Source organism: Rosa chinensis, chromosome 7, assembly GCF_002994745.2.
Source record: "Rosa chinensis cultivar Old Blush chromosome 7, RchiOBHm-V2, whole genome shotgun sequence".
Classification (NCBI taxonomy): Eukaryota; Viridiplantae; Streptophyta; class Magnoliopsida; order Rosales; family Rosaceae; genus Rosa; species Rosa chinensis.
In genome coordinates, this window is record NC_037094.1 from 23,583,203 (window position 1) to 23,725,649 (window position 142,447).

Below are 142,447 nucleotides of genomic sequence, written 5' to 3' on the forward strand. Positions count from 1 at the left end.
TTTGCGTTATAGATAACTTTTGTATTTTAATCTTATGTGGTTGCAAACACTTAGGGTTTCGATATAATTGGTGCTAGGTTTAAGAGCATGAAATCGACTTTTCGTTTTGTGTAAACTTGAATCAAAGTAGTAAAGGTTTTGTACAAAAATCGAATTTAATTAACGAGGATTGCAATTAGGTGGACTTTTCCATACTAAGTTGTACACTTGAGTTGATAGCCTTTCTCTATGTATAATGCGTTAAACATGACATGATTGACTAGCTTTCTAGGGTTTGATTGCATGTTTGATAGGATTAATCTAGGTGCTTTGGCTTAGGTTAATTAGCATTGAAAAGTAAAAAAATGGGAATTCATTTGCTTTCGAATGTTTCACATGATCAACTCCTTTCTCATGACTTAGATGAACAATATTAGGGTTTGAGTCAATTTTAATCATATGTTTCGATTTTGATCTTTGTTCTCTCATTCCATTCGTATTTTTATGTTTTTGCATTTTAATTGTTTTGTTAACTTAGTTTTATTTTCGAAAAACCAAAAACAAAATCCCCCCTTTTCGTGTACAATGTTTATAGTTGTGAATATCTTTGTGAATATTATACTTTGTTTTAATTTTAATTGTTTAGTTGTTTGCCAATGACAGGTGTACCCTCAATCCCCGGAATAGAACGATCCCTACTTGCTTATACTACTATGATATTTTTAGGGTTAAATTATGCGCTTGCTTTTAGCTGCATCACTCCTATAATCATTTTCAATAGCAGCAACAGCAGTACCAAACACTAAAGGAGAGCATGAAAATAAGGTTATTTCTAACTTCCCAAGTCTTCCAACAGATTAATAAACAATCTTCGATAGTTGTGATTGAACTCTTAGTAAAGAGATATTGTATCCAGTCATTAAAAGTAGAAAAATCAGAAGTTTTTGGTAGGTTAGAGGTAAGACCCCAAATCTTATGAGTAAATGGACAGGAGTGGAAGAGAAGATTAACATCATTCAAACCTAAACCACAAAGACCACTAGACGAATCCATAATCTAAGTACAACGGGCAATTCAAGCCCTTGTTTTTAATCTGCCTCTCAAAAAGAGCCCAACAAAAAGCTTAGTATCGAGAGAAATATTCAAGCGCAAAATTTGGTTTAAAGTTTTGGCATGAGCATGAGCATTAGTTTTTAGTATTATCATCATATTGTAACCAAGTAGCAGACTTTATTGAAAATTTCTTACTTGAGGCAGGGCCCAAATAGACTCATCAGAAATATAAGAAAAAGGAATTGGAATGCCAATTATAGAGTTCACTATATCATGGTCTAGAGCAATAGATAGTTTCAAAATTGAAGATTGGACGAACCACAATGAACTAATAGAACAGCCTCTGTTTACACTAAAAATTCGGCTTTGCGCTACTAGGGTTTTTCTGCCCTAGCCGTTCAACTAATTGAGATCTGTGATGTGATGGCGAAAGAGAGAGCGATGGCTCCACCTACATTATCAGAGGAGGCCATTGTGAGCCTTCATGGAGGAGAGGATGCTATCCATGACTCATTTTTTTAATCTTTGTGGCCGGCTTCTGTCGAAGAAGGTGGTGGTGATCCCGTCATTCTCGGCAGCAATCTCCAATGTCTGGGGTTTGAAGGAGACAGTGTTGATCCGTCATGAGGAAGATGATGTCTTCATCTTCCAATTCAAGGAGAGAGAGGTGAAAGATCAGATCCTTGTTGGGGGGCCATGGTTCTATAACAATTCAATGCTGCTCTTAGCCTATTACGATGGCATCTTTGCCCTTGAGGCGGCGCCGCTGCACCTCCTTGAGGTTTGGGTGGACGTGAAGGGGTTGCGCATTACTATACACAATTAGAAGGCTATGACCTTAATTGGCAAAGCACTAGGAGGTTTCGTTCGGGTTGATCAGGGGGGTGCAGTGGAAGGAACTGATTCAATGGATTCGTGCGGTGAAGGACTCTGGCGGAGGATTTGGCCGCGGTAGTTCTTCGAATTTTAGTCAGCGGTCTCGGTTTTGGTGGAGTTGTAGTCTGAAAAGTGTCACAACCTCTGTTCGGTGTGCGGTTTTTTCGGTCATGGAGGTGGTCTTTGTGATCATGGAATGGAGGTGGAGACGCTGCCATTTGCGGTGTTAGGCCCGGAAGGAGTGCAAATGGGCGGACTGTGCTTGGTTCGGCGTCGCGGTCACAGGTCTCTGTGCAGGAGGTCGTGGGGCCGGTGATGTCCTCTGGGATGTCGGAGGGGATGCCAAAAGCTGCTGGGCCGAAGGGGGTCGTGGTTGGAGCAGCGTCGGGGGCTGCTACAGAAGGTGCAACAATGACTGGAAAAATCAGCGGGAAACCATTTTGAATTAGGGTTGACCATTGATTTGACTGGGCATGTGGTTGGGCCGGGTTGCAATGTGGACCGTGTAGCCGGGACTGCTGGGCTAGCTGTTGTTCGGCTTGTTTATGATGGGTTGGCTTTTGCTAGGTCTGGTTCTGCTGAGATTATTGCTGCTGGGTCTTTGGGTGTTCGAAAGAAGCAATTCAAGCCTAGCTTGGCGATTATACCTCGGAAATTTCAGCTTGGTGAGTTGGTGGAGGTTCCGATTTCTGTGGGACTAGCTCCAAAGAAGAAGGGTCGTCCTCCTAGATGCCAAATTAAGCAGAGTCCGGCAAAGGGGAAAGAAGACGGTAATATTATTGATAAGGATTTAAAATCCATCTTCAAAGGGAAGGAGCTATCTATTGTTTAATTGTTCTGAATGGGTTCTAAGCCTATACGAGGGTGATTAAGTTTCTATAAGTCTTCTATGACATTTCTAGTCTCTTACTTGTACCACAATTGCGTGCTTGCCAAGTGAGGGCTAGTTAAATATTTTTTCCATAGGAGGTGAAGCTTTATTACTCTTGGATATGCTTGCTTAAATGTGGGCTTCTCAATTTTTAATTAGTTTGCATTAGCTTATTTAGGTTTTACCAGATGTTTTTGTCAGGGTTCTTATGTAAGTTTGTAAGCTATGGTCAAATTGGCTGTTGATTATTGAATAACAATCAAATTCTATTAAAAAAAAAAAAAGATAGTTTCAAAATATTCCAAGAATATTAATAATATAGACACTAACAGATTCATTTAAATCAATTGAGTTTCCTGCAGAAGGATCAAGTAAATTAATTAGAGAAAATTCAAAGGCCTATTTGAGAGTCTAAATTTGACATAATTTCCATTGTCCACAATCCAATGCATACCTTACAAAATAAGCTCACTGAGATCAATAATTCATTTCCAAGCTAAAGCGTGATTATCTTGTTTTTTTTAGGTCAAAGAAGGAAAGCTAAAGGAGATGCACTAAATGATTAGAGAATTCCAATTTGTATGGAAACGAAATGGCTCAAGTCACCACTATGAGAAAACTCACCTTACGCATCGAATAGAAAAGAAAAAGAAAAATCACCTTACTCAAAATTGCTCAAGGATGTGCCATTTGGATGGTTTTGTTTTGTTTTTTGTTTTTTTTATTTGTTTTTCTAAATATGTCGCTTACGATCTTGACATTGTTTGGTCACAAAGTTATACTTATTAACAACGATAGTTTTGTTCTTTATTTTCTCATTTTATTTTTATGTTTCTTATTTATTTTCTTGAGTATGTCGCTTGCGATCTTGACATTGTTTTGTCACTAAATTACTAACAACAACTTTCAAAATAGAACTATCTTGGTCTAGTATTGAAGTGAATTTATTATTTTAAATTTAGGCTGCTTCAAAATTTTAATATTTAAAAGATGAACCAAAACTTTTTTAAAACGAAAAAGAAAATTAACAAATTGAAAACCGTATGAATGTATTTGTTTTAGAGCAACTCCAACAGTTTCCCCATATTTTGATTTTTCTCTATTTTAGAGAAAAATAAGTCTCTTTTGCTCTAACAGATTCCCTATAATTAAGTATCCTCATATTAGGGATAGTGAGAAAAGAGAAAACAAAATTCTCTAAATTAACAACAATCTCTAAAATTTTGAGGAAGATTATGGAGATTTTAGAGATTGCTGTAAAATAGAGAATTTGTTGGACTTGGGGATAAAAAATTGCTTAAAGTTTTGACTTTTGCTTCTATATAGTACAAAAATTATAAGGAAGCTGTTTGGAGTTGCTCTTAGCTATGTTCAAACTTGATGGGACTTATTTTGTCAAAAAAAAAAAACTTGATGGGACTTATATTTTTGGGAAAATTTCATAAATGGACACTCAATTATGACTCATTCGACACTTTGGTCACTGAAGTTTCAAATATATCACTTTGGTCACTCAACTATTACACTGTTAATCACTTAAGTCACTTTGTTAATTTTTTTCATTAAAAAAAATTGTAAAAAATACTCTTTGGGTGACTTAAGTGATTGACAGTGTAATAGTTGAGTGACCAAAGTGATATATTTGAAACTTCAGTGACCAAAGTATCGAATGAGTCATAGTTGAGTGACCATTTGTGAAATTTTGCCTATATGTTTTTATGACTATAGGAGGTCCCCTATGTTAGTTGGGAGGCAGCTTTCGTTAACTAAAGGATTACCTTCTTCTGCAAGTTGTAATCTTTGTTAATTCTTCCCATAACAAACCTTTAAGATCGAGATTGAGACGTCCATGGAATGGAAGTCTATGCCCTAATGATATATATTGCTTTGGTAGAACTTGCGTTTCAAAATCCCCAACATGGCAGCATGAATCCAATCTAACGCGACTTTGACCATAACAAAACTGAAGATCAAGTTACTTGAATCAAGGAGGGTGAAACTATGAAGAAAAGTGTTCTGCCTTGATTGGCTGCTTGGGTTTTCATCTTTTCCACCAAATTCCACCACCGAAAGATAAAAGGATGATGCATGTGAAAACGGTATAGATTTTCTCGATCGATATAGCTTGTGTTTATTATGAAAGTGAAAGGCCAAAGAAAGTGGATGTCTTATAACAGTTGAGTGAATATCTGGGTTTTATAAACGCGTCAAAAAGGATTATCCATTTCAGAAAGTCTAGGTAACATATGGATCATTTCAGTCAAATGGTCTCATCTTTGGCTACACAGACATCCATGATTTTTTTTTCAATAAGTGGCTAAAACCCTAAATCGTAATGGATAAAGTAGAAGCCGGAGTTGATTAAAAACTGTTAAGAACCATATCTAGCTAGAAGGACGGGTAGCCAGCTGGTTTACAAGATAGATATACAGAGAGAAAGACCTAGCTCATATAACCCAAATTAAGCTCGACTTTTGGTAAATAGACCTAAATTAAATAATTTAAGGGTGGATGTTCCTTTATGCATTAACCTAGCTAAAGTGGCATAACTTAAGTGAGCTAGCTGCTGCTCCTCATTTTCAAGTTAGCTATAATGATTCTGGTACACAGAAACAGTCAAAGTGAGAATTACATACGTTGTTCATATTATCATATATATATATTTATATATATATATATATAGGAAGGATATGAAGCGGACAAAGTGCGGACGCCGGCGCTGCAGCCCAGCTCAGGTGTCGACGGCGGTGCGAATCGGGCCGGAAGGAGGCCAGAAGCATCCCAGACGGCTTCTGGGCACCGTTCGAGGTCGGAGGAGGTCGGGGTTGCCGGTTTCTGGGCAGCCACCTCACCTGCAACTGCAGGTTCTGTGCAGCACCTGAAAACCCGTCGCCGGCGACTCCACTCGACCGCAGACCCCTCCGCACTACCCCTGGCCTCCCTTCGGCAAGCCGCGCCGCGCCGTCGTGGCTTGAGTTAGGCTGCAGCGCCGTCGTCCGCACTTTAGCGAAAATGCGGACGTCCTCTTTGGAACGCGTCCGTATATATATAAATAAATACATGATCGGAACGATTAATGTCATAACACGTCTTCGACCAAGTGATAATACCTGGTTGAGATTAACCCAATCAGATACATGCTCTAAAGCGAAAGAAGCTTGGCTGTTGGCTGATCAGATGTCTGTGCTACTACCGATTTCTGGTGAAACTAGAGTCTCTACGTACATATATAGCTGGTCCAGGACAAAAAAGACCTGCAGGAGCGCATCACGCATAACAATTCTATAATTATTTTCTTCAGGATTATGTGCTATTAACTCCCCTAAACTCAAACTCATCAAAACTTCACCGTTCTCTAAAATGGATATAGGCTTTCCAAAATATTTTATGTGTCGAGGTAAAATCTCTGCATGAATTTCAAGGAGTTTAGTCCAACCCCATATTCCTTCATCACCCACAGTGTCATTGCCATATCACTGATTTGGCCGTAATTGATTCGGTTACAAGTGTAAAAGCATACACAACTTCTGATAGTCCCAATTCCAGTTTCAAAGTAAAAATAATCAGTCATGTTGTCAAAATGGGACAGTGACCATGATTGTTGACCTCGTTTTACTATGCTCTATCCAATGTACAACTCCGTCTAGTAAAAACTCCTGGCCATATTCAGAAAAATATAACCTAGGTCTTCGAAAATCCTCCATGAACCTCTTTAGGTAAGGATGGCCATTTTTGTTGGACTTGGAGAATCAAGCGACGAGTTGCCGCTGAGTATGATCTTGTAATCTTCGGTGTTGGAATCACATCCGAATCTATAAAATTGAGAATCTCTATAGTGATAAAAATTAGGGTTAAATTCTGTTTAGTCCATGTACTTTGCCTTTCTCATCGTTTCAGTCCCTGACATTCTAATTTAATCTAAAAACTCTCTGACCTCACAATTTCCTTCCAATAGGTCCCTACGGCGTCAAATTAGGAATTGGTCTTGGGTGAAATGTCCAATATACCCCTTTGTTATTTCTTTTTTCTTTTTAATTTCTTTTTTTCTTTTTTTCTTTTTTCTTTTTCCTTTTTAATTTCTTTTTTCCTTTTTCCATTTTAATTTCTTTTTTTTTTTTATTTTTTTTTTGTTTTTCCTTTTTAATGACCATCGTATTCTGCTACATCAGTAGCGCCACGTTGGCGAACCAATCCAGATCAACCCGAAACCCCAATTCTTGTTCTCCACGCTGGCGACCATTTTTCTTTTCCATCACTATTCTTCTTCTTCACTTCTGGTTTTTGTCAACTTGGCCATCAAAAACCACCATTTCAACCAAACCCAAAATCCAAATCACCATTTTGAGCAAGACCCAAAAACCTAAGAGTCTGAAAAAATGGTAGTTTTCAGTGAAAAGTTAAAAAATGGTAATTTTCAGTGAAAAGTTTCCAAATTGAGACTTGATGTGGAGAGAGAAAGTGGGATTTGAGTGGGAGAGAGAGAAGTAAGCTGTGAAAACAACAGGGGAGTGGTTTAGCGGCGAATTTCCGAGGTGATTGGGAAACAGATGGGTTGTGGAGTTTGATCAGAATGGGATTGGTGGGTTGAGGAAGGAGAAAGTAGGCAAAACGAAAAAGAAAAAAGAACTTAAAATGGAAAAAAAAAAAAAAAAAAAAAAAACAAGAAAAGGCAAAAACGAAATTAAAAAGGAAAAAGAAAAAAGGAAAAAAAGAAATTAAAAAGAAAAAAGAAAAAAGGAAAAAAGAAAAGAAATTAAAAAGGAAAAAGAAATAACAAAGGGGTATATTGGACATTTCACCTAAGGCCAATTCTTAATTTCCCACGGAAAGGACCTATTGGAGGGAAATTGAGAAGTCAGAGAGTTTTTATATTAAATTAGAATGTCAGAGACTGAAACGATGAGAGAGGCAAAGTACAGGGACTAAACAGAATTTAACCCTAAAAATTAGGTAGCTGTAACTCCTTGATATCTCCAGTACAAGGGTTCCATAAGAAGAGGTTGCCATAGTATTTAAACCATCTAGCTTGTAGACCTATCAATCCATTGCAAGAACCTAAAATTTTCATATGTCCCGTATATGTTCCACTATCCATAAATTCAGCACTAAGCTCTTCTCCTATGATTGAAAATTGAACATTCGGATCTTTGATTGCTTCATAGTTTATGGATAGATCGAGGAGAGCTAGATAAGAGAAGGAGCCTAGAGTTGTTGATGCCTGTAAGTGCATGGCTGAGGTGTTTTCTTATAAAATGAGAATCGGAGTTTAACGAAGAGATTAAAGCATGCCATGAAGTGCATACACACTTCAATCGCTGTATCGATTTTACTGGTAGCCCATATCGTCGCTGAGAAGAACAGAAGAGCTCAGTTTCTGATGCCGCTTTGGTAGGCTGGCTGCCTGTTAAATTTCTAATTGCAAAATAGAAGATAGCAGATTCCCTGATTCTAGAGCACTAATTTAACGTCGTTCACGTTTATACCGGTTTTAAACTTCTTACCCTAGCTCTAAGTAAATAGGAGCGTTTAACCAATTTCTAGCCGGAAAAGAATTCTTATATATACAAATTAAAATGAATGCTAACAGAACAAATTAAACTGTAAAAGGAAACAACCCAACTCCAACACTATTTTTTTTTTTTTTTTTGAAAGAGGTTTGGAATCCAACCTAGCTGGGAGGCTCAGCCCCATGCCCAGTGCCATTTATTGAATTTAAAACTTGCATTGGGGGGACATATAACCTGAACCCCGAGCCACATAAGTAATATTACAATAATCCTCGTAGAGAACATCCTGAATAATAGCAGGAGTCTCCTCTAACCACACAACATCAATACAAAACAAACTAGCTAGGTGTGCAAGCCTATCTGCAACACCATTAGCTTCACGGTAGATATAACGAATCCTAACAGATTGAAAAGAAGACATATAATCCTTACAATCATCTAGAATCCGACTAACCTCCGAGAAATTCTTATCTCCGCTATTAAGTGCAGCAACTCCAACACTATTAGTGAAGGTAAGATTGTATTCTTGTGTAGGGTTTAGGGACCTGTTGGTAAATTATAATTCTAATATTGAAAAGGTCATGGGTTCGATTCTCACTGGCATATGTAAGAATGATGTGGGCCAAATGAGTTTAGGAAAAAAAAAAAAGATTATATTCTTGTGTGCGCACCCGAAAACATGATATTATGAAAACGAAATAAGCTTCAAGTAATGATTTTTTGTAGAAACAACCACATTTAGGCGTTTAGTTTATTTATTTATTTTATTTTTTGTGTGTTTTTGGAAAGTATCATGGGAATCACAGGCACTTAAAGAGACATATTTAATAAACTCTTGAGGGAAAAGAAACCGAAATTGGTTTATGTTGGTGCGGAAAAATTCCACGGAAGACTTCTTCTGACTGGAGCGGGAGTAAAGGTTTCGTGTTCTAGGAACTGGGTGATGATCCTTGGAGTGGGGTTTCGAGCTTGGTGCTCTCAGCTTCAAAAAGGGAATGGGTGGGGGTACTTGCATAAGGTACTCCGATGCTTAAGTTAGTAAGAGTTTGAAGTGTGATGGGTGTATTTTGGAAGTGTTTCCTTCCCCCGAAAGTGTAATTCTTCAAATACTTATAGGCGAGCCTGACCAGATATTTCAACTAATACGCGTAGTGGCAAGCTTGATCCGCAAGTCATGCACGAGTGCATCCACAATATCACTCCTTTGGCATCGTGGAAAAGTACTTCCAAGTACATGAGATTTTAGATCAGCTGAACAGATCCGTTAACCGATTCAGCTGTACCCATATCCACCTTGACGGAATTGTATCTCACCTCAACCAAACCCACCTCGAGGGAATCCTCTTCTCTTTGAGGTGATTGTGTTATGCCTCAACTAAATCCACCTCGAGAGAATCCGGCCTCTCCTCCTTGAGGGGATTGTGTTCCGCCCCAACTAAATCCACCCCGAGGAAATCCCATCCTCCTTGAGGGGATTGTGTCTCATCTCAACTAGACCCACCTTGAGGGAATCCCACCCTTGAGCATATTGTGTTTCGCCCAACTCGACATTCCTTCCTTAGCAACATTTTCCCTTGCTGTGCCCAAAAATCATTCTCGAAAACTTTTACTCCCACAATTTACATTGGGATCTAAGGAAAATTAGATAAACTGGTGCATTAAACTGTACCATTGTGTCGTATCAAGATAAACGAAGTACATTTCTTGAAAATGAAAAATAATTACAAATTCATAAGGATTATATATATATATTTTTTCTTTAAATCAAGTCTAAACTCTATTACTGTAAATGTGGTGAATTGTAACACTGTGGAGGTCATGGTTTAAATTTCACCAGTAGTATGAGATTGTGTTTTCTTCGAACAAATGTAATATGATATTGTTTTTCGAACAAAGGAAATATGAGATTGTTTTTCGATGATGTAGTATGAGATTGTTGGGCTCGACGGAGTGAATCTTAAAAAGTTAATTACTAAATTATTTCTAATGGACCGGCTCATAATAAGTGCTCGAACCAAACTCTGCTTAGGGCCGGGACAAGTCTTTAACGGTGGCAGTGCTGCGTGAATTGTGGAGTGATCTTAAGCGGCCCGACCCGTTTTTTGTCCGTAAACCCAAAATGTACGACAGGTGTCAAGTGCAGAGCTAATAGCTTCTCGGAGAAGCTAAAGTCTGACCTCACTGTTCAGTATGAATATCATCCGTCCGTTTTGGCTACTTTTAAACGAACGGTCCCTGATCAACTTGGAAATAACCGATATTTTGAACACTCTGATGCCCACTGAAGCATCCTCAGAGCTTCAAAACCTTGCAGAGGAGAGCAGTGGCTTGAAGAAGAAGACGACGACGACGATGACTACGAAACGTTTCTCCAAAATCGCTAAGAAGAACTGAAACGCTAGCTCAGCACAAGGTATGAGCCCTAAAGTTTCCGACTTGTTTTGTCCTCTGTGTTTGGGTTTTCACGAAATGAACCGTCCATACATTTTCCGGCACCGCTAGGTTTTAGCCCTAAAGTTTTTATCTTTCTTTTCTGTTCAGTTTAGTCTAGGTCTTAACGCATTAGGATGTTATTTATTAGCTACCACCGCCGACGTCCTTACTGTTAGGGTTTTGGGCTGAGAGGGAATTGAGCTGAAATTTGAAAAATTAGGGCACAGAGAAGAATTTAGGGTTTTGAGGTGAGGAAGTGAAGGGAGTTTGAGGAGTGTGTTGAACAAGTGCAGTGAGGATATGGAATTGGAAGAGAAGAGCAAGAAAGAGTGTGGTTTGGACCAGAACTCGATTGAGCAAAGTGAGAAAGAGATGGAGTTGAAAAGAGGGGAGCTTGATTCAAATCGGAAATCGATGGCTGAATGTTCTGATACAGTTGAATTGAGAGAGGGAAAGATGAGGGAAATGTGTGGAGGTTTTAGTTTGCTTAAGAAGTCGATGGAGGAGTGGTGCTGTAAGGTTGAATTGAAAGAGAGGGGGATTGAGGAGTGTGTTGCCAAGCTTGAATTGAAGGAGAAACAAGTTGAATCGAGATTTGAGGAGCTTAATGTGATTGATAAGAGGGTTAATGAGTGCCTTGGTGATGCTCAGTTGAAAGAAAAGCAGTTGGATTCTGTTATGAAGTTAATACAAGAAGACAAACAGCATTTGGATTGGCTCCAAAAGTCGGTGGAAGAGCATGAAAAAAAGTTGGGTTTGGTATCAAATGGACTTCAAGGAAAGGCGAGGGAACTTGAAGTGCAACAACAACAAATTGATTCAGTCTACCATGTGTTACAGATGAAAGAGAATGAACTTGAACAGCAGGCCCAAGAGCTTGATTTGAAACGCCAGCAATATGAGTCACTTTGCCATCTGTTTCAGATCAAAGAGGGTCAACTTGAAAAGCAATCCAACGATCTTGAATTGAAACACAAACAAATTGAATCCATCCACCATCTGATTCAAATTAAAGAGTCGCAACTTGAAAATCGAGCCAAGGAGCTTGGATTCAAACAGCAACAAAATGATTCAATCTCTCAACTACTTAAGATGAAAGAAAGGGAACTTGAACAGCAGGAAAAAGAGCTTGAACCCAAACAACAGCAAATTGTTTCGGTTTCGCAGACACTTCAGATGAAAGAGAGGAAACTTGAACAACAGGCAAAAGAGCTTGACTTGAAGCAAAAACAATATGATTCTCAGGTGAAGATGGTCCAGTTGATACATGCACCTGCTGCTAACAATGCCACTATTCCTTCATCTGCAACTGATGAATCCAGGTCCAGCATCAATATAGATGGTCGAGGCTTGCAGTTTTTTATGTATGAACAATTGAAGAAAATTGATTCAATGCGTGCCCAAATGTCGGCTGCTTTTCAAGTGTCATCAGACCCTGGAAATTTGGTTTTGGATGCAATGCAAGGATTTTACCCTTCAAATTCAAATATGGGAAAGAGGGAGACTGATTTTGATCTGAGCTTTATTAGAAGAAGTTGTATTCTTCTGTTACAGGAGTTAAAGAGGATGTCACCACAACTTAATCCTGGGGTAAGAGAAAAAGCATTGAAGTTGGCAGCTCATTGGAAGGCCAAGTTGACAGTGGCCACTGATAATTCGTTGGAGGTTTTGGGATTTTTGCGGCTTGTAACTGCGTTTGAATTAACCTCTGCTTATGATGCCAATGAGCTTCAGAGTCTTCTTTCTGTAGTTATTCAGCCCGAACAAGCAGCTCAATTAAGAAAGGCTCTCGGTGTCAAAGATAAGGAACCTTGTAAGATCCCTTTGTGTTTTAAATCTTCTCATTGTATAACATTGACAACCCATAGATGTGACAAAAAATATTTGTGAAATATTTAGATCCTCTTCACAGGAAATGAAAAATGAAAAATTGAATGGTTATAGTTTTTTCATTTGTAAGATTGCAACTTTTACATTCCCTGTATTATACTTTTGCTATTTAGAGTAGTCATTTCCTTTTATGCATTGAATATTTTGCAAAGATGACATGTGATATTTGCAACGATTTATTTTTTTCCTTTTACTTTAGTAAGTGAAGTTTCACCTTTTAGCTGGCCTAAAGTTGTAAACAGTTTTGTTTGTCCCTTTTACCTATTTCAAGCATCTGGGCTGAGAGTTTGAAACTTCTAACCATCTCATCATACATTTGGTGCTGATCTTTGACATCATTACTAATGACCCACTTAGACTTTTCATGAAAAGTATGCATCTTTACTTTATTTTGTAAAAGATTTGTTTATCGGCATTATTGTTAGTTTAACTGACTGTTCATATTTACTATTTTGTATGATCAGCTTTTGTTCTGTGATTTGGTGAATAACAGTAACCAATATAAATGTTAGCTCCCTTGAGCTTTTCAACCTTACAAATTTTGTCCGGCCTTGTCCTAAGAATATTATTCTATTTTTTTCACTAATGGAGTATATTTTTAAAGAATAGGTAAAATTGAATCTATAATTTGCTTTAATGAAGACGCCCAACCTTCTCCACCCCTCCATGATGCACACTTCAAACTAAATGGTTGTCACTGCATCATTTGTTTTTGGAATCGAAGATTCTTGAGAAATGTTTCAGATTCCATCTGCTGCTTGAAATATGTGAAACAACCATTTTATGGCTTATTTTCAGTTTTGCTTGTTAAGATTTAACATAGTAGCTTTGCCTGGACACCTGCTCCAACCCCACATCTTACCTCTTGGATCAAGGCACAAGTAGCACAATGAATTACTATCTTTTGATAAGTTATATTTAAAATCTTCACTCACTAACCCCTGTTTACTGCCTTTTATTTGTTCTTGCAATTGCATAGCAACCAACAGCATTTCTCCCCTAGTCAAAGTGGTGGAACCAGCATCTACCAATGCAGCAACCTTTCCTTCTTCAAATATTCAACCAAATGTCACTAAGGATGCAGGGAATGTGTCGGGGTTTGGAAATAAGCCTTTAAGTGGGAATCATTCTATACTGGCTGCTTCTGTTCCATTGTCATCAGACCCAGCTAAACTCGTGTTGGATAGCATCCAAAAATCTCTTGCTGAATACTTGCGAAATGGAGATTGTGAAGAAAGTATAATGTCAAGTAACATTAGCCTATTGGAGGAGCTAATGAGAGTTTCACCAAATGTTGGACCTAATCTGAAAGCAGAAGCAACAAATCTATCAGTCCAGTGGAAAGCAAAGATGGCAGGAAATACTGAGAAGTCATTGGAGGGTGTAGGATTTTTGCTATTTTTAGCTACATATGGATTGCTTTCTACGTTAAATGCTGATGAGATTGTAAAGCATCTTGGGTTGATTTGTGACCATAAACAGGCTCTAGAATTATGCCAGGCACGTGGTTTTGCAGATAAGATTGGTGGTAAGTTTTTTTTTAGAATAGTTTTCAATTTTTCATCGTATTATTTGTGCTCCACTTAATTCTTTTAGTACTATGCAATTCTCCTTTTAAAACTCCTATGGAGCAGTATGATATGAACCTTATTATCTCATTTTACACATGGCAGAATTTATTCGGATCCTTGTTGAAAAGAAGCAACTTATTGAGGCTGTTAGATTTATTTTCGCGTTCAAGTTAACTGACAAGCTTTCCCCAGTCCAACTTTTAAAAGAATATTTGGAGGATACAAAAAAGTGTTCTGAAGCAATTTTCATGTTGCAGATATCACAAGATGAAAAGGTACGTTAGCTCTTTGCTGAACTTTCGAACTGCTTTATAAAGTTAATTCTATTGCCATCCTGAATATAGATATACTTCTATGAAGGCTTACTTGGTTTTTTTGCTCACAGGAGAAGGTGGCAGATGGTCTGTTAGGTGATCTAAGAGCTGTGCATCAATACATTAAGGATTACAATCTTGAGTCCAAATACCCATCTGCAGACATTGAAATGCAAATAGTTAAGCTGGAAACAGTAAAGTCTTCCCCTGCCTCCAATGTCGAACAGCAAGAGCAGAGAAAAAGGAAGAAACCTAGTGCTGGCACTTCGACCCTTGAGATCCAACCACCACAACAGGCCTAAGAGAGAATTCATCTTCTCTTCTATATCTTACTATAAAGCTGCCTGTCATGGTAATTTTGAAGGACCGGTGTATATCCTTATTTTGAACGCCCCTTTCCCAGTGCAAAGTGCTGATTATACCTTACCAGCACAACTGTTTTTGAGTTGCATTGCTTGCATTTTGGAGAAGTACATGTATTTTGACCAACTTTCTTGTAGAGAGGCCCTTGACATAGAAGGAGTAGTTGAAATGTTCTGAGTAGATGAAGCCCTTGGTACACATGGTCACTGCTACTTTGGGTGGTTTTAGCTATTATATGATTCCAGCTGGTTGGAAAGTTCGTGTTGATTAAACATTTTGATGATTTCAATGATGCAGAATCTAATTGTCCACTGCTCTTCTTTTACGTTAGGTTAAAAGGAATTTAAACTGTGAAGTGTAATACAAATTGAAGCGAAGGTGCAAAAGAACAAAAATGAATTACAGCACCAAAGACATGAGTAATTGAGTATACATGAATGCAGATTCTGGTTTGTAGATGAATGTCCCCAGCTATATAAATGATTACAGTAATAGACAGAAATATTAAACCTATGTTTCTTACATTCCAAAAAAAAAATTAGCTGGGAAGAAATTGAATTTTGCAATCACAGATACAGTACAATGATGTGGCCACCCTTGCAGTAATAGCGAACTAGCTTCATGTAGTGGTAGACAAAGTAACAATGGCGGTAGACCAACTCTTTTCTTGGTCTACTAGGTCTACCGCTAGTCATTGCTACTACCGGAATTAATGTATGAGTTGATGGTTCACCAGCTAGCTTGTGAAATTTGCTTGCTATGTTCAATTATTCATGAGTCCTGTATGGCTATATGATCTATTACTTCTATACCCTAATAGCATAGATACTGTATACAGAATGCATGCCCTAACAAAATTTTGTCATGGAATAGACATTTCCTTTCGGGCCTTGAATTTCGTCTTGAGATTGTAACAAGTTTGTTTATTTTTTGTCAAGGCCGGTGGCTGGAATTGTTACAATCGAATTAGTGTGGTGTACTACTGTAGACGATGCCAAGAGCCCAAGATCTAAACATACATCTGGAACTGGCCTTTGACATCATTAATAGTGCTCTCATGCATCTAGTAAGTGTTTCTTGAAAATTCAAAACATAAGCCATGTTTATTTAAATTTCTACTAGTAGGTTTATGTATCTGTATTTTGGTTTGCTCCGCTGATCTGCTCACTGTTAACAGCAACTGTTTTGATCAGCTTTTGTGCTACTATTTCTAACGACAAGAGCAGAGAAAAAGGAAGAAACCTAATACTAGCATTTCTGCGACCGAGTGTCAAGCTCCACAACAGGCCTAGAAGAAGTACATCTTCTCTTCTAAATCCTCGATGGAAGCTGCCCCAGATGGTAACTACTAGGAGCGGTGTATGTATTCCTGAAGTGCATTGCTAGGAGTTAGTCGAAGCACGTATATTTTGGCTGACTTTCTTGTAGAAAAAGTTAGAAAACCTTGACATGGATGTAGTTGTTGGAATGTCTTGGAACCTAGAGACACATATGTCACTGTTACTTGACATTTGATGCATAAGTATGTATCAAATCCATTGCTCTCTTGTTACGTTATGTTTAAATTAAGGAATTTGAGTTTGAATTGTATTACTAAATATAGCACATGCAAATTTGTAGTCGGTGGTCTAAAATTCTCCTAGGCGGCCGCCTAGGCTCCATCTAGGCTTCAGAACGTGGCCAGTCGCCTAGGCATGCTGGGTTAAAAAAACAAAAATATTCAGTATGTTCAAAGAAATTTTAGTTTGAGTTACGAAATATAGTCAATGCAAAGAAACAAAAACGAATTGCAGTCAGTGTTCTAAAAATTCTCCTGGCCAGTCGCCTAGGCGCGAGAACATGGCAAGCAGCCTATGCATGTTTTAATGATTCAATTCAGACATCTCTATTTACTGTATGGACCACTTTTGATGTTTTTACACATTAAACTTTCAATTTTGCCCGTATTTTTTCTTTTTCAGTTCTACCTCCTCTTCCCCGTCTCACCTGTTATCTTTGCGACCTAAACTTTGTGACTCACCCTCATCCAAAACTCTTAAAATAATTGTTGTGAAGCAAGATGGATGACTTCATCACCAAACTCCTAACTTGATCAAACTCTTACTCTCTCCTCCTTTTGTTTTCTTCATCGATGTTGATGAAGGATGGGAATTGAAAGAGCTTTCATCAAGCTCTCACCTTGAATTATGATTAATAAACCTTAACAAAAATTCATACAGAAAATCAAGACCAATTGAAGTAGCAATAGTAGTTGAGAATTGAGAATGATTCACAATCAAAGATATATTGAATTGTGAATAACGCTTTACCCAAATTCCAAGAGGAAAATCAATTCTAATAATTGCAAGACAAAATGAAGCATGAAGAAATTACGAGATTTTTGTTCATTATCACTCTCCTACGTCCAGAGCAGCGAAAACGACAATCATGAAGATCTCAGTTTTTTTTTTTCCAGGCTTAGATTTGGATTTTAAAATTTTCAAAAAATTAGGGAGGTCTAAATATTAAATTCAGAGGTCAAACTAGAATCACTAAAAAAAAATTCAGAATAATTTTTAAATACTAGAATAATTCAGAGGTCAAACTAGAATCACTCAAAAAAAATTCAGAATAATTCAGAGGTCAAAGTAGAATCACTCTAACTTTTAATTTGTAAATACTCATTGTCTCATTATATACTTTAACTTTTTTTGTCCGTTTTTTTTTTTTCCATATTTTCATTCAATTACTACTACTTCTAGTTTTGTTTTAATTAGACACTTATATATATATATATATATATATATATTATAATAAATAAAATAAAATAAAATCCACTTAGGCACCCGCCTAAGCGATTAGACACTAGGTCCCTCTCCACCAAAAATAACATGATTGCAGTACGGGTGGTTCTATTCAAACCTCTAAATTCGTTATTTGGACCTCTCATTTTTTTTTTAAAAAATTTAATCTCAATTATACCCCTAAATAAAATTTAAAAAAAAAAATCAATTTCAACTTGGCTGAGTCCTTACTGTCTCTTCGCATATCACTCAATTCTCTTTCTTTCTTTCATCATCTTTGTACATCAAGTTAAAAAAATCTCTTGTAGGTAGTTAGCCCCTTCATTTGGCTTTTACGATTATTTCAATTTGATTTTCCTTTTGGTTCCTTGGTTTCTGGTGGAGGTTGCTAGCTACAATTCATAATTTATATTGTATATTAGATAACTGAATAAATCTCTAATCCTTGACTTTGTGAATAATTGTTCTATTGAACAACTATACAAAACCAGTACTTATAGGTTGCAATATGGGTTTTCTATCATTTCTTCTCAGGATAAGCCGATGAGCTTGGAAATTCCTGTTATGTCCTCAAAAGTGATAGAGATCCAACGACTGGATTTTCTAAAACTCGGTTTATACTATTGGTTCCTTAAGGCTAGTTCATGAGGAGCCGATTTTGTTTTCCCGGGAGAGTCTGATCAAAGTTCATCTTCCCAGAGTTTGGCATCATCAATAATCACAGAGGTTAGGTCGCAGAGATAGGGACAGGAGGTGGGAAGTGAAAAAGGATAGGGTTGGGGTCGAATATGGGTAAAATTGGAAATTTGATGTACACAAATATTAAAAGAGGTCCAAATAGCAAATTAGGAGGTATGAATAGAGCCACCCTTGCAGTACCAAATGAATTGCAACTTCTGGAAATAATTATCCCCAACCATTTAAATCAATCTGTAATAGACAGAAAAATCAAACCCACATTTCTTGACATCTAAATTAGGTGTGGGAAAATCAAATTTTGCTCATTCAACCACAACAAGAAGCACCAAAACCTTTGGCCTTTTAATGTGGTTAAAAACCAACTCTAGCTAGAGAGTGACACCCAGCTGCCCATACGGATTTTCTTTCTAATTCCATACCCTAATCCATATGGAATGCATGCCCTAAAAGACACAAAAATCAAAAGCAAACCATTCAAGGGTACTTCGAACACATACCTTATTACTTAGTCAAGTATGTACTCGTAAAATTTTCTTGCTCTAATATTATTCATGAATCATGCACATCATAGATAGCAACTTTTCCATACGTAATTACATCTTAATTATTTCTGGAACTCAATGGATACCCTAAAACAATACAAAAGACAAAAAAATGAAAAACAAACTATTCAAGGATACTTTGAACACAAACCACTCGATCGTTTTCCAATTGATGAAAAGGAAAAGATACCAACGATTAAAATACAGAAAGGTGAATGCAAAGCGTAAAGAAACCTACTAAATATATATGGGAATGAATTTGAACCCAACAAAGCTCCCCAACCGGTTCATGCACATCATAGAGAGCAACTTTTCCATACGTAATTACATCTTAATTATTTCTGGAACTCAGTACCCTATATGGAATGGATACCCTAAAACAATACAAAAGACAAAAAAAAGAAAAACAAACTATTCAAGGATACTTTGAACGCAAACCACTCGATCGTTTCCAATTGATGAAAAGGAAAAGATACCAACGATTAAAATACAGAAAGGTAAATGCAAAGCGTAAAGAAACCTACTAAATATATATGGGAATGAATTTGAACCCAACAAAGCACCCCAACCATTTGAAATAGAGGAATAAAGCAATGGGAAAGGAAAGTGATGATGATGTTTGTACATGTAAAACAAGCAAAAGGAAGAAGCAAGACGACCCACATTGTCTAGCTCGATTACAACAAAGTCTACAAAGTTCCTCTGCTAACTTTTTCACTGTGATTGAACAAAGAGGTTAAAAGAGTTGTGTTCCAAACAGTTCATGTTGAGTTCAATTCTGCAAGAAAATGTCTCTTTTTTCTTGTAAGGAAAAGAAACAAACGTTATCGATTATTGAGTTTTAATCCCGAGTTGTAGTTTTTGATATCCGACATATACTATATGTAATAAGATTTGAGCATCTCTAATGAATATATCAAGGCTCAAATTGTCTTTATGCAAGTTCTCAACTACATTCTACATGCCAAAAATTAGTGACTTCCAAAGAAGGAAGATGGGTTTCTACGCTTTTGTGACGTCGGAGCTGAAGCATTTATCAAAATTTACTATTTTTGTTTAGGGGAAAGGAAAATATATTCTTGTGATCAAAGATCATAATGACATTGCAAGGTCAATCTAAGGGATCTGAAGATCACTCATTACATTAATTGCTTCATTGAACTTAGTCAGGCAAACTTTCAAAAGGAAAATGCAAAACTAAAATCCAAAAAGGAAGATGCAAAACACTAAAATCCAAAGAGGAAGATGCAAAACACTAATCCAAAATGAAAATGCAAAGAAAAACAACTAACAACTAAATTTATTCCTATACAACCCTAGTTCTATGCATCTGCCCAGACTGGCTTGGGGCCTAGGACCTCTTGGTGTACCCTTCCACCAAATCCGACAGTGAATAGCTTCAAAATAGGATTGAGTGGCTCGTCAAAGGGCCCAACAATGATACAAGCCCAAGTAAGAGAGAGGAGGGAAAGTGGCCTTGACCCAACATGCCTAAACCACTCCCACTACCCTCATCCCTAAACCTAGACCAGTTCTTGCCGAAACCCTAGCAAGACTGCCAAGTCTGTTGCCGCACCCACCTCAGTTTGGCGGCCTACCCAGACGCGAACCCATGACAGCCATCCCGTTCACCAAAAGCTTATTCCTGCCGACGATGCAGCCGCCTGATCCAATCACGATCCAAGCACCTCCTTCAGCTATCCAGTCAATCAGCGACGATTCTCACCACGCAACAAACAGAGATCCGGAGACCGCCGCCCTACAACTCGAAGCCCAGATCACTACAACTAGCACCGTAGATCCAGACCTAATGTCACCTTGCCTTGAAGCCCGACTTCCCGCTGTTGCACAAGCCCGACCCGCACCAGACGAGATCGACGACAGAAGACGTCCTCTAGCAGGCAAGGATCAAAACTGACGCCACCGCGCCACTGCACAAAACTCTAGGTTTCAGTATGCGGAGCTCTAAGTTTTTGAGAGCTCTCTGTTTATTAAAATTTACTATTGAAAAGTGAATCTATGTAAAAATTACAGTTCAACTGTTATCCACAAAAAGAAAAACCTATCGACTATTAGGAGATTCGCTACAGCGGTGCAAACCCTAAAATCGTGAATTCAGATGTCAAAAGGTTTCATTCAGAGCATTTAGTTAGATTCAATGTAATCCATCATAGTTGGGAGACATTTTACCGCAACTTTGTTAAAACAGATGCTAGAACCCCTTAGACTATTCTACTTTTTTCTGGTCTAAGCAATGCCCCCCCTACTCCCCTAGGGAGACACTTGTGACACTCACATTGGACAAGCAAAATGCCTTTTCTATTTCAGAAGCCAATGGATCTCCCGGCCGACAAAGAAGCACTACCTGCGTCCTGCGATACCAGCAGAATATTCCGATGTGGAACAAGTATAGTAACAACGAAAATTAAGCTCCGTAGTAACAAATATAAAAATGTAAAGGAGGACAAAGTTTCGATCGATGAGAATCAAAGAAAGGCATAGGCATGATATTCAAAGCTAAAGTTCAAAACTTGAATACTTAACATCATGAATTTACAAACAGTTACCCAATGGGGTTGGTCTAGTGGAAGCATGCTAGGCCTGCAAGTTGGGCGAATGTTACAGTGTTACTCCTGGTAATAGGAGGTCACTGGTTCGATCATCCGCTTGTGAAAAATTCTCCTTGGGGAGGGGTCCAACCCATGTTGCTCTGAGGCCCCGGAGTGATAGTCCCACCCGACCACCATTTTTTCTAATCAAAAAAAAAAAAAAAAAAAATTTACAAACAGTTTTCACATGGAGTTTGTCTTTGGTCGGTCCGGGTGTCGCCCTCTCCGACTGTTCTTCTGAGCCTATGGCGCTGGTTGGTTTGATCCCACGCAAAGTGCTTAGCCAATAATTCTTTTGAATTTTTTTTTTTGAAAAGTATTTTTTTTTTTTGAATAATTGAAAAGTATTTCTTGATAACAAGGAAGAGTAATTTACTTGGGGATGAAACTAACATGAGAGATTAGTTAATTCCCTATTTTATAACCCAAGTGGACGTATGACTTCAACATTTGACTTCTTAATTTGTGAGTAGAAAATCAAGAGTTCAATTTACAAATTAGATTTTGAGCATTCGGGGTCGACTCATCCAATGACTTACGGTGGTGGATCTCGTAACAAGGTGTAAGTTGACATTTCCGAACTTATTCATTATCTCTCAAACTACTCTCCTGGTGTTGGCTAAAGTCAAATCAGTTGAGCTTATATCATTGGGAAAGTTTTTAATGGGTTCAGAGAGTGTACAAGTAGAATTTTTTTTTTTTTGAAAAAGTTTTTTTTTTTTTTAAGGGCAACGGAAGACTAATCCATTGATGGTAAATCATACGACCTCATTCGGTCAAGCATGGAGGGTACAGAACACCCCTTATATTACAACGCAAGCTCATGAAGAGTACTAAATCCAAAAGAAATCTAAAAAAACTAACGTCCAAAAGACTAAAATCCTAAAGGAACTGCTGAAAAAAATGCAGAATTTAAAAACTTCCTAATCCCACACTGCCCTAAAATGGAACCAATGTCCTGAACATCTTGACACCTAAGACCCCTTTTGGTGTACGTCGCAACATTCAACACACCCACGGCAACATGCTAGGGACAGATGCAGGACAAAAGAGAAAGACAGACCACCTCCAAGAAGCCCAAACCCGACTGAGAGTGAGAACATAGGGGAATTGAACTATTAGGCCCAATTCAAAGGCAGAGGCCCAAGACCCACTGCCCAAACCCTACGCTCCCAAACCGCCGACTGGATCTGGAACCTCCAAGAAGCCGTCCGCCACCTGCTCGTCAATCCGGTGGCCTCCCCAGGCAAGGGGCCATAGCACCCATCGCACCACCTACCAAATCTGCCCTCTGCAACTTATCTAGCCTGCAAAGCACGAACCAAAGACTTAGTGGATGGCTCCTCTTCGCCTGAAGGACGTCTCCGACAGCGCTCCTCCGCTAGACCCCGAAAGCCTGTCACTGCCTCCTCCTCGTCGACCCTAAAAGCCGCCCTAGAACCAATCCGAAGCAATCTAAACCTGAGGTTTTCTCCTCCAGCCAAACCACGTCCACAACCAATAACCTATGGTGGTGGATCTCATAACAATGTGTAATTTGACATTTCCGAACTTATTCATTATCTCTCAAACTACTCTCCTGAATAGTTAGCGAAGGTCAAATCAGTCGAACTTATATATATCATTGAGATAGTTTTTCATAGGTTCAGAGTGTGTACATGTAGATATTTTTTTTGAAAAAGTATTTCTTGATAACAAGGAAGAGTAATTTAACTTGGGGATGAAACTAACATGAGAGACTAGCTAATTCCTGGTTTTATGACTCTGACATTTGACTTCTTAATCTGTGAATAGAAGATCATGAGTTCAATTTACAAATTAGTTGTTATATATCTTCGATTGTAATTATCAACATTTTCACTAAAAAAAATGTAATTTAGATCAAAATTTAGAATTATAAAGAATTTTGCTAAGCTGCTCATCAACAACCATGTGTCCATTCTTGTCATTTATGATATTGTGTTGTACTATTAAAGAATTTTGAGCATTCGGAGTCGACTCATCCAATGACTTATAATGGTGGATCTCGTAACAAGGTGTAAGTTGACATTTGTGAACTTATTCATTATCTCTCAAACCACTTGTCTGGATCGTTCGCTACGGTCAAATCAGTCAAACTTATATCATCGAGATAGTTTTTCATCGGTTCAGACTCTGTACAAGTAGCTTTAACTACCTTAGCCAACATGTCCCACAATCCGTCATAATTGGAGCACTAGCTAGCGGTTTACATGGTGAGGAACAACTCCAGAGAGCAATATTTAGTTACTTCAAGGCTCTTTCGATCCCTTCTCCACATTACAGATATTGAAATTTTTTACCGAATAGATTACAACTCTCAAGTTGATGTTTAAACTCGTATTAAAGCTTTTATATAAATAAAAAATTAGTGCTTTTCTCTCCTTCTCTTTTCAACTCTTTTCTCCGTAATACCTGTCCACTACTACGTACTATTATCACTCATTCTAAATACTTCTTTCATGAACAATATATAGTCGTGTTATCTACATTCATAATTCTATTCTCAAATTATAAAACTAAATAACGTCATGCCGAGTAAATCGATTATATGCATGAACAATATCGATAATCGATAATGTCAATTGAAGATTTGAAGAAGATAATCATTAATAGTGGGAAGGGAACCAACCATAATTGAATAAAGTCGCAGCAAACCAATCATAACATCAAACAAAATAAAACCAATCAGACACCTCACCAAGTTGATGCATTGTCTATCTTTGAGATTCATTATTTGCCACTTAAAAATTTTTCATAGGATAAGGTATTCTGCTCCAACCATTGACATAAATGGGGGAAAAGTACGTGCAATTGGTAGGAGAAATTTGACTTATAAAAATAATTTTATTGTCAAACATTATTCTGCAAACCCATACTTTGAAGAGAACAACACTATCAAATTCATGCTATCCTTACTCTATTGGGAAATGTCAACTTAATTATCTTTTCCTCTATGGAAGTGGTCAACTAATTTCATATCATATTGTATCCCCGACCAAATTGCAATAATGAAAAATCATAATCAGGAACAAAAGCAATCCAATGCCTAATATATGTCATCATTTTTAAGCTACTAACAGGAATTCTTAAACTAATCACTACGAATATTATAATGTAATAAACCAACATATATATATATATATATATATATATATATATTCATATATTTTTCTTTTTTTATCGGAAATGAGGTAGCAAACCACCACATTTACATTAGTGAGTTAGTAACACACCTACCTAGTCACTATTTAGACCGAGGTCCACGAGAGTACCCAAACAAAATCAAACTAATCCATAGCCACATTTGCACAAATCCGAAGACCTCTTAAACTTGCTAGCCACAAATTAGAGGAAGTTTAGCTCGAACGCTAGACATGGAGATTCCATGTTAAGCAGCTCCGATTGACCTTTGTCACATTACCATATCAGGTGGTTATATTCATGTTTTTTTTTTAAACAAGGTGAAACCCAATGCAAAATAAGTTTAACTGTGATATACCAAACTTGAAACTCGATCGCCAAACTAACAGTGTTGCGCACAATAAGGTAAACTAGGTCTGGTGTTCGATCCCCTTAAATGTAAAGCCTTATATGTGAAGAAAAAGAAAAGGAAACATCATACCACCAAGGTAAAGCTTTCCTTTCGATCAAAAAATAAGGTGAGCTATGCCGCAGAGGGAAACAAATACAGGGTTAGGGCAAGCATTTAAGCCCACAGTTTTTTAGTTACGTGATTTGATCTCTGGAATATTCGGATTCCTTACCCCATAAAAGCCCCCAAAATTCCACGTCTCCACCACGTGGTCCAACTCACGTGCACCGGACTTTCTTCCTCCTCCCCACAGCTATTTGTTCCATCGATAGTCTCTGTTTCCAACTTCACAAGTCGCAGTTTTAGACAAATCACCGTGAAATTCTCTAGAAACAAACTCAACCCCAGCCGTCCGATCACCTCCCCGCAACCTATTCTTCTGCTTCTCCCACAAACAAACCCATTAAACCAAACCGAATCTCGCAGCTTTAGGAGTTTGTTCTACCTCTGCTTTCCTCTCCTCGTCTCTGTTTCTGTTGCATTTTCGTCCGACCTCAGTTGGCCGCACGCTGAGATTTTCCGGCCAAATTCTTGGTCGGGTAAGTTAACCTTTCCTTACATTGTTTCCGACCGTACGGTTGTTGTTGTTCGGTGGATGTGCTAGTTCTGGTCGTTTAAGGTTTGTTCTTGAAGAAGGTGTTGGTTTTGGTGATTTTTCCTGGGGTTTATGTGATCTGGGTTTTGGTTCAATTTGGTTGTTATTGGGTTTTTGATGCTCTTCTGGTGATCCTTGGTTGTTGGGAGATTGAAGACAAAAGAATAGAGAAGAAAATGAGATGGGCTCTGTTTGATTGTTGGTTTGATTTTATTTGAGCTCCTGAATTTGTTTCTTTGATCATTTATTTCAAAGAAAATGGGGAGCTTGGCAATTTGGATCCTTTGTATGTGAAAGTTAAAAAAGATTCCAACTTTATTTTATTCTCCCTTCTGTTTTGACAAATTTTAAGAAATTGGTATTTGCTGTTTTGGTTTTTAAGATACTGGATTGCCATTTTGATTGAGTTCTTCTTGATTAGACCGTTTCTTTTTATTCCTTGATCAGGTAATTTGATTTGTTAATTTTTTCAGAGCTACGAATTAAGTGTCTATGTGATTGGCTTATCTACTAATTGTTTATGGATGGTGCTGTTTGAATTTGGATATCTGGATGCGAGTTTGAAATGGTTTTGATTTGTAGTGACTGCTAAGCTTTAGTTCGGATTTGCTGGTGTCTTCTTCACTAAATTGGATGTTTTTTTTTGTTTTGGGTACAAAAGGAAGCGTAAGGCCTGGGGAGGGGAGGGCTAAGCTAGCCTTGGGTTTTGAGTAAATGTTCTAAATGGGGTGCTTTACTTCTAAAGGGAAACGGCAGTTTCCAGGATACGAGGATCCTGTCTCCCTCGCTTCACAAACAGCATGTAAGTTGTTTACTGTTCACTATTTCATTCTTGGTTTTGCGATATGGTTATCAAGCTCTATACATTTTTGTTTTGATGCATGATAATTAGATGTATTGACATCCTTAGTGTCTGGTAATGGTATATGTCCCATCCAATCAGCATTGATTAAAATTTCTTGGTTAACTATGGAAGCCCTCTGTTGGAATTTGTTCCTATTAGAACTCTAAAGATTGGAGAACAGTATAAAGTCTCTTATCATGAAGCTTTTAGTTTCCAATCTTTCAATTGTACTTGGCTTTGATGGGTGATAGACTCAACTGTGGCGTCAGGGCATAATGAAGGCATTTGAATACGGTTTGTGAATTGAAATACATTTTTATGCCCGTCTGGCAGGTTAAACTCTCGGTTGGGGCAATCAACAATAACTAATTAGCTTTCCTTCTCATTTATATATTTATCTTCCTTACTGTAAATTTTAGATGTGAACTGCTTGTTTCAACTATCTTGCACGCAACCTCATACTGTTTTTAACAATTGTCACCAGTTACTGTTAGTGAAGTTGAAGCACTCTTTGAGCTATATAAGAGTATCAGCAGTTCTGTGATTGATGATGGATTGATAAACAAGGTATGCTTGGTACTTTCTTACAAATCTTTAAATTCTGTTTCAAATTTACATATATTTATGTGTGGATATTGCTATATTTACATTTGTACATTTAAATGTTAGGTACATCTATTCGAGAATATGTAATTGAGTGGTCTTGTTGAATATGCAGGAAGAGTTCCAGTTAGCCATTTTCAAGAATAGAAAGAAAGAAAATTTGTTTGCAAATCGGGTATGTAATTTATCTTGTTATATCATACTGTATTTATAGGGTGTAGATTATGTTGGCATCTAGAAATATAGTAATGCTGTTAAAAAATAAAAATTTACCCATAACATGTTCAGATTGAATTTCTTGCAACTTGGGGTTATTTTCTTATTGTCTAAAAAAAAAAAATTGGTTATTTTCTTAAGAAAACTCTTATGCTAAATGACTGATTCGATTGACTACATACATCATCCTGAAGTATTCGATATCCAACTGAATTATAATGTGAAAATATGCAGCTCCTTTTTGGGTGAGTTGATTTACGAAAAGTAATAACTGGATTTGATTTTGTACAATTGAGGGTATTTTATTATCTTATTTTTCCTAAGTTTTGACTTTTGTTTTTGAATTGACTTGACATGCAGATATTTGATCTATTTGATGTGAAGAGGAAGGGTGTCATTGATTTCAATGACTTTGTTAGATCACTGACTGTCTTCCATCCCAATGCCCCACAAGAAGACAAGATCGATTGTAAGTTTATAGGATACATGAGACATATTCACAGAGCAGGGTAGTTTTTAGTGTCCCCCCATTATTATATTGAAATATTTGCCTAACGGTTTCTATCACTCTGCAGTTTCATTTAAGCTCTATGACTTGGATAACACGGGCTTTATTGAGCGCCAAGAGGTATTTCGTGTTCATCTCCTTTTTTTTGTTTTTTGTTTTTCCCTCTGTCTATTTATTGGGTTATGGCCAGATGTTTAAGCATATGTAAAGCCATTTAGAACTTTTGGGGGTGGTCAACTATTATGTTCTCTTGTGGAGTGTGACTGTAACTGTAACTGTTTCTTTGATGAACTTGGCATAAGTAGCATGTGCTGCACAGAAAATTTAGTTTTAAGTAGTAAACCGTATAAAACATTTAAAAAGTGATCAAACGATTATGCTATTATGTTCTGATACCATGAAATTCTATCCTTAACCCTCTGCATAGCTTTCTTCAGGTGAATGACAAAATGGAAATATAATTGGTTTGAATTCTCAAGAAAAAGAGATTGGATGTTAAAGTCTAGCAATCTTATATTATGTAGTTTGTACTCTTCGAGATTACCAGCATAAATCTCTCAGGCCAAAAGACAATACCATTGGAAGTTGAGAGCAAAAGAAAGTTGCAGCCCATTTGATCAAATTTCCCTCTTTTCCGGTGTATTTTAGACTCCTTAAGCAAAGATATGGTCTTCAATATTTCGTTCTGTATAGACCTTTTGGATATATAGAAGTTAGAAGGTAGTCTGTATAATTCTCAGTAGGTGTTTTTGTTTCATATACTACCTCTCTACTAGGGTGGCACCTATTTGCATTCTAATGAAGCTTCACATATTGGAAATGTTAGGCCTCCTTGCATTAACCCTTTTTTCGTTTGTTTTTGGCAGGTCAAGCAAATGTTAATTGCACTTCTTTGTGAATCTGAAATGAAACTGGCAGATGACACCATCGAGTTAATTCTTGATAAGGTGAGTTGTCATTATTATTGTGCTCAGCATATGAGGGATAAACATGTGCACATTTGTCTTGTGAAACTCATTGAAGTGCTGCACTGAAATTTTTCAAATCAAATTCGAAATGTGGATACCTGCTATTATGTGAGTTTATAAGTTCTAACCTCATTGGGATTAACAAAAAAGATACACTATTTAGCTGTTTAGCTGCATTTTGGTCTACCGATTTGGAAGTGAATTTGACTTGGACAAATTAGGGGTGATGTACAAGTTGAATGTTTCATCATCTTTTCATCTGTTTATCTACTTACTTTTAACAACACATACTAATAAGAGATTTAATTCTTATGTTTGTGGACAGACTTTCATGGAAGCTGATGTGAACCAAGATGGGAAAATAGACTTTTCTGAGTGGAAAAATTTTGTTTCAAAGAATCCATCATTGTTAAAGATCATGACCCTCCCCTACCTTAGGTATGAGGCTTATTTTTGCCATCTATTCACAAATATAAATTTTCCAGAGTTTCTGAAATTCTCATTTACCATCTATCTGAATTGAATTGCAGGGATATTACCACCACATTTCCAAGTTTTGTATTTAATTCAGAGGTTGATGAGATTGCTACGTGAGAGACAATAGCTTAGATTGCAGTTAGAGTTCCATTGTCAGTTGCTTGTAATTTTTCTAAAGCACAGAAAAAAAAAGGAAAGAAAAGAAGTTTTGGGTATTAAATGTTGGTGCATCAGGAAATCTTTATAAAGTTGCTGAAGTTGTAGTAGCTATCTTTGGTCGATTGTAGAGCACCTTGCAGATAATGGAAAATTTCTATCCTGTTTTTCTGAGAAAAACTTCTTTCATTCTTATTGTGCATATATGATTTTCTTTGCTAAACGGTCATTGTGGAAAATGTTCCGGGGCATCCACCACCATAACTGGGGTGCAAACACAAACCTTTTCGTATGTCCTGTTGGCATTCTTATTCAGTGGTGGATGAAAAAATGAGTAGGAAATGATGATATTACTTCTTATTGTGCCCATCTTGTGCCAAACTTTCAAAAGAGGCCAGCAACCACACAAATTGCAGCCCTCGTGCTTAACATGTTAGGGGAGATGCGTCACTGCCGTGAAGAAATGCCATTGCCGTTATTAGTTCGTGTCCTATTGTTTCTGATAACAGCGCCATCGCCATCAACCCTTTGCACCGGGCAAATATGAACTTATGAAGCCATCTCTGTTGTAACTCTACCCGAGTTACTACTATCATAGCATCCTTGTCTCTCTCAAAAAAGAAAATTTTGGAGTTAAGAATTTTGCAATGAACTTTCAATACAGAATATTTTCTACTATTTCCAACTCCTGTAAATGGCATTGGGGTAACAACTCCATTATATTTCCAGCTCCCCATAAAAATAATTAAGAGAGAATCTCCAAAACAACAGGTCTTCAATGAAAAAAAAAAGGAATTACATGGAATGTGTAAACCTTGTCATCTGCCAAATTTTTTTTTTTTATGTAAGATTTCATACAACATTAAGGGAAAAAGATTAGAGGTCAAAACTTCAGCAGTTTTTTGTAACAAGAAGCCATCACAGTACTGGCAACTATCGAAATGAATCACAACATGTCAAGAGTTGCTCAAACATAGACTTATAACATGTCAAATGTATATACAGATTAGAAGCATATGGAGATTAAATGGTTGTAGGCGGTAGGCTTAATGGTAGATATATGATGTATTTAGTATTTACATTAGGTTTGTTTCAATCTCATCAATACTTGTAGGTGTAATTTGCTCTTACAAAAACAAAGCGAAACCGAGAGTATTATGGAGCATAAGAATAAGTCATTGGCAACTGCAACTTCTCAAGCTCAAGGAGAAGTTGCTCAAACATAGACTTCTCAAGCTCAAGGAGAAGTTGCTCAAACATAGAGCTTTCAATGTTAGACCTCCTGCATTAACCCTGAACCATGGATGAATTATGGATACGAGCACCAAGCTGCTATGTATTTATTCTAAAAAAAGAAAAAAAAAAGCGAATTACATGGAATGTGTAAACCTTGTCATCTGCCAAAAAATTTATTAATGTAAAATTTAATAGAACACAAAGGAAAAAAGATTGGAGGTCAAAACTTCAGCAGTTTTATGTAACAAGATTACAAGAAGCCATCACAGTACTGGCAACTATCGAAATGAATCACAAACTGAACTGTCTTTCTAGACCCACCTTACAATGGAATTGTCATGAAACCTAGCAACCGAAACGTCAAAACTACAAGGAATAATACAACAGCATCTTGTTTCTTGAGGTTTCATAACCTTCGTTCTATGCATGATGGTAATGATGCAACTTGTACAACAACACTTTTCCAGCAGCATTGCCCACAGCCATGAAACCTCCACCGGGACTAAAATCCAAACAGCGAGGATAATGCAGGCCCTGCCTTTGAGGAGGCCAGTTGGAAAATACAGTGTATGATGGAACATGTACCAACTTTAAGCTGTCCTTCTTCATGCTCGAACAAATAGCTAAAATTTGAGCATCATTATTGAACTTCATAAAATCTACTTTGGTTGTAAGATTCTCGATAGTCTTGATTGGTTTTCTTTTGCCTCCTAAAACCTCATCTCTATTATAAATATTAACAATCCCACTGTCTGAACCAGCAGCAAACAAGGATCCATTTGGAGATGTACAAAGGGCTGTACCATTGATACAACCTTCATCAACCATTTTATGGAAGCAGGCCCCTGTTCTCAGATCCCACTGGTAAACCTGTCCATCTCCACCAGAGCTCAATAGTTGCTTCCCATCATTGGAAAAAGCTAAAGAGCGAACTGTTCCATTCATCTTGAGTGTCCCAATCAATTCCTTTGTTTTAGTGGAAACCAATAAGATATAACCTTCATTTCCCACGAACGCGATCGTACTTGAATCAGGGGAAACCTCAAAAACTTCCAAGCTTTTCTCTTCTCTACCAACCAGGGGACCTATTTTATCAACTTTCGCCTTTACTAAATCAAAACTATAGAAGAATTTCCTCCTTCCAGCTATAATAACCTGAGAACCATCAGGCAAGAAAGCTGCCTTCCGTATGGGAATATCATCAATGAAAATGCTTTCAATTTTAGTATTCCGTTTGCCATCAATCTGAAAAAATCTAAGCGTTCGATCCAATCCAGCAGCAAGAAGCAACTGAGCATTTCTATGAAATTGCACCGAATTAATTGGACCATTACATGGTTCCTCTGCATTTGCATCCACAAGTGTTGAATATTCAAGAAGTCCAGGCAGCAACTTTCCACCACTCTTCACAACAAGGTCCACATTTGTACGAAGGAGATCATCAACAGCTCCAACCTCCTTGTAGCCACGGGGCACTACTAAGCTATTTTCTTCATCGGAGGATTCATCATCAGAGTATCTATTGTACCTCGACTGTGAATCAAATTGAGACCATTCTGTACCTGGATTCAGCTTAGCATGCTGAGCCCTTAATTGTAAAACATACTCAGAACCAGAAATAAAATTCTCATCCTCTTCCTTCCTCAGCTTCCTCAATCTATTAACCCTAGCGATATTAATGTTGGCCTTTTCCTCTTCCTCATCCATCCACACAGGTTTCCTTTGCTTAGTATCCTCTTCTGAGAATTTTGCATCATCATCATTACCAGGGTGCACAATACTTGCAGAACGGTCAACAAAGAATAAAGCAGAGCCTTTATCGACCTGGTCTACAGCTTCTTCCTCATCCTCCTTCCCAAACTCAACTGGGGAATAGATTCATCCAAACAAAAAGTTTTCCAGCTTCTTCGTTTCCTTTTCTTGATCAACTGCCACCTTCTCATCCTCTCCGTCGCGTGCTTTCTTTCTCTTTGTCATCCTCATGATCTCTAAATTAGATTCTTTTCCATCACCATTGTCTTCATTCCCTTGCAGAAATGAAGGTTCATCAGCATCCATCCTCTTAGTCTTGTGGCCGGGAATGTTTTGTGATATTAAACTCATCTTTCATAAGAACAATGCCTTTGCTTCTGCAAAATCAAAATTAGTAAACTGAGGTGACATGCAATAACACAAAATGGCTTTCAAAAGTATGTAGAAACTAAAGCATACATCCAGTTAAGTTTGCTTGCATCACTTTGAAAACTCTTATAACGGACAAGTACAAATCTCACACTACATTCAGTTATCGACTTTAACAACCAATTCCTCAAGTTCTAAGCACACACAACAAAATAAAACACTTATACACAGTATATATAGATACAACGGCTGAGTAATTCTTCTTTCAGTAAAAAATTAAAGGAGTGCAGGAAAATTAGGTGGGTGAAGAGAGGTAGAGAGGGGTATCAATAGCACCATCTAAACAACCATTTTTTCTCAAAGATCAGAATTTCTGATCCTGAAATGTCATTCTTTATCTCTGAGGCTATAAACTGGATTATGAGTGGCTTAGTCACATCATTTACAGTCGAAATTGAAAGAGAAAATAGCAACAGCAAGCTATTTGCCCAAGCACCAAGCTTAATTCGAAACTCAACAGAATGAAACTCAATTCACAAACCGCCGAAGAAGAAATACCTCTGGGGAGCAAATCCGCCGAAGAAGACGAAGAAGAAGGGTTTCAGAGTAAGCAAAGGGAGGTTGAGGAAGGGTTTTAGGGGTTTAATGATGGGTTGGGCCTTTGTAATGGGCTGATGTCTTTTGGGCCCAAACTAGCTTTCTGGGTATTAATCCTAGACTCCTAGAATATAAAATAGGGGGAAATTTTGGAAGATAGAGCTCGTTTCTGATTTTCCCGCCGGAAGAAAACCCTAAGCTCTTGGCAGTTGTTCGGATATCCTCAAGGGCTTGTTGAGTGCGCCAAGGCTTTGGATCAGATCAGATGAATCGATTTTGGGTAATCCCACATACTAATATATACGATTACTGTAGTTTGTTTTTTTTGTTTTTAGGTTTTTTATTTTCATGAATTTTGAATTTCATTGAAGGAGAAAGCAAATTAGGGTTGTTTGCATGTTGCAAGTAGTCCCCTTTTATATTGATAAATTATTTTGTTTCTTGCTCTCTGATATTGGATTTTGGTTCAACTACTAGCTAGACTGATAGTTTCTGTTTATTGCAATTTTTGTTCTCAAACATGGACTTATAAAATCTGAAATGTATACAAACTAGAAGCATGTGGAGATTAAATGGTCGTAGGCGGTTGGCTTAATGGTAGATATATGATGTATTTAGTGTTTACATTAGTTTTGTTTGCACCTCATCAATACTTGTAGGTGTAATTTGCTCTTACAAAAACAAAGCGAAACCGAGAGTATTATGGAGCATAAGAATAAGTCATTGGCAACTGCAACTTCTCAAGCTCAAGGAGCTTCTGCTGACCCCATGGTAGACAGATTGAGTAGTGTTCCATGTGAAGTTGCTCACCATATTCTTTCATTGGTCAGTTTTAAAGATCTCACTTGTGTGGGAAGCGTGTCCAAAAGATGCAGAGAGTTTCATCTATCAACTCCATCATTGAATTTTTCTTCCTTGTATGGAAACAGGCAGCAGCAATTGAACTTGTTGAATTGTATAGATAGGTATATGATTCGTCGCAGGGATGATAAAATAAAGAACTTTCGTATTCATTGGCGTTTCTCTGCAGGAATTTCAGAAGAGAGTTTCCGAATGATGACTTGGATCCTTATTGCAGTGAGGTGCAATGTTGAAGTGCTTGATCTTGAGTTGAGGTTGAATACAAAAGATGGGGCAACACCTGAATTGCCACCTTGCATCTATTGCTGTGAATCTTTGAGGTCAATGTTGATCAACACAGAGACAATTCTTAAAGCACCCTCCTTTGCTTGTTCCAGTAATCTCCAATACTTGAAGTTGACAAGTGTTAGAATGGATGATGGCTTTGGCAAATGGATCTCGGGCTCATGCAAATGCATTAAGGAACTACTGTTAGACAATGTCCATGTGGGAAGTTTCACCATTGAAAGCTCGTCTTTGGAATCATTTACGTTGTTGTATTGCCATAATAGTGACCCCTGTCATTTTAGCATCTCAGGTGAGAAACTTGCTGAGATAAATATAAAGTGGGAAAATAGTAAAGCTAGCAGCAGTATTATCAGATCATTAAATGTTTATGCTCCAAATCTCAAGTATTTGAAATGGATTGGAAATTTGTTGAATTACCAAAATTTGGGGAAATTTATGTGTTTAGAGAAGGCTCATATCTTTCTCAAGCGTCAGGGAGATGACTATGACTTTGACAATGCATTTGAGGTTCTTTGCAGTTTCTACAGGGTTAAATCACTTGTTCTGAGCGAGGAGACCATTAAGGTAAAGATACATCACCCTTCAGAGTTCAGAGACAGCTTTCTTTTTGTAGAAACGAGAGATGTGCAATAATAAACTCATTAACTTGTGTTGATTTTGACTATGAAGCTATGGGATTCTGTTATTAATTAGTATTGTGGCAGTGCTGGTATCCCCCACATCCCTTCTGATTAGATAATACAAAAAACCAGAAACACTTGATTTGGTAAATGAATTATGTAAATGAAAAAAAAAAAAACAAAAAAACACATGACATGGGTTTAGTTTTTTCTTAATTATAGGTCGATTGCTTATATGGTTACTGAAAATATGTCGCATTGAGCTGAATTGTTTTCACCAGTTTTTCTTAACAGGTTTGGCTGCTCAAAGTTTGTCTATTTCAGAGTTTGCCTTAATCTTTGTGATATTGCAGGTTTTGCTCAGGGAAGGTTCCATGCATGCCCCATTGGATGGTACTATTTACTTGGGTATGCATATTATGAATTTGACTGATGACCTAGTCCCTGCAATGGTATCTCTTCTGAGAGGAATGCCTAATTTGAAGACTTTGTACATCAATTCTTACCCTTCCTTGCACATTGTTAAACCAAAAGTAAGTGAACGTCAATATTGCCTTGCCTACCTCTGTCACACAACACACTATATTCCAATGACATGTCTAGAATACGAAGCATTATTGAATCAAATATTTAAAGCAATTGTCCGTAATATATGTTACTTTGGAGCTTAAATATCAATCTGGAGCATTGTATCCGTAGATGACCAATCATAACCCATCACCGGTATCTCTCTGTTCTTCAGCTTATATCTGTTTTTTATTTAATTCATTTGCTTCTTTCCTTCTCAGGCCTGTGGTTTTAAGAGGAAATACTGGAAATCCCAAAATCTGGATTGTATTCATCAGCTTGAGGAGGTATCAGTAGCACTCTCCACTGGTTATCCTACTAATGCCTTGGAGTTCGCAACATATATTCTTGAGCATGCTCTGAAATTGAAGAAAATGGTCATATGTTATTTACCCCACCAGTTCTATATTATAGAGAGGATAAATAAAAGCAAGAAAATTTCCTCTGCAACTGTTGTCTTTAAGAAAAGAGGAGTGAATGACGATGGAGCAATGGGTGAAAGTTATTATGGGAAGCTCTTTCACTTGCACTGGTTCTGATCTTGTACTTTTCTTAGGGGAATGCATGGAGGAAACCTAGTCTTGTGTTTCTGTTTTTGGTATTATTATCAATGGGGTGGAATTGTATTTTTATGTTTCAAATCTTATTGAGCTTAAATCAAGTAGTATATATATGTCAAATGCAAAATACAGGGTATCCAGTGTTTTAAGTTACTTTGTAGGCATGTAGCCGTGAAATATTGCTATAAACAAAAGTAGTGTTCGGCATCTTGAACTTTTTCTTTATTTTGTGGAAAGTGGTTATTTACGGTACTTGGCCTTTACCCAGTACAAGGATATGGATGTCAATTATGGAGTTTTCAATTTCATTGACGTAGTTCAAGTTGAGTGACTGATTATAGGCTTATAGTTCAGGATATTTTCAATTGAAACTAATGAAGTAAAACTTCTGCGTTTACATGAAATCTGCAGTTGATATATCAGTGCAGCAGAAATCGACAGATTACTGTTTACTTGGTGCAGGATGATCAGAACCCTATTCCAAGAGCTGTACACAAACAAGGCCATCCAAAGAAATTCATAGGTTCTTATCGTGCTATGTTATGGTTTCTTCAATCCTTTCAATACCATAATGTAAAAAGACAATCTTTTGTAAGGAAAGAATTATTTCCTTAGTACCATTAATGAATTCATAAAGGATAGATCACTTTGATTTTCATGTCAAGATCATGAAAAGCAAAAAGTGAAAGGATAATTCATTTCATTGTAGCCATTGTTCAAGTTATATGGCCATGCCTTGAGAGTTTGGATAATAGCCATTGTTCACGTATTTGCTTTTGGTATGAAGTTAATGATTCCGTACTTACACAAGTGACAGCTGGTACAAACAATGACAACGTAATTGGACCGGAGTGGAGTGGTTTATTCTCCCTGAGTTCCTGCCCGGAGTGGAGTGGTTTATTCTCAAGTATTCTTATTTGAAGCAACTTACCAACAATGTTCAACTATAATCATTCATGGTTAATTTATATGATAAGAAATTATCAAAAGACTTGGATGGGCTTTTAGGGGTTTATTCTAATAAGTCTGGGCTTTCTAATGGCCTGAAGTATTTTGGGCCCAAACTTGGGTTTAGTATATAAAAGCAGGGGGAAATTTTGGAAGAGAGGAGCTCGTTTCTGATTTTCCCGCCGAAAAAAACCCTAAACTCTTCGCAGTTGTACGGAAATCGTCAAGGGCTTTGGATCAGAGGAGATGAATCGATTTTGGGTAATCCCACATTCTAATATACGCGATTACTTTAGTTTTTTTTTTTTTTAAGGGTTTTTAGGTTTTTATTTTCATCAATTTTGAATTTCATTGAAGTAGAATGCAATTAGGGTTGTTAGCAGTGTTGCACATAATCCCCTTTTATATTGAAAAATTTTCTTATTTTGTTTCTTGCTCTCTGATATTGGATTTTGGTTCAACTACTAGCTAGACTGATAGTTTCTATTTATTGCAATTTTTGTTGCTGTTTAAGAGTTGCTCAAACATAGACTTATAAAATGTCAAATGTATATACAGATTAGAAGCATATGGAGATTAAATGGTTGTAGGCGGTAGGCTTAATGGTATATTCAGTATTTACATTAGTTTTGTTTGCATGTCATCAATACTTGTAGGTGTAATTTGCTCTTCCAAAAACAAAGCAAAACCAAGTATATTATGGAGCATAAGAATAAGTCATTGGCGACTGCAACTTCTCAAGCTCAAGGAGCTTCTGCTGACCCCATGGTAGACAGATTGAGTAGTGTTCCATGTGAAGTTGCTCACCATATTCTTTCATTGGTCAGTTTTAAAGATCTCACTCGTGTGGGCAGCATGTCCAAAAGATGCAGGGAGTTTCATCTCTCAACTCCATCATTGAATTTTTCTTCCTTGTATGGAAACAGGCAGCAGCAATTGAACTTGTTGAATTGTATAGATAGGTATATGATTGGTCGCCGGGAGGATAAGATAAAGAGCTTTTGTATTAAATGGGATTTCTGTGCAGGAATTTCAGAAGAGAGTTTGCGAATGATGACTTGGATCCTTATTGCAGTGAGGTGCAATGTTGAAGTGCTTGATCTTGAGTTGAGGTTGAATAGAAAAGATGGGGCAACACTTGAATTGCCATCTTGCATCTATTGTTGTGAATCTTTGAGGTCTCTGTTGATCAGGACAGAGACGGTTCTTAAAGCACCCTCCTTTGCTTGTTCCAATAATCTCCAGTACTTGAAGTTGACTAGTGTTAGAATGGATGATGGGTTTGGCAAATGGATCTCATGCTCATGCAAATTCATTAAGGAAGTATTGTTAGAAAATGTTCATGTCGGAAGTTTCACCATTGAAAGCTCGTCTTTGGAATCATTTACATTGGTGTATACCTATAATAGTGACCCCTGTCATTTTAGCATCTCAGGTGAGAAACTTGCGCAGATAAGTATAGAGTGAGAAACTTGCAGAGATAAGTATAGAGTCGGAAAATAGTCAAGCTAGCAGCAGTATTACCAAATCATTAAATGTTTATGCCCCAAATCTGAAGTATTTTAAATGGTTTGGGAATTTGTTGAATTACCAAAATTTGGGGAAATTTATTTGTTTAGAAAAAGCTCATATCTTTCTGAAGCAAAAAGGAGATGAATATGACTTTAACAATGCTTTTGAGGTTCTTTGCAGTTTCTACAGGGTTAAGTCACTTGTTCTGAGCGGGGAGGCTATTAAGGTAAAGATACATCACCCTTCAGATACAGCTTTCTTTCTATTACCCCCACCCCCCTTTTAAATAATACAGAAAACCAGAAACACTTGATTTCGTAAATGAATTATGTAGATAACGAAACATGATATGGATTTAGGCTTTTTCTTACTATATATTGATTACTTGTATGGTTTCTGAAAATATGTTTGCGTTTCGCTGAACTGTTGTTACCAGTTTTTCTTAACAGGGTTTTGGGTGATCAAATTTTGTCTATTTTAGAGTTTACCTTAATCTTTGTGATATTGCAGGTATTGCTCAGGGAAGGTTCCATGCATGCCCCATTGGATGGTACCACTTACTTGGGTGTGCATATTAAGAGCTTGACTGATGACCTAGTCCCTGCAATGGTCTCTCTTCTGAGAGGAGTGCCTAATCTGAAGACTTTGTACATCAATTCTTACCCTTTCTTGCACATTGTTAAACCGAAAGTAAGTGCACGTCAATATTCCCTTCCGTCCCTCTACACAACACACTATATACCAATGACATGTCTATTATTATTGATTTAATAAAAAATTTGAAGTAATTGTCCGTAATGCATGTTACTTTGGAGCTTAGATTTTGATATCCGGAGCATTGCATCAGTAGATGACCCGTCATAACCCATCACCCATAGGAAGTGTAGTTATGGGAATAACATTTCCTATATTTCTGTTCTTCAACTTATTTCTTGGTATCTAATTTTTTTTTTTTTCAAAATTCATTTATTTGTTTCTTCTCAGGCATGTGGTTTTAAGAGGAAATACTGGAAATCCCAAAATCTGGATTGTATTCATCAGCTTGAGGAGGTATCTATAGCACTCTCCACCGGTTATCCTACTAAAGTACTAATGCCTTGGAGTTAGCGACATATATTCTTGAGCATGCTCAGAAGTTGAAGAAAATGGTCATATGTTATTTACCTCGCCAGTCCTATATTATAGTGAAGGTAAATAAAAGCAATAAAATTTCCTCTGCAACTGTTGTCTTTAAGGAAAGGGGAGTGAATGACAATGAAGCAATGGGTGAAAGTTATTATTTTGAGCTATTTCACTTGTACGGGTTCTGATCTTGTAGTTTTTGATGGGGAATGTAGTGAGGAAACCTAATCTTGTATTTCTCTGTTTTTGGTATTCTTGTCAATGGAGTGAAATCGTATTTTTATGTTTCAAATCTTTTTGAGCTTAAATCAAGTACCATATCAAATGCAAAAGGGGAGTTCTAGTCATACAGTCACATTTGGTATGTAGACAACAATAATGTAAAACATACGATAACCGTCAAAGGTAATCATTCTATGTTATGGTTTCTTCAACCCTTTCGACACCATAATGTAAAAGGATAATCTTTTGTAAGGAAAGAATTCTTCCATTAGTACCATTAATGAATTCATATCAGATAGATCACTTTGATTTTCAGGTCAAGATCATGAAAAGCCAAAAATGAAAGGATTATGCATTGTAGCCATTGATCAATTTACATGGCCATGGCTTGAGAATTTGGATAGATAGTTATTTGTGTTAATATGTATGCTTTAGCTTTACCTACATTTTTGTATCAGATGCTTGATGCTTCCTAGTTTGAGAAAGGATGAGGAAAGAAAGAGATTGAACAATGGAAGCATCTTGTTAGCGGATCTCACTGCATCGTGTGATGGAGAATTCAACCCTATTTCATTGTTATTCTGTACACGAGCTTAGTAAAGCGACTAACAACTTTTATCCTTCCTGCATCATCTTAGGTTGTGAAATGTCATGGATGTCTAGATGGCCGATTCATTCCCATCAGAATGGAAACATGATGACGAAATTAGGTCCCGAGCCATTTGTTACATTATCATCTGAATGCAAATGAGCAACTATACCATTGTTTTGCATCTCTTCGGTTACTGCTTCTTATAGCACTATACCAGCTAGCTTCAGTGCATGAATATGAGCAACTATTGGGATCTCATCATGAATCCCTACCATGGAAAACCAGATTTCACATGGCAAAGCAGCTTGCCACTGATCACATCTCCATCTCGCCTTTCTCAGGCCAATAATTCATTGGCACGTCAGGAACTAGCTGCATTTTAATTTACTTTGTTCGCAAGTTGTGTAAATTCTCACCCTCCATAACCATTCATCCCCTGAACTATCGTATTTTAAGAAACATTGTACGTTTATAGGAACAGTCGTACTTTGACCCTACCTAATGCATTAAGGCCTGTCTCTATATGATTATCTGTATAGGGCTGATATTAAAACAGTTGAAATACTAGGAGACATGGATTATTATTATTATAGTGATCAAGTTAGACTGACATAAATGAAACTTCTGGAGAACAAGTTGATAAACATGCACAAACATGATCAAGTTAGATTGGAATAGATCTGATTAATTGAAATGCTCTGGAATGGAAAAATATATAATTGCAGCCAATTACTTTGAAATCAATCGAGAAAGATAGGTTTAAATTACAGCCAGAAAGATTAGGAAGCTAAATAGAGGTCTTGTTGCATGGAATGAAAAGCTATACCAGCTCATACTACATACAATCCATTATTCATACACATTTCTCAAGAGAAACAAGCATAATAGTTATTTCTGCTTGCTGAAAGAGAAAGCAACGACATCTGAAAACCTTCAACATTAAGCCTTGAATTTTTTTACTTCCGGGATAATTAGGATCATTTCCCTGAATGCCAGAATCTCCTAACATCATGTCAAAATAAATGACAGTCAAAAAACAATATTTCTAAAACATTGAACAAATATTTTGTGTTTCCAAACGATTGTTATGCTATAAATTTGAAAGAGTTTCTATAAGTATATCTAGCCAGAAAACATAAACACTAGAAAAAATAAGTATTATGTAGCTTAGTTTACCATTTATCTTTGAAGTGTCCTCTGCACTTCTGCCTTGTACACAGAAGTTTTGACAAAAATCCAATCTTTTGCATTGTCCAGGAATCTGAAATAAGCATATCTATAAGAAGTCTCAAGCAGTAAACTGCCGCAGACCATCCAAAATCCAGTGACGAATCCCAGCACTACACTGATAAAGAATCCCAGGCTTATGAGACCATCTTTATCATGTTCTTTGTTATCATCAGCTTGAGTTGCTCCATCTCGTGAGCAATTTGGTGTCAGCGGTGGTCCACAAAGTCCATGATTTCCCATATATTTAGAAGCATCAAAACTTTGAAGTTGAGTGCTAGTTGGAATTCTTCCTGACAAGTTGTTGTATGATAAGTCCAAGACACTAAGAAAGTTTAAGCTCGCAAAACTTGCAGGAATTTTACCAGATATCTGGTTTCTTGACAAATCAAGAGATTCTAACATCTTCAAGTTACCAAAGTTTTCAGGAAGCTTTCCCATCAAATTGTTTCTTGACAGGTTCAGAGAAATCAACTGTGTCATATTTGCTATGCTTTGCGGAATTTTCCCAATCAAATAGTTGCTTGAAATGTCAATGCTTCTCAAACCTGTAATATTGGGAAACTCAATTTCTATTCCTTTCCACACAAGTTCCACAATTAAACCACCAACTCCCGAATCATGAGCCAAAGCGGTTATGTTATTGAAGCAATGTGGCAAGCCTCCTGAAATATTGTTGTGAGAGAGGTCCAAGACATGAATGCTGGCTAGATTACACAGTGAGAAGGGTATGATTCCATTGAACTCATTGGACCGTAAGCGTAGAATCACCAAGTCTGTTAGGCTTTGGCCAATCCATGTTGGTATCTTTCCCGACAACTTATTGTTGCCAAGGTCAACCATCAATAATCCGGTACAGTTCTCTAAAGAAGGCAATTCTCCTGAAAAGTTGTTATCATGTAAACGCAATATCCCAATTCCCTGTAGATTGCCTAACCAGCTTGGTATTTTTCCAGATAATTTATTCTTTCCCAAATTCAGAAGACTCAAGCTTGTCGATGACAGATTCGGCAGTTTTCCTGATAGTCCAGCATTAGAGAGAGAAAGATAGGTAAGATTCGTTTGCCTTAGAATCCACTTGGGAAAAGCTGGGCCCACCTTGCAAGAGGACATATCTAACCAACCAGTAAGTTGAAATGGTGGATTCCAATCAGAGCTCAGGTTGATAGAGAAACGGTTATTAGAAACGGCCAGAGATTGTAAACGAGAGAGGTTCAAAAAGTGGGCTTCTGTTATGACACCACTCAAAGAATTCCCGGAGAGAGATAATGTTTCAAGGCTAGAGAGTTGCCCGACACTCGCGGGTACAGACCCATTTAGTTGATTCCCGTCAAGATATAACACTTTTAACTTTGAAAAACGTTTCAAATCTGGCAAGTACCCCCAAAACCGGTTAGCACCCAAGTCCAAGGTGTCAAGTGTGTTCTCAGCACAAGACAAGGTTTTAACAGAGTCTTGAATGTTTTCAGACAACTGGTTGCGATATAAGGTCAACGACTCTAAGCTGCATAAGTTTTCAAAGCCTTTTGGTATCCCACCTTCAAGTTGATTGTAAGAGAGATCAATATGGACAAAGTTGCTGCTGACATTGGCGATCCAATAAAATATTGAAGAATTAAGCAGAGAGTTAAAAGAGAGGTCAAGGAGTTGAAGAGAGGTGGAAGAATTAATAAAGGAAAGTGATTTTAGATTGACACCAGGAAGACTACACGAAGATAACCTGAGCTCTGTAAGTGAAGTGAGCTTGCTTAAAGATTGTGGCCAATTCACAACCTTTGACAAATCTAGATATGACATGTTCAGGTATCTCAAGGAAGAAAGATGAGATAACCACTCAAGATTTTCAGGACTAACAACTTGGTTACTGTAAAGATCAAGAGTGTGCAAATTAGAGAGGTTTCCAAGTTGGGGAGGAACAGGTCCACTGAAATTAGCATATGCAAGTTTGAGTTCTTTCAATTGACTCAGAGAGCCAATGAATTTGGGAATCATCATTCCTTCAAAATCATTGGAGGAAAGATCAAGAGTGTGCAAATTAGAGAGGTTCCCAAGTTGGGGAGGAACAGGTCCACTGAAATTAGCATCTGCAAGTTTGAGCTCTTTCAATTGACTCAGAGAGCCAATGAATTTGGGAATCATCATTCCTTCAAAATCATTGGAGGAAAGATCAAGAGTGTGCAAATTAGAGACGTTTCCAAGTTGGGGAGGAACAGGTCCACTGAAATTAGAATATACAAGTTTGAGTTCTTTCAATTGACTCAGAGAGCCAATGAATTTGGGAATCATCATTCCTTCAAAATCATTGAAGGAAAGATCAAGAGTGTGCAAATTAGAGAGGTTCCCAAGTTGGGGAGGAACAGGTCCACTGAAATTAGCATCTGCAAGTTTGAGTTGTTTCAATTGACTCAAAGAGCCAATGAACTTGGGAATCATATTTTCTCCAAAATCAATAGAACTGAGGTCCAAGTAATTTAGATATCTCAATTCAAGTAGTGAAGGACTAATTTCACCACTTAAAGGAACTTCAGCAGAACTGAAATATGCATCATAATTAAAGGAGAAATCAAGACTGGTAACATGACCTGTTTGGTTGTTGCATTCTATTCCTCTCCACTTGCAACAATCTTTCTCACTTTTCCAAGAGGCAAGAGCATTGGAGTCATCCACAAGGCCTTGTTTGAACTGGAGAAGAGCATGCCTTTCACTCTCCAAGCACATGATGTTGTTGGAGCTTCCAACACTTGAACAACAAATAGCAGAGGCAATGGCCAGGCACACAAGCCCAACCAAACCAGAATGCATAGACCCACTACTCATTATACTGAAAAAAATGATTATGAAGATGATATGCAACCAAACCAAAGTGAAGTAATATATAGTTGAAGCAAAAGGAATTTGGAAACTACATATATACAATCGTGGAAACAGCAATGGAGTTGCTTCAGTCCATTCCAAAGCAAGTCTCAGTCTTACATTATGATAGAAGATGACCCAGCACAACTTATATGACGATTGCTGGGGATGCTTATCAGTGACTATTCCAAAGCAATGGAGTTGCTTCATTGACTGACTTGATCGGCATAATTTGGAAATTGGTTTTTTCTTCATTGATTTTCTTTAGTCTTAGTCTCACAATATGACAGAAGATGACCCAGCACTACTCATATTGTAGTTTTGTACAATCATTCTAATGATTCTATGCTTCTCTCCTTTTTGAATGAATACTAGTTTTTGTGATATTAAAAATACATGACGTAGTACTTGGGGCTGGGCCCTCAAGTCTAGCCCAATGCTCTCTTCTCTTGTAAAATTGAGAAAACTCCTTTTAGAAATCTCTAAAACCTCTCCTTCTGTCTCTATTCATGAAAATGGAGAAAGCTTTCACTCTGGTTCAGACAGTTGCAGTGGCACCAGTCTTCTCTGCCGTTTCCTGCTGGTACTTACTTTCTCTCACTTCCCGGAATTCCATTCTTTTCAGGTTTGGAAGAGAATCTGCTCGCAAAGAGCTCGGAAGCTTAATCCAAGACCTTCGCCGCCAGAATCCCAATTCCTGACTTCATTGGGTACTTCCATTCTCTTTCTCACTCACTCACTACCCACAAAGTTATTTGTTTACTAAAGAATTTTAATTGCGTGTGCTTGGTTGGGCTCAACGTGTGCTCTTGTTGCAACTAAAACCCAATGCTAAAAGCAGAGGACTTGGGTAAAAATTACAAGACTTTAGTAAAAACCCAATGCTGTAACTCTGGGATATAATTCAGTTTACTCATCAAGCCAACCTAACGACATGCTTCTTCTTTTTCCCTCAGTGTTGAAGTTTTCATGTCGTTACAGGCTCAACATGAATTGGAATCATAGTATTCTTACAGCTGATAAAGATAGAGTTTGAATTATTTATTTATTTATTATTTTTTCTTTTTAAATGCAATTCTTTGAATCATTTTTCGGTAGAATGATGTGCTGTGTGAACCTAGACAGTAGATGCTCTACTATCCCTCCATTTGGGTGCATGTTAATTAGTCTTTTACTGCTTTTATATATTTGGCACTCTTCTCCGCGTACTTGAAATTAAATGTGAATTGAAATAGCTGCATGAAATGTCATTCACAATGTGAATTCTTGTTTAAGTTTGAATTTTGATTCATGTATCAAGTAGGGATCTCTGTTTAGATTGTGACTTATTCAGGTTTTGGGTGCAGGTTGATGGCATCAGGTGGGCAGTGTGGAAATCCCTTCATTTGTTAAAGCTTGAGAAAACATTGTCTTAAGGCCTTACTGGAAAACTCCTTTGGCCATCTTCGGCTGTTTTCAGGTCATCTTACTTATCCTTGACAGCAGAATGTGCATTCCTGAGGAGTTCAGATATTAACTTTAAAACCTTTGTAATATGCTGACTTGCATTGAAGATACAGCTTTCTGCTGTGACATAGTTGTTATTCATAGTTGCTGTGAATGAATTAGATAATGTAGGTGCATGCTTAATCTGTTTTTGAGTGTCAAAGTTGATCTGAGATGTTTGACGGATAAATATCTTGACTTATATTACAATGACTGGATTTTGCTGTTTGGAAATTCCTTGGTTGTTCACCCCAAAATGAAAACTAGCTGATTTTCAGTTAGTAAGTGCCAGTGCATACATTATCCTTTTCTTTCTTCAAAAAGAGCAGTATTTTGTAGTTAAGGAACAATCAAGTCAATTTATGTTCACATAGATATATGTGCTGATCTTCTTACCATTCTGAAATAGATAGGATGATATGACAACTATGAGTTTTACTGATAAATAAAGGCTGGGGAAGACATTTTTGTAATTGATTTGATTCACAAACTTATTGAGATTGCTTCTTTGTAATTCTATAATCTTATTACCATTCTGGAATAGAAAGGATCATATTGTACTTGGGCATTTGGTGGTTGTTTGCAGTGTATTGGTACACAGCGGCAGGGTGCATGGTGGACGTTACTAGGCCTTTATCAGGCCAATGCTTTCTGATCATTGGTACGCATCTGGTTCTCAATTTTCTGTCATGCATCCGCTGAAATGTGCTCACAATTTTTGCATTTGTGGATGACTTAAATTTGATTGTCATGATTTTACTACATCAATCCTAGTTGTGGTTTTACATTCAGAAAGTTTCAGAAGCATGTAGGACACAAAGTGGGTAACTTAGGTTGCTAATCATCGCTGAGCGTTATCCTGTTACCATGCCATTAAGATTTGTGTTTCTCATGAACAAATTTGATGATGAGAGGGTAACCAAAGAAGATATATATAAAGACGGCACTGGAGGAGCAGTGTGGTGGTGAGGAAGATGTATTTCTTATTCTGCATGCACTATTGCTTCTGTTTTTCCTGCTTAAATATATTCAGTAAAATGTTAACCCTGAAGTTCTAGTGCTTTCTCATAATTTTCTCATCCTTCGACAGCTACCCTAGACAAACCCTAGGTTTAACACACTGTTTCAAATTTACAAAATATTCAAATGCATACATGCTGGTGTACATAAGTGAAACTGACAAGGACAAAATAATCTTTATGTATCTCTGTATAATCTGGTGTACATGGGTTTAATAACACTCCTCTCAAATGAACTGAATGTATCCATAATCTGGTGTACATACACATGCTTGCTGCATATTTTCATTGGCATTAGACTTTAAGGGGGTGTATTTATAGGGAGGGAAAATAACTACTTTTGTTGTGCTGCTACATTCTACATCCTGAATAATGTTTTTGTTTGAATGATGTTCATACTAGCATTGCTGGGTGGGTGGAATGTGATTTACGACCCAAAACTTATAATGCAGTTTTGGGTCTGAATAAACAGATTCATCTAGGATATAATTCTGTTTACTCATCAAGCCAACCTAAGGACATGCTTCTTCTTTTTCCCTCATTGTTGAAGCTTTCATGTCATTACAGGCTCAACATGAATTGGAATCATAGTATTCTTACAGCTGATAAAGATAGAGTTTGAATATTTATTTATTTATTTATTATTTTTTCTTTTTAAATGCAATTCTTTGAATCATTTTTCGGTAGAATGATGTGGTGTGTGAACCTAGACAGTAGATGCTCTACTATCCCTCCTTTTGGGTGCATTTTAATTAGTCTTTTACTGCTTTTATATATTTGGCACTCTTCTCTGTGTACTCGACTTTAAATGTGAATTGAATTAGCTGCATGAAATGTCATTCAGAATGTGAATTCTTGTTTACGTTTGAATTTTGATTCATGTATCAAGTAGGGATCCTTGTTTAGATTGTGACTTATTCAGATGTTTGGGTGCAGGTTCATGGCATCAGGTGGGCAGTGTGGAAATCCCTTCATTTGTTAAAGCTTGAGAAAACACTGTCTTAAGGCCTTACTGCAAAACTCCTATGGCCATCTTCGGCTGTTTTCAGGTCATCTTACCTATCCTTGACAGCAGAATGTGCGTTCCTGAGGTTTGGATATTAACTTTAAAACCTTTGTATGCTGACTTGCATTGAAGATTACAGCTTTCTGCTGTGACATAGTTGTTATTCATAGTTGCTGTGAATGAATTAGACAATGTAGTTGGTGTTGATCATACTCTTTGGTGTTTCAAATTAATGAAGCGCATTCTGTGAATTAATGTTTCAATATTACTTGCTGCGGATCATAGAGGCTTTGGCCTGCTGGTCATGATGATGGAGATAATAAATATATCTCAGACTTTCCATGCAATGTTCTCTTTATTTTTCTGAAAGGCTAACATTATGTTTCTGCTCTGACCTACTCTCTTGTACAGAAGTATGCAAACCTAGTGGCTAAGTGCTTGATGATTTGTATCTGCCTATGGCCTTTTGGCATGTACTTTGGTTGTTTTATCAGTAGTCGTGAACTAATATGTTAAAACATTGAGAAAGGTATAAGTTAGTGAAATTAAGCTACATCTATATATGCATGAAGCCCTTTTTCTTCAGGGTAAAAATGGTAATAATGGAGGTAAATCTATATTTGCAAATGACTAGCCATTTGAACTAAAGAATGGGCTAACCTTGTTACCTGATCTCCTAATATGACGTAAAGAGGCTGAAGAAGCCTGCTCTAAGCTATATTTAAGATCCTCCATTAAGAACCCCAGAGGTAAAAAAATCCAAAGATAAACTCGACACTGCTTGGACTAATTCAACACAATCTGTTTGGACATGTTTAGCCTCAAATATTTATACAAAATAATGATACTTTTTTCCCCCCTTCAATTTGTGTTTTAATGTTTGTCATGGTGGTTACTGATTGGGTGTGGTTTGTTGGGTTTGATGTGTGCTCCTTAACTCCGGTATTAGACCCTGCCTCGAAATCTCTACCTTCACTAAGAAGCATACCATAATTGTACAAAGAGAAAGAGCAGAATTTGAAGGCTTTCTCATTCCAAGAGCTCAGGGATTCAACCAATGGCTTCAGCAGGTTGCAAAAGCTTGGTGAAGGAGGCTTTCAGAGTGTGTATAAAGGAATAATCATGCCCAAAAATGGCCAGGGTAGTCCAATTTTGGTTGCCATAGAAAAGTTGAATCCACATAGCATACAGGTTCCAATTCTTATCTTCATTACGGAACTTTAGCTGTTTGGTTAATTTTTCCATTTTTTCTGTCTGTTTTTCTTCCACTTGGATTTTCTCCATTACTACCTGGTTGGTTGGTTGGTTGGTTTTCTTAGTCTTGGATGTTGAATGATTGTGAGTGGTAGTAAGTGGGGTGGAAAAAAGGGCATGGGGTTACCAACCCATCCTGTAAATAATCAATAGAGAATTTGCTAAAGTGAGTAGGGCATGAAAAAAACTAAATGCGACAAAATGATTTTCTATTGAGGTTGAAAGAAATTTGAATGTCTTCTATTGATCAAGTCACGGAAGTTCTGTGTTATACATTAGTTCACGACCCTACATGTAGTTCTGTGGTATATGACAATTGTGGACCTTGGAATCCATCTGGTGCTGGAACTCTAGGAATGTGGAGACAATAATTTAATTTTCAGTGTTAGCAAGAACCAAAAGGAAGGTGAATACTAATATAAGGCAAATGGTTTTCATGCAGTGCTCGAAAACCATTCCTAAAGTGAATGGTAAATAGACTTGTTTCTCTCAGCTGGAAAACATTTATGCAGTGTTCTTTGTCTGACAATGCTCTTACCAGTTACTAAAGAAAGAGATTTTTACTCTCAAGAGCATGAATTGGAACAGATTGTCAAATTTTTTGGAAATAGTACTTTATATTTGAGAATGGATAGAAGTAATGATTAAGCCCTTGAGATGATATTGGCCTGTGTAAAAGATGCATCCCATTACTCTTTTAAACTGTTGAGAAAGTCTCGCATATTCAACTGAACTCTAAGTTCAAAGTTATCCTTTTTTAAACACCCATTTTGGAGACATTGTGTGCCTCTCTATCATTTTTATCTATTTAGTTGTCAAGCTTGTGGTTCTTTGCTCTTTTCATATCGGGTCATAAAGCATGGCTTGCAGAGGTTCAATTTCTCGGTGTGGTAAATCACCCAAATCTGGTAAAGCTTCCAGGATATTGCTCTATAAATGGAGAAAGAGGGATTCAACGGCTATTGGTATATGAATATATGCCTAATAGAAGCTTAGAAGATCATCTTTTCAACAGGGCTTTGAAACCTCTTCCTTGGATCACGAGGTTACAAATAATGCTTGGTGCTGCTCAAGGATTGGCTTATCTACACGAGGAACTGGGAGTCCAGGTGAATATAGTTTTCATTTATTTGACCTATGTGTGACCATGTATTTCCTTTGAGTTTGTTTGGAATGTAGAACTACCATATCATGTGAACATGTGACTCATCTATGTGAATTTGACCAATGGAATACCAAATCAGTATAATGACCTGCTTAAGCTAGTGAAGTATTAGAACTAGGACTAGGATGTAGCAACTACTTATTAAGTCATACATGTTCTACTTGTTTGCTGCATTTATAGTGACATCTCTGGTTTTGGAAATTGCCTTCAGTTACATACATTGGTGGACACTGTCACTTCAGTAACCGTCCATTATCTTGAATATATTCTGTACTCTAAAAACTTTAGCTGTTGGGACCCTGTGGTTGTGTCACATGGTATAAGAGTTCTTGAGTTCGCAGTTGTTCGGAAATCCTCAAGGGCTAATTGAGTGCGCCAAGGCTTTGGATCAGATCAGATGAATCGATTTTGGGTAATCCCACATACTAATGTACACGATTACTGTAGTTTTTTTAAATTTTTTTTTAGCTTTTTTATTTTCATGAATTTTGAATTTCATTGAAGGAGAAAGCAATTAGGGTTGTTTGCAGTAAGTGTTGCACGTAATCCCCTTTTATATTGAAAAATTTTCAATTCTTGTTTTGTTTCTTGCTCTCTGATATTGGATTTGGTTCAACAACTTGCTAGACTTATAGTTTCTATTTATTGCAATTTTTGTTGCTGTTTAAGAGTTGCTCAAACATAGACCTATAAAATGTCGAATGTATATACAGATTAGAAGCATATAGAGATTAAATGGTCGTAGGCGGTAGGCTTAATAGTAGATATATCATGTCTTTAGTATTTACATTAGTTTTGTTCGCATGTCATCAATACTATTAGGTGTGATTTGCTCTAACAAAAACAAAGCAAGACCAAGGATCATGGAACACATGCATAAGTCATTGGCAACTGCAACTTCTCAAGCTCAAGGAGCTTGTGCTGACCCCATGGTAGACAGATTGAGTAGTGTTCCATGTGAAGTTGCTCACCAAATTCTTTCATTGGTCCGTTTTAGATATCTCACTCGCGTGGGTAGCATGTCCAAAAGATGCAGAGAGTTTTATCTATCAACTCCATCATTGAATTTTTCTTCCTTTTATGGAAACAGGCAGCAGCAATTGCACATGTTGAATTGTATAGATAGGTATATGATTCGTCGCACGGATGATAAGATAAAGAGCTTTCGTATTCATTGGCGTTTCTCTGCAGGAATTTCAGAAGAGAGTTTCCGAATGATGACTTGGATCCTTATTGCAGTGAGGTGCAATGTTGAAGTGCTTGATGTTGAGTTGAGGTTGAATACAAAAGATGGGGCAACACCTGAATTGCCACCTTGCATCTATTGCTGTGAATCTTTGAGGTCAATGTTGATCAACACTAAGCACCCTCCTTTGCTTGTTCCAATAATCTCCAGTACTTGAAGTTGACTAGTGTTAGAATGGATGATGGGTTTGGAAAATGGATCTCATGCTCATGCAAATTCATTAAGGAACTATTGTCAGAAAATGTTCATGTGGGAAGTTTCCCACTTGAAAGCTCGTCTTTGGAATCATTTACATTGGTGTTTACCTATAATAGTGACCCCTGCCATTTTAGCATCTCAGGTGAGAAACTTGCAGAGATAAGTATAGAGTGGGAAAATAGTCAAGCTAGCAGCTCTATTACCAAATCATTAAATGCTTATACCCCAAATCTGAAGTATTTTAAATGGATTGGGAATTTGTTGAATTACCAAAATTTGGGGAAATTTATGCGTTTAGAAAAAGCTCATATCTTTCTGAAGCAAAAGGGAGATGAATATGACTTTGACAATGCATTTGAGGTTCTTTGCAGTTTCTACAGGGTTAAATCACTTGTTCTGAGCGGGAGACTATTAAGGTAAAGATACATCACCCTTCAGAGACAGCTTTCTTTCTATTACCCCCACCCCCCTGTTAAATAATACAGAAAACCAGAAACACTTGATTTCGTAAATGAATTATGTAAATAACGAAACATGATATGGATTTAGGCTTTTTCTTACTATATATTGATTACTTGTATGGTTTCTGAAAATATGTTGCATTTCGCTGAACTGTTGATACCAGTTTTTTTTAACAGGGTTTTGGCCTTTTGGGTGATCAGATTTGGTCTATTTTAGAGTTTACCTTAATCTTTGTGATATTGCAGGTATTGCTCAGGGAAGGTTCCATGCATGCCCCATTGGATGGTACTACCTGGGTGTGCATATTAAGAGCTTGACTGATGACCTAGTCCCTGCAATGGTCTCTCTTCTGAGAGGAGTGCCTAATCTGAAGACTTTGTACATCAATTCTTACCCTTCCTTGTGTTTAAGTAAAATAGATTCGAGAGAGAATGTTGAGAGAATTGTGTAATCGTATTATTGAGAATAGGAGCCCTATATATAGGGATTACAAAGTACATGTTCTAATGTTACAAGGAATGCTAATCCGAGTAGGATTAGGAACTCTAGAACCTTCTCTCCTATTACTACTCCTAGTTTGATTAGGCACACTAATAGCTGATTTCCTTCAACACTCCCCCTTGTGCCGCTTCAAACTTGGTGGTGACGCTTCATTTGTTGCCTCGTTAAAAACCTTGCCAGGTAACAAAAACTCTGTGGGACAAAAATAACCCTGGTCGAAGGACAAAAAGAGCACAACACGTCCTTCACTTTTCGAGATTGAACATGTAGACATCATAACTCCCCCTAATGTCGACATCTCCCCCTGATTGCTATAATCATGGGAGTTCGGATAACTTTCTTAATCCGATGCTCTTCACATGTTTCTCGAAGGTGGATTTAGGTAACGACTTAGTGAATAAGTCCTCTACATTATCCTCTGATCGGATTTGATTCACTTCAATCTTTAGAAGTGACTAGAAAACGTGTCCGCGCGATGCTGTGGGTTTGTTTTTTTTTCCCAGTTTCATATATAATAGATGAATACTCATAATCTAAAAAACATCGGCGCTAGTTAGAATATATTTTTTTTTTTGTTAATAATAGATTAACAATAAATGAATACAGCAAACAACAAAAAAACAAACTTTTTTCATAATTTGCAGAAATTTATAAATACAAAATAAAATCAAAGTGAAAGGATATATAGCTGAGTTATAAATAAATAAAAAGGAAATTAAATTGAAAGGATATATGGCTGAATTGTAAAATATATATATATATATATATATATATATATATGGCAGAACTGTAATTTCAATAAAAAAAAGGGGGCAAAACCGTCATTCCACTGTTACATGAACAGTGATGAACATGGATGAACAGTGCATCCATCTTTAGTATTATGTATAATTGTTGTTGTTGATTATAAAAGAATTTAGGCGATATGTGCTTGGTGTTGTCGCCCTTGATGAAACTTAACTTCATTTGTTCAATACAAGCTGCATTATCCTCATAAATACATGTAGCATCTGTGGTAGACTTTAAACTACAACTTCCTTGAATATGTCTAATTATAGACCTTAGCCATATGCATTCACGCACAGCTTCATGTAGAGCAATAATCTCTGCATGATTTGAGGAAGTAGCAACAAGGGTCTGTTTTATAGACCTCTAAGATATTGCAGTGCTTCCCATGGTAAAGACATAACCCGTTTAGGAGCGACCTTTGTGAGGGTCAGAGAGATACCCTGCATCAGCAAAACCTATCAAAACATTGTTGTCGTTTTGATGGAGGGGAGTAGGGTGAGGCCGGCCACCCTTAGTGGTGGTGGCAGCGTTGGCGGCAATATGGCCGGCCACTTTATCATGGTGGACGGTGGCTCCATGCCTAATGGGGTCCGATCCCATTTTTCCGTCATTCCTCTTCTCTCTGTAGGGATAAAATAGGCCCATATCAATCGTACCTCTTAGGTATCGAAAGATTGTCTTTATACCAATCCAATGGCGGCGTGTTGGCGCAGAGCTATGTCTAGCTAACAAGTTCACTGCGAATGAGATATCCGGTCTTATGCATTGAGCTAAGTACAATAATGCGCCTATTGCACTTAAATAGGGCACTTCGGCCTCTAATGATTCTTCGTCCTCATCCTTTGGACGAAACGGATCTTTTCCTGGCTCAAGACTACGGCCGATCATGAGAGTACTCACAGACTTTGCTTTATCTTCATTAAAGCGCCTTAGGATTTTCTGAGTATATGTAGACTGATTGATCAAAATCCCATCACTACGGTGCTCAAGTTCTAAACTGATACAAAACCGTGTTTTCCCAAGATCTTTCATCTCAAATTCGGATTTCAAATATGTAGCAGTTTCCTTTAACTCATCTAGAGTTCCAATTAGGTTCATGTCATCGACATAAACTGCTACGATTGCAAATCCGGAACTTGTTCTTTTTATGAACACGCATGGGCATAGTTCGTTATTAATATATCCCTTCCCAATCAAGTAATCACTTAGACGGTTATACCACATCCGTCCGATTGTTTTAATCCATATATATAGTGAGCGTTTTAATCTTATTGAAAACGTGCTCTGTGGTTTAGAGCCACTTGATTTGGGTAATTGAAGTCCATCTGGAACCTTCATATATATATATATATATATATATATATATATATATATATATATATATCTCTGAATCTAGGTCTCCATAGAGATATGCTGTAACCACATCCATAAGCTGCATATCAAGTTTTTCGGAAACTACCAAAATGACAAGGTAGTGGAACGTTATAACGTCCATTACGGGAGAATATGTCTCCTCGTAGTCGATTCCAGGGCGTTGTGAGAAACCTTGCGCCACGAGGCGGGCTTTATATCTAACCACCTCATTTTTCTCATTACACTTTCTAACAAAAACCCATTTATGGCCAACAGGTTTTACATCTGGGGGTGTCTGCGTTATAGGCCCAAATACCTGTCTCTTTGCTAGTGAATCTAATTCAGCCTGGATCGCATCTTTCCATTTAGACCAATCCGCTCTTCGTTGACATTCTTCGACAGAGCGAGGTTCAATATCATCATATTCTATGATTCCTTTTGCAACATGATATGCAAATGCATCATCAATTGCCATAGAATGTCTATCCATCATCTCATGTACACTAGTGTAATTCATGGAGATCTCTCTATTCTCTGGAATTGGTTCTGTCATTGGAGCGTCCCCCAATGATATCTCTTGGACATAACCATAATCCTGAATATTCTCATGAGATGGATTATTTACATCGATGATTAATGGATTATTTTGTCCCAAACTCGCTTTCTTTCTTGGGTGAGAATCCATCGAACCTATAGGCCTCCTGTGCTTCCTGGCAGGAGCCATAGGCCTAGCCACAACGTCACCAAGGGTGGGGACGTTGGCGCCATACTCATGTACTCTTGAGGTGGCGTCATGTCCTCTAATTTTAGGGACATCAATCCTTGCAGGCACATTTGCAGCAGGTATATGTGATCTCGTCACTTTAGCGATATCAGAAAATGCATCAGGCATCGATTCTGCTACGTTCTGAAGATCGAGAATTCTCCGCACTTCAATTTTCGGACTGTGCGGTTCGGGGATCTAGATGAGACAGAGTAGGGACAGATCACGACCATTCCTGTTGTTCCTGTTGAACATTGATGTTCTTATCTCCCCCTAACGATGGGAAGACTGTCTCATCGAAGTGACAATCTGCAAATCTAGCGGTAAAGAGATCGCCTGTCAAGAGTTCTAAATAGCGGACAATCGTTGGAGAATCATATCCAACGTAAATGCCTAATCGTCATTGAGGACGTATTTTGGTGCGCTGTGGCGGCGCAATAGGCACATAAACTGCACACCCAAATATGCGTAAGTGTGAGACATTAGGCTCATACCTAGTCACCATCTGGGACGCAGAAAAGGGTTGAGTGGCAGTGGGCCTCAGACGAATAAGCACAGCTACATGCAATATTGCATAGCCCCAAGCAGAAATAGGGAGATTGGTGCGCATTACCAATGCCCTAGCGACCATTTGTAGTCGTTTAATGGCGGCTTCTGCGAGACCATTTTGGGTGTGAACATGAGGAACTGGATGTTCAACTTCAATCCCAATGGACATGCAATAATCATCAAAAGTTTTTGATGTAAACTCCCCAGCATTGTCTAACCTTATAGACTTAATAGGATGACCAGGGTGGTGAGCCCTTAGCTTAATAATCTGGGCTAGGAGTTTAGCAAATGCAGCGCTCCTAGTGGACAATAGCATGACATGTGACCAGCGTGTCGATGCATCAACCAACACTATAAAATATCTAAATGGTCCGCATGGTGGTTGAATAGGTCCACAAATATCACCTTGGATTCGTTGTAAGAATGGTATATTTTCTTTAGTGTCCTTTGCATAGGATGGTCTCGATCCTAATTTGGCTAAAGAGCAGGCTTTGCAGAACGAATGATGGGCTTTAGAAACAACCAATGAGGATTTTGGTTGAACCACGAAGTCACAATTGACTTTAGAAGTAGAAATTGGAGTCAGGGGGGCAGAGGTGGCATCAAAGCCACCCTTGGGCCGCAGGGGGATGGCAGCGCCGGCCTGTGGTGGCGGGACTTGAAGGGGAAAGGCGCTGTGAGGCGCAGGTGCTCCTCCTTGATCCGAAATTCGAGTTTTACTACTTCTCGTTATGAAAAATGGATGTTTGTGTGAAGTCTTTAATATACGGATCATCATATCACGACCTGGGTGTCCCAAACGGTCATGCCAAAGCCTATATGTGTTAGAATCCCATAAATCATCTCTCATGACGTGATTGGATTCAATTATTCGAATAGTGGTTGCATACAACCCACTAGATCGACACATAAGTTTCTCTAAGACTCTTTTATGTCTGTAGTTGTTAGAGGTGATGCAAAGAAACTCTTGTCCATTCTCACAATGCGTTTCCGCATGAAAACCATTGGCTCTTATATCTTTAAAACTCAATAGGGTTCTTCCTGCCCTAGGAGCATAAAGAGCTTCGGTGACATTTAAAATTGTGCCATTTGGCAACATAAATTGGGCTGGTCCTCTACCATGAATCAATTGAGATGATCCAGCCATCGTAGTCACGGAAGATCGAGATGGTGTCATCCATAGAAATAGCTGCCTATTTCGAAGGATAGTATGTGTAGTTGCACTATCCACGAGGCATTCTAACTCTCCGGGAAACATACTGAAAAATAATAAAGTTCGAAATTAAAATATGTCCAAGACATTGATTTAAAATAAATCGATACTTTATTAATAATAGCCACTAATTACATCAAAGTTTCGTGACCATAATCTAATCCAAAATAAAATCAAAGTCGTAGGCAAATCGTAGTCACTCTATCCGTTTGGTAACTCCAATCAAATATGACCAGGGAAGTATAGAGAGAGATGTCGGTGGAGCAAGGCTCTCTTAAGTACCACTAATCTCAATTACTTTCCTAGACATCATATTTAATTCGATGCGCCACATAAGATAGAATTAATACAAAATGTCATTTATTGACTAAGGCATATTGCCATTACATAATTCTTGGAAATTAAAAGACTATTCGAAATAAAAATCTGCGGCATTCTATCTTCATCGCCAGATTTAAAGTCTTTTATAGCTCGATATCTTGATTATCATTGATAAGGTACTCCATAAAATACCATGAAGAGGGATGCTCTCTTGATTGAGATGTATTGACACAAAACATATGGTCCCTAGGACCAATGGCGTTGAATAGTGCAACCATGGCCAAAAGTGGCGCCATGGTGTCCAACCCTATACCCTCAACGTCATGACTCCTATGGTCATGTTAGGGTTTTCTCAATCAATTTGTTCTTTTGTGTTTTTCACAATCATGCATCAATAATATGATGTAGAGAGCCTCCGAACAATATTTTATAACTCTTTCAAAGTTTAGAGAAGCGGATATTATTCCATCATGCTTCTAAGTTTGGAAAATTGTGAATGTTACTAAAACGTTCACGAGGCGCAACCCAAAGGTTGTTAGTGTTATCCTCATTCATGTACTCAAACTGGAGGGCCATCGTCATGTGGCGCTTCATTAGGGTAAACCTGGAATTATCTATCTCAGTTTGAGGGCCTTGAGTGGTTCTTTTAGAACAAGACTCCTGGATTGTAGGCAATAAATCAAGGGCAATTAGGTGGAGCTCAACATTTTGAGCCCACATGAAAATTTCGTGCCCGTATAATCCAATGGAGTAAAATCGAGCTCGTTCAAGTCTTACATCCTGAAAAGGAAAGCAAGAACGTATTAGTTTCGGAGTTAATGCTTCCACGAAAACTAATATAAGATTTCTGAGCCTTAATACTACCAAGAAATCGATTTCCAAGAATATTTGGATTAGACCGAAACAATGATGTTTGAATGGTCAAAATCGATGCTCACGAACGCTCTTAGTCCGTAGCTTACGAACGCTCTTAGTTCGTTAAATCGATGCTTACGGACGCTCTTAGTCCGAAGTCTTACGAACGCTCTTAGTTCTTTTAATAGCGTGAATCCCCACGATTCCGCTTTCAATAATCGAACCCACGTTATAAGAAAGGTGGGATGTAGAAGAAGGGAGGTTGCAAGTCCCCGATGAAAAGAAGGAGAAAATAAATTTCAAAAAGCAGGAACTTTAATTATAAAGACTTACTTGTTGAAATTCGGAGCAGATTCTCTTCTGAACAACTTTCACTTCGATTGGTGTACAGGTCTCAAACTAACTCCGATGAGACTGAAATTCGAAGGTCAGATGGAAGAGACATAGACGAACAACTTTGCTGAAGAAAGTTAATCTGAGGTCCTGAACTAGGCGTTTTGGAGCTTGCAAGAAAATGGATGTGCACAGTAAAAGAAAAGGATGCAATCGGTGTGCGTTGGTGCTGCAGGGCAGCAGGGATGCGTAGGTGCTGCAGGGGCAGGCGCGCAGGGGAGGCTAGCGTGGGCTAGGAGCTGCGGTGATGAAGAAGATTTTCGGGTTTTTGGTTTTTAGTTTGTGGTTAGAACTCGTGCTGATAACGTGTTTAAATAAAATAGATTCGAGAGAGAATGTAGAGAGAATTGTGTAATCGTATTATTGAGAATAGGAGCCCTATATATAGGGATTACAAAGTACATGTTCTAATGTTACAAGGAATACTAATCCGAGTAGGCCGGATTAAGAACTCTAGAACCTTCTCTCCTATTACTACTCCTAGTTTGATTAGGCACACTAATAGCTGATTTCCTTCAACACCTTGCACATTGTCAAACCGAAAGTAAGTGCACGTCAATATTCCCTTCCATCCCTCTGTCACACAACACACTATATACCAATGACATGTCTAGCATTATTGATTTAATAAAAAAATTTGAAGTAATTGTCCGTAATACGTACACGTTACTTTGGAGCTTAGATTTTGATATCCGGAGCATTGCATCAGTAGATGACCCGTCATAACCCATCACCCGTAGGAAGTGTAGTTATGGGAATAACATTTCAGAAATTCTTCAACTTATTTCTTGGTATCTAATTTATTTTATTTTATTTTTTTCAAAGTTCATTTACTTGTTTCTTCTCAGGCATGTGGTTTTAAGAGGAAATACTGGAAATCCCAAAATCTGGATTGTATTCATCAGCTTGAGGAGGTATCTGTAGCACTCTCCACCGGTTATCCTACTAATGCCTTGGAGTTAGCAACATATATTCTTGAGCATGCTCAGAAGTTGAAGAAAATGGTCATATGTTATTTACCTCGCCAGTCCTATATTATAGAGAAGGTAAATAAAAGCAAGAAAATTTCCTTAGCAACTGTTGTCTTTAAGGAAAGAGGAGTGAATGACGATGAAGCAATGGGTGAAAAGTTATTATCTTGAGCTATTTCACTTGTACGGGTTCTGATTTTTGATGGGGAATGTAGTGAGGAAACCTAATCTTGTATTTCTCTGTTTTTGGTATTCTTGTCAATGGAGTGAAATCGTATTTTTATGTTTCAAATCTTTTTTTTATCAAATTCCAAAGGGGAGTTCTATTCATACCGTCACATTTGGTATGTAGACAACAATAATGTAAAAAATACGATAACTGTCAAAGGTTATCATTCTATGTTATGGTTTCTTCAATCCTTTCGACACCATAATGTAAAAGGACTATCTTTTGTAAGGAAAGAATTCTTCCATTAGTACCATTAATGAATTCATATCGGATAGATCACTTTGATTTTCATGTCAAGATCATGAAAAGCCAAAAATGAAAGGATTATGCATTGTTGCCATTGACCAAGTTACATGGCCATAACCACCACAGGTGGTCGAGTTGGTAAGAGCCTCCAGGTATGGAATCCCACATCCGAGTTCGAATCTTGCTGACGCTTATTGGAGTTAAATCCCAATATATTCTTGGTGGCCAAGGGGGAGGAAGCGTTCTGACAATATCCCCTGAGCACGGATTAGTCTTTGGGCCTAGGAAAGCGTTTGAGGACACCGTGTGATTGACAAATAAATAAATAAAGGTACATGGCCATGGCTTGAGAATTTGGATAGATAGTTACTAGCCCCTTAACATGTGCTCTGCACATGTCAATTGGCTTTTATTTTTATTTTTTAAATTTAAAAAGTTCCTAATTTTGGAAAACCTTCTCATTTTTTCATGGGAAGTATTGCGTTATTTTTAAATATGATATAGTCTATTGACTATTTTATCCTTGTATAGAAATAATTTATTCACTAATATCTATATTATGTAAGGGCATACATGGTACTTCAAAAATTTAACTATTCATGTTTTTTTTTTTTTTTTTACTCACTTGTGTACTTAACTTGTGTCTTATGTACTGACTTGTTAACTTGTGTACTTAACTTGTTAATATTACATGTAGTTTGTAATTCACTAACTTGTTATACTTGTTTATATATATATATATATATATATATATATTTTTTTTTTTTTGTATTTCTTTGTTAATTATAGTCACTAACTTTATTTAATGGAGGTACCGTCTGGCTGAAAGACGTTAAATTCAAGCGCTGCTTGGGAGGCAAACCAATTCAGAAGCAGCTGTGAAGGAGTCTTCAATAACACAGATTTGCTTTCTCTTTCGCTATTTCTTTTACTTTATAATTTTCTCCTTTATTTTTGTAGTCTTTTCGTAAATTCCATTCCTATATGCTTAATTGTTTCATTGCATGCTTATGATTGATTACATTGAGGACAATGCAATATTTAAGTGTGGGGGAAGGGATTTACACTTTTATCTTGAGTCATATATTGAAAAATACAAAAAAATCGAAAAATGTCAAAAAAAAAAAAATTCGTTGCATTTGTTTTTGTTTTGAGTCTTAGGATGCCCTTTCAACTGTCTAGGATGATTCTATATCTCTGAAATCATGATTAAAAGAGGATCACAAAATTGAGATGACTTTAAACATGGTATTCTTTGGTTAATTGAGATATATGAAAAATATGTGCCTTGTAGTGGATATGGATTTCATGACTTTGGTACAGATTATGAGCATGTTAAGATGAGTTTTGATTCATATAAACCCATGTGAGATAATTGAACCCATGTCCCTTTTTCTTGGAGTGAAATGAAAAATATATTCTTATTTTCTTGGCGACGTTTTGATGATCTCATTATTCTTTCATCTTGATTGACTACTTGCCATAGATTAAGTTTGATGGACTAGAGAATGCTAGAATTCACTCTTGTGCTTGTTGAGACGTTATATCAATACATGGCCCTGATTCTGGAAAGGATAGAGGCACCTTAGGAATTACCATCATTGCCAAATATAGCCTGTGTCCTTATTTGTGCCCGTCGTGGGACTCCCCTAGATAAACCTTTTGAGCCTACATTAAGCCTTTTCTTTCATCACCCTTAAAATCCTTAACCCTGAACCTTAGTATAGCTACACTCTTACCCTTTGTTCTAAAAACTTAGTGGAGCTATCTTTTGGGACTTTACTTAAGGATTTGGCACTAAGAATGAAGATTGAGAAGAGGTGAAACTTCAAGTGTGGTGGTAGACTTGTCCATGGAAAAATATATGTGGAGCCGTAAAAAAAGAAAAGAAAAAAAAAATTACACGGCTAGAAAGAAAAAAGAAAGGAAAGAAAAATAAGTCTATGGATTTTAGTCTCCCATACTTGGTGAGTTTGGAGTTTGTTTCGAATTGAAGGCCCATTACAAAAAAAATAAAAATAAAAAATAAAAAATTTGGCCTTTGTCCAATTCACTAGAGTTCAAAGGAAGTTTAGAGTGAAGTTAGGGTCCAACATGAAGACATTAGGCCCTTTTATAAAACCTCTATGGGATGTGACGTTTTGATATATCTTAGTGGATTTCTAGAAGTCTTTACATTTACATGAGCTCTGCTAGGTTTTTAGGACACTTTGTTAAATTCCTTACCCTTCGTTTCTTTAAACCTTGAACCTTGGCCCCATTACAACCCTTGAGAAGACCTTCTTGATCCTTAAGATGGGACAGCCTTTGATGTGGAGATGAGTTACAAGAGTTGAACCTATGGCTTGGGTCCATCCGTGCAAGTAGTTGATATCTTTCATGAGATCTTTTGAAAAAAAAAATTATTATATTCACAAAGTGCTTTTCGTTTCTTATATATGTGAGCTATTTGATTGCCTCAAAATATTTTCTCTCACATATAATTGAGTGATTATAAGCTTTTAAGCATTGCCTTGAATTCTGAGAGAAGAAAGAGTGGATATACCTTGTGAGGATCTGAATCATACTTGTTTGAAGCATGCTTAACAGAAACCATCACCATTGTTACAACCAAGTCCTACTTGTGTATGTGTGGATTATATGTTTTAATTAACTCTTGTATATCTACATATTGATTCTTGGTTGAGTGCTAATCTTGATGTTGTGAAAGTAGGAGATTTCTGAGACAAAAAGTTGAAGGGCAATAGAGTCATTGTTTGTGTAGAGTTTTTAAATTTTCGTTGAGTCTTAGTTGAGTCTTTGTGTGATTTTGCTAAGGGACTAGCAAAAACTAAGTGTGGGGGAATTTGAAAGGAGCATTTTAATGCGACGTTTTAACTGTTATTTCCCTATATTTTCTGCGTTATTTCCTTAATAAAACTCTGTTTAGGAAAGTTTCCATTCTTCGAATGGGAAAGTTCCTAATTGTAGAAAGTTTCGTTTTGTAGTTTCTATTTTCCATTTTTAGAAAGTTTCCATTTTAGTTTAAGAAAGTTTCCATTTCTTATTTTAGAAAGCTTCTATTTTCAGGTTTTTGGAATAAATAAGCTGAATTGAGTTCATAAATGGAAAGAGAAGCTTCACGAAGATGACATGGCAAGGAGAGAATCAAGGAAGAGTTTTTAAAAAAAAAGGAAAATATATTTTCCTTGAGGATTAAATTTGCCGTGTAATCTTCGTGAAACTTCTCGTTCCATTTATGAACTCAATTCAGCTTATTTATTCCAAAAACCTGAAAATAGAAGCTTTCTAAAATAAGAAATGGAAACTTTCTTAAACTAAAATGGAAACTTTCTAAAAATGGAAAATAGAAACTACAAAACGAAACTTTCTACAATTAGGAACTTTCCCATTCGAAGAATGGAAACTTTCCTAAACAGAGTTTTATTAAGGAAATAACGCAGAAAATATAGGGAAATAACAGTTAAAACGTCGCATTAAAATGCTCCTTTCAATTCACTCAAGAATTGGCTTAATTATATAAGATTTGTGTTAATATGTATGCTTTAGCTTTACCTACATTTTTATACCAGATGCTTGATGCTTCCTAGTTTGAGAAAGTATGAGGAAAGAAAGAGATTGAACAATGGAAGCATCTTGTTGGCGGATCTCACTGCATCGTGTGATGGAGAATTCAACCCTATTTCACTGTTATTCTGTACACGAGCTTAGTAAAGCGACTAACAGCTTTTATTCTTCCTGCATCATCTTAGGTTGTGAAATGTCATGGATGTCTAGATGGCCGATTCATTCCCATCAGAATGGGAACATATATGATGACGAAATTAGGTCCCGAGCCATTTGTTACATTATCATCTGAACGCAAATGAGCAACTATACCATTGTTTTGCATCTCTTCGGTTACTATACCAGCTAGCTTCAGTGCATGAATCTGAGCAACTATTGGGATCTCATCATGAATCCCTACCATGGAGAACCAGATTTCACATTGTAAAGCAGCTTGGCACTGATCACATATCTCCATCTCGCCTTTCTCAGGCCAATAATTCATTGGCACCTCAGGAACTAGCTGCATTTTCATATACTTTGTTCGCAAGTTGTGTAAATTCTCACCCTCCATAACCATTCATCCCCTGAACTATTGTATGTTAAGAAAAATTGTACGTTTATAGGAACGGTCATACTTTGACCCTACCTAATGCATTAAGGCCTGTCTCTATATGATTATCTGTATGGTGCTGATATTAAAACAGTTACTCAAATTCGGAACTAATTAATATCTATCTTGAAATTGTTTTGCAATCTTTAGACATATTGCAAAGTTATAATCTTGGTTGAAAACTATAGCCCAGCATCCTATTGAAAAGAACATAAGTAATTTTCCACAGATTACCGAAGAAAGAGAATCATAAAGCAGCAGGTTCAACCGTTCAAATATGCATGTAAGAGGAGGAGTTGTAACTTACGAATTGTATCTCAAATTGAGGGGTTAATGTGAGCTTATCTATGTGGTTATGCACACTTAGAAATTTCGAATAGGAATACATTTTCTGAAAGATCTAGTAATATGGGGATGAGGAGAGGGCTTGTATAGTGGTGGAACTTGAAATCAATGTGAAGCAGAACTTATCCTTATAAAAGAAATGTTGTGTCTGTTCATCTAGTACTGTATAATTGTTAAAGCCTTGCTGAAATGTACATTTTGAACCTGTATATATCCTCCAAAACTTCAAATCAAAAGTCGAAAATAGATAATTGCAATGGCTTTACATCATGGGAGATTAGTGTTCAGAAGAAAAATAGACATGCATCATACATCCATTTCTGCACATACATACTGCTCTTATCTTTGCGGCAAAATTTCATTGAACAATCATGGATCCAAGTAGATTATCTCTGCATCCACGGAGACACGCTTAAACCGAAGCCACTTTTTAAATAGTTCCGAAGAACCTTTGTCAGAACGAGGTTTTACAGTCATTGACTCAAGTATGGGTGACCTTAAGAGCACAAATCTGATGAACTCTAGTTCAGCAATGACACCCCTGAGGCCAAATATTTTAACAAGCCACAGTTGGGAGAATTGACAACTCCGATTGTCATCTAACCAAGAGTTCACTTCTCCTGCAACAGCCTCATCGTCTCGGATGGACTACAAAAGGTTCATATATATAGAGCATTAGAATCTCGAACTTCTAACAGATAAGCTCTCTGGCTGATTAATGTTTTAGAGTAGCACTGGTTGAAAACTTGAGATAGTAAATTAGAGTAAAAACTAAAAACTAACCACGAGTTCTAGTTCTTGCAGTGCAGGGGAGCTTTTCATAAGGCATAGAACTGTTAAAAACTCCTCCAGATCAACCAATCAAATGTGTATAGAAGCTTTGTTCGCAAGTTACCAACAGCCAAATACTGCAGATTAAAAAGTGCTGAAATAAAAGACCTAATGAATATGATCAAATTATAAGTATATAAAATCAAACAGTCAGTTACCTTTAGAAAGTAGTTCTCCAATATGAGCCTTTGAATTTGAGGCAGGTAAGCTAAAAACTTGAGCAAATTGCTAGAGCTGCTAAGAAAGCTTCCCTGGTCATTGTAGTTCAAACAAATAGTAACATCAACAAGATTTGAGGTATTTTTAAGAATAACATCCTTAAAAACACCTGCAACCACAAGAAATCGGAGGTTTGGTGCATTAATCTTCAAAAGGGTAAAACCGTGCCAGTGCAATAGGGTCAATGATTCAAGCAAAGGACGAACAGCAAAGAATCAGATTTGCAAACACATCTTGGGCCAGGGTTACAAATTGAACATCAAGGCTCTTCAAACTCCTAAAGCCTTTAAATGCGCCGGGGGGGGGGGGGGGGGGGGGGGGGGGTGTTCTGGCAAGCAAGTGAATAACTCTAAATGAATAATATCTTTACAGGAAAACAAACACGAAGGAATTTTGTAGGGGCTCCCTTTCCAGAAATCCAGTATGAATTCTTTGACTGGGTTTCTTGACAGATGAAGAATCCACGATCGATATCACTTGTGGCTACAAGTTTTGTGATGAGAAAGCTTGAACTTGTGTATGGGGCCAATGTGAAGTAAGAGTATGCGATCAACAATGTCGACAAAGGTGGAGTGGTCTAGAGTTGAGTCACACTGTTCATCAAACACAAGATGTGAGAGCATAGCCCATTTATATCTCCATTCACTTGATAAAACACGTTCTCACAGCCTCCTTAATCGGCATTTTGTACAAGATTTGGTCTATAATCTCAGAAGGTAAGTTGCTAAGTTTATCCAGCTCCATCTTCATTTTAGAACGGGACAACTTGGTGTTATGATATATTCGGAACCAATCTTCACTCTGTGGAGCAAATATACAGAAATGCTATTAGGAATTCTTCTAGTGCTTACATCTATAATAGCTCGAATCTTAGATATTCTAGGTAAGTTCACATATCTAGTACAGTCCATACATTCATTTGAATTACACAAATATTATAAATACATGCAGTCTTTAAAACACTCTATTTAGTTCACTTTCTAAAATTTGAATATCTGATTAGTGAATACCGTACTGATCTTTAATATCAACAAAATCATTCCTTTAAGCTACCATATTTTAGAGCCCTAGATCAAGTTGAACTGACAAACAGAAGAATATCGCCTTGACGCGAATCACTACACTTTCATATATCATTCCTAAAAAAAGGCCCTCAATTTTAAGAACCCTAAACAATAAACCCTCCACACACCACTAACTCCAGTTTTAAGCAGGAGTAGCAAGTAGTCAAGCCATGCATGAGAATCAGCAATACATCAAAGAAGCAACCAAACAAAGGCCAAGAACTCTTACTTGATGCAAAATTGCAAATCGATCCTGTGTTTTCCTCAAGTCGAATTCATGATGAGGAGTTTTTTTTTTTTTTTTTTTTTTGATCAAATCGAACTTCATTAATAATAATGAACTGCATACATGAAATGATGGAACAACCGTGCAACAACCAACTAGTAGTTGTTACAACTAATTGACCATATTAGACTTCGAGTTTGGTGTCATAATAGTTGAAATCTTTTCTTTGAAAAAAAAAAAATAATAATAATAATAATTGAGAGTGATGGGCCTGGGCCTCAAAATTGGGTTGATTCCTTTTCGGCCCAAACTTTCTATTAAGGTGGATATATAAAATGAGAATTGGGTAGATAGGATCTCAATTCAGGTTTTCCCGCTGCAACCCTAAAACTGTTGGCGCTTCTTCTGAAATTCTCTGGTTCTCGACTTCGCCGCAAAGCTCTGAGTTTTGGGTAATCCATATTTTCGACTACTCATTTATGTAGATTAGTGCAATTGGTTTTGGAATGTGTTCAATTTCATTGATGGAGGGTGAACGCTTCCAACTTTAGCAGAGATTAAAATGATCTCTAGTCTTGTACATTTTCTGGTTCTGTTAACCATCCGTGATAGACCCATAAGGGTTATTAGCACATAATGCCCTATTACATTTATAATTTTGCTAATTTTGATTTTGATTTTTTTTTTTTTTGGTTGGTGTCCTAAGAACCGCTTAAAGATAGAAACTTTCGGGTTTATTTTCAGATTAGAGACATATAGAGATTAAATGGTGGTAGGCTTGGTGCTAACTATATAATGGATTTAAGATAGTTCTGTTTTCGTGTTATTGATCCTTGTAGGTGTAAGTTTGTCTTGCAAAAACAGAACAGAAACCTAGTGTTATGGAGCACATGAATAAGTCATTGGAAACTGCAAGTTCTCAAGCCGAAGGAGTTTCTGCTGACTACACAGTAGACAGATTGAGTAATGCTCCACCGGAAGTTGCTCATCATATTCTTGCATTTCTTGATTTTAGGGATCTCATTCGACTGGGAAGTGTGTCCAAAATGTGCAGAGTTTTTTCTCTATCAGCCCCATCATTGGAAGTTTCTTCATCTGAGGCAGGAAACAGGCGGCAACAACTTAACTTGTTGAATTCTATAGATAGGTACATGATTCATCGAGGGGATGATAAAATTAAGCACTTTCTTGTTGATTGGAGTTTCAGTGCAGGCATTTCTGAAGAGGTTTTCCGGATGATGACATGGATCCGTATTGCAGTGAGGTGTAATGTTGAAGTGCTTGAACTTAGGTTGTGGGCGCCTGAATTGAATAGGATTGAATCGGATGGGACGGTGCTTGAATTGCCATCTTGCGTCTATTGTTGTGAATCTTTAAGGTCTCTATTGATCAAGACACAGACAATTCTGAAAGCACCCTCTGTTACTTGTTCCAATAATCTCCAATACTTGAAGTTGACAAATGTCAGAATGGAAGATGGCTTTGGAAAATGGATCTCCCACTCATGCAAATGCATTAAGGAATTATTGTTATTTGATGTTCGTGTGCTAAGTTTCACCGTGGAAAGCTCGTCTTTGGAATCATTTAGCTTTGTCTCTATGTATAACAATGACCTCTGCCATATTGGCATCTCAGGTGAGAAGCTTACAAAGATAAGAATAGAGTGGGAATTCTATAAAACTAGCAGCGGCACTACCAGATCATTAAATATTTCTGCTCCAAATCTTAAATATTTGAAGTGGATTGGGAATTTGTTGAATTACCAAAATCTGGGGAAATTTATGTGTTTAGAGAAAGCTCACATTTTTCTGAAGCACAAGGGAGATGACTATGACTTTGACAATGCATTTGAGGTTCTTTGCAGTTTGTGCAGGGTTAAAGTTCTTATTCTGAGTGAAGAGACCACTAAGGTAAAGATGCACTTCCCTTCAGAGATAAATTGACCCTTTGCAGAAACAAGATTTTTGCAACATGAAGTTCATATACTCATGTAGATTATTTTCCTGGATGTTTTCCAGGGATATTACGAGGAATATATCTAGGGTATGAGGCTATGGCATGGGAATGATAAATTGTGTATTTTTGTTTCTTAAACTTCAAAATGTTTTGAAACTGAGTGATGCCATTGCTGATATACTAGTGATGACTGTAAAATTCATAGTATTGCCTCAGGTTTGTTAGAAAGCATGTATAGGTAAATTTATCAGTCTGAAAGAATACTAATTTTGAAACTTGTATAACGGGCCCTTTCTTTTTTGTTTAAAAGTTAATGGAGGGAAGAGGAGGACAGAGATAAGAGAACGGTAGCAGAACAAATAGAATCAGAACTAAAATCACAGTTTTTTCATTTTTCTTTTAAGGTTTTCTTTGAAACTATTTATATTTTTATGTCCTGTTTCTCTTTGTGTAACCTCTCTCAACTCGAAATAATACATGAAATCTGAAACAGAGAGCAATTGATTTGGTAAATGAGATTATGTAAATAAGGAAACTTGATATGGGTTTAGATCTTTAATTTAGCTAATTTTTTTTTTTAATAGTTTTTCTGTACAAGTTTTGTCGTCTAAGAGTTTGCCGTATCTTTGTGATATTGCAGGTTTTGCTCAGGGAAGGTCTAGTGCATGCACCATTGGATGATATTACTTACTTGAGTATGCATATTATGAGCTTGACTGATGACCTAGTCCCTGCAATGGTTTCTCTTCTGAGAGGAATGCCTAATTTGAGTACTTTGTACATAAAATCTTACCCTTCCTTGCACATTGGTAAACCGAAAGTAAGTGAACGTCAATGTTGCCTTTTCTCCGTCTCACACTAAACACCTTATACCAATGAAATGTCTAGAATTATGTCCCAAAAAAAAAAAAACACTGAAGCCTAGAATATGAAGTATTATTGATGGTCAAAATTTGTGTAAGACGTTTTTTTTTTTTTTTTTTGGAGCTTAATTATTTCAAGAGCATTGCATAAGTGTGACCCTCATCTGCACAAGGTATACTCATCCTGAGTAGTGCAGTTATGGGAAGATCGTTTCCAATCTTTCTGTTTTGTAAATTATCGTTGGTTTTTATTTATTTTAAATTCATTTGCTTGTTTCATTTTCAGGCATGTGGATTTAAGAGTAAATACTGGAAATCCCATAAGCTGGATTGTGTTCATCAGCTTCAGGATGTATCTATAGCGCTTTCCACTGGTTATATTAACAATGCCTTGGATTTAGTAAGATATATTCTCGAGAATGCCTCGAATTTGAAACAAATGATCATATTTTATTTACCCCGCCAATCCTATGTTATAGGGAGGGTAAACAAATTCAAGAAGATTTCTTCTGCCATTGTTGTGTTTAAGGAAAGAGAATTGAATGATGATGGTGTAATGGGTAAGAGTTACCATCGGGTTTTAAATAGGTTGCATTGGTTGTAATTTGGTTGAAGACTGTTTGGATATTATTAAGAAACCCTAGTCCTGTAATTCTTCTTATTCTTGTTTTATTATACCTACTAGTAGTAGAACTTCTGTTGGTAAGAAAATAGTAGGTTTGTAAAATCTTTGATATCTCAATCTCTGTATATTGGAACTCTTTTCTGTAAAATTCAGTACATTTGAGGAAGTTGAATTCAATGGGGAGGCATATTGGTATATCCTAATTGTAGAACTTCTGTTGGTAGGAAAATATTAGGTTAGTGTACTAAAGAACTTGTGTGTTTCCATACTGCCAATCAACTTTTCAAATGACAACTTGTCTTGACAAAAGATAATTGCAAGTTATCATGAGAGACAAATGTTTAGAAAAACAACTAGATATAGACCATTAAGATTATCCACTTGCATGGAACAGTCAAAACCCCTATGCATTTTAGCAGATGTACTAGTCCTCTTATTATAGCTGCTAAAATTCATAAAAATAAGAATCATGGATGCCAAGGCACGCTTAAGCGGAAGCAACTTTTCAAATAGTTCAGAAGAACCATCGTCACAGGTAGGTTTAACAGTTATCGACTCAAGAACTGGCAAGCTTAAAAGCAAAAATCTGATGAAATGGAGTTCAGCTTTCACAGCAGAGATGCTGATCATTTTAACAAGTTGCAGTTGTGGAAATTGACAATTCATGTTGTAATCTAACCAAGAGTTCACTTAACCAAGTTGCAGTTCTGGAAATTGACAATTCATGTTGCGATCTAACCAAGAGGCCCACTTCAGCCTGATCATGTTGAATAGCCTATACAAGGTGTGTGTTATTAGAATCTTGAAATATTAACAAATAAACCAGTAAATATTGTTTGAGACTAGATCAAGCTGCTTAAATTTTAAATTCAACTGAGAATATTGTGTGCCGCAATGTTATAAAGCTTACCTCAAGCTGCAGTTCTTGTAGTGCAGGAGAGCTTCTTAGAAGGCATAAAGCTGTTAAAATCTCCTCCAGAACAAAAAGGCAAATCCTCATAAAAAGAAAGTTCAAATATAGACACGGTTTTGGCAGGTTTCTTGGCAGAGGCACCAACACTCAAATAATGAAAAGAAAGGATGCAGGACGCCAGAACAATAAATTCTGTGAATATGGTCAGATTATACTTGATTATCAAATAAAAGTATGAAATATATCTCAACTATATCTCAGTACCAAAATATATATATATATATATATATATATATATGTATGTATATACATATACATATTAACCTTCAAAAAGTATTGAAGAGGAACAGGTGCGTTGCTACATGCATGTATTAGACTTGAATGTTCCTCAAAAAGTAGCTGGACTCTTGAATATGCTAGGTAGCTGACTCTTTGATTTTCTAGGTACATTCTTTTCAAATTTATATTTATTATCAGTTCATGCATTCTTAAAGTTTAGTTTCTCTTCTTTCCAACATTGGACCATAATTTTTATGACATATCTTCCAGTGGTAAGCAAACTGCTCCCTAATACTCGTTCAAATTTTTAACAAAAGTGATTGCTTCATGTGAATCAGATTCAAGTATGCTGGGGGAAAATGGTCATATTCTGGCTCAATATAGATAATTGGAAGCGTACAGCTAGCATGAGAATTGCTCAGAAAAGCTATCACAGAGACTTGCATCGAACCCCACACTCACTGGATGATGCATTATACGATGTGTGAAGATTTTTAGGAGTGCTGGCAATTATTGTTTTTTTTTTTCTTTTCTTATTCTTTTCCGTATGTTATATTAAGTCACAAAAAAAAGAAAAAAAAGATACTCCTGATTATAATTCATTGATTAATGAATCATGAGTTCAGGTACATTATCTCTGTACGGGCAATTCTGGGGGTCATCCTCAAGATATAACATCAAAATATGTTTGCCTAAACCCCAATCTCTACGCCTTTTACCTTCATATTTTTGTGTGCCCCATACAAACCACTAACTCAAGTTTTAAGCATTAGCCAAGTAGCAAAGCCCTGAAGACCAGAAAGTTATTCAGAAGCATAAATGAACTTCATTTCTGATCCACACCCATTTAGGAGTTTAACAAAGGCCAATAATTCTTATATGAGGAGTTTGGATGATACTGCTGCTGAGATTGGTTATGGCAGTGGTACGGTGTTAGTGTTTGCATTGCTGCAACAAGTCCTGTGCTTTCCAAAGAGTTTTAATGTCCGTTCTTTTAGTGCAAGCAATGATCAATTGATAACTATCTAGGCCAGCTTCTGACAATTGTGGTCATCAGAGAGGAAAACTACTGCGCAGGCAAAGGGAAGTGGCAGGTTCAGACAAGAATATATAGAAGTTATACCAATTGTGATGGTGTTTCTGCACATCCATTGTTTATTTGTTATTCCTCATTCATGAACAAATAATATTTCAATCAAAACAAGTAGTCTAAATGAAAATCTATTGCAAATGAGCAACAATAGCCGGTTCATTCTCAACACAATAAATGAAGCATAGTGGACTAGCTCCTGCACCAGGAATGTTTCGACATATCCAGAAAGTTGCCAACTGCTCCTCAGAACTCATCCACATTCTTAATAGAAGAGATTGATTCATTGATTCAAATTTTAAGTATGCGAGGGGGAAAATGGTCAAAATCTGACTCAATAAGGATAACTGAAACCTTGAAAGCTTACAGCTAGCACGAGAATTGCTCACAAAAACTATCAGATGATACATCATAAAGACCATGCATCACAACAGGATTCTTTTAATGAAAGCATGTCCTATTATTTCCAGAAACTCATTGATGAGGTCATGGCTCTAAGTAGATTATATTGGCACTCGCTGAGGCACACCTAAACCCGAGCAACTCTCCAACTAGTTCCAGAAAATCATTCACAGAAGTAGGCGTAACAGTCATCGTCTTAAGCACGGGTGAACTTAAAAGCAGAAATTTGATGAAATCTAATTCAGCTTTGACAGAGATGCCTGTTATTTTAACAAGTTGCAGTTGGGTGAATTGACAACTCACATTGTCATGTAGCCCAGAATACATTTCTCCCCCACCAGCGTTATCTTCTTTGCAGACCTGCACAAGGTTAATAGCATCAGAATATTGAACTTTTAGGAAAACACTGCCTTTTAAACTATAAGACTGCAGAGTAGTGTTGGTTGCAAATTTTAATTCAACAAAGTCTATGCATGAAAATAGCGAAACTCACCAAAATTTCTAGTTCTTTTAGTGCAGGGGAGCTTCTCAAAAGGCCTAGAAGAGTTAGAATCTCATCCAAATCACTGAAGCTTACGCATACAGAAAGAAATTCAAGATACCGACATGGTTCAGGCAACAAGTCTGCCGAAGGACCAACAGCCAGATACTGCAGCAAAAGGATGCAAAATCAATAAATAAGCTCAAATTCCAAAATGATAATCAAGTGAAAGTATGACACCACAGAATGTATTACCTTTATAAACTGATTCTGAACTCTGAGCTTTCTAATATTAGGCAAGTCAGCAAAAAATTTGAGCAAATTGCTAGAATTACAGTCGAGAATCTGTTTTTGGTTAGCCTTGAAGTCCAAATCAATGCAAACCTCAGCCAGATTTGAGGTATTTTCGAGAATGAAATCCTCAAATTTACCTTCAAGGTCAAGTATCCGGAGATTCGGTGCATTAACCTTGAAATGGCTGAAACCATCACAGTTTGCCAGTGTCAATCTCTCAAGCAGTGGACAACGAATAATTAGCTTTTCAAGAACACGGCGGGAGAGGCGAACACGCTGAATGTCCATGCTCTTCAAATTCTCAAAACCTTTGAATTTGCTTGGTAGTTTTAGCAAACAATGATACAACTCTAGATGAACAATATCTTGACACGAAAGCAGACATGAAGGGATACGGTAGGGGCGCCACGTCAAGATTTCAAGACTGAACTCCCTGACAGACTTTGTTGATAGATGAAGAATCCATCTATCAATATCGTGGCTGGCTTGAAGATGGGGATGGGAAATCCTGAACTTGTGTATGGGACCAATGTGAGAAGAGAGTACGTGATCAACAATATTGACAATGGCTGCATGGTTTGGGCACCAGGCAGAGTAGTACTGTTTATCACACAAACGATGATACGGAAGCATAAGAGAATTGTAATTATTGTAACTATCAATGCTCGATGAATTAACAGATAAGAATTCACCAGAGATACAATGATCATCAAACACAAGATTTGGAAGCGTAGACGCTTTGTACCTCCAGTTGCTTGATAAAACACTCGTTTTCACTGCATCCTTAATGGGCAAACATGACAAAATTTGTTCTAGAACATCGAAAGGTAAGTTGCTAAGTCTGTCAAATTTCTTCTCCATTCTTGAAGTAGATCGACTCGGTGGCTCTATTTGCTTCTGAAATACCCAAATAATTGGTACAAAAGAATGATCAACTTAATACAATGGCAGTGGTAGTAATACTGACACAAAACTAGATATAAAAGCTTATTCGGCATCCAAAACCAAACAAATCGAAATTGAAAGCTGGTAGAGCAGTTAATGGCAATCCATTATCTCAAACTCGACCGTCAGAGTGACCGATTTCCACAACCTGTATTCACCATGAAGTTTAACTTCTCTCAAGATATGGTATGGTTGAAGGAGATATATAAGAATCTATTCTTCGATTTTAGATCGAACTCTTCTTATAGCAATGGTTGTGGTTTTTAGGGTTTTTCATTCCCGCCTCATCCCTCATCTTATACGCCCCCTTTCTTAAAAAAAAAAAAAAAAAAAAAAAAAAAAAAAAAAAAAATCTTACAGGGGTAAAACGGACATTTACTTTTTTCTTTTTATCTTTTATCTTTTTATCTGTTTCTCTCCCATATTACCCTATCTTCTCTCTTTGGTCTTCACTTTCCTCTTTCCGGAGAAACCGCCGGAAAAATCAATCCTTTGTATACCTGTGATCAATTTCTGGACGTCTCCAAGGTTGGAATTTTTTTTATACTTTTTTTCTCGCTTTTATTTTATTTATTTTTGTTACTGTTTGATTTTCAATTCCCCTCTATTTCTAAGATGAATTTTTGGATGAACCCATCAACTTAAAACTTTAGCATATATAATTGTCATGAATTATATATAAAACCCTTTTTAGTATTACCCATTAGATTACTCCTTTAGCTACTTTTGATGACATGCATGAAACCCTCATCAATGATATTTCTCTGTTTGCTAGCCAAGAATTTGAAGATTGAATAGCAGACTGTAGTTGACATGAGGCCCATGAGTCGGCCGTTCTAAGTCTAGTGTCTCGTCGGGGTCTAAATTTTTTTTTTCTAAGAGTATTTGAAAAAATAATTAAGTAAATAAAATGACGGATTCATATATTTTCTCTCTCTTTAATTTGAATTTGATTCAACAATTTGACGCAGTCGGATTGATAACTAGGTTTACCAGCAATAAACTTAACAAAAGGATTCTGAAGTCCACCAGAGATAAAAGAGAAAATCTCTATTTTATTGATTAAAAGTTGAAAGATGGGTTCTGCAGCCGCTTGCGGCTGCATAAATAAGAGAAAAGTACCCTAGGGAGACTAACAATGAAACCCTAAAGCCCATGGGTAAAAACGAAAACAACCCAAAAATAATTAGGAAAACCAAAAACGGGGAAAATAGAAAAATGCAATTTTGAGGCCCTAAACGACCCCGAAAGCCTGAAAAATACCACAGCTCATAGCTAAGTGATGAGTCTTGTTTCTGGCGCGATTCCCTTTCCGGAAAGGTAAGGCACGTCCCAATCGGACACCGAGCTGTTTCGTGTCTACTAGTCACTTTTCGTTTTTCTCCTTTAGCACGATCCAACTGTTCTTCGAATTGGGCTGCCATCCGTTCTGCATCACAATTGGCGTGGTTTCCTCCTTTATTGCAGTTTTCTTCTTGTGTGTCTTTTAATTAAGAATTGCTTAGAGATGGACTCGTAAACTGTGATACCAATAGAAACGGATAGAGTTTAAATATTTAAATGGTCTTAGGTACTTATGGTTCTGTTTTTATGTCCTCTAATACTTGTAGGTGTTAATTTCTGTTACGAAAACAAAGAGAAACCAGGTACCGTGTACCAGAAGCATGAGTTATTAACTGCAAGTTCTCAAGCTCCGGGAGCTTGTAGGGACAGCGCAGTCGACAGATTTAGTAATCTTCCCTGTTGGTTTGGATTTGTTCGGATTACATCAACATGGCTTGGTGGCTGGTTGGTATATATAAAAGTTCGATCCAAACTGATTAATTTGGCATAGAGACGATTTGGATCCGAAACCCATCCAACTCAAATCGGGTGCAGGCGTGCAGCCGTAGAAGATAGAGATCCAAATTTCGTTAGAGAAACTGGCCGGTATGGCCAAGCATAGGATCAAGATAGCACTAAAAACTTGGGGAATAAGATATATCTGGACTCACGACTTTCAAATGCCAAGAAATCAAGTGTCAACATTTTGTAGGCCCCAAAAGTGAACTTTTACATAATCCTGGTTATTACTTATTACCAAAAGGTAATCTTATTTAGTTGGCATAGAGAACCCATCTTCTAAAATATTTACAAAATTACAAGGGATAGCTCTATTCAAAATTTTAGATCAATACTCATAACATTGAATAAACACTTTATAAAGTTCTAAAATACAACATCCTATTATTTCAAAAAAAAAAAAAAAATACAGTATCGTACAGAAAAGGAAATAAAGGAAAGAGGACTAGAACACAATATGACAATGACTGCTTTTTTTAATGAAGTTACGTAATCTAGACTGGTACTCTGCCAGCTTCATGATCTTCACCTAATCGCATCTCCACCCCTTGTGTGTCTCCCGCACTTGCTTCATTATGATCAGGTTCAGGCCCAACGGCGCCTTGCCAACGAAGAGTGGTTGCCCTTAGTACAACGTTAAGAACTGGTATGGTAATAAGGACAATATGGAGCCAATTCGCAAAGCGGTTGAGCACACAGAGGCAAGAGGGAATGAGAATTATAATGAGGTAGGCATACCAGAAGATAGCTTGTGGGAGGATAAGCACAGCAGCCACCAGTGTAACCGCGAGAGGTGCAGAAAGCTCTTCAAGTTGTTTGAGTACTCCGGTGCTGGTAGTCCTAGTAATGGCATGTGTGGTTAGAGGGACATGGACTTTGATGGAGATGAAGGGAAAGACCACAAAGAGAATGATATGAACAATTGCTTTTATCCAGGTGAGGTTGCTGATTGTATTGTAAGGATCCCAATCCCATGACATTCCTACTCCATATTTCAAAATGTTGATTGCTAGGAGAATCGCATGCCTAATATCGATGTACATGTTGATACGTGGTTTGGCTGTAACTAGGCCTATTCCGTATATCCTTATATAGCGAGACTAAGTGAAGTTTTCTAAGGGGGTGTGGAAATCAATTGTCCATGTTTTTGTATGTGACTACTAGCCATTTGGATCGCTCTCCCCACCCCTCTTCCTCCTTTTTTTTCAACTCAAGAGAAGTGGTTGATATCGATGTTTTCAAAGGGGGTGTGGAAATCAATTGTCTATGTTTTTGTATGTGACTAGCTATTTGGATCGCTCTCCCCACCTCATCCTCTCTTTTTTTCTTTATATCCATATAGGGCTGTCAATGGGTCGTGTTGGGTTAAAGTATTTGTCGTGTGACAGGAGACAATCTCAAACCAAACCATTTAATAATCGTGTCAAAAATTAAAACTCAAATCCAAAAAATAAGAAACGAGTTACCCGTTTCCACCCGCTCAACTCATTTAATAAATAAGTCGTGTCCTGTTGGAAAAAATAACTCATTTAAGGGTTAACATGACCCATTTAACTAAAACAATGCATGAATTAATTAAATTCACTAAAAACTCCACATGATGAAAAATATAAATAATTATACATAAATCGTAAATAATTCATCCAATAATGATGAAGGAAAATATTTCAAATTGTTCAATCCAAGGATCAAATACTCACACTTTTCAAAATTTCAAGAAGAAATGTAGCATAATTGGGTTATACGAGTTCATTTCGTGTTGACAGGTTGACCCGCGGCTGACCTGTTTATTATGGGTCATGACAGTTTGCCCCGCAGCCGACCCGATTTTTAATTGTACGGGTTCAACTCGTTTTTATTTCGTATAGGTTTCGAGTCGTGTTATTAGATCTTATTGAAATTAATAGCCCTAATAGCGAGACCAAGTGGAATTTTCAAAGGGGGTGTTGAAATCAATTGTCCATGTTTTTGTATGTGACTAGCTATTTGGATCGCTCTCCCCACCCTTTCATCCTCTTTTTCAACTCTCTTGAGTATTAAAGAAGTACGTAGAAAAAGAAAATAAATATAGTAATAATTTGATACTTCGACGTCATGGGGGAGAAGGGGTTTGGGGGTGGGGGTGCTGATATCAAATAGCAGCACGTACTCTAGCTACTTTTGCTCAGTATCTGACCTTTTCTCTCCTCCAACTCTGTCGCGTGTATTGTCTTGCATTAGGTCCTACGCGTTAGTGTAGCCTTAATATAATTTATATGCATATATAGGACTGCAAATCAGTTGGATCGGATTCAATTGGAGCGCTGAATATCTTTGCACCTTTATCATGCCCAATCTTTAATACTTCAAGCATATTGACGCGTTATGTTACTAATAACAACAAATCGAAAAAGAATTATATAAACAACAATCGCAGATGTATTGAACCAATCAGAAACAAAAAAGCATGAAAGAAATCAACGAAGTTCAACAAAATCACCACCTTCCCATGGTCTCAAATTACCAGTTTCTCCTCAAAAAAATCGCAGAGTACGATGAAGTTGCTTCGAGTGCAGTTTCAAGTCCTTTGCCAAATCCTCTTCTCTCACCCATTAGCATGAGAATTGATGATCTTAAGGTGTTAAATGTGCCTGAAATCACAAACCATAAAATTTGAGATTCGGTGTGACCTAAGGCCTCATATAGGTATGAGAATAAGTTTTGAAACTATTTCACTTACTGTGATAAAGCCATGCCTCAGAATGAGGTTATTAGTCTTAGTAAACTTTCAGGATCGGGTTCGGTTTCATCAGAAAACCGGCCCTTTCTGGGCCTTGCCAGCCCTATAAATTTCATCTAAGAAAACAATTGTGATCAAGTATAGAGTTGGCATTCATACCCACTGGGTAATACCCGCTGGGTAATACCTATCCAATAATAGTTTGTGGGTAATACCCATCAAATAATTTTCGGGTATGAGTATTTACCCAACCCATTTCTAAACGAGTAAACCCATACTCACCCATTTACCCGTTTTCAATATGGGCAGGTTTTTTTTTCCGTAAAACAATTTTCGCAACTTGGTGATTAAATGTAAAATAATAAGATTCGGTTCGTAAATGAACCATCCTCACGATCGCCTTTTGAATCGTTTTTTCATAATTATATGATGATCCAACGGTCGGATCCTCACGGATCGCCTTTTCAATCGTCTTTTCACAATTATACAATGATCCAACGGTCGGATTCTCACGGATCACCCTTAAGATCATCTTTCACAATTATACTATGATCCAACGGTTGGATTCTCACAGATCGCCCTTAAGATCATCTTTTCACAATTATACTATGATCCAACGGTCGGATCCTCACGGATTGTCCTTAAGATCATCTTTTCACAATTATACCATGGTCCAACAGTCAGATCCTCACGGATCGCCCTTAAGATCATCTTTTGAGAAAATATTTCAAACAGTACCCGAACTTAGGCCGACTCCTAACTTCAGTACTCGACTATGCAAAACTATCACTTTGGTACCCCAAGTTTGAAGCCCGACCCAAGAACGATACACGCCGTCCATAACAGTGTTAAGAGCCCAATCACGTGGCAATACCTGAAGGGTAATTGGGTCATTTCAACCCAAATTCACTCTCACTCTCTCAGTCAAACCGAAATTCAAGAATTCCACCCAAATCACAACACCAGTACCTACTCCTCCACCTCCTCCACCACCCACTAACTCAAACCATAACCCAAGAAATCCCAACATCCATGGAATCGCGGTTCACAAACACAATACACAACCAAATCACAGTTCACAAACACAATACACAACCAAATCCTTCATGGCTTTTTCAATTTCTCTGTGAAATTCATAAACCATGTTGCACAGAGAGAGAGAGAGTCCTTTTTTATTCTGGTAAAGCTTCGCATCACACAAACACACATCAATGACCAAATGGCTGCCTCTTTAGCAGATCCCTTCTTCTTCTCCTCGTCTCCTTCATCTGGGTTTTGTCAACTTGTGATTGGAAGTTCATGATGAACTGGTATTCAAGCCTCAATAACCACAACCCAGAAATCTTCGAAGATTAATTCCCACACAATGTCAGGCCTCGTCCAGAGAAGCAATCGAGCCAGAAACTAGGCAAGAATGAGTCGAGAACAGCCGGAAATGTCGCCGGTGTCCAAGAACACGGCTTCCCAGACCAAACCCAGAAACCAAGTCATTAAAACCCGATCAAATTCAAAAAATAATTGCACAGGCTTGTTGGGCATGACGAGGAGATGAGATTTCATACCACAGGTAGCCAAAATGGCTGTCAGAATCGCCGGGAATTGCAAAACTCGCCGGAGAAGTCTCTCCGTTCAATGCATGAGTGATCCAAAGGCACAGGGACGTAGGCGACGCAGAGACGAAGGGAATGGTGGTTGTGCGCCATCGTGGGGTGGCAGGACATCGTCCCTCCAGTGGATTTCTTTCTCGGCCAGTGGATCTCTTTCTCGGGTCGCTACTGGTGTCCTGGTCAGAGAGCAACTAGCTCTCTCTCTCTCTCTCTGTGTTTTTGGTCTCCCGATCTCCTTGTTGGAGAGGCCTTGGAGGTCGGCTGTAATGGCTTCTTCATTCTTGGTCATCTTGGCCAGAGCTCGCATAGGGACAAGTGTTATTGGTGAGTTTTTTTAATTAAAAAAAAAGAGTTGGACCGAATTACCCCTCAAAATATGCCATGTGGTTAGCTAGTTAATGCCGTCATGAACGGCGTGTACCATTGTTGGGTCAAGCTTCAAACTTGGGGTACCAAAGTGATAGTTTTGCATAGTCGGGTACTGAAGTTAGGAGTCGGCCTAAGTTCGGGTACTGTTTGAAATATTCTCTCATGTTTTCACAATTATACTTTGATCCAACGGTCAAATCCTCACGGATTTCCTTTTGAATCGTCTTTGCACAATTATACTATGATCCAACGGTTGGATTCTCAAGGATCACCCTTAAGATCATCTTTTCACAATTATATGATGATCCAACGGTCGGATCCTCACGGATCACCCTTAAGATCATCTTTGCACAATTATATTATGATCCAACAGTCAAATCCTCACAGAACGCCTTTTGAATCGTCTTTTCACAATTATACGATGATCCAACGGTCAGATCCTCACGGATCGCCCTTAAGATCATCTTTTCACAATTATACCATGATCCAACAGTCGGATCCTCACGGATCGCCTTTTGAAATGTCTTTTCACAATTATACCATGATCCAACAGTCGGATCCTCACAGATCGCCCTTAAGATCATCATCTCAAAAGTATACGAAGATCCAACGGTCAAATCCTCATGGATTGCTTTTTGAATCATCTTTTCACAATATACGAGGATCCAACGGTCAGATTCTCACTGATCGCCCTTAGGATCAGCCTCTCAAAATTATACGAACACTACAAAAAAGAATTCATTTAGCTTCACCAGTTAGCGTCGGCGTGAGAATGCCGTCGCCATTGATCTAAAATTCGCTACGGCAAATGTGGCGACGGAAAAAGAAAAATTATTTGCCACGGCATGGAGTTGCCGTCGCATAAATATACCTACAATGGCTACGGCATATTCTTTCCGTCGCCAAATTTCTTTAATTTTAGCTACGGTAATACATGCCGTCGTGTATTTTCATTTTATACATTTTCTTTCATGTCTGCAAGTTTTTAGGTTTTTGGGTTCAGAAACTTAGTTCTTGTTCCAGCTCAGCCCGCTTACTCCATCTGGTCCCGACAACGAAGTCGACCATAGCAATCTCTCAAACTCTCAAACTCTCAGAATCTCATCCCTCTCTCCGACTCTCAGACTCACTCTCCCCCAATCTCCTCCGCGGATGATGGTCAACGGCATGGGCACAGTGGGCCGACGACACATCAATCTTCTCTCAATCTATCCTCGAATCTGATTCCGGTCCGACCCTCTCCTCGAACCCAATCTGGCCGGTAGTGACTTGTCCTCTCTCTCTCTCTCTCTCTCTCTCTCTCTCTCTCTCTCTAAAATCTCAGATCTGTTTGAAGATCTGAAATCTGAAACCCAGTTCTTGGTTTCTCAATTTCCCCTGTTATGTGTTTATTTCACTTTAATCAAAATTGAAATAGTGTAGGCTGTGTTCTATACTTCTCAGGTCTGATTTCTGCGAAATTGGGAGTTTCGAATTTCCGGAATATTGTCTTGATTCCATTCTTCTGGGCTTGGTTATTGTGGTGTTTGGATGGAAATTGGGGGTTTTGGATTTCTGGGTTTTTGGTGAAATTGGGTTTTGGGTTTGGTTTGTTTGATTTTCGATTGTGGAATTTGAGAATAAGGGTTTAGTTTTTGCTTCATTGTTTATGGCTTGGGTGAGAACGGTGTTTGTTTGTTTGTTGTTGTTTGTTTGTTTGATATGTGAACTGCTGATGTCGAATTTTTAAGGCATCTAACTATAGATTTCTTCATTTGAGTTGTTAGTTCGACATACATATGAAATCCACCAGTTTAATCATTACATATGAAATATACTTTTAGTGATCCACTCACCAAATCATTGCAAATGCATCTGCAATGAAGAACATCTATTGTTTCCTTCAATTATTAAGATAACATCATAACATGAGTAGCTGAGAGGTTGAAATAATTCCCCTTGATGTGGTAGGTATCAAAGAATAAAAAGAAAAGTAGTTTAAAACGAAACCTAAATTCATACAGTTGTTTTACTTTGATATAATTGCAATATGACATAAAGCAGAGCAGAGTTAGGAGTGTAGTTTGATGCAGACTAGATTGTTCAATATACAAGAGTTGTCTGATTTGAAATTAAAAAACTCAATCAAAAATTCAATTGGTGGGTATTTGAAATTTGGATTGCGAATGCTCTATTTTTTTGTTCAGATTCATGGCTGCTAATTATTAGCTTTTAGAATTTTAGCCCGGGATAAAGGCTTGATAGAGGTTGGCTTTATGTTTGATGAGAGCTTATAAAACCTTTTTTCTTTTGGGATTTTGTTGAAAGAGAAGAAGAAAAAAAAAAAAAAAACAAGAAGAGGAATAAGAAAAGGGAATTCGAGTAAATTGATCATCCCGGTACTTTTTCTGTGAATTGCTGCCCAGTATTTGTCACTTAAAACAAGTTGCCAGCTTTTGCTTATTTGAAATACTATTTACCATATCTGATTACTCATGTTTATTTACGGGTGTGTCAATGGTTGCTGAATTTGGAGTTTGATGTGATTCAGTTTATAAGGGATGTAAGATAAAAGCGAAGATTTTCTTATCAGCTATTGGAATTATTGGATTTTGATATGGGGAGGAAGGGGGTGAATTTGGGTGGTACGTAAGAATGATTTTCTGGGTTTCAGCTATTTATGATCTTTTGAAAAATGGAGTTATGATTTTCAGGGTTCCTTTCTTTCTTTCTGCTGGGTTTTGGATCTTGGCTATTTGGCTATATATGTAATAGAGCTTGGTAGCTGAAAATATGTGCAGCTACTATTAGAAATATAATTAACTAATCAGTGTTTGCTCAATTTGACTTTCAAACCTTTGTGGTTTTTTTTCTTTTCTTTTTTCTTTTTGCTTTCACTTCTGTTTACAGCAAATTTGCTTTCACTGTGGAGAATTTCCATTCCCTTTGCACAGGTTTATAGCTTGTTGCTTGTGTAGTCTGATTTTTGAGTGATTTGACTGGCCTTTTGAGTGTATTTTCATTTCGGGTGAACTGTTTTGTGTGTGTGTGTGTGTTTTTGTTAGGTGAGAAAGGCTTTGGGTACAAGGGTTCTGCCTTCCATCGTGTGATCAAGGATTTCATGATTCAAGGAGGGGACTTCGATAAGGGCAATGTGGGTGCTTTTCCGTTCTTTCAAGATTCATGGTTTTTTTTTGTTTTATCATTGTTTAGCGGTAAATAGATTTCTGTTCAGGATTTAGTTTCAGATTTTGGTAAATCGAATGGAAGAGTGGAGATGATTTTCTGTATGCTAAATAGTTTGGTTGCAAGTTTAAAATAGTAGTAAACAGAAAGCCTATTGGGATTTCTTTGTTAGTTTAGATTGCCATGGTAGCTTGAATAGGTTTCTTCTCCAGCACAATACTTATGGCTCGACAAGTTTGGACTAGATATTGCCAATTTTATGGTGCCTGTGTCATTATGTCCTATGTTACACATACTTTTTGTTAATTGGTGATTGTGTTCGCTCTGTTTGCCAAGCTAGCATTGCCTTTTGAACTTGAGATCCTAAGGTTTTTTTTTTTTTTTCTCCGGTATGAGGTATAGCATGTCTACTCTTGTTCAGAGTTCTGTGAAGTTTTCTGAATGTCTACTAATGACAGTTGCATCTTTGTCCGCTAGTAAAAAAGGTTGTTGATTCCTTAGTATTTTAAATTTTGAAGGTATGACCATCTAGAATGCTTTGCTAAAATAGGAAATTAGCCTGTCAAGGGAGTTTAGAAGTACCCCTTATGGTCTGTATTTCTAACTTATTTTGTCACTTACTTTCCCAAGAATTTTTGTTTCACATTATGCATTCCCTTTATCAATGTGAAATTTACAAATATAATTTTTTTTTCTGAGAAATAATATTGTTTGTCTGTGTTTGAGATTCTTTGTTTGGTTAGAGATAAAAAAATGAAATTAGAATAAGGTTGGCGTGCTTATATTTGGAAGCCGGACATGTATTGCAGGGTACTGGAGGCAAAAGCATTTATGGGCGTACATTTAAAGATGAGAACTTTAAGTGTAAGTGTTCCTCTTTCCTTTATTCTTATGCCTTGTGTAGGACTGACTTGCTGGATAAATCCCTTCCTAAGATATTTAATGTTCAGAAAGAAAAGATAATACCATAGTAACTTGACCAGGATTTAGTAACCTTTCATGTAGTCCGGGAAGTTAGAATTCAGCAGGAATCTTACTCCAGCAGTCCCGTGAATGTATTTTTATTGACACCATAGTTTCTTTCTCCTATAATATGAGGATGTTGAATCTGGTTGCATCTTTTTCGGATATTGATTATGAGATGTTACATGACTGTATCACTGCACTCATAATCGTGCAATGTGTTTTATTTTGCAGTGCTTCATACTGGACCAGGAGTTCTTAATTAGCATGGCAAATGCAGGCCCCAATACCAATGGAAGTCAATTCTTCATATGCACAGTACAAGTAAGACCTATTGTTTCTCTGTATCAACATAAAAATCTGAATAGAAATTTTATTTTGCATTATTGGTGCAGTCCAAAGATAGAAAACACACAGAGGAACTGTGATATTTCTAATGCGGAAGCTACACATCAATTCTAAGTTTCTTTTCAGAATATGGTTATAGCTTATTTGTGACTTGATATATGTTAATCTATAATTGCTTGGTTTCAGACGCCATGGCTAAATGGGAGGCACGTTGTGTTTGGGCAAGTTTTGGAAGGCATGGAAATTGTTAGGCTGATCGAGTCGCAGGAGACAGATAGAGGTGACCGTCCTACAAAGAAGGTAGTCATTGCTGACTGCGGAGAGCTTCCAGTAGCCTGATGAAGATCACTTTTAGATTGCTTTTCCCTTCTGCATCTTTTTGGGCTTATGTACTATCTTGTATCTACCCAGTCAGAGGCCTTTGTTTCAGATTTCGTCCTGCGTGGAACGTCAACTTTTTCTTTGTGTCTGTATTCCTGATGGTAGAGTTTTGAGAACTGGGAGTTGTAGCCGATTAGGAAAACTTGTTTACCAAATGAATGCTCAAGGATGTTTTAGAACCGCGGATGTGAGAGTTAAATGAACTGATGATGGACTAAACGTGAATCCATCTTTGGCTATATAGATCTATTGTACTTTGTTCTTGTCGTCCTTATATCTTTTGGTGTCGAAAAAAAAAATTAAAAAAAATCTGGCAATGCATATTTGCATGCCAGATTTTTTTTTTTAATTCATAAATAAAATTTTGCGACGGCAAGTTTACCGTCGCAAAGTTTTGGTAGCGGTCAGTGGCGTTGCCATAGATATTTGCGACGGCATTTTGCAGTAGCAAAATTCTTGCGACGGCAAGGGGTTGCCGTTGCTAATAAGCTTGCGACAGTGCATTTGCCGTCGCAAATACCAATGGCGACGCCCTCAACGACATCGGCGCAATTGCCGTCGCTTAGCCGTCGCCATTGGTCTTTCGCGACGGCAATTTCACTTTCCGCGACGGCACATCGCCGTGGCAATTTGAATTTTTTTTTGTAGTGGAAGATTCAATGGTCGAATTCTCACGGATCGCCTTTTGAACCATCTTTTTACAATTATACGATGATCCAATAGTTAGATCCTCATCCGAGACCATACAAAGTCATCGGAACACCCCATATAGGTTTGTTTTTTTTTAGAATAAGAAAAGGGAAAATCGTCCGTACAGTACCTGACATTTTCCTCATTCTAAACTTCAGTATCTCACGTTCAAATAATATTAGAACAGTACCTGAGGTTCTGACCCGAACAGAAGAATGGTACCTCGTACCGTTAGTTCAGTTACAAAACCTGACAGCTGAAGGATTTTGATCATTAAATGATCAATATACCCTTTTGTTTCTGTTTTCATTAATTTTTTTCATATAATAAAAAAAGAAAAAAAATATTTATGAAGGCGGCAGAGGAATTAGGCATTCCAACTCGATTAATCTACGGGGTTTGGCGGGATGAGATTCGACGGCCGCCCAGGCTGGGCGGGTGGTGGTTGGGCTATAAGCGGCCCGCCTGCTCCTCTCTACGACTGCGAGACACGAATCTCTCTCAATCCAAAACCCAGTGAAATCAGCCTCTCTCAATCAACCACCGTATTGACTGTGACTCCGCCGTCGACCACCGCGCGCTTCTCTCTCCCCAGCTCCTGACGTCTCAATCCGATTCTGAGGCTCAGAACTTCATCTCCAATATTGCTCCTTTCTCTCAATCTCCAGCCTCCGTCTCTGTCTCTCCTTGTTATTCAGCTTTCAATCAATTTCAATTCTTCGATTTACGATTGGGTCTATTGATTCGAGTAACTGAGTGGGTTTTCTGAATTATTGTTTCTTATTGATTGGGTATATGAAATCCATGTTGGGTTGCTTGAGTTGCTGATTGTTTGGAATTGAATCAATTGATGCTTCGTTAATCCAATTGCTGGTTGTTTATGTTTATTAAAACAAGTGCTCATTGTTTGGAAAATCTAGTGGATGATCCACATCTTGGCTCTGCAACAAGTGAACCAAGCTCAAAGCAAAGACACCTAGTAAAAGAAATGAGCCAAAGTTTGAAGCTTTGAGCTTCCCGATCATTTTGGATGGTTGAAACTAATGGGTTCTTGAATTTTAATGGTGACTGCGAGTTGGACTGAAGAAAATTTGTATCAAAGACAAGTTGGAGCTGACGATTTCGTCGTCGATGTTATCCATGCTCTCCACCTCTACCAAAACATTATAGAACAAATCCACATCACAAGGAAGGAACAGTGGACTAGCATTTTGTACCCATAGTCCAATGTTGCATCCTCTAACAGAACCTTGAACAACAGATGATTAGCAAACTCTGCCTTCACTACATCCATGCATTAAATGATCGAGTAAGTGATCAATTAAGCTCCTGGGAAGTTCTAGTAGGTGTTTTGGGGGCCTATCTTTTTTCTGGGAAACGAAATAGGAGAAGATGAGAAGAAGAGGACTAGTTCAGGGACTATGATTTGGGTTCTGGGGAAATCATTGAATATAAAAGAAAGGAGCCAAAGTCTGAAGCTTTGAGCTTCTTGAAGCTCATTTTGGATTGTTGAGAGTTGAGACTAATGGGTTGTGGAATTTGGAGAGGATTCAATGTGAGACTTGGACATTGAAGTGGGGTTGTTTGAAGGTTCAGAGAGAGAGAAAGGGAGAGAGGAACAGTGGGGAGAGAGAAAAAAGAAATTAAACAAAATACTTAGATAAAAAAAATAATGGATTAAGACATGAAAAGACAAAAATATCCTTCAGCATGCATTTTCCATAACTGAGCTAACGGTCCGAGGTATCAAACTTTGGTCGGGGTCAGAACCTCAGGTACCATTCTGATATTATCTAAACGTGAAGTACTGAAGTTTAGAATGGAGAAAAGGTCAGGTACTGTACGGACGATTTTTCCATAAGAAAATTATAAAAATGCCCCATATGTTGGTTGAAAAATAATAGTTCTCAATTATAAAAAAAAAATGTTACAAATAGTATCCGAACTAAGGCTCATTCTTAACTTCAGTACCCGACTATGCAAAACTATCACTTTGGTACCCCAAGTTTGAAGTCCGACCTAAGAATAGTTCACGCCGTCCATCACGGCGTTAACTAGCTAACCACGTGGCATATTTTGAGGGCCCTCATGGTTTGCCACGTAGTAAAGACCTTACGCTGTGATAGACGGTGTGTACCATTATTGGGTCGAGCTTCAAACTTGGGGTACCAAAGTGATAGTTTTGCATAGTCGGGTACTGTCGTACTGAAGTTAGGAGTCGGCCTTAATTAGGGTACTGTTTGAAATATTTTCTCAAAAAAAAAAAAAAAATTTGGGTGTGGTTTACAATTTTATATGGGTATTTGGGTACCCGCAGGTATACCCATACCCCACCCATTTTTATACGGGTATTTTGTAATTACCCATACCCATAAACTATGGGTATTACCCATTAACAAATACCCAAAAGGAAAAATTACCCGCGGGTACCCGTACCCGTGGGTTTTAATGCCATCCCTAATCAAGTACAACTATATATTGATTATTTTTCTTCGATAGCGCTTTGGCGCTAAATGAATTCTTTGATCGATCACGTGTGACCAATTAACAAAAGAGCTCCGACTAAAAAAATTGCCTCAAGTATGATTAGGTGACTTGTATGTGGTGGTGGAAAATTGTCTTTTTTTTTTTTTTTTTTTTTTTTGAAACGGGGTTTGGAACCCAACTTAATTGGGAGACTCATCAGCCTGACACCTGATAATATTATTATTAATTGAAGGATGATTGTTTGTATAGCGAGGGGGACATATTACCGAAACCTCAAGTACTAGTACAAGAATTTTCATAGGTGCATCCATGGATAATCATAGGAGCTTCGTCAAACCAATAATCATCTAATTAAATAATCAATACTAACAAGGTGTGCCAATCTATGGGCAACACCATTTACTTCACGATAAATAGGGTGTAAAGTTAAAAACGGAATTGCGCTCATATATGCTTTACAATTATCAACGGTACAACCTGTGAAGTCCTCCGTGTCTCCATTAAAAGCAATAATTAGGGCTGCCACTTGGTTTGGTAATTACCAAACCGACCGAATATCAACCGATGTTTTAAGTTTGGTAAATCGACTTTTTGGTAACCGAGACCGATAAAACCGAAATCGAAAATTACCGAAAAAGTTGGTTTTGTTTTGGTAAATACCGAATCTACGTATTATCTAAATATTAGAATTATATACTACAGTTTTCAATACACATACATGTATATTAATAAATAAACATAAAAACTTTTATAATAGTATGAATATTACTACATATACTACATTAATAGTACATGTATTTTAAGTAACCTAGTCAAAAATGGTTAAATAACCTAGTTTTAGTGAAAATTGCTAAAACGTGATGTCATATATACAAAAGAAAGCTATAATTAGTAGATGAATACAACGTTTATGACTATAAAATTCAAAAACCTAGTTTTGTTCATTCTAATTTATATTATAAAGAATTAGTTGTTCTAAAGTTGGTAATACCGAAAACCGAAATACCGAATTTGGTAGATATAATTAAAAACTGAAAATTTTGGTTGATAATTGGTAGGTCAATTTTGAAAATGAAAGCTTTGGTTTTGAAGTTGGTAATACCTATAACCAATTCGAACCGACCAGGTGACAGCCATAACAATAATCATTGCAGCACAGTAAATTTCAATATTCACATTGGCCATGCTGCCTCCCCTTTTCCATCTGATAAGGGAAGGAAATCTTACATGGCAAACGGGCCTAGCAATTGCAGCTAAGCACGAACCATACTCATCTATATCCAAAGTTGTTTAAATATTTGCAATTTTGATGAGCTAGCTAGAAAGCTTCAAATTAATTATCTTAAAATGCCACACAGGAAGTATATTGACCTGCCATTAACAAATTACAGTAACAATGCTTTCCCCACCCCTTTCTTGCCTTCTCGGTGGTTTCCCTAATATATCAATATATGCAAAACGTACTATTATATTGTCAACAAAGGTTTGTCACCTGCTTCCTTGGTTTTTAATTGTTGGCGTGAAGTTGTCACCTTCCTTTTTCAATCATATATAATCATTGACTCTAAAGGAATTCTGCATATACATAATATCATAAGTGGGGTGATTTGGAGTACGTCTTGCCGGCCTCCCATCTGTCTGAAGTCTGAAAACTGAATCGGAAGGCATCGTTGACCCAAAAGCAGATAAGTGGTGTTCATATTCTCAGGCCGTCTGATAATTTAGGTGATCTTCTCATCTTTGTATTCTGGCTTCTATCGTTTTGTTTAATCCTTGTTCTTTTCAGTTGTTGTTTGGTTGATTTTTTATCTTATGATTCTGCTAAGAACATTTGGAGAAAAAAGAAGTTTCGTCAGTTTCGCTTGAACTAGTATCCTGTACTTTCACCTATGAAGCGTCTAGCTATATATCAGTGTAGAGTAATTTTTGTTATATAGGAGATAAATTTTATTCAGAGCGATAGCTAGCTGTACACATATTGAGATATTAAGTAGTCTGTCAGATCAATAATCATATGAAAGGTCCATAGTTTTGTGGTAATTATGTTATTGAATAATTGATGCATGATTTTGTTACGTTAGTCTGCGTTTTTCTTTATAAGGTGACGGCTACCGGTGGATCCGCTGCAGAAAAATACGCTTCGAGTTCCAGATCATGCAAATTCATCTGAATTGGAGAAGTTGATTGATTAGATAACCGCTCAAAGCAACCAAGCCTACATAGCCAATTTCACCACTAATTGTAGAAAATTATATTACCGCCATCTATCATGGAGCATGTAAGTTTCTCCCTCTTCTCTAACTGATGTGGCATTCAAACCATTTGATATCTAGACTGACTTCCTCCTTTCTCTTCTTTTCTTTTTCTTTTCCTTCTCTGTTCTTGAAAATATAAAGAATACAAAAATCTCCTTTCTTAGTCGATAATTCTGAAAATGTGACTTTTTGAAAAGAAAAAAACAGTTGTCAGCAAGGTTCACCTATTTGTTCTCCCAACTGATTAGAGTCGCTCTACCATAAGCTTCTCTGTATTTCAATCAATGAGTTGCTGAAGCATCACTTAATCATTTTTGGAGAACTTAAATACTTTCCAAATCAACAACAAAAAAGAAGGAAAAAGAAAGAAAGGAATTGATTTGAATTGGAATGCTTCTATCCATATTTGATAAAATATATATGACTCCTGATCTGGTTGTGAATGAGACCAACTCTGTTGGGTCGTCTCTTCTCGTTTGCAGGTGGCTACTACATCAACAAGTCGTAATAATGTAGACAGTGGATGTACAAGGGATTACACTAGTGAATTCTTCACGACTGAGGTAACCTTTAACTTGAATTGCAAATTAGCTGGCTTGCTTATAATTCGTTTGTATGTTTATATACGTACTTAAAGGATATTGTTTGGTAACGCAGACATTCAACAGCAAAGAAGAGTTAATAATCTGGGCCAAAAATGTTGGGAAGGAGAATGGTATTACTATTGTCGTGTTAAGATCTGACAGTGGAAAAGGCAAAAAGAAACCTAGAGTTACTTTGGGTTGTGAAAGGAGCGGAAAATGTGATAGACGAAATAGTAGTCCCCAAAAAAGTAAAACAGTTGAGTCTAAACGTCGACGTACCGGAACAAAGAAGTGTGATTGTCCTTTCCGATTAAGGGGTGAGAAGCTAGCTGCTGGTAATGAATGGGAGCTAACGGTAGATGTTGGAATTCATAATCATGCAGCAGAACGCCCCGAGAGGGGCAATTCATTCCAGGGTAGATTATGTCAAGAGGAGAAGTCAGTGGTGAAGGATAGGTATAAAAGAGGGGAGAAGCCTAAGCAGATATTAAAAGCCCTAAAAGAGAGGGACAAACACAACAAATCCACAGAGAGGACAATATACAATGAACTTCGTAGTTTGAAGGATAGAGCTACTGTTAAGGATGAATTGGAGGATCAAAGTTTTGTATTGCGACAATTAATGAGTAAGGTAGGGGAGTACGATTACATCGAGAAGCACAGAACTACTCCAACGATCGACATTAATGTCTTGGACTTCTTTCTGACACATCGCACTAGCATCGAATTGTTACGTGCATTTCCAACTGTTTTGAGGATATACTTAAACCGGGAGAATAGGTTTACGGACGTGCCGACGTGGGAGAGGGTAGAGTTTTCTGGAGTTACGTCAACTAATATGATGTTTTATGTTGCTTCGGCTATCCTTTGTCCGCTACAAGGTTGTAGTTTTGAATGGGCCTTAAATTCATTGCGAGGTGTAATGGATGATAATGGTATTGTCAGGCCTGATATTGTAATTTTCGACACCGATATGGATACATTAATTTTGGGTAATGAGACTCTCGACCGGTCCCATCTCGACCCCACAATAAAAGCCATTAACAACGTCTTCGGTACGGCTAAACTTTTGTTTTCTACGGATTGCATTCGTTGCTCAGTGGTAGCGGGTGGCAAGTGGCACGGTGGTTCCCAGTTCTCCTTGGATACGAGGTGGGAGTTATTGAAAGAATCCCCCACTGAAGCCGTTTTCGAACTACATTTAAATGATTTAAAGCAGCTATGCACCGAGCTAGGTGTGTATCCGGAGCCAGTTAAATATGTTATAGACACTTTCGTGCAGCCACAAAAGGAAAAATTTATTGCAGCATGGACAGATAAAGTTATGCACTTTGGGAATACAAAACGGGCGATAAGGTATGATAATCTACCTTCACTTTACTCATTTGGTAAATTTAATTGTTTCCTCTGTTAATAACTTAATATTTGGCTATTTGCCCTTCTATTTAACAGCTGTTACTATGGGACATGGACATGGCCATCCCACTATATTTTGGAGTTTTATTTATTTTATTATTATGGTCGTGTACTTGTAAAGCAGACAGAAATCGACACATGTTTGAAGGACATGCATAGTTACAATGAGAAAACTCGCCTAGAAATTGACGATTCGTTTCTGGAATCTTTAGTGAATAAGTACACTAATGGTGAAGATGGGCTCAAGGAACTCCATGGGGCCATTTCCATTTATGCATTGAACATGATCCGTGAGCAGACCAAGCTAGCCAATGAGATAGATGATGACCATAGTGAGTGTGGTTATGCTATAAAACGTACCCATGGCTTACCATGTGCACATGAAATTGCCAAGTACAAGAGAGAAGGTCGACCTATTCCACTTGAATGCATCAATTCTTATTGGAAGAAACTTCCCCGCTTGAAACCTTTGAGAAGGACCGGAGAGCCCAATGTGTATGAGACGCTGAAACGACCTAGGTTAAGTGAGGAGATGAATACAAATGCTCATTCTTCTCTATCCTTACCTGGCACTGTGGAATCTGAACGTAATTCACCGAATGCTTGTTTATCGAGACAAGAGTCGCAGCCAGGGGATGAGGTAAAAAAAAAAAAATTATATATATACAGATCCTATCCAGAGCGGAGTTCCGCTTTAAAAATTAACGTGTGAAGTTCGAATTTTGGGTCACTTTTCGGTGGCATATCCACATCTCGACTGTTCAGTTTTTAGGTACTAGTGTATAGATCGTCTCTGTAAATTTTCAACCAAAATGATGATCGTTAAGACATTGATAATTGTCTTAAAGCTAGTACGGTTCAGGTTGATAGATTCAGTCCGTCCATTAATTTAACCGAGTTAGATACCTTAACAATCATCAATTTGATTGAAAATTTGCAGAGATGGAGAGATTATTCAGAGCACCGCCGTGCACTTGCACCAACATAAATGAATGGTTAGATTGCATTAAATACACTTTTTGTTTATTAAAAATAAAGTTGATAATAAATATCAAGGGTTGAGATTATTTTATAAGGGTTGGGTCACTTACACCGTCGGTGCATAGAATAATTTCCAGTAGAGATGATCTATACACTGGTACCTAAAAACTGAACGGTCGAGATGTGGATATCTGACTGAAAAGTGACCAAAATCTTGAACTTCACACGTTAATTTCAAAGCGGAGCTCCGCTCTGGATAGGATGTGTGTGTATGTGTGTATATATATAATTACAAACAACCTTTCCATTGAGATTCCTTCTTCTTCTTCATTTTTTTTTAAATTAAATCAACAACTCATATGTAGCAATTAGCTTATTGTGAGTTAGACTCACGACATTCCACTTACAAATGAAAAACTTAATGACTTATGTCATTAGACCAATTTGTATGCATGCTCATTTTGGCAATCCAAGCATCCGTGTCTTGACATCTATTAATATATCTTGTCTGCAACAATTAACTGAGCTAAAACGAAAATCATATAGCTGTTTATTAGCTTGAATTACCCTTTATAATACTGAATACTTAGTATTAGGAACATTGAGTTCGTCTACTTGTTTAATTCAAGTACCACAAAAGTTCCAAATTTCGATTCACTTTTTGGCAAAATGATCTATGAATATGGAGGACAGTTCAAATCAAAATAGCTAGTATGTTCGTAAATAGATAATATATATAATCTTCAGTATTATAACCATTTTATATAACGACATGTTTTCAGGTGTATGACATCCAACCGACTACGCAATTTGAGTTTGGAGATGTATGTCAACATTTATTGGGGTCATATATCCGTGATGTAAAGGATGTTCTAGGAGATGGCCATTGCGGTTTTAGAGCTATAGCATCATTTATGGGTTACGGTGAAGACTCTGGATGGGTGAAAGTGCGGAATGACTTAAGAAATGAGCTTATGCTTTACTCGGCTTACTATGAACTACTCCTTGGGGATCGAAGCGTTGTTAATGAGCTACTTCATAGATTGAAGTATGATGAGATTCCTTGTCCAGAGGAGCACTGGATGCGCATTCCCGACATGGGGCATGTTATTGCGTCTTATTATAATGTTGTACTCGTGCATCTGTCTTCTGATCAGTGCTTTACATTCTTCCCATTAAGAACTTACCCCTTTTCAACATCACCACCTAAAGAGATTGTTATTGGATTTGTCAGAGGACATTTTGTGCAGGTATACTATGTCGTTTTACTGTTTTGAATTGTATATTTTCTTTAGTAGTCATGTGTATTATTTATCTTGTGCAGGTATATTTGGAAGCAGGTCATCCAATGCCTCCACCTCCAGCCCGCACCAAAAAATATCATGATGTAGCATCGGACTGGTGGGAAGAATTTCACCTACAACGTTCCACAGAATGGGCAAATCTATACTCCGGTCGCTTAGAGTATTTCAAATCCTCCTCCCAGCCCGAGATCGTGTCACAAAAGAATCCAATTGTGCTTGATTGATTCTTTGCCTTCTGTAGACAATATGTATTACTATTTTGATTCTTTGCAAGGCTCGGGATTGAACCCTTATCCCATTTCCTAATTACAGAAGTATCATAACTACAAGACGTGTAACTTGTTTGTTCTTCTTTGTTAGAATTGCCCCGCAGCATTGTTATTGGAAAATTTGAGGACCATTTGTGGGTAACATGAATATCCTTTAGTGCATGATGTTCCATAAAGGGCAAGGCTAGGAGTGGTACGATCGATCTGATTGTGATTATATCTTACTTTGTAACATCGTCGTTGTTATAATGATACATGATTAGTATCTAGATAATTAAAATTTGACATGAATAATTATGCGGTAATTCGGATCAGAGGACTGCGATATGAGCACGATTTGGAAAGAATGGTATCAAGGAGACAAGGACTAACTTGTTATACAACCGGCTGTACGAATTTGAAATGCTCGGTTGGATAAAGCAACAAAATGACTTGCTTTTGGTTGTTTTGCACATCCCGGGTGATGTGGTCCTTTTAGATGGTGGAAAACAGCGTCCCAAGTATCCCTACTCTTTTTGTCAGTTGCATCATTCAACATCAAGAATATATAGAACCGAGACTTCCTCACCATGACCATCGATTGATATTTGAAATGAATAGCTATTTAATGAAGAATTATATTAAAATTGAATACCCAGTATTTTTTTTTTTTGTTCTGTATGTTCTGCAGAAACTTTCTTTCATCACTCAGTCCTAGACTTTTACTTGGAAGAAGGTTATGGTCTAAAATGTTCATGTTACTAATCTGGCAATCTTCTAGATAAAGCTAAACTAAATTGCTGATCGAGATTGATGCTTTGAAACTACTTGAAAGATGAAAACAATAAAAACTGAACTAATTAGCGAATAACCACAAACCCTTACCTGTCACAAATAATGATTCTCCACAACCTAAAATAATGGGGTGAAATTTTATTTGCTTCATATGTAGAGGAAAGTAACATACAGACTGCAGGGTCTAAATTGGGTGTGGTGGCCAACACATCGTGCTTAAGGTTTCCTGTCTATCAGAGTATCTCTTAATTCTACAGAAATGCTTCAAGTGTATATGTCATAGGAAAATTACAAAATTGTAGAGAGGCCCCTAAACCTTGGGAACAGCAAAAAGTTTTACCAGTTAATAAAAGGTAAGATGTATAACTAAGTATGCATAATAATAATGACGTTGATAGACACCAGTAAGTAACAAGATCAAAATTAGTTAGGATCTACAACATTCAGAAGCAACATTTGGGATGAGAACAAAAAAAATATACCAAGAGAAAAAGGCAACTAATTCAACATACACCAATGGGCGATCAAGTATTCTTACCAAACTAAAAAAAAAAAAGCCACACACACACACACACAAGCACAAGCACAAGCACAGGTATAAATTTCACCAATGGCATGAAGTAAAAATAAAAAAAAGTTATACCTGTTATTAAATGCCTTAACGCATAAACTTAAAATCCTTCATATTAGCAGCAGCTTCTCTTTCACCCTATTTCTTGCAGGAACCTATGCTTAACAATGCATATTTAGAGTTGCATATCTCTCAGTTACCCAAAGACGAAGAAATCCCTCTAAAGTTCATGCCACTAAAACTCTTCCAGAAAAAAGCAAGAATTATGTAAATGTGAATATTGTTGTATATAATTCATCACTTTGGTTAGAAAGTCATCTACCAAGGCCCTAAATCAATTGGTTATATAGAAATACACCAGTAGGTTGTGGTAGTAAGTAAAACCAGCCAAAAGACATAGCTCCATCTATCCATGCAAATCCACATATCCTATGCTTGCTCCAAACTAACTAGCAAGAGTCTAAATATTAATAATTCTAAGCAAAACATGTTCCATTATAGGGGTCACTATTACCTCTCTATGCTTAGTTAATAAACTAGAGTCAAATCTGAGCAAGCAAAGGCAATAAAAGAGAGGTTCAATAAGCAACAGACACATGTAGAAACATCAAATTTATTGACATAGAGATAAAAAGCTAGGTACATAATGAGTAAAGCAGATAAAACCCAAAGCCATTAACCAGTTCAAGAGTACTAAAGCCATATATCCACTAGAGGGAAAAAAAAATTATTACTAGAAATTGACATTAAGTCCTGGAGCTGAGGCTTGGATTACTGATTCTGTACGCCCTGGTATGTGAAATCCATTCTGTGAGGACAGACCAAAGCAGTATGCCCTGCTTCATTGCAAATTTGACACTGATTTGAACTCCACTGAGCATCAGCAAACGGCGGAAACTGATACTGATTCCTTGCTCTCAATGCCGCCTCCTCCTCCAGCAAAAGCACATAGAACCCATCCAATGACAGAGGCTCAGTCCTCACCGCCAGCGAAGCCCGAAAAGGATTGTACTCAGTAGGCAACCCCCTCATAGCATGAACAATCATCTCCGCATCATCAACCACCACATCAAACCCCTTAAGCCTGTCCCTAATTTCTTCAATTCTCTGCACATAAGCATGAACCGAGTCGCTTCCCTTGGTGCTCCTCTCCAAATCGGACCTGTATTTCGTGATGTGGAAGTTCAACAGAGACGAGCAATTCTCCTCCAGCTTCAGCCAGAGCTCTCTGGCCGTGTCGCAGCCGATGATGTGGGAGAGAGCCGAGTTGGAGAGAGTGGCGTGGATCAGCACCATCACGCCGGCGTCGTGCGCCATCCAGGTCTCGTAGCTCGGGCTGATCGCGACCGTCGGTTCTCCGGCGTCGTTCGGGAGGAACTTCTCCGGCGGCATGATGGAGCCGTCGACGTAGCCGAGGAGATTGTGAGCTTTGAACATGGTGGTCATCAGAAACTTCCAGATGGTGAAGTTGGAGGAGTCGAGTCTTACGGGTATGAGACTGGAGATGGAGGCGTAGACAACGTCCGGCGTCTTAGGATAGCCGGAGGTCGGTGACGGAGCGGCGGCCATTGCAGAACTGGTGGTGGTCTTCGCTCTGTGGCTCCCTGATTTCTTCAATTTGCTTAAAAACCCTAAAACTTGACCAAGCCCAACTAGAAATGAGGAGGTTTCCAAATGGGGGGTTTTGTGACACGTGGAGGGGTAAAGATGGAAAAGTACAATTGAAACTGAGATGAAACGGTGCCGTTTGGGCTCAAATAAGTTGCAGATACGTGGCAGGAAAGACGTAAAATTGAAGAATGAAAAATCTTCTCGGCGGTCACAGACTCAATTAACGGTGAGTTCTCTGGTGCTTAATTCCTCTCTGTTTCTACTGGGTGTTAATTTTTGCAGCTGTTAATCTTTGTGTTTCTGATTTCAATGGAGTTTATGTATGAACTTGAGTAGATAATGCTTCCATCTAAACCTTTAATTGTTGTCATTTAATTTTAGGTGAATGCATTCCTCTTCTGCTGATAATCATACTGTGTTTGATTTTCTGGGTTTTTGTCCTAAAGTTTCAATTTTCCTGTTTCTAGTCCTTTCTGAGTTGCAAGATATTTAGTTTCATCTATAAAGGCTCTCCCTTTGGCAGCATTACACATGTTCTTCATTTTAAAGGCTCAATTTTTTTTTTGTTGGTAAATAGAATTTGAGTTTTTCGTATGGTTTTTGATCAGTTAGAAGTGGTGTAAAATGCAGGTGGATCTTTTAAGTGGTGGAGATTGGAGTGGGAAGATTCACTTGACTTGGATAAGTTATAGCGTCACTCAATATGATATATCCCTGCAAAGTCAATATAACATTGCAAATATATCCCCCAGCCATCTTTCTGCATATGAGAGATTCCATGTTTCCTTTGTTAGAAGCACAAATGTCAGCATAGATGCCTAGTTCCTCTACAATTTGAAGGCTTTATGAGTGCTTTGGACCATGTAAGTTGTTCATTCTTCTAACTAGTCTTCCAATCGAATTCTCTGAAGTAATTTTGTTTCATGTCACAAGTCGATGAAAGTTAGTAGGCAAAGTTCCTTACCCCTCCAATGCCAAAATATTACCCCCTACTTACCATTTTTTTGTTTTTTTTTTGTTTCACTCTTAAAGCAATACTCTTTGATAAAAGGATTATAGTTTTGATCGGTTGTCTGAACTTTAAATGAGTCTTCAAAATAAATTTCTATGATGCCTGTTTGATTTCAGTATTATCAAGGATAGTGATATGATTTAGATGGTGGTTTTGGTTTCAGATTATATGCCTTTATTTGTCGTTGTATTGTCTTAGATATTATAGTGGCAAATATGAGCATATCTTATGCATTTTTATTGAGTTAATCTTTATGTACAGATACGAGTAGTTGAACATGGGCATGAAGGGGTCCTCTAGGAACTAATCTCTGAAAGTATATAAGTTATGAATTTGAGAATCATTCGTGGGGTAATAGATATTGGTGATGACTTTTCACCTAGGTCAAGGTTTATCAGTGGAGTCTGATGGTGATTATACTTTCTTGGTTGTCGTCCCTGATATAGTGATACATCCATGGCACTAATATTGACTAAAGAAATTCTTGGGCGTAATTGCATCACTAGAAGGTGTTCATTGGGGTTCTACGTGGCTTCAGTTATTCAGAGGGCAACCCTATTATCAAATTATGATACAGAATTAGTTGCGAGTGGAAGATCTATAAGTTCTATGATATCAAGTATAAGCTATGAACAGCATCGGAATTCGTCTTCCCAAAACTTTTGTACTGCTGTTCATCCTGAAAGGCTGTGTTGGGAAGGTTCTTCTCGTGCAGCTATGTTGAAAAGGCTCGAAGTAGCCTTGAAGGAGCATCAAGTGAATGAAGTATGGGAATCATTTATTGATTTTAAAAGGTTGCATGGCTTTCCCGAGGGTTTTCTTATTCATAAGCTAATTACTGAACTGTGCTATTCATCTGACCCTTACTGGCTACAAAAAGCATGTGATCTAGTCCTAGTAAATTTGAGAGAGAGATCAGACTTACTTCAGTCTGATATCTTGACAAAGCTCTCCCTCTCCTTAGCACGCTGTCAAATGCCTAAGCCTGCTACGATGATTCTGCGATTAATGCTGGAGAAAAGGAATTTACCCCCAATGGATCTACTGTGCTTGGTTGCTCTGCATATGGTAAAGACTGAGATCGGGACTCACCTAGCTTCAAATTTCGTAATTCAAATTTGTCATCACTTCCAATGCTTGAGAGCAAAAACGAGTGACCACGCAAAGATGTTGCAACCTGATACAATGATTTTTAACCTCGTTCTTGATGCCTGTGTGAAGTTCAAATTATCTCTGAAAGGCCAGCAGCTCATGGAATTGATGCCTGCAACAGGAGTGGTTGCTGATGCACACTCTATTGTCATTATTGCCCAAATTCATGAATTGAATGGTCAGAGGGAGGAGATAAAGAATTATAAATGTTATATGGATCAGGTTTCAGCTCCATTTGTTCAACATTATCAGCAATTTTATGATAGTTTGTTGAGCTTGCATTTCAAGTTTAATGATGTGGTTGCTGCCAGTGAGCTTATATTACAAATGTGTGATGATCGCAAGTCTTTTCCAATTCAGAGAGACAAGAAGAACTCACAAAGGTCTTATCTTGTTCCAATTGGATCTCATAATCTGAAGTCTGGGTTGAATATGCAGATTTTCCCTGGGCTGCTGCAGAAAGATTCTGTCCTCAAATTAGAAGGTAAACAAGAGCTTGTTATGTATATGAATGGGAAACTTGTTCTCAGCAACAGAGCTCTGGCCAAGCTTATAATCAGATACAAAAAGGATGGGGATATTTCTGAGCTTTCAAAACTTTTACTCAAAATTCAAAAGGATTTATGTTCATTAAGAGGATCCAGATTGGGCAATGATGTGATTCACGCTTGCATTCATTTAGGTTGGCTAGAAACTGCTCATGACATTTTAGATGACATGGAAACAGCTGAGGTTCCCATGGGCTATAGTACCTGTATGTCACTCCTGACAGCCTATTACAGAAGAAAAATGTTTCCAGAAGCAAAGGCATTGCTTAAACAGATGAGAAAGGCTGCTTTGCTTGTAAATTTATCTGATGAGATGGTTACCTCGACATGTCTATCAGTAGTAGACTCAACTGCCCTTTGTACAAGCGCATCAATTTCCACCAGTAAATCTGATCTGGCAAATGCTTTGGTTCAGGAAATGAGAGATGAGAAAGAGGAAATTCCTTCCAGGGTTTATCAGTTCAATTCTTCCGTCAACTTTTTTTGCAAGGCCAAAATGATTGATGATGCTCTAAAGACATACAAAAGAATGCTGGAGTTGAAAATTCACCCCACTGAGGTAACTTTTACCTATATGATAAATATGTATTCTTCTCTAGGAATGTTCCGTAATATCACATTCTTGTGGGGGGACATCAAGAGGAATATGGATAATGGAAATTTGGTGGTAAGCAGGGATCTGTATGAGTACCTGCTACTGAACTTTCTCCGTGGTGGTTACTTTGAGAGAGTCATGGAGGTCATTAACTATATGAAGGAGCACAGTATGTTTGCTGACAAGTGGATGTACAGAAGTGAGTTTTTAAAGCTTCATAAGAATCTTTATAGGAACTTGAAGGCATCAGAAGCCAGAACGGATGCTCAGAGGAAAAGACTTGAATATGTTCAGGCATTTAGGAAATGGGCGGGCATTGATTGAATTTCCAAGAGAAGCTTAAAGTACCTGGGAAATTTACTGCAAGATTCTGGCTGCTGTGCCTTTTGGATTATCAGGTGAACAGCGGATAACTGAAAAGTCAACAGGAGATTAAATGAATTCAACTATGCAGACATGAGTGAAAACCAAAGAGCCATTTCTGGTGCATTATGATTCTATTTTCCTTAAAAACCAGTTGCCTCACCAGTTTCCTTTTTGGAACATTTTGCAACATCGAAGAGATGAAAAATGGAGTATATGTGCCTCTCACATGAAATCAAGCCTTCTAATCCGGAATGTCTGGAAGAAGGAAGAAGTCTAATGATCATGCAAGCTGGTGCTAATCAATCTATGAAAAGATATGGAGAGACACATCTCGTGTTTTTTACTAGCAACAAATGTTAATTGGCTTAATGACAGTATGTGTCTACTGTCTTGCAAATGCTCCAATCATGAGATATTGTGTTCTCTTTGCTGCTTGACCACTGCTCCGTATTTGTACAGAGTGAGTCAACGACGATGCATGAAGAAGTTGTATAGGCTTACACAGAAATGCAAGGCTGCAATATATGTCTTGGAACATGGTGCAATATGCCTTCTTACTTTGTCTCCCCTTGTGCCAGAGTCCTTTTGTTCTAGTTTAGTAGGTGCTCTACAGATTCTGTTATAGTTGTTGGTTTTTGACTAAGGAGGTTCACGATGGTCACTCGAGTGATGATCACTCTTAATAACTACTTGAAAACAGCTCAGCATCATGTCATTACTTCTGTAGGTTATAATAGTTTCTTCAGGGATCTACTTATGGTGCCGTTCGAAATCATAAAACATAGGCATAAGATCTTAAACCTTTCTATCCCAAAAGAACATAACTTGGATTGATTTTTTTCTTTTTTTGATCAGATATGATCGAATATTGGATACAATTAACCAAAGCAGAGAAATTTTCGACTCGATTTTTTTTAAATTGAAAGCAGACAAAGTTATGAACTAGAAGAAAACAAAGCTTGCTGGCATGAAACCAAAGGCAAGTATCGGCTAAAATGAAAAACCATGAGAGCAGGCCCAAAAGAAATATTATTGTTGTTCAAAACAGATCCCGCCAGTAGAAGGCTCCATATTAGATTTGTTAATTTATTGAGCAAATGGGAGACTTTTTTAATTGGATTTGTAATTTATTGAATTTAATAATTAATTTACAAGAACAAACATTTCGTTCTTGAAACCATATACAAAGTACAACTCGCTTAGAAAGTAACAGGAGGAAGCACAACGCCTCTTCTTAAATTAACCTAAGGAACGACTCCATCGGATAAACGCATGGATGATCGATCATCTTACCATTTTAGCTTCGCTGGGAAGTACTTGTTAATAAGGGATAAGTAGTAAGGCTTGACCTTGTCGATATCAACTTGAACTTTGCTCTTGCTGTAGAGGTCATATTTGTTAAAAATATGAAGCCACTTCATATTCTTTCTGTCTTCCTCGTTCATTAGGTGTGTATATGCCCCTGCCTTGTGTAGAGGATAAAATGAGTGATACCGGATAACAAACAATCCAGCCTCCGGCAAAGTTGTCCCGTTTTCCTTGGCAACCATGTACATGTAGTCATCATGACCCCATGAGATCATCACATTTTCTAGTCCACACCCTTCTTTGTAAATTCCATTCTTGTTGTTGTACGCGGGATTTTTGGAATCCGGATTGTCCTTGAAGTACTGCAAAAGCATATTCGTTTGGTGAAACGTAATTTATCATTAATGTAATTACACATTTCCAAATTCATGTCGACTCCTATTTTTCGTGAATAATGTTATTTCCAGATGTCAGATTATTAACCTTCGTGCATGCATTTTAAGTCACACTTTACGTTTACATTAGGATTTAGGGTTAAGGCTAACTATGTTCCTTCGATATGAGTTCATCATCTTTTTCTTATCATTAATATTCCTCAATGTACTTCAAAAGGGGAAAAAGTTCTCCAAACTAAATATTAGAGGAATACCTTGTGGTGAACGATGGATTCATCAAAAGCGCACCCAAGAGGATGTGTGTCTCCAACAACAGCCCATTGAGGAAGTCCTCCAAATTTAGGAAGAAGAAGCACTTTCCCGAGATCATGAATGAGAGCGGTAAGGTGCAGCCAATCTTCATTCGGATAGTCTTTTCTAATTGCCTCAGCTGTTTGCAACAAATGCTGAATTTGGGGTTCATCCAAATCCGGGTCACTCTCATCCACAACCTCATTCAGGAGCTCACAGCATTCCCATATGCTCATTTGCACTCTATCCAATTTTTTGTACTCCTCTCTCGTCTTTTCTACAAAATCATACGTTTGGTTAATGTGGTTCAAACGATAAAATTCCTCCACACCTTTCTGCCTCTCACTTTCTGCGTTATAATCCCTGCAGTAAAGCAATTTAGTATATATAGTCAGACATTATATTTGCAAATAACATGTCAAACTTTAGTTCATGATGGAATATCCAACCCGTTGTGTACATAAAACCATGATGCTAGGTTTATCATATGAACTAATAGTACATGTACCTGAATGACTGGCCAAATGCATTGATATCAGGAGCAACAAATGCATCGCTTGATTTCACAACTTTATTGTTTCGCTCAGGCTGCTTGGTGATAGCCATTTTTAATGATCTTCGAAATTCAAATGAACGAAACACAGAAAAGCGAGAGGAGAAAAACTGGTTCTAAGCAAGTAATGGTTATGTTAGAATACGTTGCTACAACCAATATTTATAGTTCTACAGAATGTCCATCCATGGAAAAAAGAAGCCGTTGAATTCCTTAACTTGGAAAGTATCAGTCGCTAGATCGGGTTTATCCAACCTGTCTGAACGAAATGTTCAAATATAGTTACTAAATATAAAAAAAGGATAAGAGATTTGCCCATAATGGGAAATTTGAGCCAATTTTTTTTTTTAATTGGATAACGTTAATTTTAACAACTCTGCAAATTATAGAAAACTGGTAACTATTTTATCCAACATAGGATTAAATTGGAAAAAATAGAATATTACTAGTAATTGTTAGAGTATATTCAGTTTTGTGAACTATTTTTAGCGGCAAATTGTTAACCGGTTAGCTATTAATTGAACTTCTTAACTGAACACCGTACCTCATATTGATAAAACCATCAGAACAACATCGCGCTGATTCTTCTAATATATATGCCAACATTTCTTCTATTCTATTAGCACGATATCCATTCTGTTTGTTATTCGTATAGTGTGTTGTGTTATTTTGTGTCAAAAAATAATCAACTAATTGTTCGTGGTGAAAATTAGAGTGGTAACGAAAAGGATACTATAAAATTATAGTTGACCATAAAATGTCACCCCTCACCCCCTTTGATTCCTATTTTTGGGAATGGGGTTTTTTAGGTTTGTTTTTTTTCTTGTAGGCTCGTTTGCTTGTATTTTTGACATTTTCTTTTCTAGACCTTGATGAGGCTTGATCAGAAATGGCATAGCTACTTTTCAGTATTCATTGGTCCATCAAAATCTTGCTCCACACCCAGCTACTTTACTCAACTATCATGATGACCAGAGTTCTTTTTGGAGCCCAAGAAGGAATTCCGACAGTTCAGAATTGAACCTAATTTGATCTTATATTAAAACAAAAATTATGGACGTACCTTTTGCAAGAATGAATTGCGGGCAAAGGTGTCCCATTAACTTTTTCTTTTATTACATCAACATCTCAATAATTATAACTAGTCTTGTGTCAAACTTCGACTTTCCACTTATGAAAAGAAGACACATGTTATTAGACTAAATGGTACCGAGCGTTCTATTAGTTTTTCTATTTCATCTTTAATAAAAATAACTAAAATATATTGCATTCAGAGTAGTCATGTGAATGACACCATTAATCAGAGAAGAGAATATCACATGTCCTCAAATTTCCAATCACATTTCCAATCACAACCGTGTTCCACTAATAATAATCTGACATGTGTCATCCCAATCAACAAGAGCCAACACCGCTGCTGAATTCATCTTACCAAACCAAAAACTTATCATCTTCCCTTCTTTTTGTAAAACCAAGCTTAACATTTATACATATTCCAAGATTAATTTAAGGTTTCATTTGGATTTAGATAAGGAATGTGGGTTTGGATAAGTGATCGAAGACAAAGGATTTAGGGCATAAGCTTATGATTACACTAATAACTGTTTAAGAATCAAAATCTTCTAATTACCCTCAACTCTAAAATGTGTAATTTAATTCCGCCGGGTTTGAAACTTTGAAGATGTACTGCCAAAGGCTTACAGAATAAGGAAGCAGGCAGTGTCCAGTAGATAACATATGCTTGGTTTCCAGGAAATTTTCGATCTCCACCGATCAACTTTAGTAATCTACAGAGACACTCTTTTTCAGGTCTCATCAAATAATGATGCTGCTAGTCTACTAGTCTACAACCCTAATTAATATGCTTTTCTGAACTGCCCTGGAGAAAATGGTACTGCTCTAAAGCACAATTTGATATTAATAATTCTTGGGCTGTCGCGTTTTATTCTTCATGTTTTGAATCCATAGATCCCATTGGTCGTTATTGAGTTTCTTGATTGTGTATGCCACATGTATTAGTTCCGAGTTGCCGACCTTTAGAAAATTCGTTGCTTGAATTTGACCTTGACCTAGACCTAGGCCTATGAGTAAGATCTTCATAATTACTAAAACTACCTAATTACGAAGAGCCTATCTTCATCTTCTTCTTTTTTTTTTTTTTTTTCTTTTTACTTTTTTCCGACAAACCTATCGAACTATCTTCATCTTTAACATTTGCAATTGGAACATATTACACCTCGTTAACAGAAGAACCTCTTAACATATTTAATAAAATAAAAAATCCTCCAAAATTAGCTATAGTTGATACCAAGTGATATTCAGTAATAATTTCACTTTGTACATCAATTCAATCAGTCATGAATTGTCTGTTTGACGTAGTACATCGTTAGCTAAATACTTCTAGAGGTTATTTAGTTAAGATCTTCAAATTTTATGTGTATAGGTTGATTTTTATCAATATTTTCACTGTCATTATACCTTTTCTAACTACTAATATTTATTGATACTTACATTTGAAAAGAGAATTATCAATTATGTAATTTTTTTCATGTTGCACTGCATTAATTTAACATCCTTTAGTAATTTACTTTCCACACTATGGATTAATAATACAATTATAAAGATGGATGATTTCTCTCGCTTTTAATACCTTTTCATTAATTGCTTTATTTGACTTCTCATTTCATATAAAGCAGGGATTAATAATACAATTATAAAGATAAAGCCTTGCTTTTCATACTTTTTGTATAATTGCTTTATTTGACTTCTCATTTCATTAATTGGGTGTAATAATTAATCTTTGGTTTTGGATTGCCTAGCTACCACTGTATATTCTAAACTGCAAACTTAACTAACTCAACCGTAACCTGAATATATTCATGTTTAACTAGTTGTGTGATACTAGCGTTCATGTTATACTATGAGTTCTTGGATTGTGATGGAGGATTTGAATGGCCTGTCATCATTTCCTATTTAGTTCCCAAACTAATAAAGGTGTGGCTATTAGTGGTAATACATAAAAGGCGTGAGAAAACCCATTTATGCTACATCGACTTAATTATGACATTGTTAATTATATATACAACTTCACCTCAAACCTTAACAAACTAATTATTATAGAAAGAGACTTAGTTCTCTGAGCATTCTGATCCTCGATCACGCACGGGCAACAGACTCTTTTTCCGTTACATCGGTGCACTTTATTCTTTTCGTTTTTCGCAGCTCCTTCATGGATTTTCTTGAGGCTTTTACATGTAATGTCGATAGATGAGAAATTGATACAAGTTTAGCGCTGTGAGTGTCCATCCGATCGAACTCTTCATCATCTCGATTGTGATCATTCTCCAAAGTAGCACAATAGTTGTTGGTAGAGATACACGGAATAATTCCTTATAACCAGAGAAAAACTCAAAAAGGACTAAATTCTCATAAATCATCGTCTAAAAGGATTTAGGATATAGCACTGTACAGGTTCACATGCAATCCTAGATCAGATCAACTATGCAACTCATGCCGGGATAAGAGGGAAGGGGAAGGGAGGGGAGAAAGGAGAAGGCCGGAGATCAAAAATATATTAAGCGATTCAAAGTTTTGGATGCTATATATATATATATATACACACACACACACACTAAACCATATATCATCAAGATAGGATATTCCTCCGCCAAGCTTTGTTGATCACAAGCTGCTTCGTCTCTAAACTAGGGCATGCTGATCATCGACTGCTTGCTGTTCAATATGTATCGACTGATCTCCATATTCTTGATTTTGGGCGGTTATGCAGGTGATGATAAAACTAGGGATACCTCGAAGGGTGTAGTAAATACAGTGTAAGGTGCGCTTGAACACATTTCTAAGCAATGGGTACCAAGGAGTTAGAATTAAAAGTACAGGGAAGACGATCCAGAAGAACGAAGGCGGTAACAAGATCGAGGCCAACAATAAGATACAAAAAGGACCTGAGAAATCCCCAACTCTCAAATGGATTGGTTGGGCCATGATCAGACGAAGTTTGAAAGACGTGAAAAGGAAGAACAGCAAAACAAAGAAAAGAAAAAGATATGCCATTTTCATAATGGGATGATGATTGTTTGGGAAAATGTAAATTTCTAATGCAAAGTCGCCGGGCTCTTTGTCTCGGGAGGTGAGGAACTGAAGGATAAGGTTTATGAGTGGTAGAATTCCATATCTCAAGTCTATCAAAAAATGCATCTTTCTGTATACACGAGGTGAGTCTCCCAGCTGGCTATAATTTATAAGCAGGGTGAGATTATTTTATGTGTTTTCCTGAGCAAGCTTAAAAAGAAAAAGAAAAAAGAAGATTGTATATAGAGTTGCCATAAATTAAACCTAGCATAAATAAGCACCAGTACTGTGAGAGTGACGTGTGTCGGCCAGTCAGACGCCAATTAGATACAAAAACATCATGTTGGAACTTAGAACCCCTTTATTATCCTCCAAGGCACAGTTCTTTTTTTTTTTTTTTTCCCAAGGAAAACAGCATCATGTTTAATAGAAGAACAGTACAATCGCTAATTTTTGGTTTGGAAAAATCATCAGGAACAAATCCGAGATTAGAACTCAAATTTATTCAAACTTAGCTCCTCTACAGGACCACTCAAACTAGACCAATCAAATTTGTTTTTCTCTGTTGCTGCATGGCTTTAAAGCAAAAATCAGAGAAGAAGAAGAAGATATATGAACATGCGTATTACAGTTTTTAAACAATTGGTACAGATCTACCACTCAGCATGGGGAATGTTACAGGAAACTCCAAAAGAAGATCCTAAACCACGATAAAAAGTTTTCTAAAGCAAAAATAAAGCAATGTATTTTACTCAAAAAAAGTGCCAGCCTTTTGTATTTTATTTAAAATTGTCTTCTTTAGATAATATTTTGGAAAATGATTTGCAGACTAAAGAAAAGGATGACGTTAATTTACTAGTTATATGGCTACTGTAATTGAAAACACTAAATGGAACAAAAGAGATAATTACGATAAATCAACACAAGTATTGCTAACGCAGTGTAAACCTCACCACTGAGAAAACATCACTGCCAAGCATTTTATGTAGCCCACACACAAGAAAAATCCACTATGAAATCAAGATCTTACAACACACAAGTTGTGGTGTTCAACACAACCACTTTACAAGCATCACAGCTAACTTGTTTACAATTTGAAGATCCTATTCTACACAAGAATGACACAGCCTATTGTAGTTATCAAGAATTGAATTTCTGGATCTTCTTGTGAAAAACCGATGCCTAACTGATTTTGAATGATATATATATATGCAGTAAGTGTAGTGAGGAAAATCAAATATCATAAACAATGAGAGTTTTTCAAAACATTTTGCAAGAACTGTTTCTTGTACTGACGAAACTTTTTAATCAAAAACTCTACTGTCAAAATGCATTTTCAAAACCTTTTTATAAAGAAGCCAAACTCCCCCTCAGTTAAATCTCTTCTTGTCAACAAAACAAGATAAACATGGAAAGATTTTAAAACTGTTTTGAATATGTAATCGAATCTTTCCTAACCAACATCAGTCGATATCTCAAATTGATATGCATGTTGAAAACTTTTTAATGCAGATGAGAACATCAAATCAATCTAACCGATATGCATATCAATTTAAAATCATGTAAACTGATATGGAATGAATACCATATTTAACTCAAGATCAGTGAGGCGATCTCCTTGATCTTCTCTCCATGATCTGATTCTACAATCTTCCTCTTTGTTTCCTTGAAGCACCGGGAAGGCAGGAGAATTACTCTCCCAGTCCACTGCACCTTCTGTTCTCCTTGTGATCATGGGAAATCATGTGTTGAATGGCAATAGCCCGATATACTTACAATCTCCCCCTTTGGGCATTTCCATTCAACATATGATTGTACCATCTTTTTATCCTGCATGTTAGTTTTCACAGATAGACACTAATCACTAACCAAAGGGTGCTACTTGGATATAGGAATCAGTTTCCATCCTTTTCCCAATCCAAGTTTCCAAAACAAAAATCACATAATAATAATAATAAGCATCCCAAAAACAAAATATATGTGCTTATGCACTTACAATCCCAAAATAAAATAACTGTTGTCCAATGAGAATTAAAATGCAGAAGCAGAAATAAAATAATTAAAAAAAATGAAAATTCTTTTACTTCTCCCCCTTTGAATGGGAAGGCACATCAAACTCCTCCAACAGCTTGGTGACGGTGTCTTGGAACTCCTCTGTATCCATAGAAGCAGAGCTCTCCTCGTGTGCATCTTCCTCCTGAACGACGGTGGATGGACCTGGAGTGCCAAACCCTGGAGGGTGGCGCTGCATGTTCCGGACTTCTTTGAGGAGGTTGGTGAGGGTGTGGTTGGTGCGGACTAGGAGGGAGTGCATATCATCCATATCAGTTGTGAGGCAAGCGATACGCCAGTCAGTCACCAGGATGTCATCACTGAGACTGTCAAGAGAAACAGGAGGAGGAGGTGGTGCATCAGAAGGTTCGCCAGGTGGAGTCGGAATAGATTGACTAAGAGGAGGGCTGCGACTGCGTAGGCGATGCATGCCAGGATGGAGGCTGGCTCTGGCAGCGGCCTGGCGGCCTTCCTCAGGGGGAGGAAGACACCGGTGTCCTCCAATGTGTGTGGTGATCTTAGTGCGAACCATGATGAGAGAAGAGGTATCGGAAAAACCTGCACACTTTAGACAAACCAAAGTGAAATCCAATAGAGACAGGATAGACGTTATATATATCGAACCAGTAGGGTTAGAGAAATCGAAGAGACATGCCAGTTGGAGGTAGCGTCTCCAAGGGGGAGAGAATTTATTACAAGTAATAATTCTGAGATACATGCATGCAATTAAGATCTCTCCCTCAAGTCATGCTTAATCAGTAAGGAAATAGAATTCAAACAGATGGCAATCAATAAGAGATATCGAGAGAACCATGGATTCCCACAATCTGTAATTATAGCACACAATATATTTCTTGGCTAAGTATCGAAGCAATTAATGCATTGGCCATTTCGAAAGGAGAGAGTAGAGCATAGGTTAAGCACAGAGAGCATAAATCACTGAGTGACGGACACACATTCCATAGCATCAATCATGATGTATTCTATCAACAAATAGGATTGGTACTCATTAGTCGACATGAAAGAAGAAACCAGTGAATAAGGTGAGTATAAGCAATACATGGGGCTTAGATGCATGTTCAATGAAAGAGAGAAGGCACTACGAGAAAAATGACCTTTTGCAAGGAATTTTTTCCTTGTAAAAAACTGAAAATTTGTTGCATTAACCCAAATGCAAGGAATATTCCTTGCATTTGAGTCCTTGCAAAGAGGCCCTTGCAAAAGAGCAAATACAACAACTTGAAAATTCCTTGCATTTGGACAATCATTTGCAAGGAATTTGTCCTTGCATTTTACAATTTGGGGTCCACATTACTGACCATATGTAAGGATAATTCCTTGCATATCAGTCCTTGCATTAAACTAGATACAAGGAATTTTCACTATTTTTCCAAATGCAAGGACTCATATACAAAGAAATTTCCTTACATTTTTGTAAAAGTATGAGTGTGCAAATATCAAATGCAAGGAAATTTCTTTGCATGTTGGTCTTTACATTTGCTTTTGCATAAGCTACTGCAAGGAATTTGAGAACTTCCATTCCTTGAATAATTTTTTTTTTCTGATTAAATATAAATTGATTTTCCAGCAAATAAAAAAAACAAAATAAACTGAATATAAAAGAAATTCTTCATATTTCACATTAAATAACTGTTTCATATATAATCAACTTGTTCATTTAATTGTACATCAAAAGTTAGAAGCTACGCAGCCTACATTAGCTGCACTAAGCTAATTAGATGTCCTATATGTGTTGAGACTTTGAGCTGAGTGAAGCACAAGGTCAAAACTCAAGTAAATCCACTAAAGTTCTAATATACTAGTTATGTGTTAGCTTGCATTACTCAAAAGGGACACATTGGATTTGCTTGAGTATTGCTAGACAGTACCATAATCAAGGTAAAAAGGTATAACTGCACAAAAAGGGACATCAGACCAAAAGTCTAGCAAATGCTCACCAAAACTACTCAAGCAAAGTCTTAGAAGTTGGTGCTAGGATGGGGGAAGTGATCCTCACCCATCTGCCCAAGAGATTGCCTCAATCAACATTCCACTTGAGCCTTCAGTAGTCCATTTTGTTCCTTCATACTGAACATGTTAAAGGTAAGTTGGTCGATAAATCACGCAATTCAGCTACCTCAGAATTGTTGCCACCACATGCAGATACTCTACGTATGTTAGAACGTATGTGAGGGACGTTACCAATGCCATGGATCATCCTACCCTTCCTCCCAAGCTCCTTAGCCATTATTGGGTACCCAGCTTCCAAAGTCAGTTTGATAGAATCATGTGCAGTACCCTCAGGTGCCTCTTGGTACAACTTCTCTATAAGGGCATTCCTCTCAGCCTCCGTCTTCTCCTACACAAATAGAATTAATATATAGATAAATAAAAGCAAATAACATAACTAAGGGCCCAAATTTAAGAAAGATGCCCAGATTATTTAAGAAAGATTTGGCAATGACCACTTTGATCTTCTTGGTATGAGAAAATTTTATGTACGTAAGTACACTAGCTTTGTTCTAGTCTCTGTTTTCATTCATTAATTGCACATATCTCCATATTCGATACATCCATTTGCAAATGAGGTTGACATTATATTATCATAATTTCAACTTGGGGTAAATTTCGCAAACAGTACACCAAGTAAAGGCCACTAATAATTCGTATACACAAAGTTTCAAACCAAACATTTTGGTACACGAAATCCAAAACTCGACCCACTATCAGTACACGACGTCAATTTTTGACACCAAAATGTCCATTATGCCCTCAGTTCTTTTTTTTTTAATAATTTTTTTTTTTCTGTTTTTTTTTTTCCTTCGTTTCTTCTTCCTTCTTCCAGGCTCACTCCCTCGCTTCCAACGCCGCCTTCCTCACCTCGCATAACAGAAAAGAAAAAAAAATGACTCGAGTCATTTATAAACGAAGGAAAAAAAAAAAACAGAAAAAAAATTATTAAAAAAAAAAGAACTGAGGGCATAATGGACATTTTGGTGTCAAAAATTGACGTCGTGTACTGATAGTGGGTCAAGTTTCAGATTTCGTGTACCGAAATGTTTGGTTTGAAACTTTGTGTATAAAAATTATTAGTGGCCTTTACTTGGTGTACTGTTTGCGAAATTTTCCCTTTCAACTTGTGCAGAAATCAGGCTTAATAAATACCCGTTGAATAGGATACTATCACCAAAACAAAGTCAAGTTCTGGATATAAAAGTCAAGTTACACTTTTTTTTTTTGGTCAAAGATATTCATTACAAGCTGGGAAGTAGCCCAACCAAACAACTAATAAGAAAGATACATTGAGTATGTCTATATTTAAGAAAGATGCCCATATCATTATTATGCAACTAATAAGATAAAAAGAATGACAGATATCAAGATAGATGATAAAGAGATTGGCCAAATGATTTACATTCATTATCCATGATTAAATACAACGATCTAGTAAGAGATTAATGAGCTTAATTTAAAGGCCACAAGGAGTGGAGGGCTGAGATCATCACCAACACAATCTTTATGCAGTATACACAACTTAAACTGAGTTAAGTGACTTACATATTTGTTCTTGGCAGCCTCATTGATCCATTCTTGATTATTATCCTTGTGTTTCTCTCCCCAATTCTGTATGAGTGACAACTCCTTCCCACCCTCCATTAAACAAATACACACACACACACACACACACATATATATATATATATATATATATATGGGCTAATTACTGTTTAGTACCCTGTGGTTTTAGTCCAACATCAATTCAGTCCCTCGACTTTCAATTTCATCAAAAACACCCCTGTAATATCATTTTCTCGTCCAATAGGTCCCTCCGTCGGGATTCCGTCAATTTCAGCCGTTAACTGCTGACGTGGCAGTCCAACTCAGCAAAAGTGGGACCCACATGAAAGTCAAATACCGAAAATGACCCTAGCCAACAAGATATGGAAAAATCTAAAATAAACCCCAAATTTTGGGGTTAGGGAGATTCGAACCCAGACCCCTTGCATGCAAAGCAAAAGTCCCAACCACCATGCCACTTGCACGACATTAATACATATCAAACAACATAATATATATATCTGTATACCCAACAAGATATGGAAATATCCAAAATAAGCCCCAAATTTTGGGGTTAGGGAGATTCAAACCCAGACCCCCTTGCATGCAAAGCAAAAGCCCCAACCACCATGCCACTTGCACAACATTGATGTTGTTTGCCATATATAATTATATCTGTATATGTCAACAAAATCTGGGATTTATTTTATATATTATATTGTATATTATATATATATATATATTATATTGTATATTATATATTATATTATATATTATATTGTATATTATATATATATATATATATTATATTATAATATATATATTGACATAATATATAATATAATATATATATATGAGGCCCGTTCTGAAGCGGACGTCCGCACTTCGCTAAAGTGCGGACGACGATGCAGCGGAGGAGTTCCAGGGTGCGGCGGCGGCGCGCGGCTTGCAGGAGGGAGGCCGGAGGCATCTTGGACTGTTCTGGGCGGAGTTCAAGGTCGGAGGAGGTCGGGGTTGCAGGTTCTGGGCAGCAACCCGACCTGCAACTGCAGGTTTTCTGGGCAGCCCTCCAACGACGTCGCCGGCGACTCCAACGACTGCAGATGGCTCTGCTTGACCCCTGGCGTCCTTCCGGCAACCCTCGCCACTCCGTCGCGCCCCGAGCCGAGCTGCAGCAGCGCCGTCCGCACTTTAGCGAAAGTGCGGACGTCCTCTTTGGAACGCCTGCGTATATATATATATATATATATATATATATTATGTTGACATAATATATAAAATAAATCCCAGATTTTGTTGACATATACAGATATATATATTATGTTGTTTGCCATATATCAATGTTGTGCAAGTGGCATGGTGGTTGGGGCTTTTGCTTTGCATGCAAGGGGGTCTGGGTTCAAATCTCCCTAACCCCAAAATTTAGGGATTATTTTGGATATTTCCATATCTTGTTGGGTATGCAGATATATATATTATGTTGTTTGATATGTATTCATGTCGTGCAAGTGGCATGGTAGTGGGGACTTTTGCTTTGCATGCAAGGGGTCTGGGTTCGAATCTCCCTAACCCCAAAATTTGGGGTTTATTTTAGATTTTTCCATATCTTGTTGGCCAGGGTCATTTTCGGTATTTGACTTTCATGTGGGTCCCACTTTTGCTGAGTTGGACTGCCACGTCAGCAGTTAACGGTTGAAATTGACGGAATCCTGACGGAGGGACCTATTGGACGAGAAAATGATATTACAGGGGTGTTTTTGATGAAATTGAAAGTCGAGGGACTGAATTGATGTTGGACTAAAACCACAGGGTACTAAACAGTAATTAGCCCTATATATATATTAATAATCAGTTGACTGCCCATTTAAGAGTGGCTTTTGAACTTGAAACTAATTCATGTTTACCTTAGAGGCCACCAAAGCATGTTGAACATATGGCCGTGCACCAGCACTATGAGTGTGTTGTTGCATACTTACATATAACTGTTAGCAGAATTCTTTTCCGCAATCTCCTTCATTATGCAAATAATTATCAATCAAATCTATAAAAGTTCAATTAGAATAAATGAATAATAAAACCAAAGAAATTAATGAATCCATACAATGCAAGACTGGTTGGTGTATATGTTGTCACAAAGCTAGTGCCAATGTGAGACAGATCTCTCATTCCATAAATCTGCATTAGGCAAGTTTGCTCTTCCTTGCTCAGGTGAGCCAAATGCTTTCCACTCCTTTAGTCGAGTCTTGAATTGGGAGTAAGCAGTAGACATTTTGGAACCCACATAAGCAACAACAGCTGGATCAGTTAAGTCCACTGTAAAGAACACCTGATTAAGAATTGTTAGGTACATGACATTTACATTTACCTTAGGTACATGTATACTTATCATCAGAATTGTTAGTAAACAATTATTTATTTAAAACAAAGAACAAATCCACCTCATTTAGGATAAACTCACCCTCAAATCCTCTCTTAGCAACCTCTTATCATCTTTATCAACATCAGACCAGCCATATTTACATACTGGTGCCCCACCCTGAACAGTAATTCCTATCTCAGAAGTAAACATTTTAGAAATTGTGTCATTATTAGAAGGGACATGGATGGTTGGAAGTCAACACGCATAGGTCCACCATAGCCTTTATAAGATCCTGAAGAGCTTTACCACACTTCCTTTTCATGCCAAAGCCCACAAAAGGGATTTCTGCAAACAAAAACCAATTATATATATTTACCTATCCTATATGTCTAATCCAATTTGCTTTGGAAAAAAAAAAAAGGAAAAAAAGAAAAAAAAAGAAGAAGACAAATACGATTTACCTTATTGGGTAGGTAGTTAATGAATTGATGGAGGCATGTTAGCTGGTAGTGGCACATTAGTTTGTGGTGGCAAATTAGCTCTTGGTGGCATGTTAGCTCTTGCACACACATGACTGACATGAGCACATGAACAATAGTTGCTGGCACATTTTCACGCACAGTAGGGTTGGCTAACACATTATTTGTCATAGTTGGTGTTGCTGGCACATTCTCACGCACAGTAGGTGTAGCTGACACATTATCTTCCATAGTTGTTGTAGCTGGCTGGCTGTTGAGGTGGAGACACTTTTTGAACCATCCTTATCCGCTTCCCTCTCCCTTGAGCCATCTGCAATATTTCAATTACAAATTGACATCTTCCTTAGCTTAAAGAACAATAAGTACAAGCAGTGCACTAATCAAACATAGAATACATTATAAAAAATAACATGTATATTTCATTGAACTTCAACTGAGACATTACCTAGACTAATCGACCTAGACATATATCGTGCATGTGTGTATATGTATATAATGGGCCACTAATCTTTAGAAGTAAATGAAGGAAAGCAAACAAAGTACTTAAAAATATATACCAAGATCATAATGAACTAAAGACATGCTGAAACTTTTGAACATGTATACATGTTGATAGATAAATAATTCATATCATGACATATTGAGATTGATACTTGAAAAAAGGAGGTAGTGAAATCAAACTTTTTCCTTAGTTTCTTTGAGGACTGCACAAGCTCAATTTAACGACTTCACGCAAATCATTTCAGGAGGATTCTAATGACCTTAATGGTTTCCTTGTACTGCAATAATATTTGCAAGATCAAACCGTTAAATTTTGATACAATAAGTATATGTGACACTATTAAAAAAAAAAGAAAAAAAAGCAGAGTAATAATGCTTATCATAAACTAAGACATGTTGAAATTGGCTGAGATACATGTAATTGAAGTCAAAGCAATCAAAATTATCTTTATTAAAATACCTGAGCTCTACCCAAAGCAAATGAAGGACTTAGCAATTTTCCCCCACTAGCAACACAAGTATCAACCTGCATATAGATCAACAACACAACCACCTTTAGAGAGAAATCAATATCTAAAACCAAGACAAAGCCATAACCACATCAGTTGAAAAAGAATAAAAAAGAATCCTTACAACATTTGTACCCAAACCATTAGGAAAAAGACAATCCATTTAGTCTATATCCCCTTCCTTTATCAATATAATACACTTTTTTTTCTTTTTCTTTTACATTCCTCAAGGAAAAATGGTTTCTCATAGGACATGAATTGCCAATTACAAGCACTTAGAAAATGCCACCACTACTGCATGCATATCTTTAAAAGATAAAATGGCAGAGGAAAACAAAAAACTGGGAGCAACGGAAATTTTTTTGTATCTTGAATATAAATCTATAATATTCCTCTTTCCAGCAACAACATAACCCCCAAAAAGCAAAAAGGTGGACAAGAAACAACTAGAGCAAAAGTGAACTAAAGGAAGGGGGTGCAACAATAGAGACTACATCATAGCTGAGTTAGTCCACCCTATCATTGACTATGACCATGACTAAGTATATCATAAACTCAGGATCCAATGGACATAACAAGAATAAGATTAAGATGAGAAAATGGTGCCTAAACCGATGGGTTTTGGCTAATAAAGGCCATGGAAACTCAAAATATCAACCAATGGAATGGTAAGCTCTAACAAAACTACTATCTCTACAAACACAAAAAAAAGCGAGGGAGGAGAACAATGTCAGAGTTTGTAGCTTTGAGCTTTTTATTTTTTCCTATCTCGGATCTCATCTGACATAATTTCTGAAAATCTTGTTCCTGTAAAACTCCAAACCCTTCTCTTATCCAGTGTTTCCCTTGATCACTCTGATCTCAGACCAAGCTCTGCTATTTTCAGGTCTCTATGTGCTTTTACAGCTAACTTTGCTCCTAAATGAGATGGCAAGCATGGAACAGCCAAACATATTTAACCATATTTCAAGATACACAGAACCAGCAGGTCTCGACCACACAAAACAGTACTAAGAAAACGAAACTGTGAATAGCTTCAGAATCATTCTCATTGCTCCCCATTTCTGAGTATATCATAAACAGTCCTAATACTCGCATCTTTAACATCTAAGTTTGAGGAAATCCCGAAGAACACTTCTTATAAATGAAAACAGTTCCGTCTTATAAAAAAAAAAAAAAAATTAAACCATTTTCGTTTTGCAACTCCTTGTTCTGGTAAAGCCAACAGACCATGAAAGCCCAACACTTTACCTTAACCCTCCTCTCCAACCAAACAAAGCTGACCTAATTTTTCTTACTTTCCCTCATTTTCTCACTTGGTTTTCGCAAAGTTCTTTGTTATAGAGCTCTGATTTTGCAAAAAGGTATGAACTATATCAAGGTCTTTAGCAATTTTCATTCTTTACACTATCAAATGATCAATTTTGTACATTTGCAATTGAAAGCTAAATTGACATAGTCAGGCTAATGTTTAGCCAAACTAAAATCCTTTCTTTTTGCCTTTATACAAAGCAAATTGAAAACATTCTCATCACCACCGATCAACAGAGAATCATAAAAATCCCAAATTGACTTGTTAAGAGAGAACCCAGAGCACAAAAATAGAAAGCCCATACATCAATTCGCAAGAACATAACTATCAAAGATTAAATCTTCAAGCAGAGAGAGAACAAGAACCTGAATACAACTTTCACTATGTGAATGACATCAAGGACGAGAGACATGAAGAAATGTCTTCTTCTAATGCCAAAGATGAATAGGAAAATTGATAGGAACAAGGAGCATCGGCGATACTCGTAAGAGTTCATCGTCAAATTCTTAGAGATTATCGAGAGCTTTCAGAATTGGTCTTTCGGATATGTGAGAGAATCTTCCATATGTTTATTTTTCTATTTGATATTGGCAAAGGAAGTAAGGAATTGGGTTCCTTGTTTTTTATTACATACAAGGAATTTTCTCAAATCCTTACGGTATTAATGTAAACAGAACAAAGAATTGTACAATTCCTTGTATTAAGTTTTTTCATTTTAGCGGCATACTCTCCTGCCCAGATTAATGCAAGGATTGTGAAACCTTTGCAAGGAATTTTTAGGTTCTAAAATATTTGAAGCCCAAATGCAAGGAAGTTTGCTATTCTTTGTATATTCTCTTAAATGAATACAAGGAACTGTAATATTCTTTGCATAGTCACACCAAATACAAGGAATTTTGGCTCTTTGCATATAAACCCGTTGCAAAAGCTCATATTTCTTGTAGTGAGGACTGAAGAAGAGGAACATCACAAATAAACTGAGCTCAAGAGATCTCCTAGGAGAAGTATGAATCATTGTTCCCAGGTACTTGGTTTAGTTGAGTCATAGACTCCTTTATTTTGTAAACAAGAACTCATGTAACAAGACTCATCTCAGCAACTCCCAGACCAGATGATCTTAGGGTACTAAGCATAACAAGGATGCTCCATGGAGAGAGTCTCGAGTAGTTGTCTGCATTTTCATATTTGACGTACATAAATCACTCACCAACTCGTTAATTTCTTGCAAACCCTAGAAAGTTCACCACAACTAGGACCTGATTACTTTGAGTGATGGGATACAATTATCCATTCTCGTTTCTTACAAACCCTAGAAAGTTCACCATAACTAGGGCCTGATTACTTTAAGAAGAGGGAATGAGACAACTGAGCATTTTAGGCAGTTCTCCTACTTCACCGATTCTCTCGTGACAAAAAAAAACATGAAACATGCCACCACATAAAGCTATAATTGAAGTGCATAAGTGAAGTGCAGAACATGAGTACACAACTATTTGTCCAGAATAAGACATGATAACACTGGATACTTAACGGATGAAATGTGTAAATCACTAAGGACAAGGGTCAAAGTGCACTAAGATCACAACTTCTCATTCAACAATGACCAAATAGAAGAATGCGTTAACACTTAGCACAAATCCCAAGTGCATTTCTCAACATCTCAAACCTAGCAGTGTCAAGAGGTTTTGTGAACAGATCTGCAAATTGACTATCAGTGGGCACAAAGCTTAACTCAAGTATAGTCTGTTCAACCAACTCCCTAATAAAGTGATATCGAAGATCAATGTGTTTTGTTCTAGAGTGTTGAACAGGATTTTTTGTGATGTTAATAGCACTCGTATTGTCACAGAAAATAGACAACTTACTTGAGAGATACCATAATCATGAAGCATTTGCTTCATCCAAAGCATTTGCGTGCAGCAACTTCCAGCTGCAACATACTCAGCTTCTGCAATAGATAGAGAAATGCAGTTTTGTTTCTTGCTATGCCAGGCAACCAGATTGTTGCCAATAAAGAAGCATCCCCCAGAGGTGCTTTTTCTGTCCTTCAAATTCCCTCCCCAGTCAGCATCAGAGTATCCTGCAATTTCCACATTAGTGTTGAAAGTATAAAAAATACCACAGTTAACTGTACCTGACACATAGTGGATGATTCGCTTGACAGCTTCCAAGTGTGATTCTTTGGGGTTAGCCTGAAATCGAGCACACACTCCCACACTGTAAGAGGTGTCTGGTCTGCTAGCAATGAGATAGAGCAAGCTGCCAATCATACTACGATAGAGTGTGGAATCAATTGATTTCCCATCCTGGTCTTCACTCAACTTGGTAGTGGTACTCATGGGATTGTTCACTGTCTTCTTTGATTCAAGACCAAATTTCTTGATCAGATTCTCTGAGTATTTTGGTTTGAGAGAGAAACATACCTGTATCAATCTGCTTTACTTGCAATCTTAGGAAAAAGGTTAGTTCACCACACATGCTCATTTCAAATTCACTTTCCATGACGGATTGAAATTCTTTGACAAGGTATCTAGATGTGGAACCAAAAACAATGTCATCAACATACACTTGAGCAATGATAATGTCAGTTTTTGTTCGTTTTACAAACAAAGTTTTATCAATGGACCCTCGAGATAAATTTTCCTTACTAGGTCGAGGTACCAAGTACCACACATCATTCCTAGTAAACTGATTTAACTCATCCTACATAGCACTAATCCAGTGATCATCCAACAGGGCTTCCTTAATATCTTTTAGTTCAACGATGGACATGAAACCAAAATGGGATATAACATTCATGATTAGCAAATTTTCTGTAATAAAACACAGTAATACATTCTCTTGACTTACCTCAGCCGGACTTACCTGTACTACAGCTTGTCTCCTTGTTGTTGGTCCATCTGTTAGGCCGCCAAGGATATCCTGACTAGAGTGGTCTTTTTGAACTTGCTTGAACTCTCTCCTCTGGATAGGAGCTGGTTCAAAAATGCTGTCAGGTATTTCCTCTTCCTCTTCCTCAGATGGAACTTCTGTGTTTAATGGTGCTGTGACAGAGGTGGATGATGGATCTGCAAATGAGTCTTCCTGTTTCATACACTCATCATCAATAGAGACATTAATAGATTCCATAACAACTTGAGTTCTTTTATTGTAGACTCTATAAGCCCTACTGTTAATGGAATACCCAAGAAATACACCCTCATCACTTCTAGCATCGAACTTACCAAGATGCTCTCTATCTCGTAAAATGTAGCATGGACTTCCAAAGACATGAAAGTGTCCTACATTTGGTTTCTTACCTTTCCACAACTCATAAGCTGTGTGATCTGCACCTAGTCTTAAGAAGACTATATTGATTGTATAACATGCAATGCTTATCACCTTAGCCCAAAAGTGTGTACTTAAACATGCATCATGTTGCATAACTCTAGCCATGTCCAGCAGTACCCTATTTTTTCTTTCCACAATGCCATTTTTCTAAGGAGTGATTGGAGCTGAGAACTCATGTGATACACCAAGCTCATGAAAATAGTTAGCAAAAACAGTATTTTTAAATTCTATACCATTATATGATCTTACTCTGATCATGCAATTATTGAGTGACTTCTTTTCAATTATCAGTTTTTGACTTAAGTTCTTAAATGACTCAAAGGTTGCTGCTTTGTCTTTTAAGAAATTGACCCATATATGTATATCGAGAGAAGTCATCTACAACCACTAACATGTAACTCTTACCTCCAATACTTTCAGTCTGAGCTGGTCCCATTAGATCCATGTGTAACAGTTCCAAGGTTTTTGTGGTTGTTGTTGAGTTTACCACTTTGTGAGATGCCTTGGTTTGCTTTCCAATTTTGCATTTTCCACACATCTTGTCAGTCTTGCCATTCAGATTTGGCAAGCCTCTAACACATTGCTTGTAAGATAGCTTTAGCAAGTCCTGATAGTTCACATGTCCCATTCTTCTGTGCCAAAGCTCAAAAGTCTCCTTAGTGGATCTCACAGACAAACATGACTGCAAGCTGAAAGATTCATTAGCTCGAATGTGATAACAGTTATCCAAAGATCTTTTACCTCCCATAATACCTTCTCCTTTCTGATTTAGCACCAAACACCTATGTTTATTGAACCACACATCTTCATAGTCATCAGCCAAATGGCTGACGCTAATTAGATTTGCAGTTAATCCTTCAACATATAAGACATTTTTGAGATTAGGTATACCTGGAGTGTTGACTGTGCCCCTAGCTAGAATGCTTGCTTTTCGTCCATCTCCAAAAGTGACAGAACCAGTCGTGTTTTCCTCCTCAAAGGAGACAAACCAGGCTTTGTCTCCAGTCATATATCTAGAACACCCACTATCAACATACCAAAAATCTCGTCGCTTGTTCGCCAAGACAGTTAGAGCTACCAAGCATGTTGCCTCAATATGATTAGTTTGCTGAACTGTACTTGCACGAGTTAAGAGACATGTAGCATTAGTTTCATTAGACAGGGCTAGAAGACAATTACTTGCACTTTTCTTGGTCCATACAGGTTTTCCACTTCTAGTATGGACGTCCTTTTTAGAGAACATTTCAGTTAGTTTAAAAATGAGTTCCTTCTGCTCTCTAAGTTCATACTGTAGAGATTCAACAGTGCATTTTTCTTAAGAAGTATTTGAATTTAACCATCTTTCATTGCATCTAGGTCTGATATGTCCTATCTTACCACAGTGATGACAAGTTGGAATAAAAGTTCTGGAGTTTGGATACCTGTCTTGACCAGTGGAAGTCTCTTGGTCAACCTTTACCTATGTTGGTTGACCTGCCTTTAAGTCTTTGAGCATTGTGACGTGGTCATCAACATAGGCTTCCTTCTCTTCTGCAATTTGCCTCGATGCTCTTACGAACTTAGTAGTTTTGGAGTTCTTTCCAGTGTATCCTAGTCCATAGGTATCATAAGGAGCTCTTCCTGACCCAAGTAATTTTGACATAGTCCTAGAGCTGACTTCAAATTTAGTGAATTTTTCTTGAGTCGATTTTAACTCATCTTGCAGGGACTCGTTTTTAGTCAACAGATCCAAGTTTAAGGCTTGTTGTCCCCTGACATCTAGTTCCAGTATTTTGATTCTGTTGAAGCATTCAGTCTTTTCAGCCATCCAAGTTGAAGAACCTTGGTCACCTTGTAAGTCAGCCAATTCACTCATAAGCTTGTTTCTTTCTTCTTCCCACACAGACTGTGAGGTTTCCAACAAGTGCTCCATTTTTTCTTTTTCAGTCCTCAGAACTTCAATTTCCTTTTCCAAGCTCAAGTTTCTGAGTAACGTGGCCTTAGAAGCTTTGTAGAGTTGTTTGCAGCAGATATTTGTTTCATCATCAAAGAAAGCCTCGTCACTATCAAAATTAGGTAGAAGTGATGACACAAGGGCCACATTTTCCACTTCTATAGACTCATCATCGCTCCATGTAGATAGAAGAGATGTATTGTTGCTATTCCCATGCTTCCTGTTGCCACAGTCAGTAGAGATATGACCATAGCCACCGCATTCATAGCACTTGATTTTCCCTGAATGAGCTCCCTTGAAACCTCCTTTCCCATTCTTTCCATTGTAGTCACTGCTGTTACTATTGCCATTATAAGAGTTTTTCCTAGGAACTGAATTCCTAGACGAGTTCTTGCTTTTGAGAAATCTTTTAAATTCTTTTGTCAAAAGAGCAAGATCTAGTGTTTCTTCTTCCTCCTCTACTCCTTTCACAGCCTTGAAAGCTACACTTTTGTTCTTCTTCTCAGGTTTCAACCTCATCTCATATGTTTGGAGATTCCCAATGAGCTCATCGAGGGGATATACATCAATGTCAAACGAGTCCTCAATACTGGTAACCTTGGAGTGAAACTTTTCAGGCAAGGCTCTCAGTATCTTCTTGTCTAGTTTGTCATCTTCAAACGGTGTTCCCAAGCTACGACACTGACCAGCAATTTTCAGAATTCTTCCATGAAAATCATCTACTATGTCATCATCCCCCATAGCCATGGTTTCAAACTCATAGATCAGACTCTGCAGTTTTTGAGCTCGTACCTTTTTGTTACCTTCATAGGTTGTCTGAAGGAGATCCCAAGCTTGCATGGCAGTATCACAGTGACTGATCCTCAGTTTTTCTTGTTCTGATAGAGCTGTGAATATGCTATTATTTGCCTTGAAGTCCGCTTGAAGATCACGAACCTCTTCATCTGTCCAATCTTTTCTTGGTTTTGGGATGCTTGTGGAAGACCCTTCACTTTTACTTGACACCACCGGTGTCTTCCATCCGTTTGCGACAATGTTCCATACATGCTCGTCTTGTGCAAAGAGGTAAGATTTCATGTATAGCTTCCATTGTGTGTACTTTTCACATCCTCCATCAAACCATGGAGGACTGTTGATGGATCCTCCTGTAGCCCTATCACGCGAGTGTTCTATTTCTCCTTGGATCACTAGAAAGTTCTAGAACCCTCTCTGATGCCAAATGAAAACACTAAATGGAACAAAATAGATAATTATGATAAATCAACACAAGTATTGCTAACGCAGTGTAAACCTCACCACTGAGGAAACATCACTGCCAGGCGTTTTATGTAGCCCACACACAAGAAAAATCCACTATGAAATCAAGATCTTACAACACACAAGTTGTGGTGTTCAACACAACCACTTTACAAGCATCACAGCTAACTTGTTTACAATTTGAAGATCCTATTCTACACAAGAATGACACAGCCTATTGTAGTTATCAAGAATTGAATTTCTGGATCTTCTTGTGAAAAACCGATGCCTAACTGATTTTGAATGATATATATATGCAGTAAGTGTAGTGAGGAAAATCAAATATCATAAACAATGAGAGTTTTTCAAAACATTTTGCAAGAACTGTTTCTTGTACTGACGAAACTTTTTATTCAAAAACTCTACTGTCAAAATGCATTTTCAAAACCTTTTTATAGAGAAGCCAAACTCCCCCTCAGTTAAATCTCTTCTTGTCAACAAAACAAGATAAACATGGAAAGGTTTTAAAACTGTTTTGAATATGTAATCGAATCTTTCCTAACCAACATCAGTCGATATCTCAAATTGATATGCATGTTGAAAACTTTTTAATGCAGATGAGAATATCAAATCAATTTAACTGATATGCATATCAATTTAAAATCATGTAAACTGATATGGAATGAATACCATATTTAACTCAAGATCAGTGAGGCGATCTCCTTGATCTTCTCTCCATGATCCGATTCTGTAATCTTCCTCTTTGTTTCCTTGAAGCACCGGGAAGGCAGGAGAATTACTCTCCCAGTCCACTGCACCTTCTGTTCTCCTTGTGATCATGGGAAATCATGTGTTGAATGGCAATAGCCCAATATACTTACAGTAATTTTATTATAACCACAGTTATGAAGTTCCATACCTCACAAGGTTATGTTAAGTTAAACTCCGGGGCCGTCCCTCACGGAAGTTCTTCGTCAACAATTTCAACTTTTATCAGGAAAAGCGGCCTCTGAGTTTGGAATATTGATCAGGTGATGATTCAGCACTTCAACTCCAACTCATCCACCTAAAAGTTCAATCGTCTTTTATCAGAAATTGCTAACAAAGTCCAAAAGCCGTTCGGCCTTTACATATAAAAAAATTAAAGAGCGATTGAAGTGGTATTAGTGATATGACATATCTGTTGGTGATAAACGAACTATAGCTAGCGTTAAAATAAAATAAAAAAAATTATAGCTCGATTGAAAGTTTTTTAACAAGTGCTTAGTTCTTAGTAAGGATATCAAAAGAAATTAAACTATGAATTAGGATCAACGGAATGGAAACAACATGAAAATTTGTTATATAACATACAAAGATTTTGAGTCATTCCTTGAATCCTTCATCGACAATATATAATTTAATAGTTTCCTAGCTACCTCCATACTTGGCGTCAATACATTAATTAATTTCTAGACTGAATATTTTATACTTTTCATGAATCCTGAGTAGTGACTCTTCAAACAGGTCGTGTTCACAAGAATGTGGAAATGAGTTTAGCCCACAGGGTTTTGAGAGATTTGGATATGGTTGAAATGTAGTAATGTGTTTAATTATATCAACTGTGACAAATTAAACATAATAAGGAGAAGGAAGAGGGGTGAAAGGTGTTAACGTGCATGATTAAGTGAAGCTATTTAATTAGGGTTAATTAGTGTTAATTCTGTTAAGTGCATGTTTAGTTACTTAGTGACCCATAGCTGTATTACACGTGTTGCTTTTCTGCAAGCTCATTCATCTGTATAAATAGCTACTACTGTACTCGTTCTTAGTTGTTGTAACAGAAAACCACAAAGCATATATAGAATTCTCTCTTTTCCTCTCTCCACTCTTCTCTTTTCTTCAAGCTTTGAACCCTAACTTTCATGGTATCAGTCGCGCAGGTCATGACCTCGGGTTTGCTTATGCTTGCTTCTGCTTCCCAAGCTTATTGATCTTGCTTACGTCTGTACTCGGCCCTCTTCTCCACACATTTCAGATAAGTCTTCGTGTTCTTGAAGAAAAAAAAAACTAGATCTACAATTTTTCAGAGTGATTTCTTGACTGTGAAGCTTCGATTTAGCATATTCAGAAGTTGATTGTGAATCTATGCAAGTTTTTAGCTACTTAATTGAATAGTTGTAAGAAATTTCATATTCTCTGAGGATCGAAACCCTAATTCTTGAAGTATTGGTTGTCTGAACTCATTTGCAAGCCGTGGTTGTGGAATTGAAGTTGTTATCATTGATATAATCCTATGAGGTTTCAAAACCTTAGCTTTTCTTGAAAGAATTGTGAAGATTGTTGATTCTTTGATACGTTGTGTGGAATTGAAGTTGTTATCGTTGATATAATCCTGTGAGGTTTCAAAACCTTAGCTCTTCTTGAAAGAATTGTGAAGATTGTTAATTCTTTGTTAAGATTTGTGAAGATTGTTGATTCTTTGATACGTTGTGAGGTTTCAAAGCCTGAGATATACCAATATTACACAGATATACACTCGTTTCTAGTCTCTACTTCCTCTCTTACCAAGATGACTGCTTCTACAACTCAAGCCTCTACGATTACCACTCAGACTACTGTGTATCTTCCAAATGCATGTCTTACTTGATGAGTCCAATTATCCTACATGGTTGTTTCGTATAGAATCCTTTCTTAAAGGTCAAAATCTGTATGGATATGTTGATGGTTCCAATCCATGCCCCACTTAGTTTGTGTTTGCATCTGATGGTTGTGGAAATGTGGTATATATCAGCTGAGTATACTAACTGGAAAATTCAGGATCAAAGCATTGTTAATATGATTGGTCAAACTCTTAGTGTGGCCATGTCATGTGCTATTAGAAGCAAGTCTGCACAAAATATGTGGAATAGGCTAAAGCTCAAGTTTGCAGCACCTAATAGACAAAATATTATGCAACTCAAGTCTAATCTGCAGAATCTAAAGAAAGGAAGTGATGATATTGAAACTTACATGGATACGATTAAGGCTGCTAGAGATGCACTTGAAACAGTTGGGGTATTTGTTGATGATGAAGATATTGTGGTTACAGTGTTGAGAGGTCTACCTTCTGAGTATGCTGCCATTAAGACTGTAATCAGAGCTTAGTTTGTTGCTTGTTCTGTTGGTGCTCAAAACTTTGCTTAAAGCTGCAAAGATTGATATTGGGAGTGAGACTCAGGCATCATCATCTCCTCTTACTGCCATGATGGCCAAAAATACCATTTCTTATGGTTCTGTCTCTAGCAACACACTTGGTGCTTCTACCTCAAGTGCACAATCTCAAGTCCAATCTGTGCCTCCTGGCTTTGGTCCATTACTCACTACTCCAGCCAACAATAACATCCACTTGTCTTCACAGGCTCCTTATGCCTCCATCCCTGCAATGCCATATGGGAGTGTTGCTCTGCTCAATCCATTTGCTATAACTTATCCAAGTTCCTCCATAACTGGTTTCTATGTTGCAAGACCAAATGGTCAGTTTGGAAGTAGCAATGCTAGACTCAACAATAATACTGGAGGTTACAGAGGAAACAACAACTTTAACAATGGCATGAGTAGAGGAAATGGTATACCATTCAACAATCAGTTCAATGGAGGAAATGCAGGATTCAACAACTTCAGACAAAATGGAGGAGGCTCTAACTTCACATGTCAACTTTGTGGAAAAGCAGGCCATGGAGCCAAAACATGCATGACATTGTCTAACTTTCAGAATTTTCAACAAGGCGCGCAACTCAAGCACTACTGGTTGTCAATACTGTGGCAAACCAAATCATACTGTAGATAGGTGCTACTACATCTTTGGTTTTCCTGGCAAGCAACACCAGTCAACACCACAACTTTAAGCTACTCCAAACATACTGTCCCAACCAGCTCAACCTTTTCAGAATAATCAGGCATCCCAGCAATTTCAGAATATTCCACAGAACACTCAACAGTAGAGAGTGGCAATGTTTGCTTCCTCCAGCAACACACCTCAATATTGGTTGGCTGATTCTGGTGCCACCAATCATATGACTAGTGAAGTGCAGTTGCTCAACAGTCTTACTCCATATACTACCACAAATTTAGTGCAAGTTGGTGATGGTAAATTCTTAAATATCACTCACATTGGCAATACAAAACTGGGAAGACTGAAACTCAACAATGTTCTTCTTATACCTGAACTTGCTGCTCATTTTCTTTCTATCTATCAATTGTGCAAACAGAACAATTGTTCTGTTTTGTTTGATGAGTTTATGTGTGTAATACAGGACAAGGTGTTGGGAAAGGTGCTATACAAGGGACTGAGTAATCAAGGGCTCTATCCAATACCATTTGATCTGCCATTGCATCTTCAGAAATCTCATGGTTCAAGTAGCAAATCAACTAGTCTTCAGAATAATTCAGCTTATGTTGGAAGAGTGACTAAGCATTTCTTGTGGCATAAAAGGCTAGGACATCCATCAAATGAAATAGTTACTAGTATGTTGAATAAATGCAACATCTCAAGTATGTCAAAGGAGAATTCTGTAGTTTGTGAAGCTTGCCTACTTGGGAAATTTCATAAGCTGCCTTTTTCGTCCTCTCAATCCAGGAGTCAAGTTCCATTTGAGATTGTTCATTTAGTTTTTCCAATGAAGAATAAATATGAAGTACTTAGCTATTTTCAAGCATTGTGTGCATTTGTTGGGACTCAATTTTCTGCTCATATTAAGTGTCTTCGTAGTGATGGAGGAGGAGAATATACAGGAAATAAATTTAAAGAATTCCTATGTAAACAAGGCATCTCACATCAGGTTTCATGTCCCTACACACCACAACAGAATGGTGTTTCAGAAAGGAAGAATAGGCACATTAGAGAAACAACTATTACTCTCTTACAGGATTCCCATCTTCCAGCAATCTTTTGGTACCATGCTTGTGCTATTTTAGTATACTTGATTAATAGAATGCCTACAACAACACTGGATATGAAGTAACCATTTGAGAAACTTTACTGTAAAATTCCATCACTAGAGCTAGTTAGAGTATTTGGTTGTGCTTGTTATCCACTTATGACTCCATACAACAGTAATAAATTACAACCAAAAAACTGCAAAGTGTGTGTTCATTGGGTTTGCAGCAGGATACAAAGGTTATATATGCTATAATTTGACAAGCAAAAAGTACATTATCTCCAGGCATGTGTTTTTTGAGGAAGATCATTTTCCATTCGCTAGTATGAATAATGCTTCTGCAACATCCTCAACACATAGTCCTTGTTCAACAATTACTCAGTCTCAGTCCTCACAGCATCTTGCAGCACCTGTTCTTGTCAGTACCACTACTCACCAAGTACCAATTTCTCCTACAATACATAATCAATCTCATAACACTTCACTATCACAGGATACTGATATTCAGGTTCCTAGTCCTTTATTTGCCTCTGATCATACTAAGATTGTTGTTCCTCCTATGTCCTCTGATGAGCACAACACTTTATCTACTCATACTGATCATCATATGCTTCTTGCATTTCATTCTGACTCCAACACTACTATCAATTTTGGAGAGGATACTGGCACAGTTACTATTGATACTCAACCAGGGAATGGCTCTATTTTAGTTATTCTAGATTGTGCTCCTGCTAGTTCCATTTCACAAATTTCTAGTTCCGATATTTTACATCCAGTTCAAGGCCTTTGCGAGTCCACTGTGAATGATCATACTATGCTTACCAGAAGTAAGAGAGGGATATTGAAAAAGAAATGCTTCTTGTCCATACTGAATAATTCACCTAGTGGTGATATTTCTGCATCTGAACCCCAAAATTATAAACTTGCTATGCAATGTCCAGTTTGGAGAGCTGCAATGCAGGAGGAGTATGATGCTCTTGTTAAGCAGCAGACCTGGTCTCTTGTTCCGTTGCCTCCAAATAAAAATCTTGTTTCATGCAAATGGATTTTTAAGATAAAGAAAAATACTGATGGCTCAGTAGCTAGACACAAAGCTCGACTTGTTGCCAGAGGTTTTAGTCAAGAGTATGGGGTGGACAATGATGAAACTTTCTCTCCTGTGGTGAGGCATACTACGGTGAGGTTGATTTTGGACTTGGCAGCACAATCTGGTTGGACTCTGCATCGAATGGATGTCAAAAATGCATTTCTTCATGGCATTCTTAATGAGGAGGTTTACATGACTCAACCTGGAGATTTTGAAGATCCTACTCAATCTCATCTTGTGTGCAAACTCCATAAATCCTTATATGGATTAAAGCAAGCACCTGGGGCCTGGAATGAAGGGTTCACCAGTTTCCTCCCAAGTCTAGGTTTAAAGTGCTCTTATTCTGATCCATCTTTATTTGTTAAAACATCTGGCAGCTTCACAGCCTATTTGCTCCTCTATGTAGATGATATTATTCTTACTGGCAATAGTGAAGTTCTTATTTCAGAACTCAAGCTAGCATTGCAGGATGAGTTTGACATGAAAGACTTGGGGAGGCTACATTTTTTTCCTTGGTCTTGAAATCACATATACTCCTGATGGTCTCCTTTTATCTCAACATAAGTATGCTACTGAGTTGATTCATAAGGCCGGTTTGGATGATTGCCATACACATCTTACTCCTTGTCAGTCTGGGATCAAGTTGTATAAGGATGGTAGCCCTCCATTGTCCTCTCAAGATATTCCTTATTTCAGAAGCTTGGTTGCCTGTTTGTAATATCTCACTTTCACTCAACCTGATATTGCCTACAGTGTGAATTCTGTTTGCCAATTTCTTCATTCACCAACAGAAGCTCATCTCTTAGCTGCTAAAAGAATTCTTCGTTATGTCAAGGGCACTCTTCATCATGGCATCTACTTCAGGAGGGGTTCTCTGCATTCACAACAGTATACACTTCAAGCTTATTGTGATGCAGATTGGGCAGGTGACCCCAATGATAGGAAATCCACGACAGGGTTTGTTATTCTGCTCAATGGTTCACCAATTTCTTGGCGTAGTAAAAAGCAAACAGCTGTATCTCGCTCTTCCACTGAGGCTGAGTACTGAAGTATGGCTGACACAACCTCTGAACTTCAATGGCTGCACACTTGCTGCACGATTTACATATTTCTCTTGCCACCATTCCAACTCTTCACTGTGATAATATCTTTGCTCTCGCTCTCGCCACTAATCCTGTATATCATTCTAAGCTCAAGCATATTGAGGTTAATGTTCATTTCACTAGGGACAAAGTCAAGGCTGGCTCTATTCGCTTACAATTTGTCTTCTCATGAACAACTAGCTGATCTGTTTACAAAAGGACTTTGTTCACCTCAACATCTCTACTTATGCTCCAGCTTGATGACTGATTCTCGTCATCAAGCTGAGGAGGGGTGTTAACATGCATGATTAAGTGTAGCTAGTTAATTAGGGTTAATTAGTGTTAATTCTGTTAAGTGCATGTTTAGTTACTTAGTGACCCACAGCTGTATTACACGTGTTGCTTTTCTGCTAGCTCATTCGTCTGTATAAATAGCTGCTACTGTACTCGTTCTTAGTTGTTGTAACAGAAAACCACAAAGCATATATAGAATTCTCTCTTTTTCCCTCTCCACTCTTCTCTTTTCTTCAAGCTCTGAACCCTAGCTTTCAAAAGGACACCCCAGAATTCAGTGAAACTAGTATCTAAGCATGACCTGCAAAGAATTTCGAATCAAATATACTTATAGGATATCAGTACTAATGGCTTTATGCCTATAGAGTTCATGCTGGGGACTGCTAATCAAGCTTAGAAGCAGTCTAATACAAAACTGGATGCAAATGACAAGCAAAGTAGGGATTGCTCGGAGGGTCTGATAAGCACAGATGAAGATGATCCATTCGCTCATTTAACAAAAAATGGCTGGGAACAATGTATACCTCATAATAGGAGTTAATAAGAGATTATTGATTAGTAGCTGAAAGATGACAGCAAATATACTAAAGGGAGCTGAGACATCATATCTCCAGGTCTCGAATGGATTAAATAAGCAGCTAGCCAGAGGAAGCTGAAACAGGTGAAAAGGAAGAGAAGCTAGCTAGCACGCAGAATAGTGGCAAGAAACAAACGAGAAAACGGATTCACATGTCCACGGTTGTTTACATCAAAACCCTAATGAAAAAAGTAAAAACAGTATATATGCTTAATGTCCATGTCCAGATCTTGATGACTTTACTAGTCTACCAACTCCTTTTCCTGTTTTGACGATGCTAGGCTACTAGCTATCCAATTCTATATTGGTGTAGGCATGTGTCGACATACCAATCCAAGTTCAAATTCTCATTAAACCCTAATATATATGCTTTTCTGTAATGGCCTGGGGAATGGTCAGCACATTGTGGAGTCGTGGACCCAATTCGTCGTCCAAAAAAGTAATTAAGTACAATTCATCACTAGTTATTAATTCTTCCATTAGTCAGTAAACAAGAATCTAGTCTTGTGTACCTGACCATCTTGTCAGGTTTTATTCTTATCGAAAGATCCATTGGTGTTTGTTGAGATTCACTCTGACTTAGCCCCAAGTTCTTGATTGTTTATGCACCATTAGCTGAATATTCTGTCGCTTAAAATTTCCAGAAGTTGAGGATGATACAAATTTATATTTCATTCGTTCATTTTATACCTTCTTAATTCTTAGTTGCTGACATTTACTTCTTAGCCAAAGTTATAGATGTCGGTATTGCCCCACTTGCCCTTCACCTATAATACTTGGCGAATTTCAAAATTCAATCATAGATACTTTTTATCTTTTTTAATGATAGGATTCACAAATGTTTGAAGTACGATAAGATGCAAATACTAGCCAGTTTTAAATAACTTGCCCCAATGATTAGAAACTTTACGATTATAGAAAAATCATACCAATTAATGAACCAGCTAAGGTATGTTCTTATCATTAGTATGCCAAGAAAAGGGAACTGAATTCGCCTGGAAACTAATTAAGCAAAGCCGCAAAGCACTACTAGCAAAATAACAAAATTACAAGTCTAACGGATGGTCCGATCTTCACATATCACAAATCGAACTATCAAAATCGATCGAAATTGTAAAATTCACAACTAAATCATACGATATCCAAAATTCACATGCTATATATCAAAATGATCGTATCGACATGTAGAATCTAAAAATGAGCAGAAACTTCTCTTGGGACCCCCGGAACTGGCCGAAAAAGGTCGCCGGAGTTACGAGCAGAGCCGCCGCCGACCACCTCCAATGGTGTTGGGGCCGGGCTTCTCCGCTTTGTTTCATCATTTTGAGAAACATTTATAACTAGCACGAAGTCAGAAAATGAGTACAAGTGATCGAAAATTACCAAAACAGTCCGGTTTGGCCGGAAAAACTGCAGTTTCCGATAGCTGCTCCGTTCAACGTAAAAAGGGTTGCTTCGGGTCCGGTCCTTCTTTCTGCATGTTCTACTCCTTGATACTAGTTCAACAAACTAAAGAACTCGAGTTTTGGTGGCCGGAGATAGGAGAAATCTCGGTTTGAACCAAAACGGCCGAAAATGGAAACGTGGTTACCGCCGCCGATATAGGCCGTGCCGCCGCCAAGGCTACCACAGGCAGCTGCACAAGGAAGATACGAAGCTGTAGGATGTGGTTTGGCGTCAAACGGTGGCCGGAGGAGGGAGAACGGAGCCGGAGACTCCATGCTCTGTTTTCAGCTCGGGGAGAGGAGAGAGAGAAATAGGGATCGATATGCTTCAGATTTGGATCAATGTGCTGGTTATAAGCGGAATTTCCACGGATATCCGTGTGAAATACATTTACCCTTGCTACTGATATCCGTGTGTATGGCTCAGACATCCACAGAAATCCGTGTGTAGTACTACTATGGGAGGGAAATTGAATTTATTCCAAAAAAGTGAGCGGGAAAAAAATTTACCACGAAAATCCGTGTGAGCTACATATCTGTTAGTATTTCACACGGATTTCTGTTAGTATTTCTATTTCACACGGATTTCTGTGGCTTTTAAGTACAGTAAATCCCTGTGTGTTGTTATTTTGTGGAAAATTTTCTGGTTTTAAGTAGCATTATACACAGATATCTGTGTGTTTATAGTATTACACACGGAAATCCGTGTGAAATACATTTACCTTTCCTACGGATATCCGTGTGTATGTACTTAAGAAATCCACGGAAATCCGTGTGTAATACTACTACGGGAGGGAAATTGAATTTGTTCCAAAAAAGTGAGCGGGAAAAAATTTACCACGAAAATCCGTGTGAAATACATATATATTTACCACTGATTTTCGTGTGTATTTATCTTGGTAATATATAACTGTCATGTTAATTATTGTTTACACTGAATTCTGTCTCTATTCTATTTTTTTCACACGGAATTTAGTAGCTAATTTTTCATTTCACACAGATATTCGTGTGTTGCTCATTTCACAGATAATTCTGTAATAAACACTTGTTGTAACGGAATTCTGTAGCTAATAGAGTTTTTCACACAGAATTCTGTAGCGAATGGTTCTTTTCACACGGATTTCTGTGTGTGTTACTTATTTCACACAGATGTCTGTACCAAAAACCGGTCAACCCTTTAAACGCTACTACTTCCCTAAGGGGAGCCGACCCTTGAGAAGATAAAATTTCAGAAATTTTTACATTACTTGATATAGCTTCTACCCATGAGAGCATGAGAGTTTACAGATCAAAAAAATAAGTTACGAGTGAGCGATTATGAGCATATTAGTTTTATGTAGTCTTTAAAATTTAGGGTTGACCTACTAGATCGAAACCCAAACGACGACGAAAATAGCTGCAATTTTGAACACAACCATTTATTCTTATCATGATAACATCCTACGGTCGATTTTGATAAAGTCTATTTCCTACGCATTGTTGCTTATGGAATGTATACTTTTCATTATAACTAATAAACTAGTTATACCACATTAGTAGACATATAAGAATTTTGTGCAATCCAAAAATAAAAATAAAAAATTGATAAATTTGACATTACTCATCTATTTATAGCGTATTAATAGGTACGGTGTAAAAAAATTAACTCAATCTGCCGTTCTTTCAATATCAAATAAGTGGTGAACTTTATATACACATATACTTTTTCACACGGAATTCTGTAGCTAATTTTTCTTTTCACACGGATATCCGTGTGCATAGGTTTTAGTTTTTACACAGACATCAGTTACTGTTGTTTATTCACACGGATTTCTGTGTGTAGTCTCCTTTTTCACACGGAATTTTGTAGCTCATTGTTCTTTTCACACGGATTTCTGTGTTAACATTTCACACAGATATCTGTATGTATTACTCATTGCACACAGATGTCTGTACCAAAAACCGGTCAACCCTTTAAACGCTTCTACTTCCCTAAGGGGAGCCGACCCTTGAGGAGATAAAATTTCAGAAATTTTTACATTACTTGATATAGCTTCTACCCATGAGAGCATAAGAGTTTACAGATCAAAAAAATAAGTTAGGAGTGTGCGGTTATGAGCATATTAGTTTTATGTAGTATTTAAAGTTTAGGGTTGACCTACTAGATCGAAACCCAAACGACGACGAAAATAGCTGAAATTTTGAACACAACCATTTATTCTTATCATGATAACATCCTGCGGTCGATTTTGATAAAGTCTATTTCCTACGCATTGTTGCTTATGGAAGGTATACTTTTCATTATAACTAATAAACTAGTTATACCACATTAGTAGACATATAAGAATTTTGTGCAATCCAAAAAATAAAAATTGAAAATTAATAAATTTGAGATGGGTATTTATAGCGTATTAATAGGTATGGTGTAAAAAATTAACTCAAATTAAAGCCATTATTTCAATATCAAATAAAGTGGTTAACCTTATATACATCGATACTTCCCTAAGGGGAGTTAAACCACAAGGAGATAAATTTTACAAAATTTTTACATTATTTGGTATACCTCATATTCATGAGAGTATGAGAGCTGACAGATCGAAAAAATAAGTTGCGAATGAGCGGTTATGAGCATATTAGTTTTATGTGGTATTTAGGGTTAAGGGTTGATATAGTAGATCGAGACCTAAACGATAACAAAAATAGCTGATATTTTGACCATAACTATTTATTATAATCATGACAACATCCAACGGTCGATTTTGATAAAATCTATTTGCTCCACATTGTTGCTCATTAAATGTATACTTTTCTTGACAACTAATAAACTAGTTATACCACATTAGTAGACATATAAGAATTTGGTGCGAACCAATAAATCAAAATTGAAAATCAATAAATTTGACATTACCCATCTATTTATAGTGTATTAATAGATATTGTGTAAAAAAATTAACTCAATCAGCCGTTATTTCGATATCAAATAAATGGTCAACCTTATATACATCTATATTTTTTCACACGGAATTTTGTAGCTAATTGTTATTTTCACACAGATATCCGTGTGAAAATGTTTTAGTTTTTACACAGACATCAGTTACTATTGTTTATGAAATCTCCTTTTTGGCTTTTTCACACGGATTACTGTGTCAACATTTTCACACGGAAATCCGTGTGTATTACTCATTTCACACAGAAACCTGTATCAAATACTTATTGTAACGGAAATCCGTCCCTCCATAATTCACATAACATAAAAAATTAATGATTTCAAAATAAACTAATTTATAATACATACAGAAATCCGTGTGAATTGTTTTTCACACAGATATCCGTGTGAAAATGTTTTAGTTTTTACACAGACATCAGTTACTATTGTTTATGCACACGGATTTCTGTGTGTAGTCTCCTTTTTGGCTTTTTCACACGGATTACTGTTTCAACATTTTCACACGGAAATCCGTGTGTATTACTCATTTCACACAGAAATCTGTATCAAATACTTATTGTTACGGAAATCCGTCCCTCCATAATTCACATAACATAAAAAATTAATGATTTCAAAATAAACTAATTTATAATACATACAGAAATCCGTGTGAATTGTTTTTCACACAGATATCCGTGTGAAAATGTTTTAGTTTTTACACAGATATCTGTGACTGTTGTTTATTCACACGGATATCCGTTGATATTGTTATTGTATAAATTATTGTGGGCCCCATTATGGTCATTTCACACGGATTTCTGTCAGTGTTTCTATTTCACACGGATATCTGTGGCTTTTAACTACAGTAAATCCGTGTGTGTTGTTATTTTGCTAGTAGTGAGTCACGTGTTTAATATCGTTGATTTGTATTTGTGTAACGATATTATAATTGAGTATGCAACATCTGATTGGGTCCTACACCCTCCTTCTATCCTCAGTAACATTCTCCTTTATGATGCCAGTCCGGCTCCTACGTAATTTTTCTGTTTTTAGCTCCCTAGCTTTCTCTTGTTTCTCTTCAGCTGTGGAGCTTTTAGTTTCTAGTTTCCTTTCTTTTTCTGTTTATTAATAGTGTGTTTCTCTTCTTTTTAATGAAACTTTACTTGACAAAAAGGAAAAAAAATTTTTGGAAAGTTAATATAATGATGGTATCAAAAGGTGAAATTTTAGTCGAGTGTGAAATTAATTATAGTCCCATGTTCGTGAGAATATATATATATATATATATATATATATATGTGTATGTATGAATGTGAAAAGATACTATTAACTAAGAATAGGAGATTTTTTTATTATTATTATATTTTAACCCTAAATTTTTGTTTTACCCACAAATAACAATTTTCTCCAAATTCGATCATGAAAAACAAGTTGGCGAATGACGACCTTTACATGACGGATGTATGGCCGTATCGAGCTGATAAATGATTGAGGCCACCCACAAATTAAATACAAAAGTGAGCGGAGAATATCTCCCAGGTCTCAAATGGATTGGATGGATGGCCATGCAGTCAGGGGCGGATTCACATAGAGCCTAGATTAGGCACTTGCCTAAATTAGGTTTTTGAGTTTACACTGATTTGGTGTAGGCAAGATATGTGAAAATAACAGAAATTGGGCAAAATCAAGGCAAAACAAGGTGAATTGGGGAAGAAAATGGCAGAAATTAGGCAAAAAAAAATGGCAAAACCAGTGCAAAATCTTCATAATTGCCTCCAGAATCTATTACTTCCCTCTAAATTTCCTCTCTTCCCCTCCTGTCATTGTCTTGCCTTACCTGAAAAAAAAAATTTGGCTCCGCCCTTGCATGCAGTGACCGGAAGTTAGAGAAAAGGTGAAAATGAGAGGAGTACGTAGACGTCCACTACCAAGAAATGGACACGAACAGATGCGCATGTCGATCTAGCTTGCAAAACCTCATCAGAAGAGAAAACAAACCACTAACCATGCTAGTAGCCTAGTAGATAACATATAATTATATTAAGCCGAAGAATTTGATCGTATCACTTACTAATCCAACTACTAGCCATCCAATTATATCTTCATTGTCTGTAGCGGTCATCTACGAGTCCAAACAAGAAAAAGAAGAAGAAGGAAACCGTTGCAATAATCGAAGTTCCAACTCATTAACCCTGTATTCTTTTGTTGGCCAAGGAAAACAAACCCTAGTTCTTCTTCTCAACGGGAGAATGTATTGGTGGTTGAGATTCCCTCCGCCCCTGCATGCAGTAACCCCACTCTATATGTATTTACCTATAATGGATTTTCCTTTCCTAGCTTGCCTTTACCTATATGTATCTACCTATAATGGATTTTCCTTTCCTAGCTTGCCTTTATCTTATTAGTCATGTAGAGTTGTTGTTCTTTATAATTATTATTAGTTGTGTAATTATACATTGCCAAACTTCTTTTCGTTTCGTCATGTTATATCTTTATCTTGCCCTATTGGATGATATGTGTACTGACATATCGAGACCCGTTTAAGTACACCGTATATAAGGATTAAGGGAAAAATTCACCAACGGTGTCTGAACATTTATGGGACTTTCAGAATGATACCTGAACTTATAATGTTATCAATGTGATATCTGAACTCATTTTTTTGTATCACTGTCGTACTCGTACCTACGCCCAATTTCCGTCACGGAACCGTTAAATTTTACCGGTGCACGTGATTCA

General features: G+C 37.3%; 14 protein-coding genes and 1 long non-coding RNA gene across 21 annotated transcripts; 10 read left to right on the top strand and 5 right to left on the bottom strand.

The window, feature by feature from the left end:
- The first annotated feature begins 10,555 nt into the window (after positions 1-10,555).
- On the top strand, positions 10,556-15,168 carry LOC112175648 (FRIGIDA-like protein 3). Its single transcript, XM_024313357.2, has 4 exons — positions 10,556-12,532; positions 13,589-14,137; positions 14,283-14,455; positions 14,566-15,168. Exons 1-4 carry the CDS (start codon positions 11,020-11,022, stop codon positions 14,794-14,796), a joined length of 2,466 nt encoding a protein of 821 aa, XP_024169125.1. The 5' UTR covers positions 10,556-11,019; the 3' UTR covers positions 14,797-15,168.
- Positions 15,169-25,304: 10,136 nt separating this feature from the next.
- LOC112179801 (calcineurin B-like protein 1) lies at positions 25,305-29,650 on the top strand. Its single transcript, XM_024318282.2, has 9 exons — positions 25,305-25,642; positions 26,360-26,500; positions 27,027-27,109; positions 27,261-27,320; positions 27,722-27,830; positions 27,937-27,989; positions 28,736-28,816; positions 29,163-29,275; positions 29,368-29,650. Exons 2-9 carry the CDS (start codon positions 26,422-26,424, stop codon positions 29,429-29,431), a joined length of 642 nt encoding a protein of 213 aa, XP_024174050.1. The 5' UTR covers positions 25,305-25,642; positions 26,360-26,421; the 3' UTR covers positions 29,432-29,650.
- Positions 29,651-30,924: 1,274 nt separating this feature from the next.
- On the bottom strand, positions 30,925-33,511 carry LOC112179031 (U3 small nucleolar RNA-associated protein 18 homolog). The gene is given in 2 exon segments (XM_024317336.2): positions 30,925-32,835; positions 33,386-33,511. A coding segment is annotated over 1 exon segment (1,683 nt). The 5' UTR covers positions 32,810-32,835; positions 33,386-33,511; the 3' UTR covers positions 30,925-31,126.
- Positions 33,512-33,551: 40 nt separating this feature from the next.
- Positions 33,552-36,572, top strand: LOC112177621 (F-box/FBD/LRR-repeat protein At1g78750). 3 transcript variants are annotated; one of them, XM_040512208.1, is made up of 5 exons: positions 33,552-33,704; positions 34,084-34,341; positions 34,455-35,137; positions 35,547-35,726; positions 35,982-36,572. In XM_040512208.1, exons 3-5 carry the CDS (start codon positions 34,478-34,480, stop codon positions 36,297-36,299), a joined length of 1,158 nt encoding a protein of 385 aa, XP_040368142.1. In that variant the 5' UTR covers positions 33,552-33,704; positions 34,084-34,341; positions 34,455-34,477; the 3' UTR covers positions 36,300-36,572. The 3 variants fall into 3 exon arrangements, with proteins under 3 accessions (XP_040368142.1, XP_024173102.1, XP_024173103.1); XM_024317334.2 differs by having other exon boundaries at positions 34,084-35,137; XM_024317335.2 differs by lacking the exon at positions 34,084-34,341 and having other exon boundaries at positions 33,580-33,704.
- A 1,395-nt stretch (positions 36,573-37,967) lies between these two features.
- LOC121050627 lies at positions 37,968-38,735 on the top strand. The gene has a single exon (XM_040511376.1). The coding sequence runs from the start codon at positions 37,968-37,970 to the stop codon at positions 38,733-38,735; it is 768 nt and encodes a 255-aa protein (XP_040367310.1).
- Positions 38,736-38,737: 2 nt separating this feature from the next.
- LOC121050628 lies at positions 38,738-60,510 on the top strand. Its single transcript, XM_040511377.1, has 3 exons — positions 38,738-39,006; positions 39,291-39,470; positions 60,217-60,510. The coding sequence occupies exons 2-3, from the start codon at positions 39,312-39,314 to the stop codon at positions 60,508-60,510; spliced, it is 453 nt and encodes a 150-aa protein (XP_040367311.1). The 5' UTR covers positions 38,738-39,006; positions 39,291-39,311.
- Positions 41,486-42,916, bottom strand: LOC112179032 (receptor-like protein EIX2). The gene is made up of 2 exons (XM_024317337.2): positions 41,893-42,916; positions 41,486-41,718 (listed from the first exon to the last, which is right to left on the bottom strand). The coding sequence occupies exon 1, from the start codon at positions 42,784-42,786 to the stop codon at positions 41,896-41,898; it is 891 nt and encodes a 296-aa protein (XP_024173105.2). The 5' UTR covers positions 42,787-42,916; the 3' UTR covers positions 41,486-41,718; positions 41,893-41,895.
- On the top strand, positions 45,191-53,131 carry LOC112175809. Of its 3 annotated transcripts, XR_005802573.1 has the most exons (8): positions 45,191-45,506; positions 46,143-46,255; positions 46,868-46,942; positions 48,237-48,378; positions 49,256-50,669; positions 50,937-51,137; positions 51,548-52,585; positions 52,877-53,131. It is a non-coding gene; the product is annotated as an uncharacterized LOC112175809 (long non-coding RNA). The 3 variants fall into 3 exon arrangements; XR_005802574.1 differs by having other exon boundaries at positions 46,826-46,942; positions 49,256-51,137; XR_005802572.1 differs by having other exon boundaries at positions 49,256-51,137.
- A 5,177-nt stretch (positions 60,511-65,687) lies between the features above and the next one.
- LOC121050629 lies at positions 65,688-67,118 on the bottom strand. The gene is made up of 3 exons (XM_040511378.1): positions 67,035-67,118; positions 66,308-66,400; positions 65,688-65,966 (listed from the first exon to the last, which is right to left on the bottom strand). Exons 1-3 carry the CDS (start codon positions 67,116-67,118, stop codon positions 65,688-65,690), a joined length of 456 nt encoding a protein of 151 aa, XP_040367312.1.
- An 897-nt stretch (positions 67,119-68,015) lies between these two features.
- On the top strand, positions 68,016-71,289 carry LOC112178911 (F-box/LRR-repeat protein 13). Its single transcript, XM_024317181.2, has 4 exons — positions 68,016-68,110; positions 68,498-69,568; positions 70,255-70,434; positions 70,764-71,289. The coding sequence occupies exons 2-4, from the start codon at positions 68,540-68,542 to the stop codon at positions 71,079-71,081; spliced, it is 1,527 nt and encodes a 508-aa protein (XP_024172949.1). The 5' UTR covers positions 68,016-68,110; positions 68,498-68,539; the 3' UTR covers positions 71,082-71,289.
- A 2,581-nt stretch (positions 71,290-73,870) lies between these two features.
- LOC112177622 (F-box/FBD/LRR-repeat protein At1g13570) lies at positions 73,871-75,422 on the bottom strand. The gene is made up of 3 exons (XM_024315900.1): positions 74,523-75,422; positions 74,280-74,435; positions 73,871-74,146 (listed from the first exon to the last, which is right to left on the bottom strand). Exons 1-3 carry the CDS (start codon positions 75,420-75,422, stop codon positions 73,871-73,873), a joined length of 1,332 nt encoding a protein of 443 aa, XP_024171668.1.
- Positions 75,423-81,643: 6,221 nt separating this feature from the next.
- On the top strand, positions 81,644-87,109 carry LOC112177623 (photosynthetic NDH subunit of lumenal location 5, chloroplastic). Its single transcript, XM_040511379.1, is given in 8 exon segments — positions 81,644-81,853; positions 81,973-81,998; positions 84,933-84,976; positions 85,088-85,176; positions 86,018-86,072; positions 86,406-86,431; positions 86,433-86,495; positions 86,706-87,109. Coding segments are annotated over 8 exon segments (666 nt in total). The 3' UTR covers positions 86,859-87,109.
- Positions 87,110-91,651: 4,542 nt separating this feature from the next.
- On the top strand, positions 91,652-97,010 carry LOC112175749. Of its 2 annotated transcripts, none has more exons than XM_024313485.2 (7): positions 91,652-91,802; positions 92,179-92,355; positions 92,815-92,895; positions 92,990-94,272; positions 94,369-94,972; positions 96,096-96,563; positions 96,638-97,010. In XM_024313485.2, exons 2-7 carry the CDS (start codon positions 92,347-92,349, stop codon positions 96,839-96,841), a joined length of 2,649 nt encoding a protein of 882 aa, XP_024169253.1. In that variant the 5' UTR covers positions 91,652-91,802; positions 92,179-92,346; the 3' UTR covers positions 96,842-97,010. The 2 variants fall into 2 exon arrangements, with proteins under 2 accessions (XP_024169253.1, XP_024169252.1); XM_024313484.2 differs by having other exon boundaries at positions 91,676-91,802; positions 92,159-92,355.
- A 2,912-nt stretch (positions 97,011-99,922) lies between these two features.
- On the top strand, positions 99,923-104,059 carry LOC112176767 (pentatricopeptide repeat-containing protein At4g17616). Of its 2 annotated transcripts, none has more exons than XM_024314836.2 (3): positions 99,923-100,068; positions 100,473-100,705; positions 101,116-104,059. In XM_024314836.2, exon 3 carries the CDS (start codon positions 101,311-101,313, stop codon positions 103,471-103,473), a length of 2,163 nt encoding a protein of 720 aa, XP_024170604.1. In that variant the 5' UTR covers positions 99,923-100,068; positions 100,473-100,705; positions 101,116-101,310; the 3' UTR covers positions 103,474-104,059. The 2 variants fall into 2 exon arrangements, with proteins under 2 accessions (XP_024170604.1, XP_024170605.1); XM_024314837.2 differs by having other exon boundaries at positions 101,301-104,059.
- Positions 104,060-104,621: 562 nt separating this feature from the next.
- On the bottom strand, positions 104,622-106,197 carry LOC112180888 (inositol oxygenase 2). The gene is made up of 3 exons (XM_024319465.2): positions 106,018-106,197; positions 105,473-105,872; positions 104,622-105,185 (listed from the first exon to the last, which is right to left on the bottom strand). The coding sequence occupies exons 1-3, from the start codon at positions 106,113-106,115 to the stop codon at positions 104,805-104,807; spliced, it is 879 nt and encodes a 292-aa protein (XP_024175233.2). The 5' UTR covers positions 106,116-106,197; the 3' UTR covers positions 104,622-104,804.
- Between the last annotated feature and the right edge of the window lie 36,250 nt (positions 106,198-142,447).

Excerpts from the sequence above, each read along its gene's own strand:
- LOC112177621 (XM_024317334.2), top strand. The coding sequence starts at position 34,127 with ATGGAGCATAAGAATAAGTCATTGGCAACTGCAACTTCTCAAGCTCAA. Across the intron at positions 35,138-35,546 it reads TGAGCGAGGAGACCATTAAG|GTTTTGCTCAGGGAAGGTTC; the intron begins GTAAAGATACAT and ends GTGATATTGCAG. Across the intron at positions 35,727-35,981 it reads TGCACATTGTTAAACCAAAA|GCCTGTGGTTTTAAGAGGAA; the intron begins GTAAGTGAACGT and ends TTTCCTTCTCAG.
- LOC121050628 (XM_040511377.1), top strand. The coding sequence starts at position 39,312 with ATGCATGCCCCATTGGATGGTACCACTTACTTGGGTGTGCATATTAAG. Across the intron at positions 39,471-60,216 it reads TGCACATTGTTAAACCGAAA|GCATGTGGTTTTAAGAGGAA; the intron begins GTAAGTGCACGT and ends GTTTCTTCTCAG.
- LOC121050627 (XM_040511376.1), top strand. The coding sequence starts at position 37,968 with ATGGAGCATAAGAATAAGTCATTGGCGACTGCAACTTCTCAAGCTCAA.
- LOC112175648 (XM_024313357.2), top strand. The coding sequence starts at position 11,020 with ATGGAATTGGAAGAGAAGAGCAAGAAAGAGTGTGGTTTGGACCAGAAC. Across the intron at positions 12,533-13,588 it reads TGTCAAAGATAAGGAACCTT|CAACCAACAGCATTTCTCCC; the intron begins GTAAGATCCCTT and ends GCAATTGCATAG. Across the intron at positions 14,456-14,565 it reads AGATATCACAAGATGAAAAG|GAGAAGGTGGCAGATGGTCT; the intron begins GTACGTTAGCTC and ends TTTTGCTCACAG.
- LOC112178911 (XM_024317181.2), top strand. The coding sequence starts at position 68,540 with ATGGAGCACATGAATAAGTCATTGGAAACTGCAAGTTCTCAAGCCGAA. Across the intron at positions 69,569-70,254 it reads TGAGTGAAGAGACCACTAAG|GTTTTGCTCAGGGAAGGTCT; the intron begins GTAAAGATGCAC and ends GTGATATTGCAG. Across the intron at positions 70,435-70,763 it reads TGCACATTGGTAAACCGAAA|GCATGTGGATTTAAGAGTAA; the intron begins GTAAGTGAACGT and ends TTTCATTTTCAG.
- LOC112179032 (XM_024317337.2), bottom strand. The coding sequence starts at position 42,786 with ATGGTTGACCTTGGCAACAATAAGTTGTCGGGAAAGATACCAACATGG.
- LOC112180888 (XM_024319465.2), bottom strand. The coding sequence starts at position 106,115 with ATGGCTATCACCAAGCAGCCTGAGCGAAACAATAAAGTTGTGAAATCA. Across the intron at positions 105,873-106,017 it reads GCATTTGGCCAGTCATTCAG|GGATTATAACGCAGAAAGTG; the intron begins GTACATGTACTA and ends GCTTTACTGCAG. Across the intron at positions 105,186-105,472 it reads AATCCATCGTTCACCACAAG|TACTTCAAGGACAATCCGGA; the intron begins GTATTCCTCTAA and ends ATGCTTTTGCAG.
- LOC112176767 (XM_024314836.2), top strand. The coding sequence starts at position 101,311 with ATGGCACTAATATTGACTAAAGAAATTCTTGGGCGTAATTGCATCACT.
- LOC112179801 (XM_024318282.2), top strand. The coding sequence starts at position 26,422 with ATGGGGTGCTTTACTTCTAAAGGGAAACGGCAGTTTCCAGGATACGAG. Across the intron at positions 27,110-27,260 it reads ATGATGGATTGATAAACAAG|GAAGAGTTCCAGTTAGCCAT; the intron begins GTATGCTTGGTA and ends TTGAATATGCAG. Across the intron at positions 28,817-29,162 it reads TCGAGTTAATTCTTGATAAG|ACTTTCATGGAAGCTGATGT; the intron begins GTGAGTTGTCAT and ends GTTTGTGGACAG.
- LOC112175749 (XM_024313485.2), top strand. Across the intron at positions 94,973-96,095 it reads AGTCGCAGCCAGGGGATGAG|GTGTATGACATCCAACCGAC; the intron begins GTAAAAAAAAAA and ends ACATGTTTTCAG. Across the intron at positions 96,564-96,637 it reads TCAGAGGACATTTTGTGCAG|GTATATTTGGAAGCAGGTCA; the intron begins GTATACTATGTC and ends TATCTTGTGCAG.
- LOC121050629 (XM_040511378.1), bottom strand. The coding sequence starts at position 67,118 with ATGAAGATGGAGCTGGATAAACTTAGCAACTTACCTTCTGAGATTATA. Across the intron at positions 66,401-67,034 it reads AAATGCCGATTAAGGAGGCT|GGAAGCTTTCTTAGCAGCTC; the intron begins GTGAGAACGTGT and ends TACAATGACCAG. Across the intron at positions 65,967-66,307 it reads TGGAGAACTACTTTCTAAAG|TCCATCCGAGACGATGAGGC; the intron begins GTAACTGACTGT and ends AACCTTTTGTAG.
- LOC112177622 (XM_024315900.1), bottom strand. The coding sequence starts at position 75,422 with ATGGAGAAGAAATTTGACAGACTTAGCAACTTACCTTTCGATGTTCTA. Across the intron at positions 74,436-74,522 it reads TTCAGAATCAGTTTATAAAG|TATCTGGCTGTTGGTCCTTC; the intron begins GTAATACATTCT and ends CTTTTGCTGCAG. Across the intron at positions 74,147-74,279 it reads TAAAAGAACTAGAAATTTTG|GTCTGCAAAGAAGATAACGC; the intron begins GTGAGTTTCGCT and ends AACCTTGTGCAG.